This window comes from Oreochromis aureus, linkage group 15 (assembly GCF_013358895.1).
Source record: "Oreochromis aureus strain Israel breed Guangdong linkage group 15, ZZ_aureus, whole genome shotgun sequence".
NCBI lineage: Eukaryota > Metazoa > Chordata > Actinopteri > Cichliformes > Cichlidae > Oreochromis > Oreochromis aureus.
In genome coordinates, this window is record NC_052956.1 from 24,568,163 (window position 1) to 24,712,341 (window position 144,179).

At 41.3% G+C, this 144,179-nt stretch overlaps 2 protein-coding genes across 3 annotated transcripts; one reads left to right on the forward strand and one right to left on the reverse strand.

The window, feature by feature from the left end:
• Positions 1–48,520: 48,520 nt before the first annotated feature.
• Positions 48,521–49,817, reverse strand: LOC116332897 (5-hydroxytryptamine receptor 1B-like). The gene has a single exon (XM_031755982.2). It carries the CDS (start codon positions 49,667–49,669, stop codon positions 48,521–48,523), a length of 1,149 nt encoding a protein of 382 aa, XP_031611842.1. The 5' UTR covers positions 49,670–49,817.
• A 6,735-nt stretch (positions 49,818–56,552) lies between these two features.
• On the forward strand, positions 56,553–108,053 carry mei4 (meiosis-specific, MEI4 homolog (S. cerevisiae)). 2 transcript variants are annotated; one of them, XM_031755976.2, is made up of 5 exons: positions 56,553–56,693; positions 57,853–58,098; positions 59,994–60,511; positions 76,141–76,272; positions 107,523–108,053. In XM_031755976.2, the coding sequence occupies exons 1-5, from the start codon at positions 56,666–56,668 to the stop codon at positions 107,766–107,768; spliced, it is 1,170 nt and encodes a 389-aa protein (XP_031611836.1). In that variant the 5' UTR covers positions 56,553–56,665; the 3' UTR covers positions 107,769–108,053. The 2 variants fall into 2 exon arrangements, with proteins under 2 accessions (XP_031611836.1, XP_039454638.1); XM_039598704.1 differs by lacking the exon at positions 76,141–76,272.
• Positions 108,054–144,179: the final 36,126 nt, after the last annotated feature.

Here is a 144,179-nt window from a genome sequence, read left to right on the forward strand (position 1 = left end):
GTACAACTGATTTTGGAACAACATCAAAGTCAAAACATCTTGATTGAACATTTTAAAGTGTTTTCTGGTGCTGCTCCACAAAAATCATAATTTTTACATTTCTCAGTGATCATTAAAAGGAAGCTGTGATTGCTCTAATGTTTTTTAATCATTTTCGCACAACAACGGAGCTCTGCGATACAAAGGAATAACGAATAATGAGAAATATCAGACGTTGGTTGTTCACAATAAAGGCTGACTTGTTGGTAGGAGTTCATTGTTGATTTTCTTTTCCTGATGGGATTTCTTGACAAAAAGAAAGAAAATAGAATATCACCCGACTGAATCCAGACATGAAATCCCTTGTAACCTCCTTTGTGTATATTTTCATAGAGTTTTGTCTCCCACTGTGGGAAACATTCAGGCAGTTACGTGATTTGAGGCTCAGCTTTTGTTGAAAATCTGTCACCTCTGGCTACAAACTTCTTTTGTCTCAGAGAACCTTGAAGCAGCGGGAAACATCCAAAACACATCCAATACCTGAATAAATAGTGCTCGACAGGCACATCTGCAAGAGACTCTCAGGCTCATGTTCTCATAAAGCTGACAGAGGAGATTCACTCATACAAACCGCTCTGTTCTCAGTGGAGTGGAGCTGGCAGAAATTCAAGTCTAGCATGTTAAAACAGAACAGAACTGCAGTTTGTGTAGAAGATATGAACCGAACACGTCACAGTCGCTCTTGTCGCCCAGATGTCGACCTGCCTTATATCTTTTGTGGATGTCATGTCTTGACATTTGTGATTTGGTGCCATATAAATTAAACTGAACCCCTCTTTTTCAGCAGTGGGTGTAGTCCATGGAAGACTCATGGAGGCACACCTTTTTCTGATATTACCAGCAGCATTTAAACACAGCTCTCACATGATAATATAACTCAGGCTAAACCTACCTGCTGTCCAGTTGTTCGTGTCCCTTGTGAAACCCTAGTTTGGAAGGGGAAAAAAAGCCTGGTTCTGTGGAAAACAGAACTTAAGTGTCACCCGTTGATTTCTGAAACCTTCATTAAAGCCTTTAAAACATTTAATCTGTGTCCAGTGTTTCCTCAGAGTCAACCATAACAAACTAACATTATCCATTAGCTTGATAAGTCCCATCTTTAAGCCTCGAGTTGGACAGATGTTGACATCATTGGGATTACCAGAGCTTGATGTGATCCAACAGGCACAAGTCAACTTCATGAACACAGACTGATATTACTGGATTCCAGTTTAAAAAAACAAAACACGCTTATGTTATATACATGCACCAGTGTGTAAATTCTGTATCATGTGTTGCATGATGAGCCTTCTTGTCTGGACTTACGCAAGACTATATCTAGTCAGTAGCTCTCAACCTCAGGCATAGCTCAGGGTCCTTATCCACCAGAAAGGTGACGTTCCATGCCCCTATTGCTATTATCAATAGGGGCAAGGATAGCTCAGTAGGTAAAGTGGTAGGTAAAGCGGTTGCCCCATGATTGGAAGGTCAGGGGTTCGAATCCCCTGAACGGCTACCCTGAGGTACCCCTGAGCAAGGTACCGTCCCCACACACTGCTCCCCGGGTGCCGCACTGGTGGCTGCCCACTGCTTCGAGTGAATGGGTTAAATGCAGAGAAGAATTTCCCCACGGGGATCAATAAAGTATACATTATTATCAGTAGCCGGGGAACAGCCAGGGTTTACATCCCCATGCGCTTACTCATAGGGATTTTTAAATGGCTCTTTGTCTGGTCTCTCACCCAGGACCAATTTGCCATGGGAGACCCTACCGGGGGCAAAAAGCAACCTGACAACATAGCTCCTGGGATCGCTGGGACACACAAACCCCTCCACCCCAATAACGTAGCGATTCTGATCAATTTATAATTATTTTTCCACCATATTTCACAATGGCAGTTTAGCTTATTATTTCTACTTTTTTTGTTGTGTGGGCTATGTTCCTCCACTGGGAAATGAAAGTCATTACTGTTTGAGCACAGGGTGGATCTGACCAAGATAGAGTGGACACTCATATGATAATGTCCTGTCACTGGGAACGTACGCCTGCCTTAAGAGATACCCTAACTTAAATTTTTCTTCTTTCCTTCTTTTACTTCAGTTGGGACCATAACCTACAAAATACACATAGTTTTTTATTTGCCAAGATTGGAAAAATAACTCAACAGGTAAGCCAGATGATGTTCATCACAGAGATTGTGGTTTTTTCTTGTGTGAAACAGGACAGTCGCTGTTAAGGCACCAAATACACTTGGTTAGCTTCGGGAATATTGTGAGGCGAAACCTGATACCAACAGTCTTTTAGGTCTGTTACACTCAGTTTCGCAGGTTCGCCTACATCATCTGGTCCGTACAGGTGCAACAAATGGAGGTGCTAAATGTAGGTGCACTTTTGCCCAGTATGAAGCATAATATATGAGCCAGGTGTCATAATCAGCCTTAAAGAGCATAAATTAAAGGCTGTATATCTCAACTGTCTGTTCATCTAGTAGTTTTAGTAAACACCACGTAATGCTGTTCTGCTGGCTTTAGAAGTGGATGACATGTAAATTAAAAAGCTTCTTTTGTCTGAAATTTCTTTTCTACTGCAAACAAATGTTTGAACAAAAGAGTGTGCCACCAGCTAGAGAGAGCTTTTAACTGCTTTCGGTCTTCTTCTGAAATCTAAAGCCTTTTAAAATGCCTGTCAGCCAACTGCCAGGTGAGAATTTGTTTTTACGGCCTACTTTGTTGTTTACACTTTCTGTCACAGCCAGGATGGCCGGTGTGTTTGAGGAGCGGACGTAAACGCAGGAAACATGGGGGACAGAACTGAAGTTAAACAAAAAGCGAGCCTTTTATTCTGGCTGTTAGAAAAATGTAGAAACAAAATAGTAATGGCAAAAACGAAATTAAAACCTAAACTGGGAAAGCTATAGCTGGACATAGAAAACTCTACATACAAAAGTAAAACGAACATGAGCATGAACCTGAGAAAAACGGACTTGAGATGACATTACATTCCAGGAACATGAGGTGAGCTAAATAGACGACCTGACAATGAACAGAGGGAGACAGAGGACTTAAATACAAAGAGGGTAATGAGGGAAGTAGAAACACATGGGATAACACGACTGACACAAATGAACATGAGGCCACAGGGGAAGCAAAACTAAACACACTGAACATGGAACACGAGACTCTTCAAAATAACATAGGAAACATAATGGGACGTAGACATGACAACATGATCTTGAGAACGTGGAACACATGACAGACTGGGGAGACACGGAACACAAGGAAAGACACATGAGAACAGATAAGGGAGACAAGGGCACGAGCATAACTAAGAGGACAACACAGACTATACAGAGATCAGACGAAGACTCAAAACTAAAGGGACCTTGATGATAACATAGACTAGACCAGTCTTTCTCAAAGAGTAGTGGTATGCAGGCTCTTTCTGGTGGTATGCAGAAAATCTCCAATGTTTTTTTTAAGATTAAATAATATACCATTGTGGAGGTATGCAAAGATGACACGAGAGTTCCCAACGCTCAACCAGAAAACGTGTCCCCGAGCGTGAGTCCTCTATAAAAAGTAGCCTTTCCTTACCGCCAGAGAGAGGAGTTTCTCGGCTGCTCTGCATCGGAGAGGGTCATCACACGGCAGGTGGACAGCGGATCCAGCAGGGCCACCAAATGATGGTATTTCGTGTCGTCGGCCGAAACGCTGCAAAGAGCAAACTGAGTTTCGACGTGCACGAACCATGAAGGACGGTCGTGAAGCCAAAAATCTCCATCACCTGTTCAGCTCTGATGTTTCAGTAAGGACATCTCCTGGTTTCAGCTTCATGTTTCCCTCTCATCAGATATCCAAACCGATATCATGACCAGCAGCTTTTACAGCTGTGGCTCCAGCAAACATCAGCTGATACTAGAAATTAATATTAAATAAATTCTAACAACAGCTGATCAAGCTTAAACGTGCTGCTGTTGTTTAATGCGACCTCAGCTGGGTTCTTCTTTCTGGCGCAAAGTGGGCGATAAAGAAACAAGAGAGACGGGACTTGCGACAGAAAAGCCGATCAGCTGATCATTGATCAGTTTCATGATTGAAGTAACAACAGGAGGGGGAGAGAATGAGAGAAGAAGAGGCAGCTGACCCAGCTGTATAGAAACTCCATCATGCTAGCTAGTACGCAGTATGAGTTATAGTAACTGACTGTAAAAAGTCAGCATAATGAAAATAAACTACGCCTAAACTTGGTTTATATCTGACCCAGATAGACTGCAGGTCATAACTTCTTACCTGAAGTTCAGTTCACCTGACACTCGGACCAGCGGCCGCCTCGGGTCTCTCCTCCTCCTGCCTCCCCTTTCCCTCATCCACCTGCTGGCCTTTATGGTAGCTCCGCCATAGCCACCACCAAACAACTGAGTTATTTTTACGCCAGCATTTGGCCAATCCACCACCTTTCACTGTTTATACCATTACAAAAAACCCCCCCAAAAAACCCCAAACAAACAAACAAACAAAAAAAACCATCGGCCCATAAAAACGAAAAATCACTATCCCGGTGCACCGATGGCCAGTCCAGCTATGGTCTTGTGTAAACTGTATGTGGTGTTAAATAGACCTATACTACTGTACTTTAATGTCGGTCATAAGGGTGGTACTTCATGAGCCATATATTTTATGAGGTGGTACTCAGTGTGAAAAGTTTGAGAACCACTGGCCTAGACTAAACCTTAACTAAAAAATAACACAAGAACTTAACGTATTCAAATAAAACCTAAGAAATCAAAAATACAAAATAAACTCACAATCAAAACCTGACTCTCTCAGAGATGTTGTGTATTTGAAAATAAAAAAAAAATATTTGGTGTAATCACTGACTTTATTCATGGATTGATTTTACAGATAAGGGAAGAAAGAAAAAGCAATCTGTCACATTTCACCAGTGTTTGATACTTAGTGAGTGGATGAAAACTTTCTTGTGTCACTGCCAGATTGTCTATAAATGTCAGGCAAAAACATTTCTGTAATTTACTCACTAAATAACTTTTAATGAAGTTTCCTTTATTATTTAGTTCTTTTTATTCAGAACATGCTGAGAAATAAATCACATTTTAATATTTACTTTGAAAATTGGGAGTTTTTATTACAAATGACTTTGGTTTGATATTCTGCACAGTTAAATGACTGCATCTGTAATTTCGGTTTCCATAATTGCTTATTACAGCAAACGAAGACTGCAGTTTGAAAATATGTGTTGTCTCTGAATCTGCGGGAAACAAATAAATTGAGGCTGTTTTCAGTTTGTCAAGTGACTCCAGCAATCTGCAAAACTTTATGTAATGGAAAAAAGTCTAGAAATCAGCTAGTGCAACTTATGAGGTTATTAATTGTAATTAAAATTAACAATCAAAATAACTTGTAGATGAAACAGAAACATAATTTTGGCCGCAACAACAAAAGAGCTTTAAGTGAGGCTCTCAATTTCTCTGTCAGACTGAATCATCTGAGACAGCTGTGGTACCAGTTTCAGTCAAACAGTTTTTGAAATTCAGTCTTTTTTTATATGGATGGAGATCACACAGAATCAGAAGTGAGCTCCACCTTATGCAATTCTGCTTCATCTCAGACTGAGGATTCATTTAATGCTTGATAAAGGAGTTCCTATTTAGGCGTGCACTGCTGAACGTCTTGTTAGATTAGAATTTACTGAAGCACCTTTAAAAAACAGTCTCGGAGGTGAGGTTAAGAGAAATGAAAATAAACCTGAGAAAGTAACCACACAGACAGCTTTGATTGTCATAATGAAAAACATTATTTTTTGTGCCTTTTCAAAATGACAAAAGTGGTTTTGTTCAGACGTCCATGGCTGGATCCTGATCATGCTGAGGTTTGCTACCTATCTCACATTTAGCAAGCTAGTTTAGCCACCTGTATATTCTCTCACTGGGTTAAATTTTACAACTAGGTGAATACATTGTCAAATTCCCCAATTCTTTGATCTTTGGGCTGAAGGAAGAACAACACTCGGTGTTTAATGCGTAATCAACAATCTCTTTAATCAATACAATTCTCTTTATTCCATACAACACTTTGAGCATTACAAACGTCCTGACGGGAGATGCGGAGGGGAGGGTGTCCGCCAGATCTCGAAGTGTCTGACCGTTTCTCACATTCTTACAGCTTCGGCCCCCCTCCAAACTAAGCATTCACATTCTTTCTATCTCTCAGTGAGCCTAAGTTACAACCTTGGCTTCCTGTGCAGTATGTTTTGTTCTTTCTAATCAGACAAATAAGGCCATGATTCTCTGGAAACAGTATTTCTTATAAATCAGCAGTATAATGCATCATAAAACAGTGTATCATCTCATCCCTGTTTTTTCTCAGAGTAAACAATCAATCTGCTGGTCCCTCTCTAGTCTAAACAACAGTGTTTCAGTAACTTTCCACTGTCTCCTGTTACCTAATTTCTCCCAGGCAAGTGTGAGCGAGAGTCTACAATATTCTACCCCCAAGGACACGTAGTCTAATGCCTTTATTTTCAGGGCCGTGTGCACTTAATACTACACTATATGGTTATATGACATTTTAGTTAATATAAAGCATAGAACTGAGGCACTTAAAATAATTTTATCTCAACAACATGTATGCATAATATAATAAAAATAACGTGTGGTAGGTGGACAGTGGACCTAAACAAAGGGCTACGGAGAGAAATTATGAATTCAAAAGGCAGCTTTGCTGCTGAACTATTGCCAACATACAACAATAACACAATAACCCAGGAAAATGCAGGGAAGACACACAGCATGTGAGGAGATCAGACAACAATATGACAAAGAACAGAGGGAGGCTCAGACAAACTAACATACTAACAGGAGGGAATTGGGACACACCGGAGGATCACAGTTGAACAAAATCTAACTAACGAGACAAAGAAAGCAAAACTGAACATACGCACACAAGACAAGGGACTATCACAATAAAACAGGAAACTAATACTGAGACAGGGACTGAAACACACAAAATTGACAAACTTGATAAAAGGAAAAATCACCATGGAGACGAGACTGATTTCCACAGGAAACAATGAGGACAAGACACAGAGATGAAACTAAGACATACTGGACATGAACCTGAACAGACAAAACCCAAGAACTATAGATAAACTCAGATGCACTAAGAAATAACATACTCAGTAACTTGAACATAAATGATCTCTTAAGTCCAGAACAAACTCAAAATACCAGGTCGAGGGCTCATAACTGGATAAAAATGGCTCAAAGATATGCCAGTCTATGGCTCAATCCAACCTGAAACCTAAAACCTGTTACCAGACAGAAGAGCCAGGAATAAAATTCAGACTACCACTCAGCATTGTTGACGTGACCCACTTAATTTGTTCCACATTTACTTTGCTGGTATGTGGTCACCCTGTCGACAGCTGTTAATCAAAATCATTTAGGACTCCAATAGAAAGACATTATTCATTACCATTTCATATACTGAAACTGAGATTCTGTTTGTAAACAGTTACAGTAACAAATTAATCTAAATCCGATTCATACAAACCACTCGATGGCAGCAGATGTTTGTTCTCAGCTTTTTATTTAATAGCAAAGGCTTGTATCGATCACTGAAGTAGCTCCTGAAGGGTTAATTCAAGTGTAATATCTATCAGATTAGACCTGCTTCTCCTGAGAGATAAATCACACTGATAACGTGAGAGAGCAGGCTGGTGTTGCTCTCAGATTAATAAGATCAGGTGATAAGTGGCTCCGTTAACATCACAGAGATGAAGCGTCGATAAGGACACAGGGGTTTGCTGAGGACACCTGATAGAGATGCATTTCACCCGACATCAGTGGGCTCTGCGGCAAATGACAGAGCCACAGCCTAAAAACACATTATCATATGATGTGTGTGCAGACTCAGAGACAGACAGCTGGACCTCAGACAGGCACTTTAATAATGGCAGAGCTCTGCTGTGATTTGGAAGAAATTTCGCAATACAGTGAGTCCCAGAGGAGTGCTGATGTGATGGTGAGATGGAGAATGCACGATAAGGAACAAAATGGCTAAAGACGAGGAACGGGCCAGTTAAACATGATTTAAAAAACAATTTAAGTGTGCATCAGGGGCTTGTAAACACCATTAGTCTGGAGACAAATGGCTGGAGCTGCAGTGGCGACACCAAGCCTGTTATTAGAGGTTTAAAACAGCCCCACAGTGATCCAATGAGCTGCTGCTAACTGAAAATGTAACTTCTCATCTCAAACTTCAGCGATGGAATAACTAAAGAGCCCAAAGTGCTTTGTGATCATTTACTGATTAATAAACAAGATATTTATTGTGTGGTCAGGATGAAATTATAGACCCATCATTTAATGGAAGCACAGTGGCTTTTCTTGCATATGAAGCAACATATATCCCAACAAACATAACAAAAACATGACAATCATATGACCCTTACGAGCAAGCACTTTGGCAGCAGTGCGAAGGAAAACTCCCTTTTAACATGAAGAAACCTCCAGCAGAACCAGGCTCAGGGAGGGCCGGCCATCTGGTGTGACGGGTTGGGGAGAGAGAAGGTAGACAGGATAAAAGACAGGCTGTGGAAGAGAGTCAGAGATTAATAACAAGTAATGATTCAGTGCAGAGAGGTCTATTAACTCAGGGAGTGAGAAAGGTGACTGAAGAAGAAATACTCGCTGCATCGTGGGAATCCCCCAGCAGCCTATGCCTATTGCAGCATAACTAAGTGAGGATTCTGTCTTTACATGTTGGCATCCTTCATTTAGGGATGAGTTAACAGTTTAGCATGCCTCTTCATTTACTTTCACTCCACTTTCCAATAACAACCCTTCAACTCAACACATATACCACTCTTTTCGTTGACTTTGGTGGTTTTATGGCAGAATTTGGCCTACATCTACGTCAGTGTTTCTAAACTCTCGGTTCTCAAATCTATTCTGTAGTAACTGTGCTGCTCATCTCTTGAGGCATTAATCATCAAGAGATCCAGTTTCATTCACGCAGACAATCTAGCCTCTGTCAACAAAACCATCTGAGACAGAGGCGACTGCCATCTTTGTCTTCATCCAACATGGCTAAATTTAGAAGCTTCAACTTGCTTTTCTGAATTTTCAGTGTTGCTACCTCATCTCCCATACCCATCTGTTCCTGCAAATTAAGAGCATGTACCATAAAGGTTATCACAGTGGCATCATTTTCATCTAAATTAGACACTGGTTCCTCCCATCCACGCTCAGCTGTCGCTATTCATTACAAGCCTTCAGCATCTTAATGTTTACTGTTAGCTTCTGATCTTCTCTTCTGCTGCATCATGAAACTTAATTGAAAATACACTAACAAATCATATCATCTGGAAGCAAAGCTTCATGATTCAAACACACTTAATCACTCCTTACTGCTCCATATTTGTATTATTGGAGGCTGGTTCAGTAGCTTTGGATGATTCATGGCTCAGAATAATCCTTATTTATCCTACACTATGCTTCGGCTGAGCCCCTCACTTCATGCTCTGTCTGGAACAAGCTGTTTTGGGTCCCAGCCTTTTTCTGATTGGTTGCTCCTCATAAGCAGAAGGTTTCCACAGCTGGTGGGCGGGACTTCTGTGTCTAATCTTCATGACTTCAAACAGAGCCAAGAGTAGAACTCCCCCCCCCCCCCAAAAAAAACAGAAAAGCAAGAGTTTTAGGGGTTTTTTTTTTTTTTGTTTTTTTTTTTGAGCCTTTTGACTTTTAGAAATCACATCAAATCTGGGCACATTTCATATTAACACTGACAGCTGTAGGACTAGATAATCTGACCTTTCCCCTGGGATGCATTTACCTTGGGAGAACCTGGTAGGGAGTGTTGGTCCAGCTAATACGGCTGTAAGCTGTAAGACCCCTCCAGTGTATTATGGTGGCGATTCTTTGGTGGGTTGACCTTCCTCAGGCCAAAGCAGATGGCTGAGGACTCAGTCAACTCTGGAACAACCAAGGAGCTGGTGCTGGACTTTCACAGGCACAAACATCCTGCACGTACATAAAGACCTTTTATGAGTCTCTGGTGGCATCGGCCATCTTTCATGGTGTGGTCTGCTGGGGACAGAAAGGAACTGAATGGGGTGATCAAGGAGGCCAGCTCTGCTCTCGGATGTCCTCTCTATCCAGTGGAGGAAGTGACAGAAGGATGGTGGCTGTTAGAGAACACCTCCTACCCCATGCAGCTCCGTCAGAGACAGGCTTTTGGACTCACGGGGTGTGGTGGAGGTCCATGTGCACACACTGGGGGCTGATAAATCCCATTGTGCAATGCTCAACACTCCATCTCTGCAGCCATTAACATCCAACTGTGCAATATTAAACATCCTGTTTTGCTGTTACTTGGCATATAAAGACTCCAGATTGTGTCACTCACGCGCACACACTCACACATATCTATTCTTATTTTTAAATCCTATTTCTTCCATTTTGTATGGTGTCTCCTTGTTTTTTTATTGTTATAAGTTATCCTGCTTTTATTTATTCTGAACTGTTCAGTTTCCTTCTGTAATATTGTGAATTTCATAATTATTCTAATAAAGGCTGTCTAATCTAATCTAATAGTTACCACTGAGCTCTAAAGTCTGATGCATCTATGCTGCCTTTATCAGACAAAAGTAAAAGAAAAGATTTTTTTCTGCAGGTTTACCTAATTTCCTGTCTCACAGATCTGACGAACATCTTTTTTATAACGAAGGAAAGATTTGAGAGACACAACAATGCAATTAACCAGGAACTGTGATGTTACCGCATAGGACGTCACGGTCATCAGGACTAAAATCTTAATGATTGTAAATCACAATGCGGTAATATTCAAATCAGCTAATCAGATGGAGGAAATACTGATGGTGTGGTATGAAAATTAAATCTCTCCTAAAATTCAGCCTGCTCCCAGCCTCATTCTGTCCCGCAGATGGAAGGGGTCACGGTCGCTAATGCATTTCATAGGCTTGTCATCTCAAGATCAAGGCCCAATTATCTTATGGTTACCTCCAGATAATAAACTGCTTCCTTGTCATGACTTAATACAAAAGCACTGACTCATGACTTATTACATTAACACAAAGCTGAAGCCACCTTTGATTTACCTGGTGAGTGAGTTGTGATAAAGGTAAAAACACAAACACACACAAAAAGTCTAAATAATGCTGTCATCATCTGCAAATCAAGGCCCCAAATGCGCACTGTCAGACAAGCTGAAGTAACCAAAAACAAACCTTTGTTTGGACAGTGGCCTAAATAAAGTCCATGAAATAAAGATGAGAACTAAATCCAAAAACTGGCAAAGAAACATGAAAGAATGTTAAACAGAGATGATGACAGACACTGAGACAAAGACTCAGGGCAAGACGCCTCTACATACACATGAGGGCAGTCAGGGAAAGTGGACACAGCTGGGAAACAACACACAGGTGATAACAAAAACAATATGAAGAAGGGAAAGTAAAACTCAACACAAGACACTATAGACAACTATCAAAACAAAACAGGAAGTGAGAACCATTACAAAACGGGGAAACACAGACACACGTCTGAACCTGATATAAAGAAGCTGACCGAAAAGGACAGGTCAGGAAACACTGGGGCGAAAAAACAAATACACTTTAATACAAACTGGAAGAAGATGAAAACATAAACAAAAAGAAAACATAAGGAAAGAAGATCGTCCTTGTGTCGCTAACTGTGCCATGGGAAGAGGGGTGGGAGGAGACATTTGAGAGGAAAATCGAGCGTTACAAATCACTTGTACAGGACTGCAGGGATAAAGGATGGCAGCCATGGTTGCACCCGGTTGAGATTGGGTGGGGAACCCTCTGCATGCTGCATGTCTGGAAGCTATGGCAGCAGTGGGACCAACAGTGAGCGCGAGAGGAAGAAGCAATACGAGAACTGGGAGAGCCAGCAGAAAGCGCGTCCTATTGGATACAGAGGAAGAGGGAGGGTGTAGTGGGAGAGTGTCATGGGTAAGGGTCTTAAGTCTCCACTCCCCATTATGCAGTGACTAAAGGAGAAATATCCTAGAATGTATGAATTAATGCCATATAGCTTGATCTGCTCTGAGGTAATGACCACAAAGAAAAGAAGCCAAACACAAGTCACCAAAAGAGGATTAAAGTCTAAAAACAGGTTCAAAATCAGGTAGGAACAGGCAAAAAGGTTGATGCTAAAAACTGAAAAGAGGAATATCTGAACAGAAACAGGGAAACAGGAGAAATACAAACTTGGATCGATGCTGTAACTAAAATGAGCTTACTGAAGACAGTGGTGTAGAAAACTGGCAGGAAGAGAGCAAAGGCTGGAAATAAAGTGCACCAAGAACCAAGCACTACAAAATAAAACAGTTAAATCAAAGTGGACGGAGCAGCTATTGCTATTGGTTGATGGCACCAGTCATCCAAACTGAACTGAACATGAAAAATCTGGTTTCGCTTCACTTCAAAATCTGTCCAAAGTACGTCATTGTACTTTTAGGGTGAGAGCAGCACGTAACTGTTTCACCTTACAGAGACTAGTGTTGAAACTTTAAGTACAGGGAATCCATTCATTTATAGACCTGTTCTAGTCTGGCTGACCGCCCAAAGCTTCTAAATCTGTGCCGAGTATATATGCTGGTGTCACTGGGCCTATAAGCGGTCAGCGAAATGTGCATGAGGCATTATCATTTCCGTCTTACCAATTCACCCAGAGGTTGGAATCTGAGCCGTGGTCTAATGAATCAATCATGTGCTCTTAAATACTGATTCAGAGTGTTTAAAGCTAAAATGTATGTGCTTGCTCAAATGTTTCATCTCTAATGTAGTGCCATACATGAAACGTCATATTTTTAGGTGGAAAGTAGTGATAGAACATCCGATCAGGCATTAAATTAAAGGACTGCAGAGCTGAGGGGACCTTTTTTATATACTTTAAATATTTTTAGCTTCACATTAAAAGTTTTCATTTCCCACTTTAAGGCTTCATGGAGTTTGAGTAAAGAGAAAAGTCTGATCTAATAGATGCTGTGATTAACCTGGGCTTCTCTCTGGTTGGGTGATTTTCGGTGTAGTTTTCTAGTGCGCTCATTTTTTCTGCTCCCCTCATCTGCTGCGGTGATTTCCTGTTTCCCAGAATGCATTCTTCTTCAAACTGTCTTGTTGCTGAATTGCATTTTGCCTGATTTCCTGCCCCTCAGGGTGCAGAAATTGGTTTCTGTGTTTCCTCCCTTGTGATGGATTTCTCCCTGTATGACTGTTAAACGGCGGGAAAATAACATGGAGGCTCTGTAAAATCCTTTGATCCTGAAGAGATGGTATCAAAACATGTTTACAGCTGCTAATTCCACATCATAGAAACATTTTACTTCTATTAAAAAGCCTCCAAGACAATTCAGTTTCCACTGGTGGAACACATGTTTGCTGACGTAGACACACCACTCCTTTGACGAAGTGTCAGGGATGGAGTTCATATAGGAAGCACTGGGTGCAGGTGTCTCCAGTTAACCTGATGGTCTGCTCCACCCACCTGCTCCACCACAGAAATACAATGGTTAGACACTCTCAAAAAAACAAACAAAACAAAACAAAAAAACCTCACCTTGGGTCACTCGAGACCCTTTTAATGTTTGCATCTATGGTAATTTTGCCCAGCAATCATTAAAAACCAAAACAATACAGAAGTACAGATCCATGGTGTCGTCCTCTAAAGAAACACTTTGCAAACATCATCTCAATAATAAAAAAATCAAGCTGGACATCTACAATGATATGTACTGGGTAATGTGTTAGAAATGAAAGGATGCCACATTGTTGGATGGATTTTAAAATGATCAACCTACAGAGTGTTAAATTTTAAAGACACCCTGAAAATCGAAGCAGATAGTAAATAGAAAATGGTTTGTTTAGCCCCCACGACACTTGCATGTGTGCCTGACAACCCTAGGGCTCCTAATGAGATGACGGATGGTGTCCTGAGGGAAATCCTCCCTGGGATGCTTGGACCAGAGTATCACTGAGCTTCTGGACAGTCTGGGGTACAACTAGGAAGCGTTGGGCAGACTCAAACATCATGTCCCAGAGCTGTTCTGTTGGATTTAGGTCAGGTGAGCATGGGAGTCAGTCAATGGTATCTATTCCTTCATCCTCCAGGAACTGCCAGCATATGTCTCACCACATGCAATCAGGCAATGTTGTGCACCAGGAGGAACCCAGGACCCACTGCACCAGTGTAGAGTCTGACAGTGGTCCAACAATGTCATCCTTATCCCTAATGGCATTCAAGGAGTTTGTCTGGCCTGTAGATGTCTGTGCATCCCTTCATGGATTTGCTTCCCCAGACCATCACTGACCCACCACCAAACCATTCATATTGAGCCATGTTACAGGTAGCACAACATTCTTCATGGCTTCTCTGGACCATCTCACATTTGTCACATGTGCTCAGGGTGAACCTGCTCTCATCTGTGAAGAGCACAGGGCGCCAGTGGTGGACCTGGTAATTCTGGCATTCTATGGCAAATCCAAATCAGGCTCCATGGTGCAGGGCAGTAAGCACATGGCCCACTAGAGGACGTTTGGCCTTCAGGCCACCTTCATGTCAGAGGCACTTACACCAGCATCCTGCTGGAGGTCATTTTGTAATACTAGCAGCCCTTATTCTGTTCCTCCTTGCACAGATAAGCAAATACTGGTCCTGCTGATGGGTTAATGGCCTTCTACGGCCACGTTTAGCTCTCCTACAGTAACGACCAGTCTACTGGAATCTCCTCCTTGTTCTTGAGACTTTGCTAGGAGACACAGCCAGCAGTGACACTGACCTTAGCCAAATGTAAAACTAGTGGCAAATGAAACACCTAGTCACTCTGCCTGACTTTTACCCAACTTTTGACTTGGTTTACAGGTTTAATTTACAGCTTTTTCATCCGAAGAACTTAACACAAAAAAAACTGTAGTCTAAGATGCTAGGAAAGAAAGTGACTGGACTTCTTTGAGTTTCTTGAAGTTGTTTCACCTCTAATTTGAGAAGCTTCTTCAGTTCTAAAAAGCAACAACAGTAAATGCTTTTTGAGCCACTGCTTGACTCAATCAGAAGTGTCATCCCTTTTGAACAGAATTAATCTTTATATAACCAGCCAAGATCTGTAGTGTGTTCATACTGAAGAACCTGTCATGGAGATGTTAAAACATTAGCACATTTCGTATAACCTTCAATTAACAGATCTTGTCTTTGTTATTACCCAGTTTGTAATTGTGCAGACAGTAAGTTCAAAGAAAACTGTGAACCTTAGTCCTCATAACTTGAGTCATGCACACAGTGAAGAAAGTTTTATTCTTTTAGTCTGGAAGGCTTGTGGATCACCCCGGACCTGTGACCGGGGTCAGGTCAGGCCTCTTAAAAACATATTTTTAAGGTTTGGTATCCAGACTCCAGGTTGAGTTTCTTGTCTAAATGCATTTTAACTTATAAAAGAAGATATCTTTACTGAAAGTTAAGGTGTTGGACAGAAATATGTCAGCACACTCCAGTCTTCCCTGCTGAACTACTGCCTGCATCTACAACCTTTGCTTCCAAGCATCCACCCTTTCAGCCGCTCTACAGTCAGTACCTCCAATGTCACCTATGGCTAAACTCAGCCACCAACCCTGTGTCCGACTTTTGCCCCTTTCATGTCCTGTATGAAAATAAACCTTTCGAAACTTTGACTCAGTATGTTTTTTTTAGTCCCGCCATCTGTGGCTAAAAACCTCACCTCTTTAGGTGAGGTTCACCCAACAGTTTGAACCTAATGTAGTGCCTTCACAGAAATCTCATACCTGCACAGCATCCAGCATGGTTTAAATAACACAGGCAGCAGCATCGCTGTGACAACAGCATGAGTCAGGGATGACTAAAAGGAAAAACTCAACTACAGATGGACAGAAGCAAACAAACACGATGATTGAGTCTTTGTGGAGTCGCTGAGGGGTTCTGTTTCTGTTCTGCGGCAGAGTAAACTGCATCTATCATCACCCTGAAGCGCAGAACTACCAAGACAACCCATTCCACTTCAAATTTTTCCTCAAGAATCCTTCTCTCTGAAGACAGCAGGAAGCTTCCTGACCTCTGACCCCCTGTTTGTTTCTAATATCCCACATGGAGGGTCTGGAGCTCTGCATAAGTGAGTCAGCTAACTGCCTAAAAGGTCACTTTTAATGCGTTGTTGTGCATTTTGACAGCAGTCTGTGGCGATCTTTGACTTCCTGCACATCAGCTCCTTTAAAAGTAAAAGCACCTCCAGTGGGAGTCTCGACCTCCACCTCGGCGCACATTAAGAGACAGAAACCTAAATGAATGTAAATTACAGACATCTCACACAGTAGAAAGCTGCGGAGGGTGCCAGCTTGACATTTTCTCTTAATCTATTTCCATTTCACATGCAGCGAATCATCAGTTTATTCTTTGAGCAGAACAGCTTATTGTTCCCACGGCGCTACTTGTTTAAAATGTATTCACCGAAGTCCAAATGTGGCATCTGTAATTCTAAAAAAGAGAGGAGAGGTTACAGGATAATCACGCTTACATTATTCCTGCAAATTGCATGTCATGATGCTCGAGTCAGAGTTGAATCCTCACGCTCGGGATGGAAATTAGACCGTCAAGATGAAATAACTGAACTGTCTCGGCTTTCCGTCTGCTGCCGATGTGGATAAAATCAGAACAAGAAACATTTCATTTTCACTGGAAAGGTTTTTCACAGTCAGAATCGGAGCCTGCGTGTGGATGATTTTACAGAAACTGAACTTTTATCAAGCTCCAGGGAAAAAAATGTGAAGTACGGTTGCAGGAAAGATATAGTCCAGAGTCCTGGCAGCCTAAACTGCATTGGTTGCTCATGTTTTAGGGAACAGCACAGTCCCTGCTCTGACAGGGATGTTATCTTTTTTGTAGCTGCACTTTACTGATGTCCCCTAAATGCACCACAAGGAGGTGACTATAAGTCCCTGTAGTCCAAAGATATTGGCTTTAAGGATACACTCACTGAATGCATTTGTCTGCAACTTAGACTGCATATAAAGGAGTGGAGTGCTAAAGTATCAGTTAATAGTAGCAAGTTTGTTTAGCAAGCCGCTGTATGGGTATATCACAAATATATACTTGCTAATTAGTGCAGACCAATAGAAACTCTCACCAGGCGTCTTCTGTTAGTACATTTAGCCTCACAGCAATCACGTTATTGGTCAGATAACTGCATTAAAAATAGGGAAATGGGAACAACCCAGAAAAACAGCTGCTATGCTGAACTCTGACAGACTATAAAGCAATGGCAGAACCGAGGAACCACAGAGCAGGAATCATAAGGTGCGATGACATACTATGAAAGATAGAACGGTGAAAATCGGAACCACAAGCAAACTGAAGATATTTGACAATAACAGAACTTCAAATTGATGTTCTCCTGTGTCTTCATGACAGAGCTGTGATCGTTCAAATGTGGTAAACTGTATTAACATAGTAAATGCTGATCAAAGCAATTTAAAGCAAGGAAATGCTTTCAGTCTGCAACTAGACTGATAAACTACCTGTCCCGATTGCAGATGTTAGGATAATTGAATCCAAGTAATGAGAAGATATCCCAGATACATTGAGCTTGTTCTCACTGATTGTGTCGTGCACTCACCGAGTTCTCCTCAAACTTGTGCAAACATCAACTTCAGATTCAAACTGACTGTGATATCGTGTAAAGAACCAACGGTGGTAAGGAGGGTTGGGATCTCTGCAGTCTTCAGTCAAACAGTTCACACTTTCCAATCCCGAAGGCAGCGATGCGGAGCAAGATGAGTGTTATCAACATTTACAGGGTTGTGAACTGCAAATTCACATCCCTGTAAATGTCACTGCAGAGATGCACCGAGCCATCCAGAGGCAGAACGCTTAGCCGAAGCGATCTGCCACCTCACGTCATGTTGATTTTGCCCTCAACATCCTCGTTCTCCACCTGCACAGCTGACACTTCGTCCACTGCCTCAAAATAAAAGATCAACTGAGGCTCACACTGAAGCAGAGGAGTTGGCACACACGCGAGTGATGCAGCACTTATTCCTTCAATCTGTCCATAAAATGTCACAGGATTTAGAGAAAGTGTTCAAATCTGCCAGAATCATCATCATCATCTGCAAAATCCTCTCAGTTACTGAATCCATTTAAGGTCGTTCTGAATGACCTACACGCCATGTTTGTCCTGAAATGATGATTTATTCCAAGGCTTTGAAGTTTACACTTTAGTTTGCTTGTGTGTTTCTGTTTGCCTGAAGTGCATCGCTGTGTTGCTGTTTTTATTACAGTTTAAATAAATTGTTGAATTAAAAAAAAACAGAGGTGGACAAGGAGCAAATTTTCCCGGGAAGGTTCTTGTGCTGAGATCTTTCTGATCTCACCTCGTATACATGATATTAAATAAATTCAATGTGACACAGAGACCCCTGAAAGTAGAAGACTGCTATGATTTCATTACATAATCCATATTCCTTCACACACGGACAGATTGTGTTTAAACCTGCGCTTCACGAAAACAAGCCGACGCCACATCTAATAATACCGAAGCGAAAATTACATTTTCTGTCTCCTTCCTACGGCGGCTGTCAGAATCGTTTCTGCTTCCTGTCAGTGAGCGCCGCGGCCCCGTCTCGTCCCCTGGCTCTGATTTTGTTCTCATTTATGAAAAACAAATGCACCTCAGAGGTCTGCTGATATTCAGCTCTCCTGACACAGACATTAAAAGAACCATGCTTTTCACGATATGATGCAACTGAGTGGCAGGTTTGAACGGTTCCACGCTGATTTCTAAAGACACCTTTTTTATTTTTGCTTTTAGGTGTTGTTTCCTTTCAGTTACAGGAAATTGGATGTTTTTTTTTCCTGCGGGAATATCCGACATGTGGAGAATTTCTGATGGATCCGAGCGTTTAAGCATCCGTCACGTCTCCTCCTTCTTTAAACGGATGAAGCTTTAAAGCTCCACATCCCTCCTACCATTCACGACACGTCTTCTTCTTTGACTTTAGCATCTCATCTTTAGCTCTTTAAGTCTGTCTTTTGGTCTTTCTTGGATAAAAAGCTCCTCTTGATGTTACACCACCCACCGTCCTAAAGGAGACCCTTTAAACTGTCAATCAAAAGATCGTCTACACTCTCGTACTCCGGGATAGTGAATTTATTTTACACAGTGGTCACAAAAGGGGTGCTCTTCAAACTAGCCGAGTTACAATTTGCATCCATGATTGCCCCAAATAAGAATATTTAGTGATGTATTGAGAACTTTGTCTCGAAAAACTGATTCAGATGTATTTTATTTTATTTATTTGACTTAATCGTCTTTTCAGGGTTAAAGGTACAATGCCGCTAAGAAGTATTTTCGTCCTTATTTGTCACATTTACATGTTTCAGATCATCAAATAAATTTTAATATTACACAAACAGAAAATTTGTTTTTTAAATGATGATTAAAACCAAGCCTAACTGCCCTAACTGGGAAAAGTAACTGTCCCTCCCTTTTTTAACCATAAATTAACAGTAATTTACTGCCTTTATTGGAACACTCCAGTTCAGTTTCAGCGTCACACCCAGGCCTGGTTAATGCCAGACTTGTTTAAACCAAGAAATCAGTTAAACAGAAGCTGTCTGACAAACTGAAGAAAGCTAAAAGATCTCAAAGCAGCACAAATCATGCCACCATCTAAAGAAATAGCTGAGAAACAGTCATAACATCTATCAGCCTTTCCAAGCTGATAGATGTTAGAGACATTTCTAAGGCTTTGGGATTCACGTGAACCACAGTGACCACATTATCCACACAGGGAGAAAAACTGGAACTGAACCTTCCCAGGAGTGATCGGCCTACCAAGATTGCTACAACATCTGGGTGATCCCAGAGACTTCTGGGAAAATATCCTGTGGACTGACGAGACAAAAGCTGAACTTTCTGCAATGTTTGAGTCCCGTTACATCTGCCATCTGCCATCAAACTCACAGAGTTTCATAAAGAGAACATCACAGCAGCAGGCAGACACGGTGGTGGTGGTGTGATGGTCTGGGCTGCTCTGCTGTTTCGGGACGACTCGTTGTGACTGAGGGAACAATGAATTCTGCTCTCTACCAGTAAACCATGAAGGAGGATGTCCAAGTGTCAATTCATGTCCTACTAGTCCACTTTTGATTGGCTCAAAAAAAACAAAATCAAGGCTTTGGAGTGACCTAGTCAAAGTCTGGACTGGTGTGACCCTAAACTGCTTATGATGGAAAACCCTCATACGTGACTGAATTCAAACAATTGTGCAAAAAAGAGTGGACCAAAAAATGACAGCGTCATTTAAAAATTGCATTTCACATTTACTCGGGTTATCTCTGTGTAATGTTAAAATTTGTTTGATGATCTGAAACATTTACGTGTGACAAATATGGTTAGATACTCCTCCATCCTGTGTTCATTGTTCCATAACCCGAGGAGGTCACAGCTGTAACCCCAACAAAAACACACCTTTCCTGAGACCAGCCTCGTTCTGCTGCTGACTCATCCAGTTTCAGCCTCGGTTTGACTGTCAGCCTCACGCGGTCCATGAAATTCCTCAGCGGTGCAATTACTGCTCATCTTTTATCACCTTGACAACGCAATTTCAGAGGAGAATAATACCTAATTTATTTCCACTGTGATTAACTAAAAATTCAAACTGAGGTTATTACAGCACAGAGTGGTGTGTAATCAGACATTAATATTTACAAGCAAATAAAGGATGTGAATGTTTTCACTGTGGCTTAGTGTTTTTTTTTTTAATATCTTTGGGGGTGTGTCGTTTGTCTTAATCATGTGACTTAGGTAACCTTCTGACTTGTCGTGGTCGTTACTATCGATCCTCGTTCCTCATCCGGGACAGACGCATACGTGAAGCGCGCATATGATCGTCAAAAAATGTTTAAAGACCCAAACCCGTGAGAATCTGGATTGCTCTGCCCCCTCCCCTGCATTTTTTTTTATCTGTTTCTCCTCAGCCCCAACTCAACACGGGCACCCGTTTAGCACATCAAATAACAGATAAAAGTCGCTCGATCAAGCCGCGTTCTCAGAAGGAGCCTCCCTGCAATATCTTGACATTTACTGTCCAGAATCTGCAATCACACGGCAGCGCTGCTCCTGAGTGGAGGCGGGCTGATAAGGCGGCAGAGACGCGGCGCCTGAGCGGCTCTTTATCCCCGGCCAAGAAGCTGTGAAGGACTGGGCCGCTGCCATTGTGGGGCCATGCTGAATCTCCCCTGAGATATCTGTAGCTCAAACAGCCGAGGAAATTACTCTGAAGGTGGAAAAAAGAAAAAATGAAGCACAATTTCAGGAGAGATGGGTGAAAGACGCCAATGTGCAGCAGATTTCTGAGGACAAAGTGGAGGTTCAGTGTGTGTGTGTGTGTGCGTGTGTGTCAGCCTCACACACAATCAGGGCTATGTGGCAGCGTTAAGGACTCATCTGACATGTAATATTCTGCTGCCAAGCCTCAGAAATGGTTCCTATCTGAGGAGCAGCACTGAGCAAACACCGGGGCTGAACGTGCACGTGGCACACTGGCCAGCATCCAATCAGATGAGGCGGCACTCTGTGTGTGTTTTCCTCCAGTCGGTTTAAACTGCGATGGGGCATTTTATCACGCACAGCCGTGGACGGATTACTGAACCAAAGAGTCTGTAAGAGCCAGAGACTTAGGTGAACTGAGGATAAGTATCTCGCCCAAAGGGCAGCATCTCCAGCAGTGTTTAACCCGGACTCTGCTTCACACCCATCACCATCACAGTTCCTTTAATAGCCCAGGCTGGTAGAGGATCCAAAGAACAGGTTGTACATGGAGCTGCATTTACAACCTTAGTTAATCCAGACAGGGAAATAACCTTGAAGACAGAGAATGCTTCATCAACACCAACAGGCAAAGCAGCTGAGTAGTCTGACAAACTCCCCAAGGAGGGAACAATTTCATTTCTAAGTGTTTCAGCCTTGTTTCTCAAAAACATAAGAAAGTCATGAGCTGTCAAATTTGAACAGCTAGGATAGTTGACTTACTTTCTGTAAGTTGCGACACCACGTTGAAGAAACATTTTGAGTTATGCCTATGACTCATAATGAGATTTGAGAAATAATCTGTTTTTGCTGCAAACATTGATGATTGAAAAAAAGACAAAGTGTCTTTCCAAGCCTGCAGAAATACTTCTAGTCTGGAACATCGTCAGCGACGCTCTGCTTTTCTATTTCTATTTCTATTCATTTCTTCTCAAATTCATGAGTTCCTCATTTAGCCAGGGCATAGGGCTCCTTTTATGACGTTTTAACTTCTTTACAGGAGCAACAATACTCCAATAGTTCAAGAAGTGCTTTATTAAAGTTCACAGTCAAAGTGTCCACACATAATTCATGGATAAAAATGGGATCCAATACATCAGGTAAATGCAAATTAACTCTAAGCGACACTTCAGGGCTAATGTGACGAGATGATGAGGGGCAGTTTTCCCCTCTCAGAAGCTGGAGATTTAGGAAATAAAATATCAAAAATATCAAATTGGTCTACTTAAGACCAATATCAAAATGGTGTAAAGTAGGTAAACCACAAGTTTCAGTCACCGATACATTCAGTCCATAACCCAAAACAAGGTCGATGGTGTGGCCCTTACGTGTTGGCTCAGACACAAATTGTCTTAATTTAGGGAATCAATTATATTCAAGAAATCTTTAACCGGGGATTTATCCTCACAACATAAGTGAATATTAAAGTCCCCCACTATAAGAATCCTTTCATAGTGAGTAATAAAACATGTCAAGAAGTCTGAGAATTCCGAAATGAACAAGTCATTATATTTAGGCGGACGATAGATGACTATAATTAAAACCACAGGACAGCTGAGACTCAAATGAGGTAAAAACACCAGGACTTTGTATCTGTTTGGATTTAAACAGTCTTTGATGATAGAGGCTACTCCGCATCCCCTCCCAGACAACCTGGGGGAGCTGAAGAAACTGGCATCCGGGGGGCAAAGTTCCAGCAAAGGTGCCACTTCACCAGCGTGCAGCCATGTCTCAGTTAGGAACATGACGTCCAGCTTACAAGTACTGAAAAAGTCCTGAAGCACATATGTTTTATTTGATAAAGATCTTGCATTTAAGAGAGCTAACTTAACTCTCTGCCCATCCATGGTAGCAGCAGTAATTGCAAGTTGTTTATGACGCAACTACCCATCAGCTCATCTGGTCATAACTGCAGAAACATAGACCTGAAAAGCTCTTCAAGAGACTGGACTTGAAAATGTCACATATGTTTGTGATTGATGCCTTTCACGAGGAAGCGTAAGCCTACTTCATGTCTGAAGCATGTTTCATAGAAACTGTAAGCGATGGATGAAGCCAGCGTGGCAGGGCCTCAACTCTTTACCCCTCCAAAACTACTAGGAGTAACTGTTGAAGAGCTTTGCTGAACTGACTGGGTTCAGGCCTGCTTACTGGGTTTACATCAGAAGGTAGTGAGAGTGGTTTTTGTGTATGCAGCTACTCTGGAAAAAAAGAAAACTCTTGTAATGGTCGTCAAACCGAATCTTCATTGATGTGCAGGAGGTAAAATAAGTGCTGAATTTTCCAAATAAATATATTTCTAAAGGTGCGATTGACCTGAAATATTAATCAGAGGTTGGCAACAACACATCTACATATAAAAACATCACACCATAGATGCAAAAAAATTAAGTACAATAATGAGAACGCTTGAATAAAGGGACACCAGCTGAAATCTATCGGTGATTATAAAACAATCCTGCCACTCAGTGCAAATTCATATCAGCTGGTTCAGTCCCAACTGATGCCTATAAAAAGGTGTCATTACCACGATATCACACAAGAAACATTTCATGATGGGTAAAGGCAATCAGCTCAAGATCTTCACATCCTTATTGTGTGTTGAGGCGTTAAACTCATCATTAAGGGTTCAGGAGTGCTCGTCTTTATAGGTCAAAGAGTTAAACCAGCATTCTTTTTAATGGCCACACCTGTGGCTGCACAGAGAGATCAGATATGGAAAATATCTGATCTCTGAACACGATGAGTTTACAAGTTCATTTAGCACCATCAAGCACCACACTGTCTTAATGGCTCTCCCTCTCAGGGGCAAATAAATCCTGTGCTTCCTCTCACTTTACCAAGTTTAGTACTGGAATGGACTCGACTCAGGAGTGATGTCACTCCCAGCTTGGACATCTGATGTCTGAATTCAAAGAACACAGCATTAAAAACAGACACAAGCAGCTTGGTGAACATGAGATTTCCAAGGAAGCTGGGCTTTAAGAGAAGTAGAAACCATCGAACTGTGATCTTTATCTAAATCTGAGTAGTTTTACTATAAATCTAGCACAGAGATCAGTGCCGTGTCATTTCCACCTCTTCCGTGAGGAGCAAAACGATTCACTGCCCTCCAGTCTTCCTGCTTGGACTCTTTCACCCTTTAGAAGTAGAAAATATTAATTTAGTGTGCATGGACATGAATGTGTAAATATGAGAGCAGGCAGATGATGAAAAAATGTATTCAAGGAATAGATGGGAGGTAATGATTACACAAGCAGCGCGGGGACACGGGTGATGGACGCAGATGATCTGGTGGAGGGAAAGAAAAGCACATGGCTGCAGGCTGCAGTCCAGAAAATTAACTCCCCAATCATTTTACCTGGTGTGAAGAAAATTCATAAAGAAAAAGAGCTATCGATTTCCCCTTATGTGATTATCTGTGCCACCAATCGGTCACACTGATCGTTTCCATTAGCACCCTGATGGTCCACTCCTGAGAATTGTGGGTTGGCATTATTTCCTTTTGTTTCATAAAGGATGGTCCAGCATATCCTCTGTTAATGCAGGTAACGGAGGAAGCACTGAAGCTCCTTTCCTGAGTGTTTGGAGAATTTGGCCAGATGTGCAGAGACCACCAGGAACCTTCCAACACAACACTCAGTATTCATTCACACCCTAAAGCTGCACAAGGGCAGAATGGGCAACAAGGCAGGGTGCACAAACACAAACAAGGAAAAAGAACAAAGGCAGGAAGCAACAAGACACACGGAAAAAGCGCCCCTTCACAGCAAAACCAGCTGTACCAGCTGAGCATATGCTAAGTTAGCCCTGCGTTAACCACCTGAGGGTAAAACCAGAGCGGTTTGGTTAGAGCAACATAAGATCCACCCTGAAACTTCTTCATAGCAAAGCCCAGCTTAACAGGCAGGACCAGATTTAGTAAAGACTAGAACAGATCCGTTAGTGCGGTGGCTCCTGAATGGTGTACCACAGGAAAAATGGACAGTTAAACTTTTTTTTTGTAACATACGACTGCACAAAGTAAACATTTACTATATTTATGCACTCATTTATAACACAAAATAAATACATGAAAATTGGAACCCTAATCCATTCATAAAGCTACCAGATCACAAAAAGTAAAGTGAACAAATCACTGACTGACAATGAGGAGAATAACAACAAGTGAAATGATTTACTGACTTGTCTGGAGCAAACCACAAGTCACCACCGAACAGAGCAAACTGGGACTTTAGCCTTCTGTTGGCACTAATGTGGCAAGGATGCTGAAGAGGGGCTGAACATTCCCTCTGAGGGAACATGGGCCACCTGAACTAATCGTGGAAACACTATCACCTGGACCAATATTAATTATCACGATACAGGAACAACACCAGCATGGGAATAACAGATACACCTATGTGGGTGGAGTTCAGGTGTATCTGTTATCCACGTGCTGGTATCAGCTGACGCGGTGGCTGCTTGGCACAGAGGTGATGCAGCGGTGCTTTAAGGTTTGCTTCCCCTTTGGTTGCAGTGCATCACCACATGCTGTGCGCAGGGACTAGAGGATGAATCGTGACAAACATAACAGCACTGAGTGATTGTCTCACTTTATCCTACATCAGCAGACAAATAAAGGTTAAGAGAACAGTCCAGACAGCACAGGGCTGTGGGATCGTGAATTTTGTAGGAGGTGAAATAAAACAAGCTGTGGGACCTGACCTTTGATTTTCAGACAGCCGCTGAAGTGAACTGTCAAAACCAATTTCTGTTTTTATTCTTAAACACGATCGTAGTTCCCTGCTGCAGAGGCAACTTCTCCCCTTAGCCCAGAGCTCACTTAGTCTCACCAAATGCAAAACATTTGCCACAAAACTGCTGATACTCAGACAGCGAATCATTTTGTGAAAAAAAGGTTACGGCGTGAATTTCATGGTTTTCCTCTTCAGAGTTTCTCAGTCCTTCCCTGAGGTCACTCGGCCTGAAGCAGGGAAACACTGAGTGCACAATGGCTCTCCATCGAAGGGCCAGAAAAGCACATAATCCGATCAATAACAAGCACAGTCAGTATAAAATGATAGGAGCAGACAGAAAGTCAATAACTCAGCAGAGTGTGAAGTTACTCATCAGCTCAAAATCCCTTGTAGTAGCATGTTCCTTCATTTCTGGGGGAAATTAAATGATGCTCAGCTGCAGCTTTAGTTTAATTTGCTGGAATGTTCGAAGGTCATCTCGGACACATTAAAATATGATCTGCATGTTTGCGGTGCATTCGTCATGCCTCGTGCTTGGCTCTGGACTTTGATTCAGTCAGTGTTGTAACATCTTGTACAGTTTTCCTTCAGAATCGCCAGGTTAGAGTGAGAACGATTTCTGCGTTCATATCCTGAAATTATCTGAAATAAATGGATTTAAACTTCTTTTACAGCTGCTATTTTCTCCTGATGTGAACATTTTTTGAAGTTCCATTTTGCTTCCATTACCATCAGATAGCTCGTTTTAGCTCCTGATGGCTCCTATTAGCTTTCTTTATGTCCTGTTTGCTTCTAAAAAATCATCTCAGGTAGCAGCGTGTGCACTGGCAGATTTCAGATTTTCCATAAATGTTCTAGCCTTTTTTTTCTGGTCTATTGCGCCCTCTGACAGCGTATCAGTCACCACCAAAGGACACTATCGCGGGGAAGCTGAGGAAGAAATATTTAGGACCAATTTTAATTAAAATCACAGCAATCAGAGGAATTTTTTTTAGCCTTTTAAGAGTGAACCTCCTCACTCACCACATGTAACTATTCACCAGCTACAGCTCAAACTCAAACCTTACCGTAAGGTTTGAATTTGAGCCCTATTGTATTTTCTATCCGGTCTTTAAGTCTGACGTCATTATCCGGTCCAAACTCTGCTTTAGGTCCCAAAGTCAAACGAACACTGCGGCATCACTGAGAGTTAAAAACTGTCTAAATTCTTTCATCTTTAATAAAATCATCAGCGTTGCTGCTTTACCAGGTGTAACAATAAGTTTAAAATCCAGGCATCCATGAAAATAGGATTTATGAAATTTAACAGAGCTAGAAGTTAGCAGGGAGTTAGCTCACTAGTTTCCATCTAAAGGTGATATACCATGTGCTTACTGCTGGTATATATTGATGTGCTACGTAGTGGCTAGCTACACAGCTGTAGTTAGCATAATATAAACACAGTATAGCTGTGTTTATAAACACATAGCTTTTTTCCACTCAATAAAAGTTAATGTGAGGGTTCCCGATGGTTAGGGACAAATGCAATCACATGGCAGGATGCTGTAAACGGATCAAAGCTTCAGTCACCAGAACCCTGAATACCGTGAAAGCCTAGCTGCCATGATCTGAGTTTATTTTCTCATGTCTATGTCCAGTTTCACTTGTCTTAATTGTTTTCATCTGTGTCTTGCTCCCCGGGCATTGACCTATTATGTCTTTGTCACGGCATACTTCCAGTGTGTTTCCTTGTGTGTCTCCGGGTGCTAGATTTATGATGCCTTGTATATGGACTTATTACTGGACTTTCATCCCCCAAGAAAGGTGTATTTGAGTTTTCCTTGCATCTGCATCTGGGTCCTCAAATCTGTAGTTTTAGGCATTGGCTTTGGAATTGATGTCAACAGCTGGAAGGCACAATATTTTCTTCAGTTAAACATCTCAAAATGAGAAATATTATTTCTCACTCATCCAGTCCACATCACATGTTCTGAAAGTGTCCACAAGCCCTTATATGCCAATTTGAAGCCCACCTCCTGAAACTTAGGGCTATATTTGGACTCAGTCCTGACTTTTAAACCACACATCAGAAAAGTTGGGCACTGCAAAAATTAAACCAATACTTCCAAAATCTGTTCTTAAAATTGCATGCGTTTGTTTTCTGTAGGCCGCAGCTCTCTGGTCACTCTGCCGTCTCCAGCTGGTCCAGAATGCAGCAGCTTGGTTTCTTACTGGTCATCCCAGATGGCATTACATCATGGTCCAGCCCTCCATGTTTTCACTGATTTTAAGATTTTGCTGACCAGTTTTAAAGCACTTTGTGGTCTGTCTCAAGCTCTACAGCACATATGTCGACTCCATATGAGATGTCTCACAGCCTTATAAATCTAAAGGTGACCCCACTTTTACTGTCAGGGCGGCTCTGCTTTGCCTGAGGAGGTGAAGCTCCTTACAAGCACATTTTTATAAACTTGCTTTGATGTGATTTTATCTCTCTCATTGTCCTCGTGTCCCTCTGCATTCTCTTGTTGTTTGTGTACTGCAGATGTGTAACTGCTGTCTGAAGCTGGGCATACACTGTGCGATTTTTGGCCCATTTTGAGACGATTTTTCAGTCGTGCAACCGTTTTGGGGAGCGGCCCGAGCCCCTCGTGAGGGTATTGCACTGTTGAAGCAGTGCCACGAACCAATTTAACGCAACCTCTCACACTGCACACACACAAACACAAATGGAAATGAAAAAGACAAAGTAGCATGGCAGTGCACCGTGTGATCTGGACACAAACGATGGAGGGCCAACTTGCAGAACTTTGGCAAGCTCATCCCAGCCTTTTTGATGTGGCCTCACAAAATTGTCACAACTGCAACAACCGTGAAAAGACATTGCTGCTCAATTGCAGCTGCCTGGTCGATGTTTTTCATTAGCAATTTAACAAAGTTGATGGTGGTGGTGTGTGTGTCTGTGTGAGTGAAAGACGGAGAGGGAGAGCGAGAGACAGATTTTGTGTTTTTTTCATGTTATCACTTCATGTTATGGACGCACAGTGTGAGCACTCAGGTCACATCAGAGCATCAGGCCGTATAGTGTGAGACCCTGCATCGTGACCGACGAACTTCTAACCCCTGCGATTCAACCGTACAGTTTGAGCAGGAGCTGAATAAGGCAATTGAAAAAATCGCACAGTGTATGCCCAGCTTTACCAAGGCATCCCCAGTGTGTGCAGTCCTGCCATGGCTCATGTCTGTTTCCTGGCACCTCCTGGCTCTTTAGATTATGGATTTCTCTGGATCTATTGTGTTTAAGTTTGAGACTGATCAGCCGCAATAAAGGCTCACCTTGTCATATTAAGGATGTGTGAGCAGTGGATTAATGCGCACAACCAAATGCAGGAGACAAGAATAACACCAAACTGAGCTTTAATGCTGGTGGTCCAGGTCTAAATGAGACATGTAAGTTCATTACTATATGTATATTAAAAATCTACATCTCTGTAAAGCCCTCGCAGTAACACATAGTTCCACCTGAAGCGTCTCTGAGTATTTATTTGAGGAGGAGGGGTGCCACTTCGGTGGAGGTGTGCCCTCTCTGGGAGATTTCTCATCTCTGCTTTGATTTCAGCCCCTTTGAAGCTGCTCACCTCTGAGCACATACCCAGTTCACTTCCTGCCTCACACCCGTGACCTCGCCGGCTTTCAGCGCCGTGACTCCACAGTCGATGCATCGATCGAGGCTTGAGGGGCAAAACAAGGCAGAGATCCAAAAGCCTCTGGCGAACTCAGAGAAGCAGCACACAAACGATGACAAAGGATCGAGGCTTCATTCTCCCAGACGGTTCTTGTCTCTTTCTTTTTTCTTTATTAGTTTCAAAGTTTTGATGTGTGTGAGGAAGTGCCCAGCTTCAGTAATGAGAACAAATGTAATTTAGCACTTCCAACCTCATTATGGATCGTAATGTCTGCAGTTAAGACTTCATAATTCAGCACATATTGAGTTCTTCACTAATTACAGGATGGGTGTAAAGCAGAATGCAGGAAAACACAAAAACACTGGTGTGAGAACGAGCATGTGTGTTGTGGGTAATGTGCACAATAATGGCTTTAACCACTGAAGCTCCTCCATGGTGATCCGTGTGATGAACGAGCATTTAAAGAACTCCAACTGTCTGATTGTAACGGCTCGAGTTTGACTTTTGTCAATGCTGCAGACAAACACACTTGATTAAGCTTTCACACTCGACAGAGTCTCTCCCAGCAGACCTCCACATCAATACGAGGCTTTAAAGCAGCTGTGTAATTGTGAGGAATGAGGTGTGTTTGGAGCTGAGGGGACCTGCCGGCCTCTGCAAACTGATCCATGAGATTGACCAGGTTCAGAGAGCTGCCTGACGGCAGCCGCTGATGATTTCCACCTTAAAAGACTGCGGAGGCATACTCGGCGCATTCATAGCCGTACCGGAATGACAGATTTACAAATTCATAAAAGGAGGAAGGAAACATGGAATGAAGCCCCGGACGGACTCTGTAAACCTGAATGTGGTCACAGAAATTGAATTCAGCAGGTGAAAGAATATTCATGCTAAACCTCGAACTGCAGCTAGAATTTATTTTAATTTATGGATCATCTGATGGCTTCATGTTTTCTCCTGGAGTCACAGTTTTAGATTTATTTTCTGCACAATGACTGCTTAATGCTTAATTGCTTCTCGTGTAAGCATCACAGGACCTTTGCTAATGGGTTTAACTGAACAAGATGCATTACCATGACAAAAAGGGACCTTTGATACACATTTTAATATAATTTAAAAGTATTTATTGCTCAGTGAAGTATTTTACTGGCATGAATTCATTATGCGGCTGCTTTGATGGTGACTATTTGTTGGTTGTAGAAAAACATGGTCAGAGTGGTTTGAAATGTTCGTAAATGACCCATCAGGTACACATAATGTACACACGTGATAACAAAATAGGGTGGATGGTGCTAATGAGTCTGAATCTTGTGCCTGGACCTTGTATATATATCAAGTGAGGTTACTACACATTTACTTTGATTTCATCATGTTTCTTTAATTCTTTAATTCTTAATGGCCCGTTTTTAATTCATGTCATGCTTTTGCTGTAGAGTCGGGGGACATGAATCCCTTTGACATTGCATCAGGTAGGGCAAAGATGCCAAAACAAACATGTGGAGCTGCTGTAGTCTGAATACATGAGCAGTTGAAAACAGCTTTTCCTCTTTCTTTATTGGCTAGCAATAACCACAAAAGGTGGGCTTTATGTGCCCATCATCCACCCCATCACGTCCTTCAGGCTGCCATTTACTTACGAGGCGCTTAATTAATCGTTTTTTGGCCCAAGCATAACAAAAGTGACACACTTTCCTCCTTTTCCTCCTGCATTAATCTCTGCAGCGCAGTACCAGAAACAGCTCAAGACCAAAAAGCAACTTTCATTCAGTGATACTTGCCAAAACACAAAGTATATCCTTGAGGTCTAACAAATAAGCTGGATGCATTTCATTTAAACCTGCAGTGCACTTGAGGTCAATAACTCCACAGGGAGCCTTTAATGTTGGGCAAGTAAAACAGCTTGTTTCATGTAAGTTTTGGACTAAATGAGCAGTGTCTAATACAGCTTTGTGTTCAGCACAGAACTGGAGTCGGGATGTTGTTCACCCGGCTTAGTGTGGAGCCTGGAAGCAGGGCAAGAAGAGGAATATGTTTGTATAAGAGAGATAATTTAATCTTTTAGGGGCAATTAGGGGAAGCATAAATATTAATAATTACATTTTTGTGTTTCACATCTTAATTGCTCCTTTCCAACTCTTTTTGTTTCCCCACTCAGATCTTTTCCAGCTGGTCCTGAACGCGATCTCCGCATGCTGCCTCTTACAGCATCTGCAGTTCTGTTTGCCAGCAGCACCGAATTGTTTTCCTGAGCTGAGGCGATCATTACACCCACTCTGCAGCCTCGCTCTGCGCAGGCCGTCGCTGGTGGCCGCCCTGTCAGGCCAGCGGTCTGTCTCGCACACTGCCTCCTCCTCTCCTCGCTCTTCAGCTCCTCTTCCTTCATCCACCACGAATACAGCAGAGACCGTTATGCAAACAAGTCTGTTTGTCTCTGAATCACCGTCAGCTGAAGGCCTGATGGTTGCCGATTTGGCCGATTACCAAAATAAACGTGCTGTGAGTGCGAAGCTCTGGAAAGGAGCAGCTGGGTTTCAGCAAGGTTTGTGTGGGCGGAGTCTACACTTTGTACCTGTCCAGGTAAATGTTCGGCTTTAACAGGTCACAAGAAAACATGTCTTTTATTGCCTTATAAAAATAAAAAAAAATAAGCAGTTAGAAAATCATCTGTTGTATAGTGGCGTTATCGCTGAATATGAATATGAATAAAGACTGTATACAAAGATGGACATAACAATGTGACATCACTCATTTTGTTTTTGTGGACCTGGAAGTGACCGTACTTGGATGGAAGGTGTAATTTGATTGGTTAGCAGACAGCAGTCAGAAATGCGCTTAGACATAGATACCTGCTAATTAGTCTTAATTCACAAACTAATGAGGTCTTTGACAGGCTGACCTGTGGGTCATGTGCTCGCGTTTGTCTCTCTTTTGTTCTATGCTTACAGACGTCACAGCTGTCTTTAATGTTTAGTTTGTCCTAAACGCTGACCGTGGTTGCTGTCCATGGTGCTGATATTATTGACGACTGCTGCTTGCTCTTATTTTGTACTTAGCGTTGTTGTGTGTGGAGAGAGAGAGAGAATGTGAGCTGCTGTGCTCACTCTGACGTGATGGGGCCTGAAACACAGTTGTTACACCTCTGATGTCAAACGTTATTCAGCCAAATCAAACACACATAATTTACATTTATTTTCTATAGATCAGCCAGTGAGCTGTGAGTTAGTTACGCAGCATGTATCTGACGGTGGTGTTAGTGTAACCGTGGGTATAATTTCTTTTAGTAATGTCTTTAATAAAGGTGTAACTTGCAGACGATTAATGTGGTATAAAATATCTTTCACCAGGCATCTTTCTCAGTGTATATGCAGTATTCTTTCAATCTGTCCTCTGAAGGTTTTTTTAATTTCAGAATATTTAACTTTAATCAAACTCATGAGGAAATTGCAGCAGCCAGTTTTAAGCTTCCTGGAGTTAAATGTTGAGAAACTGTGAGCTCACACTGTGAATGTAGTGATTTCCAGACAGCACAAAGTGAAACCATCACCTTTTCCCAGCAAAGTGTCATCCTCACCTCCATACCTTGGCCTCACCGGGACTACAGACTTCCTCTCTCGTCCATAATCTGAATTATTATTTTAATCATTGCTCTGCTGTCTGCTGTCACCTTAAGTAATGACCTACACTGGGAGGAACTATTAAAGCCATTTATTATGCCCTCACTGGTGCTAAAATCTTCTGCCTTTATAGCCAACAGCTTCCTCTCTTTGCACCTGAGACGTCTCTAGCTGAGGGATAAATATGCACCGCCTGGCTGCAGTTTGGGGAGCAGGAAGTTTCTGATAAGCTGTCAGCACATTTCAGGCAGCTTGAGATGGATGTTTTGCTGAACTGTTGGAGTCTGAATGAAATGCTTCATGACCAACAAGCATCCAGGCTGCTAAGGCAAAAACAAACAATTAAGTGGTCGTTTGGCTGAACGTTATGGCAGCAAAGTAGCCAATTTTAAATCTGAGCGGGGGCACGACGACCGACAAAGTTCCAGACTGGTTTGTAAAAGTCAGAAAATAGTTGCTTATTATCACAAACAGCTACATTATTCCTCATTTAGAAGTGAGTTTGTGTCTGTCTAATCGATGCGAGTCCAACATTTAGCCTCGTTCAGCTCTGCTTCTGGTTTCCGACAGTGTCTGCTGGAATAATCCCACTCTTCACCTGACACCAGAATAATGGACTGTTTGGATACTTATTAACTGTTGAGATCCTCATGAGACCTTGCTGTTTTACACTAACATCTTCAACCCACCGGGTCGCCAGTAAAACACTTGGGGTCAGAGTTAGGCTGCATTTTAGCCACATGCTAAAAAAAAAAAGTTTCAGATCCAAGACACGAGAGAGAGATGCCAGGGAAAAATCCAGGTTAAAGTGGGCTGGAATGATCAGTTAATGAATAGTTCAATTTGATTGGCTGATTAACGCATCATACAGTAGGGTGAGCTGATTTTTCATGTCATACAGCCTGATGTTCCAGCATGAAGATACTTGCTCAAAAATAAGGAAATAATGTATATCCCAAAGGCCTCCTTACCAGAGATGGGCAGTAACGCGTTACAAGTAACGCGTTACAAGTAACGCGTTACTGTAATCCGATTACTTTTTTCAAGTAATGAGTAATGTAAGGGATTACCATTGCAAAAATGGTAATTAGATTACCGTTACTTTCCCGTAGGAACGCTGCGTTACTGCGTTACTAAAACCATGAGTTTTTTGCGAGAATGTCTCATGATAGTGACGTAAGCGAGTGCAACGTTTGTGACAACAGCTGTCTGCAGATCAACAATGGATAATATATCAAGTACGGGAGAGAGTATGAGCGTGCAGCGTTTAAAGCGTGGAAGTACTGACCTTATTTTGAGTTTGATTCCATAAAAAGTGACAAAAACATTAGTGTCCGTTGTGCGTGGGAAGAAAACTTCTTTTTACAGCGAAAAAAACCCCCCTAAACTTCCAAGCAAGCGCAGAGTGTGCTACGACTGTAATGGGAAATTCACAGAGAAACTCGCGGAGTCTTCAACTGACCGCTGCGGCACACCTGCACCAGGGTAAACCTCCGCCTACCCCGGTCCTGCTTTACAGGTGAAAATAGAGCAACTAGCCTTTGACTTTATTTATTTTCTGCTGTGTTTTACTTGCATCTATTTGAAAGAGTGAGTGTAAACACAAAAAAATATTATATTTTATGTGCTGGAATGTGCAGAAAATAGGTTTAAATGTTAAACAAATTTCTTCCAGTCACAGAATGTTGCATATAATTTAATTTTTGCTTGATGCATAAAGTTAAAAGATTAAAACTAATAAAACAAGTTTTAAAATGAGACATTTCCATTTGATTACATTTTGTATGATGGATTACGCAGAAAAAGTAGAATTGGGCTGAAAGATCTATCGCTTTATCACCTATTCAGGTTGTAAATTGTGTAAGTAACTAAGTAACTAATTACTTTTGAAAATAAGTAATCAGTAAAGTAACAGGATTACTTTTTGGGGGAAGTAATCAGTAATTAGTTACTGATTACTTTTTTCAAGTAACTTGACCAACACTGCTCCTTACATCCTCAAACCTTCACCTGCAATCAGTTTTTCCTTCTCATAGCTGTGATGTGTTCATTAGGGATGGGTATTGATAAGATTTTCACAATTCCGATCCAATTAACCTATCCCCACAAGCTGCATGTCTTTGGATGGTGGGAGGAAGCCGGAGTACCCGGAGCGAACCCACGCAAACACGGGGAGAACATGCAAACTCCACACAGAAAGACCCCGGCCTGATGGTGGAATTGAACTCAGGACCTTCTTGCTGTGCAGCAACAGTGCTAACCACCGTGCCACTGTGCTGCCAAGATTCTCTTATCGATTCTTTTTAAAAAAGGAGAACACTAAGGTCGATTAGCTTAGAACTTTGTTTTATATCTTCTCTTTGAACAAGATAGAAATTTAGGAGTAACATGGCCTTACAAACCCAACAGTGAGCTCTTAAGAGATCCACAGCCTATGGCTCTTCAGTGGGGTGTCACAGGGTCCCCAGGAAAAAAAATTGTAAATGTAAAATAATAAAATAAATATTCTTCTTTAGCATTAACAAAGTATAACATAAATTATTTTGTAGCAATTAGACAAGAATATCCAGTAATGTCCCTGCCTACAATTAAACACATTTACTTACCGAAAATCGGGGGCATCTGCTGTGGCAAACGGGTGCAAGCCTTTGACCACAAACTTAGTCACTGCTCAGTGACATTCGTCTATCCTGGCCTGAAAGGAGATGCTAAAAGTAGACTGCAGCGAGAACTGCCAGCATCTGAGCCAGCCAGACTCTGTCTGTGTCTCTCATCATGGTCACCTAAATGCAACGCACAGTAATGGCAGGTTTTGTAATAAAGCAGATCGCGCTAACATAATATACACTGTTTGTTGATTATTTACCTGCCGCATTAACGGGAAAGGACGTGCAAACGTTACCGCTGCTGCTGGGTTCAGATTCATGAGTCTGGAGCGGAATTAAAAACACGACATTCATTTAAGGTTATCGCATGTTTTGTGAGCAAATGCTTTTGCATATTCATAGTGTTTCCTCCTTTAAATGAAATATCTACTTTGCAAGTATTGCAAGTTGCCCTGTTTTCATCCGTTCTCGTAAAGTATAACCAAACTTTTGAGCGTTTGAGCCGCTTAGGCGCCGTGTTTCCTGCCAGGTAAATGACACTCCACAACGTGGTGACGTCATTCGGGGCGACTGGAATCGATAAGGGAATCGTTTGCAAAAATGTCAAACAATTCCAAGGAATTGAAACAGTGGGAACTGGTTCTCAACAAGAACCGGGTTTCGATACCCATCCCTAGTGTTTATTTAAAGTTGCTGTTGCTATACTTCAGCATCTAACTGGTGCTGAAGAAAAGTAGTGAGAATAAATTGAGTCCTGTTTACTTTAAGTTGCAGGTAATACCAGGTAATATCTGGAGCTACTATTGTAATGCCTCTACCACGAAGACACACGTCACAGTTTCTGTGTTCACGAGACGCTTTGCAGTGAGTGATGTAAATTTCATCTTCAGGTGGTTAGCATGAGGCTCCATGCGGGTGTCCATGTACCTTTGTTCTGGTACTGGCTCTCTCCAATGGGTTGAGCAGGCATTCTCCATCCCTCTGGGTGTAGTCCGGACCACCTGCTTCTCCTTAACCTCATCACCACAAAATGAGAGGACCAGTTCCTGCACTCAGGGTCTGGCATGTTGTCTGCCTCCTAAATGTGGTAAACAGGCTCTCTTACAGGTGAACTCTATAGTTTCCCTGCTGGCTGAAAGTTTCCTTTTAGCTGGTCTGCTCCATTGGTAGGCTTCCCTGAAACACTTCTGAAACCCCACCCACACACACCCTTGTAAATAATTTGGATTTGACTCACCTGGACTGTCTCCTCTCTCAGAATCTTCCTCCATGGCCTGTGCTGCTCTCCTGAGTCCTCTTTGTCCCCTTTCAGTTACCTGACCACCAGTAACATTACTGGGCCTTGACAAGCTATTCTTGACCTTGCCCAACAATGCAGGCAGACTTTAGACAAGTATAAGATGAGCTCCTCATCCATGATGTCTGCAGCTGAGCATAATCCTCTCCTTGAGCCCTCTCAGACACAACAGATATAATCACCCTTCACCTCTTGGTTGCAAATTCTGTCATGAGATTTAGGACATTTTCTTCAACCCTTTAGCCATTTTTTCAAATATACACAAAACTCTGCGGAAGCTCTTGATGGTGTTGAGTTAGGAAAACCTCTGTGCAAAATTTTGACTATTTGTTGTAAAGAAAAAATATTGAGAGAAGCAGTAATGTGCTCCTCGGTTTGTTCTGACGCTGCTGTTTGGTGCTGGCACAAAGCGTGATATGGATTTTCAGAGCGTCCTGTTGGAGTCTGGTCTGCACAACAGCCAAAAATCAGTCTTCGAGAGCAGTAAGAGTAAATCAGTAAATTTATGGACCAGAGAGGCAAATGAGACAGAACTCACTACAAAGCTTCTTGGAGCTGCAGATTTAGATGATGATTCTCTTTTCTAATTGGTTCCCCCTTCATTTAATAGATTTTTAGAGCTGTTACATTAGACACTCGCTCACACGGAGCATCTGTCAGTAAAAAGAATTGAGTCTAATTCCTGCACGATGACTCGAGGTGTGCATGCTGCTTCTTGTAAGGTGCACTGACCCATTCAGAGATGAGAACATGTTTGATAACGAGAGATGGATTGAAGCTAAATGACCCAAACGCTGCAAGAAGAGGAGAAAAAAGAAGTGATGATGTGTGTAGGCGAGGTAAAGCTCAGTGAAGCATCCCACTGCCAAACAAACAGAAAGGAGCTGAACAGAATCTTCTCGACACGAAACAACGAAAACATGCCAACGACAACGAAAGACGTGAATTCACACACAGACGCTGAGGATGGATGAAAGACGTGTTAATGTGTGTATTTAGCTCCTCCAGTTGTCTGCTGACATATGCTCCAGTCTTGCATTGGTTTTGTTATGTGATGAACTGCTTGTGAAAACACTGTCCTGATGAATAATTTACTGTGAATGTACAGTATCTCCCTTCTTCTGGTTGTGTTTGCACAGAAATCCTGACGAGCTGCTGCAAGATGGTTTCTGCACGGCTGGAAGGCTTCAGATTCAGATGCGTCAGCAACGAGGACAGACGGAGGTGGAAGAAGTGTTTCAGATCATTTTCTGATGGAAAGGTGTCAGAAATAGTTTACTCAGTGCTGGTTCCAACAGTGGAAATCCACTCAAAATGCTGTGTTTGAGGAAAAATTTAAGGTACTTCAGTCTAATTCTGTTTTACTTCTGGAAAATTCTGCACTTTTTACTCAACATCTGAGGGCTTTTTGGGCCTACAGGTTCCACAAAAGAAACAGCAGGAACCCCACAATGGACAGAAACGAGGAGCTGGGATAGAGGAAAGTTGCAAAGCGGCTTGCAGCAGCAACAGTGATTAAATGCAGTCTAAAACAGCTTTAATAGTGAGCCACGTACCAATTTACCATTGGACAAACACAAGAGTATGAGCAGTAACTGCAGCACAAAAATACTGGCGGTCGTGCCTTAATAGATGCGCTAAAGCATAAATTAAAAATTCTTACGTTGCTTTTTTTTTAAAAGTTATTGAGTTCACAAGATTTTCAGAAAACCTGACCTCTGACCTTGATCTTCAAACTCCTCTAAGATTTGTAGTAGATGCATCTATGCTATCAATTTGAAAATCTCACGTTGCTTCGTTCTCAAGTTATCATGTTCAAAACCTTGGGGGCCCATGCCCTCTGACGCCCGACCATCCAGCAAGGTGACGACAATCCCTTATCAGCCTTTCATGGCTGAGGGGTAAAAACATGAGTGAGTGAACAAGGAGAATTTCACAGAACCACTCAAATAAATTCAGATTGCAATCAAGCTTTTAAGTAAACAGGAAAACTCCATTAAGTGGAAGTGTGTGTCTATTACAGGATGTCAAACCTTTAACCTGCGTAATTCCACTTTATCCTTCAGAAACATAGTTTTTAATTCCATGTTTAGAAAACACTGACCTTTCTCAACAAGAGCCTCGCTCAATTTTTCAGTTAGTTCAGTATCCATACAGCAAACTATAAAGTGACGCAAAGATCATTTTAATCTTTATGAAATGAATTTAGAAATTGTTATTCCAAACTGAGAACTTCTTGTGGAATAATGAGGGATTTTAACGATTGTTTTCTTGTATAGCTGAAATATAATGTACTGAGTGACTCGCGGTGAACTTTCTCAAAACTGCATTGTCTATATTTTATTTTTTATTATTTGAATAGAATTTTCGTAATACTAAGGTTCCACATTTCACTGTTGTAGTGGGGCATTAATCAGTGGGACACCGCTAGTAAACATGTTGCATGTGTGGGGGTTCCTAGCCAGAGTTGCATGGACTCCACAAACGTAAGGCAATTCTCTGCAGCTCATCTCCCTGTACTAAAAGTTTAAATTTAGTGTATTTTGCTTTACTAAGTATTAGTTCTTAGGGCTAAAGGTCACCAAAGTGCTTTTGATTACTTTGAATGAGGAAAATAGTAATTGAAACTGCCTTTTATCCATTATACCACCCATTTGTGTGCTTTTCACTTGTGCTAAACAGGGATGAAGAGAGACCTGCTGCTGTGTGTTGTTTTTGTAAAGCCAGTTTTGCAACCAGTCCCTGTTTGTCGTCACAACGCAGTCTACCATTTGATATCTGCTACGCTTGCCTTTGTTCATTCTCCCACTATGTTATCCTGTCAGACTTCACCTGTGCCTTATTATCTTCACTCAGCATTTATCACTGGTCTGGTCTTCCTCTTGTTCTTGTTCGATCCCACCCTCGTTTACCACATTTAGTGTTTTTTACCTGTGGTCTTCTGTCGGCATTTGGCTTCACTGTATGAATATTATTACCAGCGTCACGACATGCTCGGTTTGTTTGGGCACTGGGTTGTCTCAGTATCAGTAAAATATTTCCAGTAGGAAAGTCATTTTGTGACATGCAAAATTCAAACACCTTCAGGATGAGAATAATCTATTCACCCTCTTATGTTAATGGGTTGTTTTTGTAGGTAAAACCCATAAATTCTGAACATCCAGTGCCAACAATACAAAATGAAATCACAAAAAATAAAGTAAAACACAGAAGCTGAGTACTGTAAAAATCCAGCTCAATAAAATGGATCATGACAAAATATTGAAAGAAGTAATGTAGCTCAATAAAACGAAAGAATTCACAAGAAAGAAAGAGAGCGCAAAGAAAAACTAAAGTCACAAAACACAATAAAACAGAACAAATGGCTCAATAAAATTAAATAAAGTAAAATAAAATAAACACCAAATAAACTGAATGTTCATGTGAGCAGAGAGAGTGCACTGAAACAAGCTGACCTACAGACCTACTGCTTCTCTCTGCTGTTTTGTGTGTAATAAATGCCAAAATGTCCCTTAAAATACCAGAAAACACTCTGAATCCATTCTTCCATACAAACTGATCAAAGTAATAAAACTATGATTCATTCAAAAGCTGCAGAGCAGAGACTTTTAGACAGAGACAACTTAAAAATGTAGAAATTTGCAGGAAAATGCAACAACATCTGTTTAAATGATCCTTACATTCAGTGTCTGTGGATGACAGATTGTGTGGTCGGAGCAGCTTTCAGGCCCAGGTAAAGATCTGCTGCTGTGAGCAGTGAGAGCTGATAAAGACACAGAGGCTGTGTCTAAGCACAGCCGGGTAAAGCTCAGTCACACCCTGAAGCACAAACTGACCATCGTCTTTGTCCTGAAGATGGACGTTACAGCATCACACATGTGTGGCTCTGTCAGCACAAACAAATTAGTTCCAAATTAAACCCTCCGACAGTGTGAGAAGCAGGTACGGCGCTGTGACATCAGCTCTATGCCTTCATCTACATTCCAGTCGATGTGTTTATTTGGCTCCTGCAGCAGGACACACTTCCAGCAGGGCTCGTGTTGCCATGGTTTAGCCGAGCATCAGACCATGGAAACAGTGTTCAGCGGGCCGCGGCGGACTGATCGATTTCAAAGGGAGCCGGCGATATTAATTTCTGACAAGAGGAAAGGATGACATTGGCTCTGGGTTTGTTGGCAGATACTACAAGCTTCTAAATTTGTGTTTTAAAGAGGAAGTGTGGCAACGGTTTATATTTTGTCGCATGTGCGGAGCCAAAACAACAGAGAACGTGTCTGCTAACAAGTACTGTGTGTGTGTCTGTCAAAGCCTCCTATTCTTTGTGCCACAGAGCTCAATTGTTGTCCAAAAACTGATAATTATGAAGCATACTTGCTCTGGGTGACATGTTCTTCAGAGCTCAGATTCACACAAACAGGTGTAGATTTCAGGAGGACCAAGCAGTTGACATTAGGTGTCTGTTTTCTAGCAATGGGTGTATTTCTAAGAATAATACCTGATGAAAATGATGGCTTTCTATTCTGATGGGTTGGGGAAACTCTTTAGGAGTCGCCACGGCCGCCATCTGACTTTAGCATCCTCCTCTGTCATCACATCCATGAACCTCCTCTGTGGTCTTCCTCTTCTCCTCCTGCCTGGAAGCTCCATCTTCATCATCCTCATTCATCATCATTTTGCCCAATACATCCACTCTCTCTCCTCTGCACTTGTCCAAACTGCTTAACCTGAGCCGTCCCTCAGTTGGACCCATTTCTGGTCCTGTCCATGCTGCTCATGCCTCAGCTCAGTGACTTTTTGTCAGTGCCACCATCTCCAAACCAAAACATCACAGCAGCTTTCACTACCATCTTGTAAATCTTTCCTTTCACCCTTGCTATTATCCTTTTGTCACAAATCAGTCCTGAAACTCGCCTCCACCTACTCCGTCCTTCCTGCACTCTCTTCTTCGCCTCTCTTGTGGACTGTCGTAGCTTTGGTCAACAGTTGAATAAGGAATAGTTTGAAAAGGAAACCCAGCAATAGCGAAAGGGTGACTGAACCTCACGACATCGTTCTGGAACATGCTCAGAGCTAACCAACACCTAACCAGCTGTTTTTTTGGCTGATGGTCTCTGACCAAGGAGGTGACATCAGGGTCTCAGACATGTAAAGCCGATCAGGTGGTAGCCTGTGCAGCCTGTGCAGCCTGTCGCTGTACATCAAAGGAAGGAGGATTGGATCATTGTGGTGAGTCGTCAGCCTGTTCTATATCAACAAAGTTTGTGAATGAGTCTCAGTTCGCTTTCTCAGTGATTGATTGTTGTTGATATGATGATGGTACTAACAAATACACCCACCCACACTCCACACCCTCACAGCGAGGCACAAGTCAACAAGCACGGAAGCACCGTCCAAGGGCGCCCGCAGAGGAAGCACCTCACATGTTGGACATTGCTGTGTAGCTGACTGCTGGTCACTGGTTCCAGGCTTCAGTTGCTTAGGCAATGCTCTAATGTATTTACAGCATCCTCATATCTCGATCAGCAGTGTCCTTTGCGATCACTGACAGTCGGCTCAACTGCCCTCCTCGAAGTTGAGAAAACATTGACTTATGGAAGTCACTGAATGTCTCTGACTTCTATTGGTCTCTATTGGTTGTCATGGATACTCTGGAGTATCGCAGGATCTTTTTCAGGAGTGATGGGAAGACGAAGTAGGAGATAGACCAGCAGATTGGTGCAGAATTTGCAGTTATGTGGACCTCCAGTTTGGTGAAGACACAGATGGGTTGCAAAGCGATGCTTTCCATTTACCAGTCAATCTTCATTCCAACCTTCATCCATGGTCATGAGATCCAGGCAGTGAGTGAAAGAGTGAGATACAAGCAATCAAAAGGAGTTTCCTCCATTGGGTGTCTGCACTTCACCTTAGTGATCGAGGGGGGATCTTGGAGAGTTGGAGGAGGCTCTGAGTTGAGACAATGGGCCTTAGCATCTAAAGGAGCCAGCTGGGGGGGCTCGGGCCTCCTGGGTAGCTGTTGAAAACAGTCCTGGCAGAAGTGTACGGCTAGCTGAGATGTCACGATTTACGTTTACATCTAAACTTGCTTTTGAGCTGTGTTTTCCAGGTGTGGCTTGAAAATAGTTCCTCTGTGAAACTGTTCACATTGAGGTTTGAGGAAGATTTTTCTTCTGAGCAGTTGGATCACGTTTTCTGAAAACAAATTTTCAATATATGTTTTGAACAGGTCTGTCAGAATCAAAAACTTTAAATGATTTAAATTTGGTCATTGTCCTACTCAAGCCCATGTTCTCAGGTATGACTGGACGGCTTTACACACGGCTGCTATATTCAGACCTCTGTTTGGAAGTCGCTTTCTGACCAATTACAATCCTCACTCTGTGATTTCACCACCAACAAAACTCTGTCTTCTGTTTTAAACTGACCCACATTTTATTTGAAGAATCTGCATAAGTAAGTAGAGCCAGTTTTTGGCTCCAACTGAACATCGTCCAGCCGAAGAACACAGTTTCTAAGCCTGAAGGTGGAGCTGAAGGTGGGACGGACACCAGGAGTTTATGGTTGTTTAACACAGATCAGGTTGTGCACCACGAACTCATCCCCTGGACCGAGGCTGTCAGCATCTTAAGGCATAATTCCCCAAAATGCAAATTAAAGGAACACCTTTTTTTTACACTGGAGGAAATCCAGGGTCCATCACAGAGGCACAAAGTACAAAGTGACATAACAGGTCTTCCATTGCGGGATCTAAAGATGACAACAGCATGGAAACAATCCAAAGGTACACAAAAAGATGACACTGAAGAGGAGTTCAGTCAAATTTAAATCAGGAAAGGCTTCTGGTTTGTTCCTGGAAGTTTTTGACTGCACCTTGTATTCACGAACAGCCGATATCGTAACTAAAAATGGGCAACTCGCACCAGAATCATCTCCACACACTAACAGTGTGACTTTGACCTTGCAGTGAATTATTGGGTCATTTTTTACTGCAATACGAACTTAAATATGTTTCTAGTCACTCTGTGGTTTTAAAGTGCACATTTGGTGTTTGTGAGAATAACTGCTGACTTTTAAAACACTGCACATCACTTAAAATGCAAAAACAGCAATAAACCTACATACTCGCAACACAACGGCCACCTAACTGCTGTTGCGTGACAAAGCCCTTATTATGCTGTATGTATGCTGAGCTGGGTGCATTAACATATAATCCCCACTCACGTTGGAGGATACATAGATTCAGATAAGAAGCATGGAAAAGGCAAAAAAGAAGCAGGGCGTGCATTTCATTAGGCAGTCACAGCAGACATTTTCCTCACAGCTTCCACTTTTTTCCCCTGCTGATTAATTAAGTTACGAACTGTTAATGTCGTCATACAGCACCTCTATCAGCTCACATCTGTCAAATGTTTTATCCTCTCAGAGCAAACTGAAACGCCAGCAGATTCTGGCAGATAGAAGAAATGCCAGTGCTCTCTTTGACGCCTCTTTTTAAGCCTCATAATCATTCAACTCGGAATAAATGAACACAAGTGAGCAAACGGTCATAACCTCATGATGCCATAGACCTTTTTTATTCATTTTTTTAGTTTTCACAACAGCAGCAGTGCTTTTTGTGCTCCATCCGGGCTGGATTTCATCCTGCAGAGCAGAGAGCAGTTACAGTGCATCGCCAATGTGCGCAAAAGCGTTGTACAGCAAAAAGCTAACCTGGATGAAATGCAACTTCCATTGGACTGACGGAGCCACCAGATGAATTTCACACTGAGCTGATCGATACTGTACACAGAGAGGCGACTCGTCACAGAGCTGGATTTGAGCACAATGGCTATCGTACGTCCAGATCGAATCCCAGAGTGGCCGCCGTTCAGTTACAAGAAGAGGCGGGATCCCTTCGAGAGAAACTGCACCAGGATTTTCTATTTTTTAAAGTGGATAGACACTTTCACTGTTTCTATTGGGGAATCCAACTCGTTAATTTCAATATTCATCAGGAACAGCTCAGTGAATTTTCCCTCGTTAAAGGAGACTGATCCTGCTCTTCCTTATCTTCAGAATGTAGTTGTTAGATGTGCCCAAGTTCCAAATAATGCAGTAAAAAGTGAGTAAAAATAATCTCTGTCGGCCAAAAGCAACAATTTTAATCCCTCAGCTGGCTTCTGAAAGCTAATCTGCCTTTTTTTGGTAGGTGGGAACAGGATATTTAAAGGCCAGTATGAGCTTAATAAGGATTATTTTGAACCAAGATTTATCCAAAACTTCTCTCGTGGAGTCTCAAAATAAAAATATGGGGTTAGGCAGAAGCAGAATAGGTCTCCTTTATGCTGAGTAGCAAATTCAGCCTTTTAATTTTGATGGAAATGTTTAATATATATAATATATAGCTTTCTATCTGAGACATATCAATACCATTCTTACTTTTGTATGTCAGCTGGGCTAAGATAGGCTAAGCACCTGCTTAGTCTATCTTAGCTTAGCTTAGCGCAAAACCATAAACCAAGGAGAGACAGCTAGCTCACGACCTTTCACCTCTAAAGCTTGCATACTCTTTGCTTTACTTTGTACACAAACAGAAATATAATAATTATTTTTATATAACAACACATAACTTTGAATCTGGGCTTCCCCTTAGATTTGAGTAACAGAGATGTGATGCTAGCTGTTTCTCCTTTGATTTCAATATTCATGCCAAGCTAAGCTAATGTTATCACCTCCTGACTTCACATCAAAGTCTAAAGATCTGCTAGATCTCTGTAGCTACAGGGGTGCATAGGGACCATTCAGGGTAAGACAAAAATTTACAAAAGAGAAAATCTTATTTTCAAAGACAGAAGTGGCAGAATTGTAGATTATAAAGCCGTACATTTGTGAGGAAATTTTTCATTTTAAGTGAAAATTTAGAAATTTGTGAATTTTTACAAGGCTAGTACGATATTAGAAACTCACCTTGCTCTCCAAACTGTTTATTTATTTCTACGTGTTATTTCAGGCTCTTTAGTGATGCTGTAGCTGCTCCTGACCTGATAGGAGGGGAAAACTATCTGACAGCATTGTATGAGTGTAAATATTTGGATGACTCGTCTTTTTCTTTAACGCTATGGCAGAAATCCAATAACCATTTAGCATTTTCCATAAATTACCTGGACGTGGTTCCAACCTGCTTTCTGGGATTATATATATCAAAGTATGACATGTTCAGGGCATTGCTGGAAATTTTACAAACACTGAAGTCAAATTAAGAGTCAAATGCAACTTAGTAAATAATAATCCATTCTTTTTTTTAAGTTTTACATTTTATATATTTCATTTTTAAATTCTATTTGCTAATTTATAATAAATAATTTGTCTACAATATGGTAAAATACTGTGAATCACTTGAATGTCATATGTTGTTGGCCCAAACTGAGCAAAATAAGCTTTAAAAAATAACTAGTATGTAAACTGGGTATAACTGTACAACCAGAACTCCAAGAAATGACACCTAAGACTGTGCAGTTAAGTTGGATCTTAAGTTCTTGGACAAGTTCAGCTTCCTGTTACGAAACGTATATAATGAAGATAAAATAATTCAGATTCACAATAAATTTTTACTCTTACCCTGCAAAAAAGCCAAAGTTGCCGTCACCCTGGACTGTAGTTATTTCATTTATTCAGCTGAATTTGAAGTTAAAGGGTGAAAAACCCACTGTAATTCCAGAGGATTTGAACCATCCTTTCAGCTGTTCCCTTGTTTGCTAATGAGTCACTACATGCTTGATTTGGATGCCCTTCCTGCTTGATCCAGGCCTGAGACCATCAGGCACGGTTTGTATCTCTTCCCGGCCTTAAAATAGGGGTTCTCTCACACATTGGGTGAATAATTAGTACACCACACAGTCAAAGTCGAGCAGCCCTAACAAAACCAAGCCCATGACCTCACTGCCTCTGCTATGGTCCTGCGCATGTGTGGCTTTTTTTTTCCATCCATAAAATGATTTTTTACATCTTTTTAGAAGCTGCAAGCAAACAGATTTATTTTTTTAAAGATTTTTTTCCCTTGAAATGTTCTTTTAAGGGATCAGCAGCAGCAGCTACAGCCTGACATTTAACATGTGATTTTGATCAGAATATCGTGACATTTTCCAGCTTTTTAAAAATAAATAAATTTGCACAACTTTTGAGGTGTGGAAGACACAAATGCCAAGAGATGGGAGTCTGCATCAGCAGCCTTTAGAGTCAGATCTGAATTGTTTGAGTCTGATATGAGACGGCACATCAAAGCGAACATCAACACTTAGGAATGCATCTTTAGAGAGATCTGGTAGACAGGTTGGGTCTTACAGTACCGGCTCCTCCCTCTCTCTGAGATTAGCACTATTTTACAGTATGACCAAGCAAAATCCAGCCTCTTTTTTTTGACAAATTAATGTAAAAATCACACTGATGCATACAGATTCATACAATTACACTCAGTTCTGAGCCATGGTTAAAGGTAAACATCAGCCACAGCAAGAAAAAGAAACAGAAATACACACACTGGCCACAAAAATAAACCACATTTGGATCTTTTCCCACAAACTAAAATCATGCCTTTGTCCCCGTTAGGGCCAGGCACAGCTGAAGAACTGAACTAAACATGTTGTAGGCACCGGTATTTCCCCTTATTGACAGGAAAATGAAACACAAATCTTATTTTTTGCCCTTCGGGCTCATGGTAGCTTAGTCTTAAGCTGTTTGTGCTTACGAGCCAACTGACGCTGGCTGTCAAACTCTTATGGCAAAGTGAGTCTGTATGCTGCAGCCAAGTGCAGCACATACAGGCGGGGGATGGCCCCCTGCATGGGGAAGGGGGAGCTTTCTCCGAGTCTTAATAGCAACTCAATCACCTGCAAACGAGTCACACACCTTACACTCGCTGACACCTCTCATCTGCACCAACATCCTCAATAGCAGCACAGGCCTGGAGGCGGGTCCATGTCCACCACCTGCACCACCTATCAGGCAGACGCTCCTGCTGGAGCCACTGTACCATAAAGAAATCTGGCTTTGGGTGATGGCACCTTCAGGAGAAGGGGGGGTAGGGGGGTGGGGTGGAGGGGTTGGGGTCGATGCTGGGTTTGACTCAATCCTGGTATTTTACAGATGAGTTGTGAGCTTGAAGGAGGTGGTGGTGGTGGTGGTGGTGTGTGTGGGGGGGGGGTAAAATCATGGCTGGCATCGTTCTTCACGCCCTGAAGCATCTGAACCGTATCAGTTTGTGGAAAGCCTGCTTGAAGTCCTCGTTGGACATGGTGTAAATGATGGGGTTGATTAAGGAGTTGAGGTAACCGAGCCAGGTGAAAATGTCAAATAGCTCCGGGTGGAAGCAGGAATCGCACAGAGGCACTAAAAGAGTGTAAATGAAAAACGGCAGCCAGCAGATGATGTAGGCTCCGAGGATTATTCCCAAAGTTTTGGTCGCCTTCTTCTCCCTGGCGGCCGAGATGCGCTTCTTCTCCAGCAGCGCGTCGGACACAGTGACTTTGACTTGGCTCACGTTCGCGGACGAGGTAGTGTCACAGGAGGAGGAGTCGTTGGTCCCGTAGTTAAGGGACGTGGTGGACGCCACCGAGCCGGGGGAGTTGGTGATCAGGTGCGCAGAGGTGAGTCTCTTCCCCGGCTTGTGCGCCTGCTTCAGGATGCGCTTCCGGGCTTCCACGTATATCCTCCCGTACAGGGCGATGAGCAGCAGCGTGGGGATGTAGAATGCGCCGAAAGTGGAGTAGATGGTGTAAAAAATGTGGTCGGTGTTCACGTTGCAGCTCGTCACCTCCTCCGCCTTCACCTGGCGCCAGAAGAACGGCGGCAGGGAGATGGAGATGGCGATCACCCAGGCGGTGGCGATCATCCCGGCTGCGCGCGCCGGCGTGCGCTTCTTGGAGTATTCCACCGCGTCGGTGATGGCCCAGTAGCGGTCCAGCGCGATTACGCACAGGTGCAGGATGGACGCGGTGCAGCATGTGATGTCCGAGGACAGCCAGATGTCGCAGACCACCTGCCCCAGCGTCCACGTCTGGCTCACCGTGTACAGCGCGCTGATGGGCATCACCAGGATGGACACCAGTAGGTCCGTGACCGCCAGCGACGCGATCAGAAAGTTTGCTGGCGTGTGCAGTTTGCGGGACTGGTAAATGGTGGCGATGACGAACGCGTTTGAAAGCGTCGTGGCCAAAGTTATGAGCGCTAAGGTGACGGCCAGACCCGCCTGGAGAGCCACGCTACTGTCCTTGGGCTCCGCTTTCGCCGTGAAATTGGCATGGGTGTCGTTGGTCGAGATGTTCAGCAGCTCTCCGTAGATGGTAGGCGTCGGTTTAAGCTGATTGGCATTCTCCATCCCTCCACCTTCCCCGGTCAGACCCCGCTGGCATTGAGCGCAAAGGAGACCGCTCCTCAGATATTCATCCACCGCGCGCGTTTCTCGTCTCCATCTCCAGCACTTATCCGACACATTTCTGCCTCCTCCTCTTCATCCTGTTCGCGTCACCCGCGGCATGTTTAACATAAAAACTCTCTGATCAACTTAAATATCCAGCAGCTGAGAATTAGAAGGCTCAGAGGGCGGCCTCTCCATCATTCTCCGGTCATTTTCTCTCATATTGGACTCTTTTTTTTCAGTATAAAACACGAAAGCGGGAGTTTCATCCGCGTTCAGCTCTCCTCACAAGTTCAGAGCTGCTCAAGTCTGACTCCAGGTTTTATACTGCCAACGCACCGCACGCCTAACTCTCTCTCTCTCTCTCTCTCTCTCTCTCTCTCTCCCCTTCTTTTTTTTAATCTCAGATGGTTAAAGGACTCTTGCAAATATTTCCCCCCTAAAATGTTCTGTTCTTTTACATCTCAACCAAAGAGTCTGCGTGCAATGAAGACACGAGAATCCATTTAAAACATCACATATTTATAGTTTTGGGAGGTTCTATTCAGTTCAACAACAGTCGCCTCAAGGTGCTATAAACTTAACACCCTGCAATAATACAAAGTCTGTACTGAGGATTCAGTTACTACCCAATCAAATACTTTCCTGATGTTTTTAAATGGGGGAATCCTTATCTGAGTTTATCTGTATGTTACTTGTAAATGAGCGAAAAAGCAGCCATTGTCCAAAGAAAACTTTGAAAGATCACAAAGTTGTAGAACTGTTGGGTCACTTTAAAAAAAAAATTACAAGAAAATCTGGTTCATTGGAAGCAAACTAAAGAAATGCAGATCAGAAAAATTAGATTCTGTTCATCTGTTCATATGTCCAAATGAACAGAATCAACTTTTTGGGATTTACTTACTTGGATGATTGAGCATGCATCAAGACATAAAGAAATGCAGAGTAGCTGAATTTTCTACAACTCAGACTTAGTTGTAGTCTGAGTTGTAGAAAATATATCTCAGTATGGATACATATATCCACACTGAAGAGGCTGTCTGATTAGAGACTTCTTTTCGTGTTGTATTCATAGATGGGTTTTCTTTAGTTTAGGATTTGGTGTATTTGAGATCCCCTGCTGCTGTTGTTCCTGCATCATCATCATCATAATAATTCTTCAGTTCAGAGCTTCACTTCCAGCAATCCAAGAGGATCCAGAGATCCAGAGATCACATTTTGGATCCACAGCCAGGAAACTCAGGTGATCTTAATCTAAATGAGTGTAGGCTGCAATAATATAAAGCTTTAAAGTTACAGTGTTTGTCAAATCTCATCTCTAAATGTCAGTAGATTGCAGTTAGTCTCTGTTAGCTGCTCTTAGCTTTTGTTAGGTGCTGTTAGGCTCTGCTAGCTGCTCTTAGCTTTGTTAGCTTCTGTTAGTTGCTGTTAGCTGGTGTTAGTTAAACTGTGCTTTGAGTGGCTGTTACATTGTTGGACTTGTTGCTTAGTGAATAAATTGTCCTGTGATGTGAAAATGTAATCAAACTGTTAAAAGGAAAGTGTGACTTAGGACATATAAGCCTAACATTTGCTGGCGAATGTTAAATTATAATATGATGTTGTTGTTTAGCCGTATCATGTGTCTGCTTACAATAGGTAATTGCAACAGTATCGGGACTAAATGAGCATGTTTATACATGTTTGTGTGTTAGAGCCCTGACTTCAGTTCAGGAGAGGCTTGAGTTGAGGAAGAAAAGGATGACATTTTATAAAGATCTCCTTCGAGTACAGTATTTTTTTTCTGTGAAATAACTTTAAAAAATGACTGACTGCACCTTTAATGACATTTTGATGCATTTCTTGCTGCTACAGTTTTATCTGAAGTCTTCTTGGATGTCTCCACACAAATGTTTGTTTGTTTCGTATCCCGGTGTGACCTTGTTAAGAAACATACTGTAAATGCTGCCAGCGCAGACGTCTGCTGTTACTCTCCTCGTCTGTTCTCCTTTCATGTCAGTTTGAACACAGGACGGCTGGAGGCGGCAGCAGCAGTTGCTCGGCATCATTGCCGTGATGGATTGTGGTCATGGAGGTCACACGGTTTCGATGCTCTGCAGCCTTCAGGTCCGATCACGCTGAAAATAGAGAGACTCTCTGGCTTCATTCATCACAGAAGCCTAAACCAGCGTGGCAAATGTTTGCTTGGCAGGTCTTCAGTTTACTTCAGATAACAACCGTGTCTGAGTAACACACTGTTTCCAGGCCACACTGATACTCACCACAGAGAATCAACGATATAAACCCCATGCATGAGTGCAGCTAATTCAACATAACTCAGTGGTTTAAAAAAAAAAAAAAAAAAACATTTTCACAAGTCATTTTCATCTTCATGGTCATTTTATGTCAATTTGTGGTCATTCTGAGTGTTTTTTATAACCAGTTTACACCTGTTCTGGGAATTTGGAGTATCTCTATGAATATTTAACATCTGTTTTTGGTAAATTTGAGTATTTTTATGATCTTTAAGGTGTGTTTCTAATTATTTTATGTCAAAATGTGGTCATTTTATCTAATGTATGAATAGTTTGAGTGTCTCTGTGGATTTTTTACAACAGTTTTTGTTCATTTTAATTATATTTATGGTGGCTTTAAATCTGTGTGCAGTTATTCTGAGTGCCTTTCTGACTATTTTATGTAAATATGTGGTCATTTTCTCTTAATTTGTGAACATTTTGAGTAAATTTATTGTTATTTTACATCTGTTTGTGATTATTCTGGGTGTCTTTCTGGCTATTTCAGGCCAATTTTGTGGTGTTTGTGTTTGGTGTTTTACACTCACTTAGTTTGCTCTGCGGTAGAGTATCATTTCCTGTTCTTCATTTAGCCAGCAGATCATCATTTAGCATGGAAAGTCAGTTTATTGGTCTATTTAAAAAAAGGCCTCCGTAAAGCTAGAACATCTTACTATTCATCACTGGTTGAAGGAAATAAGAACAAGCCTAGGATTCTCTTCAGAACTGTAGCCAGACTGACTAAAAGGCAGAGCTCTGTTGAGTCAAGCATTCTATTAACATTAACTAGTAATGACTTTATGAAATTCTTTACAAATAAAATTTTAACCATTACAGAAGAAAATTACTTGTAACCATCACAGAGACATAGCATTATGTACAACTACTTTCAGTAGCATTGTTATTTATTTAGCCTCTTTTCCTTCAATTGATCTTTCTGAGTTAACTTCAGGAATTACTTCCTTCAAACCATCAACATTTCTTTTAGACCCCATTCCTACAAGACTGCTCAAAGAAGTCCTACCATTAATTAATGCTTCAGTCTTAAATATAATTAACTTATTTTTAACTCCTGAGCTGCAGTGGTTAGAATCATATCTATCTAATCAAATCTATCCAATTTGTTCATGTAAATTGAGGGTCCTCTTCGGGTTAATTATGGAGTTCCACAGGGTTCAGTGCTAGGACAATTTCTGTTTGCATTATACATGCTTCCCTTAGGCAGTATCATCAGAAGGTATAGGATACATTTTTACTGCTATGCAAATGACACTCAACTTTATCTATCTATGAAGCCAGATAACACACACCAATTAGTTAAACTGCAGGAATGTCTTAAAGACATAAAGACCTGGATTACCTGTAATATTCTGTTTCTAAATTCAGATAAAACTGAGGTTATTGTACTCAGCCCGGAAAATGTTAGAAAGATGGTATCTAACCAGATTCTAACTCTGGATGGCATTACCTTGGCCTCCAGTAACACTGTGAGGAACCTTGGAGTCATTTTTGACCAGGACATGTCCTTCAATGCACATATTAAACAAATATGTAGGACTTCTTTCTTCCATTTGTGCAATATCTCTAAAATTAGAAATATCATGTCTCAGAGTGGCGCAAAGTGGTTCAGAGTATCTATGGCGACTTTATGTAGTTTTGTCATAATCTTGAGTGTAATGGTGATTTTATATGGTCTTGCTTATTTAATTTTTTTGTGTTTTATTTTGTTGTTGTTATTTTTACATCTGTGTGTATTTATTCTAATTGTATTTGTGGATAATTTATGTCAATATGTGGTCATTTTGAGTGTCTCTATCATTATTTTACATATCTTCCTGGTAGGTGGTTAGCACTGTTGCTTGGGTTCGAATCCACCATCTGGCCCTGGTCTTCTGTGTGGAGGTTGCATGTTCTCCCTGTGTCTGCTTGGGAGCCAAGTAACTGTCTTCTAGCTTAAATTACAGGCTATTTTACAGTTTAATAAATGTTCGTATTCATACAATGTTTTCAGGTTTAAATGTGGATTTAGGCTGTAGTGTTCGTGGTAAGTTTTTAAAAACTGATATTCAAGATGTGTTGCATGTGAATACTGCTAATAAAAAGCTGTAAAGGTCGAGAACGATGAGTTCAAAGTTTTTTGGTGGTAAACAAGGGACAAAGGATCTTCAGCAAAAGCTCGGACAGGAAACAGGGTCGACATGTCAAGCAGCCAGTGTTATTAAATAACGTCAAACCACTTTAGAAAAACATCAGTAAAACTTTGCCTTAGTTTAGTTGAAGAATCCTGTGGACACTTCTTTCCCTTCAGCAAACGATGTTCAATTTTTAAGCTCTGAGCTTCCAGCAAGAACAATCAGAGCGAGAATTTCAGCATAAATCATTCAGCACACTTCATCTCTCTTTCTGTCCACGCTGCGTCCATACTGTGCAGCTCAGCCAGCTGAGTCTCAATGCAATGCTCCCCTTCCTCCACCCAAACTCCTGCCGACCTTCACCCGTACACCTGCACATTGCAGACACTCAGAAATGAATTCTTCTGGAAAGGCCTCGGTCTCAGCGGGGGACTGAGGCGTTCAGTGAACCAAAAGGACCTCTGTAACGAGCTGCTGCTTCTCCACAATGAAGAAGAGCTGGCTGGCTCATTTCAGCAGCAACAAACATCCATCTCCATCCAGAGTGGAGGCGATTGTGGGACGTAGAGCAGGAGAAACAAACACGACTAAAACTGCTAAGACAATAAAATGTTTCTAAGGACAAGAAACTAATTTCACTTTCTTCAGTTGGGTCCAGGAGAGAAGGCAGATACAGGGCTTGTTGTTGTTGTGTGTCTCTTTGTGGGAGTTGTACTTCATTTTGTAGCTGTTTTGCGTCAATATTTTTCTTCTTTGTGGTCATTTGTCAGTTATCATGACTGTGAATCTGCCGGCTTCACTTTGTGATTATTTTACATCTCTTTGTGGTCATTCTGCCTCCAGTCGAGGTGGTTTGGGCATCTGATTAGGATGTCTGCAGGATGTGGCATTTGGGCGTGTCCCATCGGGAGCACGCGATAAACATGTTGCTCAGCTGGCTCCTCGGGCTCCTTCTCGAAGAGCTGGAGGTGGTGGCTTGGGAGGACATGTCTGTTTAGACTGCTTGAACCAGGATAAGCGACAGAAAATGGAGAATGTAGGTGAATAAAATGTTTTTTTTTTCATTTAGCATTAAGGTCAAAATAATTCTGGCTGGAGTCTGAAATGATTTCCACACCAATAAAAACACTGTGACTGCATCTGAGACCGATGCAGCTGTGTTTCTGCAGATGTTAGGACAGTGTTTTTGCCATGCTTGTTCAAACTGACTGATATGCTGTTGAAGACACTTCACCATGCCATTCAGCAAACTTTCAAAACGTTAGCCATCACTGCATGGAAATGTTGGTAATTTTCCAGTGAAATAGACAATTCTTAGCTGAACCAAAACTACAAGCTGCTTTTTTCCTGCTGAAAACACTGTTTGCAGATTTTGATGGTGAACGCAGGAAGGCAGGTTGTAACTGATCCTTAATATCATGCAGATCCAACATGTGTATTTGAGTTTTTACCACTGTGGCAGCTTTGCAAGTTAAATAAATATTAATATATGTGTGTATACATGACACTGTGGATTCAAAGGTCCAATAAAAATATTTAAAAAAAAATGGGAACATTTTAAACTAGGACTGTGTCTATGTCTCCAGTTACCCTTTAGTCTTTTATATTTTTTCTCTTTATTTAAAAAAAAAGAAGTATATTTCCAACATTCCTACATTTACAGTGTAATCTTTACTGTGTGTAACTGCCACTGCATGTGAAGGTATAAAAACAAGGTGAATAGAAGTCCTTAAAACTGGTCAAGACAGGTGAAGCCAGAGGAAGAGATGAGGAAAAAAGTAAAACAGAACTCTTCAGTTCAACCCGTTTTATCTGTGTGCTACCTAAATAATAAATAATCAAAGCAAATTATTGTATGTGTCTAATGTATTTGAATTTTCTTTTATAATATTTTTATTTTTTACATCTTATATATGGGCGTGATCTTCAGCAGACCAAACAATAAATATTAACATATATTTTAAAAAATCACATTAAATTAGTATGGTTATTTATTTGTTTTATTCTTTTAACTACTTTTAAAAAAACTACCATGGCACATTTTAGCGCATAGAAAAAAGTTTTATGGAGCAGTGTTGCATTAAAATATCCTGTTGATTAAGTTTTGCTTTAATGACCAGTACTTTATGAAATTAAGTAAGGAAAAGATGCATCACACCTTAAACATCTGGTCTTGAAAAGAAAGAATAAAACCTGATATGCAACATTTAGCCAAACAAACTAATTAGGTAGGTATAACAGTAGGTTATGCTTTTATTTTAAAATGTTTGCTTCTACTTTCCACTTTAAAACAGCTATAGATATTTTAAATTACCAGATTAAAAAAACCCATACAATTTAAATTAAAAATAACATTTTTAATGCAGTAATTTAAATCTTATAACTTATATTCTTATATCCTTTTTTATAATAGCTGCCTCTGAGAAGCTGAATCTTCCCAGTAACAGATTTTTAGTGTAACATCTGTCTAGCTGCTAAAGCTAAGTTGGCTCTGAAACTGAAGGACTTTCAGTTAAGTTTATTCGGAAAGTGAGGAGGACAAGCAGCGGCTAATGGAGAAAGAGGATGGCGGCTTAACAGGTAAATAGTTATTTGTGTAGTTTGTATATCAGTTTGTTGAAGAGTGCAGAGAAAAATGGGGAACATTAGCTGGGCTGTGGAGCTAGCTAGGTCCCTTTAGCTTTTTGTAGTTTGTAGTTTTAACTTCACCTGAAGCAAAGTTTCTCAGCTAAGGATATATGAAAATATAGAAAATAAAAACGGATGGATTCAGACTGTGTGAGCTGTAAAATAAAGTCATGGGTTTATTTCTCTCTAGCACTCTGTTAGCTTCGCTGAATGTTTTACTGCCTGTCCGAAAATGGATGCATGAGATATTTGGATAAAATTGGATTAAACGATCAGCACCATCAGGTGCAGCATGAAGGACATAATTTAATTGCGTCAGTGAATAAATGTGTTATATATTATGTATTGTACTGTGTACTGTCTGTTATACTGTGGCTCATTGGAGAAGCACTCAGTTAAAATGTGACAGGAGACACTCAGCCGATTAGGTAACTTAGTTTAGTTAACTTAAACTACAACAACTACATAAATTAAGACCTACAAATGTAAAAACTAGACTTTCAAGAACAGTAAAACTAGCGATCAACACTTAGCAAAAATAAAACAGGAAAAATGTGTAATATTTGTTAATTTGGCTTTAATATTAAGTTCAGTCAGTAAATAATTTTAATAAAATATAAGAAGTAAAGATAAACCCCCCAAAATGCATTAAAGGTAAAAGGAAAAAATATCCAACAAGCAAAAAATGAAAATAATGTAAGTAAAATTAATTAAAGGGAAGGAGAACAAAAGTAAAACTTACACTGAAAGAAGAAACTGAAAGAAAATAGAATTAAACCTAAAGATATAGTTATTATTAAAAAAACCACATTAAATATACCTAACCTAATAAAACACATAATAAATAAAAATAGTAAATATGATATATGGTATTGACTTCTCCTTAATGTGTGACCGTATGTTTCTGCTGATGTTTCTGTCACTGCTACAAACATACTATAGTTTGATGTATAAATATAAATCTGGCTGAAATGGCAGCATAAATAAACACACACAATGTGGTTTTTAATTTAATTTGATTTAATTTCTGATTATTCTACATTCATGCAGTTATTCAGCCCATCATTTTTTGTGATGTGGACTTCCTGAAATATCCTTCCCTGTCTTTTAGGACTGAGTCGAGCCGAGTGGTTTTCCATGCAGGCTAAAGTGGCGGTGGCGGTGGCTTTAATAAGAAACCGCCCCCCGGGTATGAGCGGCAGGCAGTACGCCGAGGCTCTGGGCTGCAGGCTGAGGAGTCAGGATGAAGGCTGGAAGAAGAAAGCAGAGGAGCTGCAGCGGGAGGTGCTGAGGCTGCGGCAGGAAGCGCTGATCGCCACAGCGACGTGCGCCTCAAAGAGCAGCACGCAGGGGGCAGGTAGGCCTTCCTCCAGAGTCAGCATCAGCTCATGAAGTCAGAGTGGTTTATTAGTATAATTAATCATGGGTTTTAAATTTGAATTAAATCCTGTAGAAACACTGCTTATTTGCAGAGTCCACTTCTAAAACTCTATATGGCACATTTATATGTCCTCTCCTTCTTTCCACACTTACTGCCCATTATTTCTCTTTTATTTGGGAGACCTGTAGCTGCCTGCTGGTTCTCGCCAGGCGCCATGACAGGTTTAAATGATGATATCATTCATTTCCCATACCTGAATGAATCCTGGTTCCCAGTAGAGGCTCCATCTCTTTTCATTTAACAGACTGTTGCATATAGAAACACACACAGAGCTGTAAATAGAGCCACCTTTATGACACCTTTTGTTTCAAGGAAAACGTTCGTCCTCCTAAATCTAAACCTCAAGGGCTGTAGGGAGACATTTAGGGCTACCGAGGTCCATCTGCTGTCAGGGTTACGAGGTAAGACGGCTGTAAATCTGAGATCAGAAGCCCACTGATCTGTTTTTAGAGACCTTTAAAACAACAAAGCATCAGGGTTCAACTCAAGGTCAAAAATGAAGTTTTACCTCTGAGAAACTCTTAAACGTACACTTTAAGTACATACATATTTATACAAAATTAGACTATCAGTCTGGCCCCTAATGTTTCTTCAGTAGGTACTATAAATGCCACACCAGCAACGATAATGTTCTAAAAGTATTTAAAACAGTTTCCCTCATTAAAAAAATGAGGTGTTTAGAGGTGTGAGCTCTCCGTCTCTATGTTTTTGAGTGTTAAGAAGAGCATAGAGCTGTTTCAGAGCTGGATCACAGGCTGAAACATAAACTCCAGTTTATGAGACGTCGGCACGGTTGTAACTTCCAAGGTCGACAGTAAAATTCGGCTGAAGGTGGCTCAGTCACAGGTTGTCCTGACAACGGGGATCATATTGGAAATAAGTGACTGTGATTATCTTCTTTATGGCATCATTACATGATTATTACTATTTATATGAAACCAAGCATACATATGCTGCCAGTATTGCCCCGCCCACAGATCGCGATGGCCTCTTGCCCCAAAACTCCTTTATTGACGAGGGTCTCCTGACCTTCATTCGCCTTTTAACTTAAAGCCTCTGAACAGCTTTCTCATCATGTTTTCAGTAGAAGTCATCGAGACAGTTTTTGCAAGGGTTTGACTGCAGTGATATGTCTTTTTACTTAATTATTAGTGACATCACAGATACTATATGGTATCCATGCATCAGCTGTGTTCTTTTACATAGATGTGAGATTGTGCTTTAATTCGTCTACGCTCCTAATCTCTGTTATAGTTCATGTTTTTAAACGATGTGTTCATCCATCCATGTTTTTAGCTGCTTTATCCGTGATGTCAGCAGGGATAGGGTTACCGGAGGGATCGAAGGGGCTGATGTTTGACTTTAGTGTTCAGTGTGTGACTGATTCAGTAAAAGGCCTAGATGATACAATCCCTGATAATGCATTGGTTCAAATGGAGAAAGTCTTGAGGGATGGCTGTTATGAGGACAGGCAGCCCAGAAACTTTACCAGCAAGACAGATTGTTGTGTGCCTCAACTTCACAGGGTGTTTTGGTCTTTTACCCAAGCTAGTCTGCCATTTTTTTTACCTTCCTTGGTTAGGTTTAGGGATTAGAGATCTGATCTAGATTATCATATTAAACTTTGGGACACATCATCAGTAGTGGACCTTGGATTCGTCGGGCATTTCGGCCATTATCACTAGACAACCTCAGAATTCAGATGTTAAAATACCAAATTAACGCAAACACACACACACAAAACCCTCGAGGCAGCAAGGAACTAAAATGCTGTGCGCTCGATTCATTCTTCTGTTTAATTCTTTTTGCAGACAGCAGCAGGATGGATGACCCTTCCCAGGATCTGTTTGGTCCGGGAAGAGTGGAGTTCAGCGAAGAACCTCGGCCAGACTGTGACTCAGAGACTCCCGAGCTCTTCCTGCATGAAGCAGAGCCTGCCGCCGCTTCCCTTCCACCGCTGGTTCCCTGCAGTCACCGTGATGAAGCTGCGCTGCATCCTCATGTGCAGTTCATGCAGTCGCTGTGTGCCCTGCACCGAGTGGATGGGAACAGCAGAGGAGTGGAGGCTCTGTGGTTTGGGTGTGATGGAGACGTGGGGTCAGTACTCGCCGACACTGTGTGGCAGCTCCTTGACTCTGTGGCGGCAGCCTGCAGGGATTCTTCCACGCTGGGATCACACAACCTGCTCCTGAAGGCCTGCCAGATCGCTGCCCAAGCGATGGACCTCTACTGCTCCCAGCAGCTGCCGTCAGCTGAGCTCGTGAGACGTGTGGAAGAGCCACTGAGGGAGCTGAGCGGGATGCTGCTCCACAGTGATTGGCCCGACGGGGTGAGTACTGGAAAACTTTCCCCGAGGTTAGAGCTGTACAGTTACAGGTTTAAGCTTCTCAGTGTGGGCTGGAGAGGGTTTGCTCTGTTTGAGTCTCCATAATTCACACAGTCGCTTTGTTTACAGAAGCTTTGAGCTATTTTACAGTTTTAGTTTAATTATAAACAAAAACACAGGATTTCAGTGTGACCGTCCTCCTTCTGAAGCAGTCAAAGTATTTCTTTTTGTTTAGTCTGCAGTGATCTGCAGATTCAAAGAGATTTTTTCTTTACATTTTTTTGCTGTCTCACCAAACTTTTCCCAACTTCCTGGATTTAGTTTTTGGGTGTGTTTGTTTTCATTAACTTGTTGCCTGAAAATGGACGTGTCCTCATCTTTTTCTGTTTAGTTTCCACCTCAGGACAGCCTGTGTGGTACAACAAATGCTCCCAGTTTGGAGACCAGTTGAACTGTTGTGTGTTGAGCCATTGCTGGCTTTCAGTATGCCAGTCAGTTATGACTGGAGCCAGTCGTTTCCTCTTTTCAGCAGCGGTAATCATGGGTAGTTTGGCTTCAGCCCAGTGCTGTGAGTGTGTATCGTGGGGAGTTTCTTTGTTTCATGCAGCAGAGGTCTGCAGAATAATTGGCAGGCAGAGAAGCACAGATGAATGAATGATGGTGAAGTCTGTGAAGTCACAGAAAAAAACACAGTTTCTCTGTTTGGAGACGTTCAGGGGCACCACTGATGTCCTAAACAAAAGTCAGCCTCACAGGTAGGAAACTTCACACTGCTTTGATGACAACATGAAGAAAGTACGTGAAGATTTTGAGAAAGTTTGGACACCAACGCGGAGAAAAGACTACAGCCCCCAAAATGTACTTACTGTAATCACGTCTCATTGATGTGTTTTTGCACTGCAGTTTTTCTCTTGTGAGCTTTTCTGTTTGGGTATTTTGTGTGGGCTCAAAAAGGCTCATGCTTAGGGTTTCATTCATACAGGGATCGTCTTCTTCTTTTTTGTGTCATTTTCTGTCTTTAAAATAAAAGCAGTGCAGACTTTTTTTCTTCTGCACATTTACTTTTCTGGGTTGCACCTCTCTTCAGGTCATTTAGTTTTACACTAACATCACCCAAAAGCCAACTTTCCAAGAGGCTGGCTATTATTATATTTAATATTTTTGGTGTTTGTGTGAAAATATGTGTTGATTCAGCTGAATGTAGTCTCCAGCAGCAGCGGAGAGCTCGGAGGCAAATGTAAAAACTGATCATTAGTCCAGTGAACCACCAAAAACCACAGAGTGTGATTAGAGCTGAAAGAGACGCGTCGCTGGGGTGGATTTAAAAGCCGGCTCTGCAAACAGCACAACTGTTTTCAGTCTCTCCAGTTTTTCTTTTGATCGATTCCTCTGTAAGAAAAAAAAAAAAAAAACAGAAAAAAGAAAGAAAAGACTCAGTTACAAAGATATAAAACAGAGGAGCAACTCTGAGGCTCTCAGAGAGGCTGCGAGTGGCTGTAGCAACGCAGATGTAGTTGTGCGCATGTTGCTGTCTTTGTTTTCATCCTCATGAAAACAAACTGGAGCTTTTTCTTTTTTCCACATGAACTCTATACAGGGTTTGTTCGATGTTGCTCTGCCGTAAGGGTACGCAGTTCGCCTAACCGGTGGCCCAATGTCCAGTTTACGACACACTGAACCTGGATGCACTACAGTCGACATCAAAACCTTCACTTGTAAAAAGATAATATTTCCTCCAACCAAGGTGAAGAGAAACATCCATCCACTACTGGTTTGTGTTATACAGCAAAATAAGTGAAAAGCTAAAGCTCTCTGTATGCAGATGAAGTTTTATTTCTCCAGTTTCTTAATTCCTCATATTTCTTGTAAACTTTGCTGCAGGCCAACAGCAGCTGTCCTTCTTCTTTCTAATATTCAATTCAATTTTATTTATATAGCGCCAATTCACTACAACAGTCGCCTCAAGGCGCTTTATATTGCACAGTAGATCGTACAATAATAGATACAGAGAAAAACCCAACAATCATATGACCCCCTATGAGCAAGCACTTTGGCAACAGTGGGAAGGAAAAACTCCCTTTTAACAGGAAGAAACCTCCGGCAGAACCAGGCTCAACCGGTTGGGGTGAGAGAAGGAAGACAGGATAAAAGACATGCTGTGGAAGAGAGACAGAAATTAATAACAGGTATGATTCAATGCAGAGAGGTCTATTAACACATAGTGAGTGAGAAAGGTGACTGGAAAGGAAAAACTCAATGCATCATGGGAATCCCCCAGCAGTCTACACCTATTGCAGCATAACTAAGGGAGGATTCAGGGTCACCTGGTCCATCCCTAACAATATGCTTTACCAAAAAGGAAAGTTTTAAGCCTAATCTTAAAAGTAGAGATAGTGTCTGTCTCCCGAATCCAAACTGGAAGCTGGTTCCACAGAAGAGGGGCCTGAAAACTGAAGGCTCTGCCTCCCATTCTACTTATTAGAGCGAAGTGCTCTAATAAGGTGATATGGTACTACAAGGTCATTAAGATAAAATTGGGCCTGATTATTTAAGACCTTGTAATCGAGGTAATAGAGGTGCCTGCAGCCTGCAGGGGTGACTGAAACCTGCAGTTGGTCAGTTATTTGCAGATGTTTATAGATTAATAATAGAAGACTGAAAGCATGTGTGTGGGATTAGTGGGGGTCACAGGTCAGGTGTATTTTCATTACTGGAAATCCTCAACTTGGTTTGGATGAGAAACTATGAATTAAAGTGTAAGTAACACCGAAGTGCTGCCAGTCAAATGCACTTGATTGATTTATAATCAGTAACTGTGAGCACATACTGTAAAACGGCTGCTGTATGTGCTTACAGCAGTTTGCTGATCTGCAGCATTCAGGTGCCACATTGGATTGGACATCCCAGCAGATTCACCCTGAGGTCAAACTGTGCAAAACAGCAAAGACCCAAGAGCTCCATCTGAGACTCTACCGGCCTCAGTCAGCCTCTGAGAGGTTAAAGTTCACAAAACAGACCGAATGAGTACGGCCTGGTTGGAATGGCGGCCATATCTTTGCTCTAAGCTTCCTGGAGCCATTTAAAAGAAATGCAAATGAAGGGACAATAATATGAAAATAATAAAAACTGTTAATACATCAAACAGATGTAGCGAGAGAGAGAGCATTACAGCACATCTAACCAGCATGTCTGAAGATCCAGAGAAGTCACGAGATTGTAAATGATTTACATTTACAATTTTATTCTGCGCTCTTTATTTGCATGCCTACAACTTCACATCTCAGAAGCTTGTGTTTTGTTTGCTAACAAGATTCTCTGAGCATTAATACTGTTAATACAGTGTCCAGGATTTTCCTTCACTGAGGTTCATGCCAGGGCGCTGAGTACAGTCCAGGCTTTAGCACACAGTCATATATAAATATATGTAGAGTTAACTCAGATGATTTCTTCGTGCTGGAAGCACATTTTATTTTGAAAGCATCATGTGTGAGCTTGAGCTGGCACTGAATGTGTTTCCATTACAGTAACCTTGTGCAGCTGCATCGACATCATTACTTTGAACCTTCTTTCAAAGCCGACCGAGTCCATAATGGGGAACGCTGCTTTTAACACATGACACCGTCATGGCAGGTCCTGGCTGCTGGGAAATGGAGATGAAAGTGAGCTTGAGCGGAGAAAAACGAAGTTATCCCTTATGAACGCTCAGGGAAAAAATTGCTTATCCAACCAAGATGGCTGCAGGCAATTTCTTCTCGCTGCTTGTCGGGAATTACGCCAAAGAAACTGGAGTTTCCCTGTGAGTTTTTTAGTGGTTGTCGGTTTAAAGGATGATCATGGTGAAAAGGATGTGAAATCATTTCAGTTTAACGAGAACTTAAATGTCCCCGCAGAGACGCGCTGCTGTGCAGCCTTACAGGACTGATAATCACAATAATGCAGAGTGAATTGAAACTGAGCGACATCAGCCGGAAGAGCGGGGTTTAACTACGACACCAGCAGCAGCGCTCGATCATTTTAAAAGTATGTAATGTATGTAATGGGCACATTTGATCTGTTTAAGCGACACTTGAATTAAAACAAATTTAACCTAAAGAGGCTCAATATTTTAATTTTAATTTATCATTGCTGTTAGTGATTCTTTACAATCTATGAATGTAAACCTGTGTAGCCACTACACAAAAAAACGTAACATCAAAAATCAGTGGTTGCACTGAAAGTAGTTGCAGCGACCAACAGGCCATCCGAAGGTTGAACATTTAACACCTTTGCCTGGCAAACGGTCTCCAAACAATCACTGTTTGACTTGGACTGAGTGCAATCACTCTGAGACATTGGCAAAGGTTTGCAAATAACTGCTGTCTGATGTAGAAACGTAGAGAGTTTGCCAAGAAACTGCAACTACTCTGCAGTCTATTTACACCTACAGGCCAGTGGACACTCTTTCAAGGATGAGGATGTACACATCTTGGACAGGGAGGAACGCTGGTTTGAGTGCGGAGTCAAGGAGGCCATTTACATGAAAAGGGAAAGACCATCTCTGAATCGAGGAGGGGGCCTAAGGGTACATCTTTCGCCATCTTACAATGCTGTGATTGCAGCCATTCCCCAAGTCTCTGTGAATGGTACTCATGGCCATTGATCAGTGGGTTTTGGTCAGTGGTTGTTGATCAATGGTCATGAGAATTTGCATAATTAAGATTAAGGAACTGACCTCCCAGCCCATTGTTCCTTCAGTGGGCTGGTTTCAGTCATTATGCAAATGTACTGTTTACAAGATTGGGGAAACCTGCAGTCAGCTGAGACTGAAGAAGTCACTTGAATGAGTGACGAAACGTTTCTGCCACAAAACGCTACGTCCAGATGAACAGAATCAACTTTTGGAGATTTACTTACCTGGATGATTGAGAATGCATCAAGAAGTTATGCTAAGATTATATGTTTTCGGTGTTTTTAGTCTTTATTAAAATAGAACAGTCTGGAGAAAACAGGAAAGCTGGAGAAAGATTGGTGGATGACACAGTAAATAGCTACCTGTTAAACCCAGTGAGGTAGATCGCGACCCCATTTATGGAGAATCTTCTCTTTCAGATCTGTGAGGTTCTGGCTGTGAATTTTTGCTAATGCAGACAACAGATTTGTGATTTTTCGCTGATTTATCACATTTAATGACCGTACTAGCAGAACCAGATTGCATGCAGTTGCCAGCTTGACCCCATTCAGTCAAAAAAACTGATAGCTGACTGATTCTGTTATTTTTATGTTTTATCACCATCTTCATGGAGCAAAAGTTGCTTTGAAAACGATGTGGTCCCCGTCTTCGAAGTGCCCATTCCACAGGCGGTGAGATTCAAAGTTTATTTCACACGGTTCCAGTAACTTCGCCTCCAACCATTTTCCCCAGTGTGACTCCAACTCAGAGTAAAAATCCTCTTTGATGGTTCCATTTGATCAATCAGTGATGCATGTGCAATCATTGTTTCTGATGTGCTCGCTCCTCTTTCAGTCTGGGTTTTTGATATTTTCTTTTGCACAATGAAGCAACGCTCAGCACAAAGGTGTAAAGTTTCTCCTCTGAGTCAGACGTGGTTGCACACAGGCAGAGAAATAGCTTTTAAAATATGATCGTTCTTCTGTAGGTGATGCAGTTCACTGAGCTCAGCTGGGCCCGTTCTTAAAATGCAGCAGCTCCAGGCTGTGGTGCACTCTGGTGCACTGATGCTGCCGAGCCTGGAGAAACTGTTTTTTCTGCCTCTTCTGTTATCGATGCGCTCTCGTGTGGTGGATGAACTACAGAACAAAACGGCAGCTTTGGGACGAAGCCTTTGCATGCTAATTCAGAGCTGTTGGCACTGAAACATCCCAGATACTGCACACTGCTAACAGTAATACTGTAAAAACATTTTAGACAGTGTTTAACTCATTAAAGCATTAAAAAGCAGCAGCAGCAGATGATTCCTGGAATAATTAGTGCTGTGCAAAAGTCTTGAGCCATCCCTTTAAATTTATTGGGGAAAATGAGAAATGGGTTTAGAGATTCAGTAAAACTCTGAGCAGCTCCCTGTCAGCTCTATGAGGATCTACAGGAATCATCCTCCAGGTTTCTTGAAGGACAATCAAAGCTCTTCTTTGGATGTTTCTAGGTTTTGTTCTGTTCTCTGTCAGGATGATCTCGCAGTGCTTCATTAATGCTGAGGTCCGGGCTCTGGGAGGCCCATCCATGACTGATATACTAGTTATATGTTATAACTGTTTAAATATTTAAAAGTCATGCACATCCTTTGTTTTGACTGAGAGTGGCACAGGTTGAGGTTTTTGCTTTAATTTAACCCATGGTCATGTTACTTTTTTGTAGTTTTCTGCTCTCCTCTTGTTTCCAGTGTTTGCTTTGGTCTGATGAGTAAAATGTTGCGCTTTCCAAGTTAAGAGTTCGCAGTCTGTCAGTGTTAACAGAAAATAGGGTAATGAAACCTTTCAGCACGACGTTTTCATGAAGTCTGAGCTCTTCGACCTTCGACTTCGACTCCTGATTAACCTGTAGCACGATCGGACTGGAATACGGCTCATCATTAGCTCATCACTGATAAACACAGCTGCTCCGTCATATCAAATGCAAGCATACAAAAACCCCTTTAGCTTGATTTTCCTGGCAGGAGGAGTGTGGACCTGGCTGCAGAAACCAGATGTAATGGCTTTCGTTGTTGAGCATGTGAAGCATTTTGACTTGTTAAAATGGAAAACACACTGAACCCTGCTGTGTCAAATGTTTTATGCCATCCAAACGTCGACTTATTTTAAGGTTTTTAAAGACTCAGAAGTCCCACTTATTCTACGTATTTGTTATTAAGTAGTTTGCAGAGGAGCACCTTATGAACCGTTTTATTAAATAATTAAGAGCGCTTATATCTGAAGCAAAGTGTGGTCGTTCACTGCTCTATCTTTGACCGCGGGGCTCTGGGTTCTCCAGCACACTAAGCATTTTCATTGTGTAGCTGATAGCCTTCTCTCAGCTTCCATTAAAAATTTGCATTCTCTGTAACTTCTTGGGTCAGGACGTTGGAAAGGACTTTGAGGATAGCCATTTACTGAACTCTTTCTGTTTCTGACGTTGGGCGAACATGCCATCGCTCTGCCAGTCAAACTGATTGTCAAAGACAGTTCGTATATGGCAGAGGAGGTCAGAGATGAAGGGCAGGGGTAATTATAATACTGGAAACGGCTCCTGACATGATCGAGGAGGAAAAATCTGCAGCCGGGACACGACTGTAAAGCTTTCTGACACCAGACTAATCTATTAAACACGCCGTTCAAGAACAATTTCATATCTGTGAGCAGACGAGATTGTCTGGCAAAGTTCGTGGAGCGTTGAGTAGATTTCAGTGTCTCCCTTTAACTGACAGAGATGAGGGAGAACATTATCGTGCATTATTGCAACCTCCCTGCCTATTAAAACTGTTGAAATCATTTAATAAACAACATCAGTCTTGATCCAGTTTATCGCGAGATGTTTTATACACAAGCAGTCACTCTGTTTCTGTCAGGAACTTCTGTTTAATTGCAAACACAATTGAACACAAAGTAATAAAACTTACATTTAAATAAATGATTCATCTGCTTGTTATTACCTCATGCAGTTGCTTTAAAAAAGAGAAAAGGACTTAAATGTTATATCTTTCAGGATTTTAAACTCAAATTATTCCTTGTCTTGCCCGGAATTCTTCTTCGTTTTGCAAATACATAAACCAAATGTGTGGAAATTATAGGTTATATAAAGTGAACAACTAAAAGCCTGTTTAAGCTTAACAGTTTGAATAATATTAAACAACACAATCAAGTATAGATATTTATGAAGTGCTCATTCAGTAAAGCATGGGAAATATTTCAACAGTGAATAATTTTGGATCCACTTTCCCACCATAATTTATCTGAAATTAAAGAACCTAGGTGTGATTCGCATTCTCAGCTTTAATTTTAGATTTAAAAACTCGAGTGCTTACAGACATTTTTATACCCAATTTCCTCTTATCGAGGACTAACATGTAGCTGGACAAATTGTCATAATCATTGTTAAAATGCTAATTTGTAATATGCTGTGGAGAGTCTTTTGCATGCAGGTCAGTCTGACTCTTCAGTCATTTGTGATGGGTTGTCAGGATTTATCATAGCCGTTTTTAGTCTTTGTTTGTCTGTGGGTAGAAATGATGATAAAATCAGATTAATGAGAGAATATTCGTATCTCAACCTTCAAAGATTTCTGGATCGACTTTGCTGATTATTTTGGGTCATTATTGGTCTAATCCATTGTTCCTGAAAGGTTTGGTGTGAGTTAAGGCGGGCCTTGGTATTTTATCATTCTAATGTACATCAGCATAAAAAAGTAATGAATGAATTATTGGACCATTACTTTATAGGGACTTATCTAAAATTATAAAGTGAAATTTTATACATGAAATTTAGTTTTTAAAGGGATCCAATGAAACAGTCCAGCACTTTAAGAACATTCAGAGAGTTAGTACGGCCCTTCCCCTAAAGGGCAAGGGCCGTACTAACTCTTATACAAACTTGTACTAGCACTTTGTTTTTATGATGATGTTAGCCTGTTATGGTGTCACTGTGATGTTGAGTTGAAAAAATGAAAAGTATGTTGGACAGCTCTTTTCGTGCCTGTTCATATGATGTATTACCCTATGTGGTTTCTCGACATTTTTTTTTCCAAGGTGAACTTTGGGCACTAATAATGAAGGTGAAGGTCAGCTTAGCGAACCTAGGTACTTATGTCCCCAAAGACCTGGTGTGTTGTTGGGAAGCTTGAAGATGATGTATAAAAAATTGTGGCTAATATAAAGTTTTTACTGATTTTGACATTTGTTGTGACTTTGACCTGATTTTCACTAAAATTAAATCAGCTCCAATGGTTATTGGTATCTGCCATCACACAAAATTTTAAAATTATATCTCTCAAGCTATGTTTGTCTGTCCGTCTCCCTGTTAGCAGTCTAGCGTCATAACAGAGCTGATTGACACGAAGCTAACATGATGACCTTCTGAGAGAAACCCGTCCAACTTCACTGAAACCTCCATATTTTCAGTCTTCTCTCTGTGGTAGACTTTGATATCTTGATAGGTTGAGAGGATCCTGTGATCAGCCACCACTGCTGTTCTCTCCTGTAGAGACATCAAGATTTTTTTATATTTCAGATTAAGTTATTTGGCTCTCATCCCTGTTTCACTTGGACAGAAAGCCACACTCTTGACTGTTTGCATGTTTATTTGACGAAGAAATGGAAAAGAATTGCCCAAACTGTTACGTTACATTCGAGGCCTCGAGAAAGACGAGGTTCCATATCCTAACCCTTTCTCCAACTTTTGTGTGAATGGTATCAAATAAAAACAAATAAAAAAGGTTTCTGCACTTGAATATGCTTCGGTCCAGAGTTCACTCCTTCCACATATCAGTGAGCATCAGGCTGATTGTATTGCTGGCTCCCTGATTATCCTTGGACCACTTTTGGTGGGTACTTCATCACTGGTCCTTGCTGTTGTCGAGATGCTCTGTCTCGGTCATTCAACCATCACAATCTGACTTTCTAAAGTCCCAGATCTATTTTCTTTCTGTCAGTAAATCAACACCAAGAACTGACTGTTCCCCTGTTCCCTCATGTATCCCACCCTTTGGCAGTGCCACTGTAACAAGATAATCAGTGTTATTCTCCTCACCTGTCAGTGTGTTTGGTGCTGTGACAGGTGCATGTTGTAATATTTAACTTGTTTTTCTCATCTTGCTGTGTGGACATATTCACCCATGCCATCCAGCACGAGTCTTATCTAAATCGAAAAGCTTCTTGTGTTTGTTTTGTCAGTCAGAAGCAGTAAGTCTCTGACATCCAGAGAAAGTCATTATTTTAAAGCAGAGGGAAGTGTGTCCATTCACTGACGCTCTAACTCTTCTTTATGTGACGACTTTTTCCCACACCACAAAACAAGAGGTGGTCTGTATACATGAATCAGAGGTCCTGGAAATTAGGTTTTGGAGATGGAAGGCGAGGTTCAGGTGCAGTTTAACACGAGTCCTCCAGCAGTTGTTCTTTGTTGGGGGACAGCTATAAAACAACTGGTCATCCATCATGGAGTGATTTATTCTTTAATCTTTTGTTTTTCTTATTATGACTTGAAATGTTGAATTGAGTGACTCATAAGAAATATGTTTTAAAAAGTTAAAAACACCATAAACTGACTTTAATCACTGCTTTTTTAAAACTTTGTATTCCTAGAAATATGGAGTAGTGAATTGTGCTAGAGGTAGCAGCTAAATGTCTTTTATGTAGTGACAGTCAGCGTCAGAACCACAGCAAACACAGTCACTACAGCTCAATGCTGAATCTCAGTAATGTCAGTTTAGATAAAAACTATTAACTAAAGTTTAGTTACAGATAATAAGTGCTAAACAGGCAGTTATGAAGTGTTACCTACAGATCTGCTCATATTCAGGTCATTTGCTTCATTTTTTTACACAGATTATTTTTGTTGTTGTTGCTCTTTATAGAACTAGTTTTTAAATAGATCAAATTCCCCAGTTCACCCTTCAATAACACTCAAGAGGTCCAGTTTTATTTATATGTCTGTCTCCTGAATCCCAACTGGTAGCTGGTTCCACAGAAGAGAGGCCTGAAAGGCTCTGCCTCCCATTCTGCTTTTAAATACTCTAGGAACAACAAGTAAGCCTGCAGTCTGAGAGCAAAGAGCTCTGCTGGGATACTATGAGGTCTTCAAGGTATGATGGGGCCTGATTATTCAAGACTTTGACTTTGGAAAGGGTTTTCAGCATCACTGTGAGACAGGGCGTTTATAATTTTAACATTTTTCTAAAAGTTGTGATCTTCTGGCAAACCTACTGAAATCTCTAATTCATTCACATGCTCCAGACCTCTTGGACAAGTTGCTACAGGTTGTGCATGCCTGTGTTTTAGCTCTTACCCCCCTTTATGCTCATTACCTTGATCACATCTGTCAATTACAGTCTTAATTAGATGCATTTCAGCATTTTGTTGAGCTGCTCAGTCATTTTGTAGTCGTGCAGAAAGGAATAACAAGAGATTTCACTGTTTTGGGGATTACTAAATTTGAAAACGGAGACCCATGTGACAGCTTTAGACAGTTTTATGCCATCATTGTTTGGCCTTTTTCTGAAACTCTGGCTGTGTATTCAAACAGTGAAAACAACTGAGTAAGAGTCCTCTGCAAGTTTCAGCAAACTGCTTACAGCCTCAGTTTACAGCTGCAGTTTATTCGGTGGTAGGTCCTGCCTTCAGAGCTGCTCAGGTCCTCACGGAGAGCTCTTATTTCTGCCTGCATTTCTCAGACACACCTGGACGAGCTGTTGTGCGCCGAGACGAACGATATTGGACAAGATGAAGAGCTCACAGGGTGAAATTGCCAGCTCCGGATCCCCGAGCAGCTTCGTTCAAATGTCACTCTCCCTCTGTGCTGAACTGCAGACATATTTCACGCAGTAACCTTTCAGAGGGTGAACAGTTTGGTGTCTGTCTGGCTTCGTATAACTCCACTGCTGCCTCATCTTACCCATGTCATCCTTTTGTCTGCTGGGTGAACTTTTATTACCTTCTCGTATCCTGGATCCAGCCGTGTTTAAACTTGCCTTCATATCACACCATTAATTTTTCTGACGCTGCTGCCTTTCACTCTTACAGTGCCTTCACATATGCAGACAAATCTAAGCTTAAAAAAATTAGGCCTCTTGCACAGGTTTGTACTCTGTAACATCCTCTTTCCAAAAGCATACAAAATAAATGCATTTTTAAAGGATGTGCAGGTAACGCATGAAAGACATGAAATAAGAAGATGTTGCAGTAAATTTAAAGGAAAAAAAACTTCCAACGACCAAACCAAAGACTGTGAGTAATGCTCAGTCTGTCTCACAGTTGAACAGGTGGAGAATAACAAACCTTTACAAAGAGTGTTTTATACTGGTTGAAAGGCAAAAATAGTTTCCAGCAGCAGAAAGGAGATGCAGGCTGGATTTTTGTCTCTCTCAAATAAATAAATAAAAAATTACACCTCTCTGCTGAGCTTCAAACTGCCAGGTCAGTCGTAGGTTAACTGGCCGAGGTCCCTGCTCTAAATTGAAGTTTTAATGAAGTCTGAGAGTTGGGTATTTCACCCCCGGTTGCTGTTTTTGGAGCTGCCAGGCGGCACTACATAGGAGGACAGTTTAGACGTGTTGGCTGTAAAACAGCTGACATTGTGTTTGGGATCAGTTTGCTTTTAATATTCTAGTCAAAAAGCCTCTTATGAGCTCCAGTAAAACTATTAAAAACACGTCAGTGAGCTGCACTGTTACCCTGAAGAGTCCTGCTGCCACAAATACTCATGAAAGCCCCAAACACGCCACTGAAAATAGTCCTAAACAAATGCACTGCTTTTTGTATGTTTGATGGGTGCAACATCACCCAGCTGCCTGGTTAAAGTACAGACCCCTTTTTTAAAGATAAAGCTTTGTCTTTAAAGAGGTGTTGGAGGTGTGTCACCGAGTGAGGACTTGGTGATCTGCTGGTTTTACCCAACCTGAGAATATTAATCAAAGTTTGTTTGATTGGTTTCTGTTGTGAACCTTTAATCGGGCAGCTTCTGTTTGGTTGAGAGGTCATTTTAATTTGTAATGCCAGCCTCAATCAGTGTTGAGTGATATGTTGCCATCAGGATTCTCGTGTGTTTGAGAGTTGCGAATTCTCAGAAGGATTTAAGACTGTGACTGAAGTCTGTTTTAATATTCATGCTGCACAAAGCGAAGGAGACGACGATCATCGATGGTTCTGAAGAACTTTCAGACAGGAGCTAACCTCACAAAACGGATTTCTCTCGATGGATTCAGTCGCACATTCAGCCTGCTTTGGCGACCTTTCCAACTACCACAGTATTTAACCACAAAAAATCACATAATCTTCACCAAATCAATATTTAATTATCACATATAAGGCGCCTGTTTTCCACAGAATTGATCCACCAGCATAATTTTTTTTTCTTTTTTCCAATCGACAGGTGAAAGATCATTAAGTAAAAGCTGAAATAATGAAACAAAAATAATCCTACTGGAAATGTATTTGTGTCAAAGTATATTTAAATTCCCAGACTGGAAGTGCACATTATGCAGAACTGTATACATGGAATTATTGGAGTCGGTGTTAATTACTTTATACACTCCCGGGTAACTTAATCTGTAAAAACCTATTAACTTATGTTAATGAGATGAATCTGCAAAATTAAATTAGTGCTACAGTAGTACAGTACAAAAGACATTTTCCTCTAATATGCATGTTAGTTGAAAATCACATTCTCTGAAATAGTTAATTGATTGAAATAACCGCACACATGCGAATGAAGGTAGGTGTACCCCAGCTTCTTTAACAGAATAATGCATAATAATACACGTTTTGTGACTGTATTAGATACACAAGCACAAACGTATCTTTTTGGTTTCACAGACAAGACTCAAGTTAAAGACAAAAGTTATTTCCTGCTGGTATTTATTTATGAGAGGTCGTCACAGCGAGTAGATCCACGTGTTTGATTTGGCAGAAAGGGAACTAAAATGAAAAAGTAAAAGTGGAAATGTAACACATACAGAACATACACCACAGGGTTTTCATATATAGATGTTTTTATGATTTCCACCAATGGAAAACTGACAAGACTGATTTAAAAAACGAAAAGAAAAATCTTGGAGTTCAGTTTATCCATCTTTGCAAAACTGGAGCCTTGGCAGAGGATGCCCTCTGAGCGTAATCTGGACTTTAAAAATAGCCTTTCTGAGTCGACTGCTTCTACACCTGGGGCATCCAGTTATAGGAAAACAAGGAAAGATGCTCTGCTGCGGTTGGATCGAGATCTGAGTGTTTTATCATTGAAGTCGTGTCCTAAACTACTCTTGAGGTCAGTGTGTGTCGGACTCTGCCAAAACTTTTTCTTTTGTATTCATTTTTGGACTTTCCATTGACAAAACTGCATTATTTTACAAAATGGAGCAATTTTTGCTCCACTTGAGTATTTCCGTGTCAGATATTGAGCACGCTGCTATAAATCATGCTCTAAAATATTCTCAAGACTAAAAATATTTGGCTGCTCCTCTGTCATCGGGTGTCGGAGCACTTTTTCAGCTCAGCAGAGCTTTTCAGTGAAATTAGATTTTTTTTCCCGACTGGAGTTAAATCAGCAGCTGAAATAATTTAAAAAGTTTGTTAATGAGCTTCGGGCAGTGTTTGTTTGTTCTAAATGTGAGGCGTCTGGAGGCTGTGGAGCAGCACAGAGGATGTGTTGGTGTGTGGAGGAGTTTCTTTGTGGCGCACATACAAATAAGAGGAAAATCTGAAATAGGTAGGATCCTGATCTCTTATACAGTAAATCCATTCATCAATACTAAGACAAAGTCAAATAATGTGAAAAATAAAAGGGAAGAGGTGCGTTAGTTATGCCCTATAATCTGTGTCCAACCAACTAACTAACATTAAATAAGTAAATAAATGTGACATAAAATAAACCTAAAGTACAATTACAGCCATTAATATTCAATACTTTGGTATGTTTGTCTGAAAGATGTTTCTCTTCTAAATGAGACTCAATATCACTACCTGTATAAATAAAGGTTAAATAAAAATTATATTAAATTTAAAACAAATTACAGATCGTGAAAGTGTCTGGTTTCTTCTGGCTCAGGTTGAACCATTAACTGGAGCCATTACACGTGACCTATGCTGACCAGTTGTCTTTGCATTTTAGTGTTATTTGTTTAACACTAATTCAATTCAATGCCAAAAATATTTTAATAGGTAGCTTAATCTGTAATAATATAGCAGCAGCATTATTTGTATTTATAACTGAATTCTGTAAAATAATCAGTAATTTAAGCTCTAAAATAAATAAACAACCTACCATATTTTTTACATTAAACATAACAATGTTATTCTTCTGTTTTTTATGTCATTATTTAAAAAACCAAACTCACCTGTAGAGGCAGTGCTGGGTTTATTCACACAGGGTCACACTTTTTACATTTTTTGTGACCTGCTGATCAGGATTTATCCTGATTCTGGTTTTCTTTGTTTTGTTACATCAGTGTTTTTTCATAAAAGTTTGCTGAAATTAATATGTTATAGAGGCTTCGTTGGTCGTGCCGCTGCTGTGTGACAAACCATCTGTTAAAAAAAAAGCAAATTTCATTCACAGGCTGATATGAGGTGCTGCTCAAAGGCCCAGTATCAGATAAAGAAAATTTATTTTGAACTGGGAAACATGCAAAACTGTTCTACCTTATCCTCATGTGTCAATAGAAAAAGCTTTATTAATTTCATAAACTAACTATTTATTTTGTCTGTTGTAAAATGTGAGTGGAGAGAGATCAATGTTCAATGCATCACTAAATGATGTCCAGTCATTTTAGTTTATTTTACAAAGTTAATGATATCAGGAACTGTTGATGTTGGAGGTGAATCCTGCAGAAACTCTGTTCATTATTAGTTTAGAATCTTGAGAAATGGAATCAGTGTATTTACAGATTCTATGTTCTGTGTTATTAAGTTCTAAAGTTCTAAGGAAGCATTATCGTGGTGTTTTTCCAAACTCAGCTCGAGCCTGCGGAGAAGCTGATGCAGTACGTGATCGCGCTGGGAAGCAGCCGCATGTCAGCATCTTTGCTCGTTCGTCACATCCTCTCGGAGATCGGCGCCCTGGCCGATCAGCTCTGGCAAGCCTTCCAGGTAAACGCCCCCGCTGCCTTCCCCACACCTGCTCCTCCTCCTCTTCTCCTGCGTCTTTGTTTTTGGCTCGGTGACAATGCTGATCCCTTTTGTTTCTTTCTCCCTCCGCTGTCCGCTGATAAACTGCAGGTTTATTTTCCCAGTCTCTGCAGCTTTGCAGCTTTTTTTTTTTTAAAAACATGTTCAGATCATGAATCTGTGACTCCTGCTCACTGTTTTTTTTTATTGTTTTTATTGTTCTTCCCCACAGATTCTCTTCCTCTGTCTCTCTCTCTCATACATCTATTTTTTATTTGACCTTTTTGCTCCTCAAAGTCGCCTTTTGTGCGAGGCTTCAGGCCCAAACAGTTTGCCCTTATCGACTCATTGCCACGGTTGCTTCTGAAAGACCGTAATCAATACCGTTTCCCACCGGTTTCCTGTCCGCCGTATTCAAGCGTTTCTCAGTGGGTTTCACTGACCAGGTGAGAGCTGCATGTGACTGGTGTTGCTTCCTGTGAAAGGCAGAGGCAGGTGTCATGCCTCCGGGGTCCTGCGAAATGGAAATGTGTAAAAATCAAAATTTAAAAAAAGGATACAGACAATTTTCCCCCTTCACCCCTCCTGCTGAGCTTCTCTCCCACTCAGCAGGGTCGGTCACGCTCACTTGTGCCTGTTTTTCTTCTCGAGAGAGCCGCGAGAGTCAGGCGATGCCAGAAAGAGAAATTTATCCATGCTGCATTTTTTTAGAGCCAAGTTAAAGAGGAAAAACAGCTGAACACACTGTTCACTGGAGATATTGACAATGCAAAACAGCCTTGAGCTGCAGTGAAGCCTTTGTCTTCAGCAAACTAGCAGTAATGGGTATCTGTAAGCAAGACTCTGAAGAGGTAGTCCTTCATAAAAGTGCAGCCCTGTTATCATCCTGTGTGCATGTATCGGTCCTGTAATTGCGAACTTGAATTAAGCAGCATGTTAAACCTGTTGCTATGACGGTGTGACATTTCCAAGCACATGGGCAGCCATCAGTGTGTCCATGGAAATGTCTCAGAGACCACCCCTCACCACCCCCACGAGCCTTTTTTTTTTTTCATTTCTTTCGAGGCTAGAGAGATGGGATTGAGATTGGTATTTGCAGACGGGGGTCTCATATTTGCCTGCAGCTCTCTGTGGTTCAGCCTCTCGGGGGAAGAGCTGTGTGGCTCCCATTATGTAAAAAACTGGAGAGCAGCATTCGAAACACACAATCATGCTCTTCTTCACAGTAAATGATGATGGCTGCCTCTGTTGAACCTTCAATTCTTCAATCACGGCCTTCAGAAGAAAACTATTTCAGCCTGCAGTCCTCAATATGTTTTAAATGCCTTCTCCTAACAAAGTATGCTATTAAAAACACATCGAATGTATTCGTTGTTGGGGTAGCGCTGGCTGGACTCAGATTAGAGGATGTCTTTGAATGTGGAGTAGTTTTTCTGCCCAAAAATGGACCTTCAGTGAGATTGGTCCACATGAAGAAAAGAAAGTCTGCATTACCTTGCTTACATACACCATCTGTGCATTTTCCCTTTGTTTTAATAAACAAACATTGATTTTAAGCTGTAGCAGAATAAACATTACTTCAGAATAAATAATTTTGACCACATTCCTGTTGATTTTTCCTTCAGTGGAAGACCACAACCCCTATTATGGAGCCCAAAAATGTTTATATGGAAGCCTCAGCTTTCTTGGTGTCTCACTGATGCTCCTCCATCTTATCAACATGACAGCCGTATAGCTTTATGGCCAAAAGTGTAATACCCAAATATATTGTGTTTAGTTACGGCAAATGTTCAAGCAGTAACACTCAGCTTTGTGACTCCGAGGGACTAAGTCATAGATGGACATGGTCCTGGTTACTCTCCTGACCAGACATGAAGAGCAGACATGTCTGAAGAGCAGGGTCATCCCAGGCCTGTTAATGTACATCGTACACAATCATAGGCAAAGTCCTACTTTTGCTCCATTGCACAAAAAGCAAATGCATACATTTGCCTAAGGAAAAAGGGAAAAAAGAAAACATTGGGCCAGTTTTTTATATCAGGAAAATGTGTTTTAAACCCATTATTTGCACTCTGTACAGTTTTATATACAAGGGGAAACTGCTGAGTTGTCCACTTATTTAATGTAAAACCAAATGGAAAGCCTCAGGACAAAGTGAGGAGTGCTTTATGTAAGACTGCTATGTCCAATACGGGGATTAGTGTCTATATGAGTTCAGACTGATTTTTAAAAATTCCTGCCCTTCACCCCATGGGTGAAGTACACGAAAAAACTCAAAGTAAAAGTAAATGACACTCATTGTCAGCATTCGTGAGGAATTAACTTCACGTCATAGATAAGAAGATTGAAAAGCAGTCACAGGCTCTAGTCTGATTTGTGCATGTAGGTCATTTCCCAGCTGTGAGGTTCTTAAAATGCTCCAGCACCTTTAGTTTCCAGAAAATACATATAGTGTATAAATAATCCGATACACAGAGGTAGAGATCTATGTAAACTCTTATATAACAAAGCCTAAAGGTCAACATTCTTGGGTTTGCACTGGTTTTATGCTTTGGCTTTTTGGCTTGGGTTTGGAGTGGTTTTAGATCTAGTTCTGGTTTTAGGTAAGTTTTTCTCTTTACTTTGGGATTGGTTTTGAACTTGTGTTTAGACAAGTTTGAGACTTGGTTTTGGACTAGGCTTTTTTTTAGATAGGTTTGTTTTGGGTTTGGGTTGGTTTAAGACTTTGTTTTGGGTTTGGACTGGTTTTATATCTAGTTTTGGGGTTGGACTGGTTTTATATCTAGTTTTGAATTTGGGCTGGTTTTAGACTTTATTTTCTGTTTTGGGCTGGTTTTAGATTTAGTTTTGGGTTTGGGCTGGTTTAGATCTATTATGGGTTTGGACTGGTTTTAGATCTAGTTTTGTGGTTAGTTTTGGGTAGTTTGGGGGATTTGATTGGTTTAAGACTTGGTTTTGACCTTGGGTTTGGGCTAGATTTAGACTGAATTTATATTTAGTGTATGCAGCGGTTTCAGAACTGCAGAAGTTTTGGATTTGCTCTTGGCTTAGATCTTGTTTTTGGTTTGGAGTCGTTTTAGACTTAAGAGTGGGAAATGATTTGGACTAGTTTTAGATTAGATTAGATAGATTAGATAAACCTTTAGTAGTCCCACACGTGGGAAATTTGTTGCATTAAAGCAGAACGTGGACAGTGCAAAGCTATAACAGCAAAAATTAAGAAAAACAGTGGAATAGGATAAGATAAAAAGAATAAAACACTATATGCAATAGAATAAAATACTATGTTGTCAGAAAAAATCTAAAATTTTAGATTTTGGGTCTAGAATGAATGCTTTAACATTTACTTAATTTTTATTACATTTTTTAGGAAAAAATAGTTTGACTACATTTTAAAGTGATAAGACAAGCTTCTAAAGCCCAAAGAAAAAGCCCAAAGTGCTTCAAATCCTCAGATTGTGAGATTCCTCTTTTAATGACTAACTTTCGTCTTTCAACTAATGAACCAATTGAACACTATACAGCATTAAAATCACTAAAACTTTCTGGCACATTCCTTAACGGCACCACACATAGCAGCTAATTTCAGCCTGAATGTTTATGTCACTAATACTGACTGTGTGACTTGGATTGACATTAAACTACATATTACTTTGCCGGCAACCCGCTGGGACTCTACAAAGACCCTCTGAGAGCTTCTTGTTCCTCATTTGAAAACCACTGAGCTCTGCAGTTACAAGCTCACCCCGTACAGAACCGAGAGCTTTCACACTCTCGGCAGGCTGAGTCAACGCCACGAACAGACCCCTGCCTCAGCTCTTTGTCAGCAGCAGACCCCATGAGTAGTGTTGAATGAAAAGTAGTTCTCAGCATGGAGGATTTCTTTTGACAGGAGAACCATCATGACAGTGGCAGAAGTGAGTGGGTGGATTTTATTTATTTATTTTTTGTCTCCTTTCATTTTCAAATGTTTTGATTTTTCTTGCCAACATTAACAGGACCATCAGAGAAAGTGAACACTCCTTTATAATAGCACATCATTGGGTGACAGAAATTTATCACCGACACATTCATTTCAAAACAAAACACCCGGTGGTGTGTCTTTATTTCACCTCACGGTGAAGTAAAGACACACATTACATATATGTAAGTATAAAAGTACAGTTTTTTGGCTAACCTTCATCTTTAAACTAGTGATTCAGATCAGATTCAGCCCTACGTGAGCTCAAAGTGACTAAAACTTTGCAACATATTCTCACTCCCAAAGCGTAATATTTTACGCTAGGTGACAAATCGTCAACATATTACGCTTCCGGGCACCCAACACGTCCCTAAATGACAAAATCGGAAAAGTGAGGAAACATGAGAAAACATGACAACCGTTTGGAATCAATCTACACATGTTTGTTCATTTTACTAAAATCACTTTGGAAAACACTATTTAACGTCATTAAAGTGCTGGTTAAGGTTAGGGATCAGGTTAGGGCTAGGGCTGGAATACATGGCTGGAACGTGTATTTCCCGCGAGACCGTAATACTACTGGATTTTACCCATAACCCGACGCGGAGCATAAGAATGCGGAAGGTCACCTTTCGGGTTCCTCAGGAACGCCGCAGGACGTGACAAATCGTCAGGATGTTACGCCTGGGGAGTGAGAACGGGCTGAACTTTGTGGCAGATGAGTTTGGACTAAATTTAGTTTTTGACTGGCTTTAAACGTGGTTTGGTGGTTTGGATATATTTTGGTGTACATTTTAGTCTCTGTCTTGGAACCGTTCTGAGAACTTGGCACAGTTCTCCTGTAGATTTATTGTGTCTTCATGTAATCCCTGACCGATGTAAATAACTTGTTTGCCAAAATAACATGTTTTTCATCCGATCAGCAGGTCAGTTTGTTTATTGTGTCTGTGATTTGTCATGTCATTCAGGTGATTTTCTGTCTAACGGCATCTAATAATGTTCATAATCATTTATTCCTGTGGGAGATCTGTGACACCGGACAAGCTAAATATACATATAAACAACGTTAAACTCTGGATTACATTGACAAACATGCTGCTGCCCTGTAGCACACGATCATAGAGCTGTGTGCGTCATGAGTTATCCATCAAATAGTGAGTTGCTATGCATTTCTGTCTACTCTTGATAAAAAACACTGATTACATTAATCAGCGCTAAGCATTAGTCATACGAGCAGCACATTGAAATTTACAGGAAACCTTTGGGAGCTGGAGTGATGAGAAACCTTGGTTTGAAACCTTGTTTGGTTTGAGCGCGCCTCTCTCTGGGTTTGTAATTTTGCCTTGTAAAATGAAGAAAGTAAAAGCAGCTTTCTGTTGGCATTCATTCTGCTGTATTTCCCTAGAAATGAAATACGTCATTGAGGGCTAAACTGAGGTTCTCAGGCGGTGAGTAAGAGGATGTTGGATTTACGCAGTTTTATTCAGTTGCTGCAGACTTACCAGATCGTTTTAGAACGACGCTGATAGGCTGGTTAATTGAACAGTTGATTGTTTAATTAGTAATTTCTCTCCATGGAACGGACAAACTTAACATTTGGAATGCCGCTGTCCTGTGCTTCAGTAAACTGAAACTTTTTAGATTATTTCAAGACCTTTCACCTTTCATCTTGTGTTTTAATGATTTTCTTTTCCTCTTTGGTTGTTTCTTTAAGTTTAACAAATCATTTGTCGCAGTTTTCTTTCTCTTTAATAATGGTGGTTTTATTGTTGGCCTTTTTGTGCAGTGCTTCAGTCACGTCCAGAACATTTATTGCAAAGGTTTGCTGATTGATTTTTGTGTAATAGACCAATGTACCGCCTTCAGCTAAAGGCAGGGATGTAAATGTTGCTGTTGAAGACGTAAGTCACGATAAACAAGTCAAACTATAAACTTCCACATGCCAACTCTGCCTCGAATAAGCGTAACCACAGTGATATCACATGGTCCAAAGGCTGAAAGAACACCGTATGAGCCATTCTGGAGATAAAGATGCTTTTTCTCCATGCTGTCTGTGCTGGCATGCAAATGTTGCTAACATGATGTCCTAAAGTGCAGATCTGCGATTGCTGGTGTCTCCAGTTTATCGTCATTTTTTCCACTGCTGAGTTTTCCTTGCTGGCGTTTAACGACGTTAAACCCAGAAACTTGCCTGATCCAAACTGCACTCTAACACTGAATTTTTATTTATTCGAGTTAACAGCTGTGACGATAAAATAAAAATGTCAGTTACATTTATCTACATACATACATACATCTTCATTAAAAGACTTTTCTATTTTTTCACTTATTTCCTGTTTTTTGCTAGGGGAACATGGTCCATACCGGGAGTGTCAAACTCAGCTTCAGGGCGACACAGGAAAATAAGAATAGCAGGGGCACACATACACTTAATAAAAGCTAATTTAATGTAGAGAGAGTGTCCTACATAGTGGCAGTTCAAGTGCCAGAGTTGATGAGCGGTAATTATTCATTGTTGAACAGGCTCAGCCTGTGTCAGTATAAACAATGTTTTCTGATTCTGTTCCTCTTTTAGAGTTATATTAATGCATTTGGAAGTCTGTGGATTGCTGAGGCCCAGCCCTTGTTGGCGGTTATTGAAGGCTCGAACTGGACGCTCAGGTGGTGCATTAAGAGCGTTTCCTCTGGGAGACGAGAGCTGAAACTTATGCTTTGTAACTTTACAGAAAAAGACTTAAAGGCAGAATTTGAGTCCCACGCTGTGTTCCCACAGGTTACTCAGACATCCAGGTGCTGTGCACTCTATTTTTAGTGTCTGTCAGTGAGTGATTTATGTGGGCATTGAGATTCATTTAACCCTTCACTCCCGCTGATAACAGAAGCAGATGGGTTTCCAGTCCTCTCTGTGGGAGACCGCCTCCCCCCCCAGGACAGGAAACAGTTCATCTACCCGAACGAAAACTTGACTTTAAGCATTTGCTTTGCAAACCTCAACACAGATTCCTGACATTTAGTTTTACTGAGGAAACATCAAGATTTTTTAAATCTCACTTAAAACTCATTAGATTTTTTATTGTTACTTTTGAAGAGGCAGGTTTTCCCTTTTCGAAGTCTTTTAAAGTTCAGACCCCAATTTTTGTCATTAAGTAGATTCATCTTTAAAACAGCATCTTTATTCTTGTTTTAATAAATATTAATAGAAATGCGCAAAATTGGACAAAACCCAGAAATTAAACAAAAACCATCAAAAATAAAAAAGATAATTCATGTTTGTTGTCCATCCATCCATTTGGAGCCTATCCCAGTTGTCTTAGCGAGAGACTGGCTACACCCTGGACAGGTTGTCAGTCCGCCGCAGGGCTAACACATAGACACAGACAACCATTCGCACTCATATCTATGGGCAATTTAGAGTTTCCAATTAACCTATCCCCACTAACTGCATGTCTTTGGACTGTGGGAGGAAGCCGGAAGTACACAGGGAGAAAAATGCAAACTCCACACAGAAAGACTCCAGCCCGATGGTGGAATTGAACTCAGGACCTTCATGCTTAGGTAACAGTGCTAACCACTGTGCCACTGTGTTGCCAAACACTGTGTTCATGTTTGTTGTTTTTAATCATAATTTTGTCCTTCTGGACAGAAATCAGAGAGCACTGCTGTTCAGGTTTACGAACACGTAGCAAGTGTTCGGAATAACATGTTGGTTCCATATCTTAAATTGAAACTGTTTTATGCTCAGTTGCCCTTTAAAGTGCGCTGTACCAGTAACTGTTGATACGTGGAAACATTTTTTAAATAATAAATGAAGAGGAAGCTTTATTTGGTTGGGTGTGTGTACGGATACAGTTAAAGTAGTAATTAATTGAAGCGGTCAGGTCATCGGCACACGGCCGGCCCTCTTTTTCTCCAGCTGGTGGTTCAGAGAGCAGATTGTTCCCATCTGTCCGGGGACTCTCCGCTGACTCAGGCCTTCTTTTTCCAGAGGTGGAGAGGACAGGCGATGATGGCTGAAGGGCGTGGTGTCAGGTTCACACATCATCAACCTTATTTCCTTGTTGTCATTCGCGCTGTCTAGTCAGAGACCTGAACCTCATACTATGAGCCAGTCTGGAAGCACATTCAAGCAAGAAATAAAATGGATACCAGCACAGGGATGTTATTTGTTGGTTTTTCAGTGGCTGCAAGTGCTGATGACACTATTGTGAACTGTATTATTACAGTTTATGTCAGTATGTCAGCAGTTACACTGGTTTTAATAAGTCAGTATTCAATACTGGGTGCAAAAACACATACAAATTTATAACTTAATATATATGTGTTATTTGTGATATATTAATTTAAAAATGTTCTTTAAAAACATTCTGAAAGGTAGAAATGTCTTCCACACTATGAATGCCTGGATCCAGATTAGTTTGAGATATTTTCCTATTATAAATATATAAACTGAACGAGCCGCCTAACTGACAGACCCAACAAACTGTTTAGTCCCACAGTTAGATAAATCATAAGGAACACATTTGTCTTCTTCAGGCCGAAGCTTATAATAATGTTTGTGTTAGAAAATGGAGCACCGAAACGTGCAGTTCCACAATTGTCCACTAGGTTCTCCAACAGAGAGTCGGTTCTCATTGCCTGCATTATTAAAACGTCCAGAAATACACTGTTTTGCTGTCTATGGATAGTTTCTGTATTCCTCCAGGCAGCTGGTGAGCATTAAACTCTATTAAGGCTTTAAAGTTTGAATCCTCAGGGGTGTGGTCTCTTGGACTGACAGGTGGATGGTGAGAGAGGTAGCTGTCTGCTAGGCTTATCTGCCATCGTATACCGTGCAGCTAATCATCACGCTGTCCGTGACACCTGAGCTCCAGTTTTAGTGAGTGAAATTCTAGGATTTAAAGTTGGAAGTTACTCAGAAATTATTAATTGGGATCTGTGTCGCTGCCTTGCAGCTTACTTGCTAACCTAGCCAGAGTTAGCTCTGATAACTTAGCAGCCCTTCCTCTTGTCCAAAGATTTCATGTTTCTCATTGCTGTATACGTCGCTTTTACCCGTCCGATCCTGGTTGGAGGAGAGATCCTATAACGCCTGTTTGAAGACTGTTGGCAGTGTCATCCTTTTTTTTCTTCTGTTTTTGTTTAGTGGAGGTTTGCAACCTGCTTATAGCTGCATTAGCACCACCCTCTGATGGTTGTAGCACATTACGTCCTACCAGGAGCTTTAAAATGCACACTGACCCGCTGGAGGTCAAGAATTCATCATAAACCTGAATTACAATGTTGATAATCAGCAGTGTGAGTCTGTGATTAGGCTCTGTGTTAATGTGCAGGTAGACTTGATGATTGTAGTAAAGCAAAGCAGACACCAGCATGTAAATTTCCATATGATAACACTGAGGTGCAAGATGATAAACCGGGCATCACTGAAATTCAGCGCTGTCATGGCTGAAGTTTTGTTTTTTTTTTCACATGCACGGCTTCAAGGACACGAGTTCTCAGTGAGTAGTGAGGAGGGCGTGAGGATGAGGAGCAGCAGCACGGTGTAGGCCGGCGTTCCTGTCTGACATACGCCCTCAGAGATGCTCCAGCCCAGTGCCGCTGTCCTTGGAGCGACGCAGCATACAGATAAGCTGCACCATCTGGACGCTGCGCTGTTCTGTCAGAGGTCCGTGACGCTCGGTGGCAGCCCCTTAGGACAAAGCACGCAGAGATCCGCCAAACCTCTGGGCAGTGTAAATGCCACTCTGACGCCATTACTATGCACCCTAAGCGGTTGCTGTCCCGGCGTCTGCCTTTTATGCAAAGTGTCGGTGGATGCTTCATCCTTTTCTTTTTCTTTTTTTTAAACTGATAGTGCAGAGGATTTTTAGGAGGGTGAAAACAGACAAAAGCACCAAATCTCAGCTGCTGAACAAGCTGAAAACCAGACAACAAATAAATGTCTTTAGGGTGCAAATGGGCCCAAATCAAGCAAAACACTATAAACTAGCACTGAAACTGCACCCACGACACAAGAAGATGTAAAACTCGGTCAACAGACCGACGTGAGCAAGTTAATTAATAAGATAAAAATGAGAAACAACAGAAAAAGAAAAAGAAACAACAGTCAGCGGTAAACACAAACAGAAAGGAAACAAGAGGATGCTAAACAATTATTAAAATTACAGAAGACTCTTGATTAAAATCAAGAGTAGAACTTTAAAAATGTAAGAATCAAAACTTAAAACCAATGAACAATCAACATTAATCCAGTAAAAATTATTACAGGGTAAAAACAAAATAACTGAGGTAAGGTTACAAACCAGACTACTGAAGGCAGGCAGTGGCGTTACGCAGAAGCTAAAGGTGATAAATGTGCTTTTTTGGGATTCAGCAGTTTAACAGAGTAAATGCAGGATGAGGTTTTTGGTTTCCTGAACCTTTTAGGAAAAGTCTTAGATGATTAAAAATCAGTTTTAAGTAAGCTGCTTTCTGAATAGATTATTTATGTATGAGATGTAAGGACAGAGTTGTGAGAACAGACCCATAAAAATGGCCTCCCTTTGTTTGAAGGTACTTAATATTCCTTCAGGTCAATTTTAATCCCCAGGACGTGGAGGAAACGGCAGGAAATAAATCTTTGGTGTGGTAAAAGCGTTTTCAGCGTGATGTGACGTCACTGCCGCAGTTCTGTCGGTGCCTCTGAATCTTCTCCCTCAAGCCTCAGGACATCATGGTAGGTCTCACGTTCTCGGTCTCACCCTGGGGACAGATTCACGGTGCATGATCCGGTGAATCCTCCCGGTTACCTAAGGCGCTGCCTCCAGGCTTGGAAAGTGCGGACTCTTCAGCTGCAGTGCCAGCTCTTAAAGGACGATCCTTAAATATAAATTCATGTCAGTTTGAAACAAGTTTGGGGTCTGCAGTGAAGTCAGAAATAAAAAAACGCTGTAGACATACCTGAGAAGATGATTGTTTGGACTCGGTAAATGGTGGAAAATAAACAGCACGACAGTTTGCCAGTGAGCACAAAGTGACGAGGAAGAGAGAAAAAACACAAATGGACACATCTGAGGAACCGAAGGCTTTTTTTCTAAAGGCTCCCGAGACAAATATTTGGCTCTGGATTCTAAACGTCTGCCTTTCTTCACTTCCTGCCTGTGTCCGTCTGCTGCTTTGTGCCGGGCAGGTGGTGTTTGGTGACTTTACTGCACCTAGTTTGATGAAAACAGCTGCCCGCTGCTGCCACCAAACACAAACCGTGAGCTGGAAGAGGTCAGCACGCAACGTTACATGAGGTTCTCTGTGGGTTTGTGACTAAGCAAATGACTGTTTTCGCTTTACATTAAGTTGTGGTAGTCTGCTCTGACACAGCGGTGCTTTCAAGTAAATGTCATCATTTTAAAGCAGAGAGAAAATGCACTGATTTCCAGACGTTTGCCTGTTCGGCAGAAGCTGGAAAACCTGCTTTCTGTATGATTTTGAACACACAAACCATAACATCAAGTCGTCCAATCTTTCTCCAATGTGAATATTTCTTACCAAGTTCTTTGTGACATAAATAACATCAAAGACAGGAAGCTGGAGTCAACTGGTTAACGCCAGCATCTTTAAATGATTCTAAGTTTGGATTTGGGGGTCAGATAAGTTTTCAGACATCTGATGGTTGTGTGGCTGGCAGGTTAGGGACACACAGCTCAAGATTCAGGAAACCAAGAGTCCACTCAAAACACAGATTTAATGCTGGTAATTCAAAATACAGAGAAAACCAAATTCTCAGGGAATGCAGGGCAAGGAAACACAACCATGAGGGATGATGCGACAAAGGACAAAAGGAGACTCTGACAATATGTATGCACACACCAGGTAATGAAACAGGTGGGAGGATAGCTGACACTAACTGGGATTATGAGACAAAGGCAGAGAAACCTAAGAAGGAGAACAAATGACTGCGGAAATGAGACACAGGAGACCCTGAAGGACAAAAATACACAGACCAGAACAGAAAGGAGCACAAAAGGAATAAACTCAATAGTATTTACCCAAGCATCACAGAGACCTCCACAAGATAAAGGTAAAACATAAACGGTATATCCTGTGATGTAAAAGGAGCAAAACTCAGAAACAAATGATCCTCAAAACTAAAACAGAATCACAACTGTTCACAGAAACCCAAAACTGTGGGTCCAAAGCCTAGGCGGTGTCACCGGCACTGTTAGGCCTCAGCTGTGTGTCGCATCTAATCTTCAAATATCAGGACTTTCAAATACTCAGTCCTGCATTTTTCTCCAGAGGAGCCTGATGCTTGTTGGTGATCTCTGACTCAGAAAAATGTGGCATTAATGGGATTGTGCTTTCAGTTTGAGTGGCAGAGGTGTTCTGAAGGAGAAAGTCTCAAGGAGAGATGAGAGGTGAACTGATGAAATCTCCAAAAAGCGTTCAGCCTCTGTAGGTGTGACGGTGAGAACTGAAATCCTTGACTCGGTTAAGTCCTGATAAAAGTGATCGTTAGTAAATCGGCTGTTAAAACCCATCATTTGAAGACGATGTGATGGGCTGCTGTATTGAGGGATTGGGTAAGTTTTCCCACAAATGTGTCTTCATACAGAAGTTTAAGAACATCACACTGAGATGGTGATGAGAGAGTCAGTTTGTTAAGAAACAATCAAGCAAAAAGGACCTTTCTGTGCATGATGCTGAATCTCATCTCCACACAAAGGGAAAAATATGAATCTTATGCTCACAAGCGAAGCACTTTTGAGTGGGCAGTTCTGTCAGTTATACTCTGAAAACGTGGATGAACATTAAAAAGTGAATTATAAAAAGCCTGACTCTCAGCTGGAGGTCCTGCAGCAAGCTTCGTCAGGACTTCTCTGCTTCCTTTTTTTACCCTCACTCACCAGCTCCGCTCTGTTCCTCGCGGGGACAGAAAACCAATAAAACACCTTAACGGGAAAACAAATGATGACATGAATGCTAGAGGTGGCGCTAAAGTTGGTGAATGTGGCCATGTTGAGTCAAGTCAGCAGTACATTGAAAAGCGGTCGAGGACACGGGAGGCATTGTCAGGTAACAATCAGTGAACTGTCAGGTGCTGACAAGGCTGAAAAGGGCAGATCAGCAGAGTCCACATTAAACGTTTTATTTCTGGTATCAAAAATAAGAAATGAACTTTTAGTTTAAATTAAGTTTCCTGTCTGACACAGACAATAAACTTCACCCAAGTCTTTGGTTTTGTCAGTGAAAGAACGCATGAATTTACCCACTTCATGACTTGAGGCATGTACTCTGTTGGAGCCCGCCTCCAGTGGACATTAGAGGAACTGCAGTTTTTTAAGCATCTCCTTTCAATAAACATTGAATTTTTTTAAGCAGGTAGATGTAAAATAGGCAATTTTTTGTGTTCCCTCAGTGTGAACTTCCATTGAGTTGCTGAAGGAGGAGGTTTAACCCACAGTCATCCATAGCTGTTACGATAATTTCCTTGAAGATGCAACATCATTAATCTAGCAGCATGCATGAGTTGGCTGAATCGGTCTGATCAGGTTCTCGTCATGTCATGTGCTGCAGTGCTTTGCCTCTTGTTGTCTTCTCTGCCTCTCCAGCTTTTTATTTTCATGGTTTACATGCAGCACACCTTTAAGATTTGGCCTAATGGCCACACGATGTCCCAGACACCAAGAAAAGAATCACTCAGATTTTAGCGGTGACGTTTAGTTCATGATCAGAACACTTTTATATCGAGTTGCCCAAACCACGCAGCTACATACTAATGACTAACCCGGTGCTCAGATGTTCTTCGACTGACGTTTGGTCCGTTTATGGTGCCTTCTTCCTGCTGTGTGATGGAGTTTGCCCAGCGATGCCATCAAGGACCCCCAGCATGAACTTTTAGTCTCCTCAGCAACATTTGTTGATGAATACCATCTTAAAGTTGCACTCTTGTGACTAAAACTCAGGTTTTACACTGGTCACTGCTCAGTTGGCCTTATACTGAATGACCACATGGCCAGCCCATCCCTGCTGGTGCTCCATTGGTGGATGTGTATGTTGGATATTTACAGTTGGTTGTTTTGTCCACTAGAAATAGTTTCTACTCAAACATCTGTGCTATTTAAAGTATGTCTGGAAGATGTCTCGATGATCCTGATGAAGGCTACAGGCTGAAATGTGCTGGTCCAGAGGTAAAGTTGTTCTTCATACCTCAGATGTTACTCGAACTTCAGCCTACTCAGAGGTTTGATCTTCTCCATGCACCTCAGAAGCACTGCCAGTTGTGCCAGAAAAAGCTCTGAATCTGGGGCCCTGACCAAGTAGGTGAGCAAGACACTGAATGGACACTACTCTTGCATTCTTCATACCACCCTGTTTCCTGGAGGAGCTACATCACTAGCATGCAGCTCTGCAAAAGCCCACTGAAGATCTCGATCATCATCTGAAATTGATGTCTCATTCCTGCTGGCATGTCATTTTGTTAAGAGGAAATAGGGAGCCAGGCACCAAGAGGAGGTGTGAAACTGACTGAAGAAGATGTTGAATTGCAGAATGAAGACCAGTGGGATCTGGAAAATGATGATGATGATTATGATGTGTGTAACACTAGTGTGGTAAGCAGCAGGTCTGTTATTTTCTTTAATGTCAAAGATGGAAGCCACACAGAAGAATTAATGTCATTTTTATACTTTTCTTCCTTTTCTGGGGAGTTTTCTTTTTCCTTTGCATCCTTTGTCTTGAAGCTCTGGTGGCATCTGTGGCGACGGCTTAATTAATTAGCATTCTTGGGCTCTCAGGCTGTCTGTTGTCTTTATCTCTATTTGTCGTCTTCCTCCCACAGTGCCTGCCTGTCTCAGCTGTCACTTAAATAATCAATTGGATCCACTTTTCTGCTTAGTCTTTAGTATCACATGCGTCAGGCGACTCGAGATGGATAACCACATCGAGGAGCTGCACTGACTAATGAATTGGCAAAGACAGGATGGGAAATATATGGTTTCATCGCCCTTGTGGCCTTCATGTGACATGATGAGTTAATATAAGCAGAAAAGACAGAGGAGATACTCCTCTTTCCCTTCTTTGACTCTTTTTTTTAGTGCTCAAAAGCATTATTTAGTGTCTTACTGTCAGTTAATTGTTCCCCACGTAAATGCAAGCTGCAGCATTTTCATGTAAAGCTACCAGCTCCTCACAGTCGTAACATCTTTGGCATTTTAAGTTGAGCTACTGTCTGACTGGCCTACAAATCTGCTGAGAAGCAACTTACATCATCCTGACACTGTGGTTTGTCTGCATAGCAGCTCAACTTTGGCTGTCACTGCTGGAGAAAATGTAAAATTAATTGAGCCAATATTTAGACCGATCTCCGGTGCTGCCAAGTACATTTAAAGAGCAGAAATTTGGCAGACAAAAGCCAGTTTTCGCCAAAACTTTCTGGACTATAATCCAAGTTATGACTGAGCTCACATAGAGAGAGACTGTCTGCCAGTTTATTTCCAAAATCCACGGATGTGTCTAACTTTAGCGACCTTAGAAGCACATAATTCAGGCAAAGGAGAGACAAAACTAACCAAGGTTGTGTTAAGGGTGTTAGCAGTGGTGTAGCGGTAGTAAAATAGTTTTTTTTATTCTTGGAAAGTGGTGCTAAACTTTCATAAAGGAGCCTTAGCAGATCCGTTCGAACGAAAAGAGCAATCAGGACAATTTTTTTATTGGAGAGGCAATAAATTACACACAAGTTCATATTCAGTGAGAGAAAAAACTCTTACTGCAGAGCCCCCCTTTTCTATGTAAAAACACAACCCAATGAAGGACTTATGCTCTCACATACAACCCAGTCCCCCCCAAAATTGGGATGTTGTGTAAAATGTGAATTAAAAACAGAACGCAGCAATTTACAAATCTCAAAACCTTATATTTAACTCACGATAGAACAGGAAAAACATGTTGGGTTTTTAAACTGAGAGCTTCTTCTATGTCATGAAAAAATTAGCTCATTTTGAATTTGATGGCAGTAACATCAAATTCAAAATTTGGGCAAGAACGACTGGAAAAGTATGTTTGTGAATTCCGTTGGCTGATAGACGCCATTTCTTCTGGAGGGATTAAGTCTTCTGGCTGTTGATTTCTTGTCGTGTTTAGGTTTTCTTGGCAGTCCATAGCGTGCTACCAGTGCTACCAGTGCAGAACTATGCATATTTGCAGTTAAGCCCAGCTATTTTCACTGTACGCCTTTATAACTCTGGCCTAAATCAGAACCAGATTGAATCATTCATCTGATAACGGAGATAAATGAGGTTGACAGGCCTCCTAAAACTGCAGATATTTCATCAGCTTTCAGCATAGGTTTAGAGATCTGTTTAGAGTTAGAGACCACTGGTGGCTGGTTTTCCGCCTAAACAGCCTGATGATGGACATCCTCTCTGTGCGGTGAGGTGGGCTCTGTCCGTCCACCGGTGCATGTGTGACATCTGAAGAACGGTCAGATTAAACGGGATGAGGCGAATAAACTGACGGACAGTTAGCTGCAGATCAAAGCTGTCCTCTGTCCTCACAGCACACCGGCCTCATTAGAGGAACGTTCAGAGCAGCTGATCAAAGTCACTTTAGAAAAGTAAACCTGGGAGCCTCTGAGGGGTTACTTTAAAACTCACAAGCTCCAAGTCACAAACATGAGGAGGTCATACAAAACAGGCTTTTCTGCCCATCCATTTACAAAAAGGGAAAGATTACTGCCTGAATCTTAATTTAAGGATTTCTAAGATTATTATTTCTCATAAAAAGCATTCACAATTTCAGTTTTTTGTCCTGAGCACACCAAAAACTGCATTTCCTCTAATGCTTCTATAAACTCATGCTAAAACTTCACAGCAGAGGTAAACATATTTACAGCCTGATACTAAAACTGTTTGGCATTTATTGCTACATAACAGCGTTGTGGGGGATTCATTTATTAATAACTCATCCATTTGGTTACAGTGAAGGTTTAAAGGTAGGGGTGTGGTGGCCAATAACAAGTCATTAAACTGGAACTTTTGACTGTGTGTTTGCTGCTGCTGACATTTGGAGCATTTTAATTAATTTTTTTCCAAAAAGGCCTCCTGTGTGGTGCAGACCGCCCAAGAAGGTGGTGATAAAACTGTTTTATCAGTGTATCAGTATCCATGTAGTGTGTTGTACCTGTACAGTTTAAAGGTGTAGTTTGCCAATTGAGCTTGCTAGCTAAATATTTAGCGCTCCATGCCCGGTTCGTAGTAAGTTAGTAGTGACTGAAACTTCCCTGGTGTGGTGTTGTTATGGTGGTTCTCTGTGTCATTCAGCTGTTTCTCTAATGGCGCTCCTGTTCTGCGAACACCAGCATTTTAACCTGCAGCCAGCGATTGTGTTGTTCCTGTTCTTCAGTTTTGGTGTTGGTGGTGTCGTGGCACACGATGCAGCTCGGTACCTGCTGCAGGTTCTGCGTGATGTCACCAGCTCTCCCCTGATCTCGTCAAAAACAAATCTAACCTGACCAGCCGCAGTCCGAGGCTGTGAAGTAAAGTTTACCTGCAGATGGAAAGACTGAAGTGCTGAAGCTTTGGCAGTGGTGCCGTTACAGAACTTTCTTGACCTTGTTGGCCTATGTTTGTTAAGTTTGGGCCGTTAACATTAAAACCAGTGGTTTATGAACCACTTCATTTGCATGTTAAACTGAAAGTGAGCTCCGATAAAATGTGTCACTGCACAGGAGAGCTGTGAACAAGTAACTGCAGCAAAGGCAGTTTAGTTAAATGTGTAATAAACGAACTTTACAACAGTCCTTTAACCTGAGCTGATGCATCATGTGTCTGAACATTAATATTCTGGATTATTTCTGACCTTCAGAGGCTTCAGAGACAGGGAGGCAAACAGGAGGAGGAAAAAAGAGTAAAGCTTGTTTGTCAGTTCTGGCATTTCTGCTCTATCAAGTCTTTCCAAGTGGGTAAACACTGTAAATACTGTGGTTTGGTCTTTGGGGGAACGCCGCTGTCAGATCTGCCACCTCCACTCGACAGATATGACAGAACTGTAACTCTGACCGCCCCATGAGACCATTTAACAAAAAGAAAATAATCACCCAACCCAGTGGAACTTTTTAGGTTTCTGATCATGAGAAACTCACAGAAATTGAGGATACAGTCCCTGTGTGTGTGTGTGTGTGTTAGAGAGAAACCTGTGTTCTTCCACCTCCCCGGGCAGCCGAGATGTCAAGATATGAGCCGAGAGAACGCCGACTAGGATGAGAATGGATCGACTTTCTGTCAGTTGAATCAGTGGATTGTCAGTGGACCGCCCTGAACCAGACGGTTAGAGGGGGAAGGAAAATAAAACACGGGTAGGAGAGGCTGCTGAACGGACAAATAGAGGAAAAAGGAAGCCGGCAGTTTCTGGGAGTTGTTTCCTCCTCTGTTTGTGCGTAAAGCAGAGTGTGTTCATGTCAGTGCAGAACCAACAGGAATAATCTATGTGCTTCACCTTAGGTCCAGGTAAACAGAGTCAATAAAGCATAAAATGTAAGTTTATTATGGTTTTATTGATGTGGAAATAATATTTCTGAAAGCATAACAGATGCTTTTTGACACATGTAGACATTAAGAGATCAAAAAGTCTGCCACTGTTGAACTCTGTCGAATAGTTCTCAGTGAATACTCACTGCTCGAAATGCCCATTACCAACTTTACAGTACTTCATTTTTAAATACTTTGATCATTTGGATTTACAGTATAAAAAAGAGCTAATAAGTGCAGTGAGTCCGCCTGAAAGAGCAGCGCTACAATGTAAAACTGATCACACTTTAACAAAGGAAGCAATTCTTCACACCCAAACACGTCTGGAGTATTTTCTAATGATTGCAGTTTTAGTTTTTGACTTTTTGTTATTAATTCAGTTTAGTCTCATTTAGCTTCCAGAGTGAGTTTTGATTGTTTTGCTTAAGTTTTTATTAGTGTTAGTTTAATGCCAGAGGGAAATCAGCATAAAAACACAGAATCTTCTGAAAGATTCAATAAACAGGCCCATCAAAGCCTCATCTGCAAACTGTGATAACCAGTTTTCTCCAAGTTAATGAATACTGAACCAAAGGCTATTTTTCCTCAGTTGTAGTTTTAATTTAGTTTTCAGAGTCAACAAAATCATTTCACATAGTTGTGTTTTCCAGCGTCAAGCTTTTATCTTTTATTTTAGTGATCTAGAATAACCTTGCAACCCCAAATTTCAAATCAGAGTTCCCTTAAAAGGAAAAAGAAACCAGATTTTAAAATCTACTATTGTATCTTAAAATTTGACATAGATATAAACACTCCACCAACACTTTATGCAGTAACAAGAAGAGACTGACAGCGATGCGGTTATCAACTCAACTCAACAGGAAGTTAAGCTGATCTCAATTCTGAGCAATTAAAATCGACTGTCGTTGGAGCTAACGCGTGACATGCCAAGTTACCTGTAACTCCCAGTGGAGCAGGAGCCCAGAGAGAGAACTCATCCCACTGGAGGGTGTGAAGTGATTATCATCAATTACTCTAGTTTATCAGTGAAAGCTCGTGTTCTTCCAGGCTTTACTGTTCTGGAATGAAAAAGTGATTAAAAGCCGACAGCACGTTCAGATCAAGACAAACTGAGTCACAAGGATGTAAAATACCCAGTTTAGTTCCAGATCTAAAGCTCTTATGTCTTCTGTGGTTTCTAACATATGAAATAAATGTAATGAGTGATGAAAATGACAGACGTGAGACACGAGGGTTAACCTTAATTAAAGTAATAATAAAGGATTGCATTTATATAGCGCTTTTCAAAGCACTTCACAATTCCACTATTCAGCTGCCCTGGGGCAGACTGATAGAAGCGAGGCTGCCATACCATGCCATCGGCCCCTCTGGCCCACGCCAGTAGGCGGCAGGGTAGAGTGTCTTGCCCAAGGACACAATGACCAGGACAGAGAGCCAAGGGATTGAACCGGCAACCTTCCGGTTACAGATGCGCTTCCCAGCCCCCTGAGCCATGGTCGCCCCAAAGTTGCTCATGTAAGGTAAATGGTGCCTTTCGTTTGTGCGTTTTAGAAGCAGAATATACTTGTTTACACCAAAAGAAATCATGAAAATTAGTTCTTATGTGATGGTTTTACTGGGTTCGGCCGGCCGTCGTTGTGGGTCTTGCTGATGGCGGGTGGGTTGAAGCTCTGTGTACGGTGCTGCTGTGCAGGCTGACAGACTGACAGAGTTGTTGTGAGTGTGGGCTGAGAGGCTGAAGCTTCTCACTCTCACTGTGGGCTTTCCCCTGCACTCGGGTGACAGATGAGTCCATCCTTGATCTGTAAATTACTGCCCTTCATGCTCGCAGCCGAGCACAGCTTCATTATGTGCCTCCCCCTCTGCCGCTCTGCCTCTGATTCCCACTCCTCCTTTTTTTTTTTTTAAAGACTTTTTCTCTCTGTTTGGCTTTCTGGACCAATTTCTGTGAACCACCTTCCCTCTGCTTTTCCATGTGGTTTCCTGTGTGTCTGCACCTGCATAGTTATAGAAAAGAGCATATAAAAAACTGAGTAAACTCTGGAGTCTACATCAGAATTGCAAACAGACGTATAGCGATGAGTCACTGAAGGCTGAAAGCTAATTAGCACCATTTATCTGCTTTAAAGGAGTTTCGTCAATTAGCACTTTGATGTGAGATTTTTTGAAAGCAATGGTAAGAAGCTCCTCTGAAGGACTGAAGTCCAGAAATCAGCCGGTTCAAGTTTAAAAGGGCCTGAACTTTGGTGTGTGTGATCCTCGATGCTTTATTGTCGGTCTCGGTTGGGTTCGGGTCTGATCATACAGAGAGGGTTCAGTTTTGTTGTCCTGATGTTTGGTGTAAACGCCAGGACCAAAATGAGTCTTCGTTAACTCTGTGGAATCCATTCAGTTTGCTGCCGGTGGGCTTCAGTCAAGTTCTCCACATGTCTTAAGGAAAATTCAAGGAAACAGGATGAATCTGACCTGAGTTTAGAGCCACAGCAGAGCAGCAAAGAAGCTGAATACATCACATGGTTTCACATATGCCTGCTTGAATTTGGCTTAAATGCTTAAAAATGCTTCGAAAGAAGGCTTAAAAGCATTTTTCTTTCGAAGATGCAGCTGTGAACATATTTGTGTTTGTATTGTCAAATTTTTGCTTTAAGATTTGTGGTAGAGTCTTTTCTATGTGTTCAGAGATGTTCAGCTCAAAGTTTTTAGTTGATATTCAGACCAGGAAACACATTTGACATCATTGTCACGACTCCTGGACTCCTTTTGTGATTATGTACTGTTAGTCTCGCTCTCTCTGCCTCCATTCTTGTTTTCTTCTACTGCAGAAACTCTGATTAACACCTCGGCATGACCGTCCCTCCATCACCATCAACGGTGTGCGTTGCTGCGGTCCAGTTGTGGTGTTACGAGCTCCGAGTCTAATCAAATGGACGATTAAATACCTTTCAGGATGCCGTGCTTTAATCTCGGGGCAGCTGATGCTATCTGGGTCGTGGTGCTTCAGACTGCCTCGCTGCATACAGATCTAAAAGGGTTGCCAAGTGCAGGTCCTCCACTTCCACCCATCCACCTCAGTGCAAATTGCCCCACATATTTCCAAATCCCCGAAGTGGTAATTAACAGGTCCACCCAGCCTGTTAGCCAATGTCCCCGCCGTGACCCCGCATGGATGAATGATGAAGGAAATGGGTGAATGGATGGAGATTTCGACCCGCTGATGACGGGGTTAGAAATCACCAAAGCTGTTACAACTTTTCCTGAGGGACACAGTAATGTATGTCCCAGTCTAATGGACTCATAACGTAGATATTTTAGTCTGGATCGATGTGATGGACTGCTAGCGCGGTTAAAGAATATATTTTTTATGGAACTGTAAAAACATAGACTTGCTTGTGTTTTGATAATTTAATCAGGTACTCTAAGTGTTTTCTTTAAAGGCCCACAAGTTTTTAATGCCTTTATAACTCAACTGCACTTCACCGTCATGAACACCTGAAATATATCAAGAGGAAACTGCAGAATCAGAAGTGCAAACTCCTTTCTCCTCCTTTCTCCAGGTAAGTCTCCTTACCTGCGGCTTTTAAACATGTCAGGAGCTGTAATACAGTTAAGTCCATATTCAAATCTAAAATCACAACAATGACACAACACCACACAACACCTCTGATCACATGCTATAAATGTATTATTTCCTGTGGAGTTACTGAATAACATTAAAATGGAACTAAAATCTGTGTGCTGAGCTCCTGCTGCACAGAGTAAACATGAACTGATTCTAATTGTGGTCTTTTATTAGGACACATCTCTGTAACATCTCATCTTCCTGCACTCCTCCAGAAAATTGCCTCAAACTCCATTTTGCCGGCCTTCAAAGCTGGCACTCGCCTGGACCTCAGCCTCAGACTCAGGTCGCTGTGAAAATGTTTAGGTTCATTGTGAGCTCCAGGCCTGGATTAAAAATCTGTACCTGGCGTGGAGGGATAGGGCAGTTTATCAGGATTATTCAAAGGCATCAGCTCGTCTCACTGTCAGCCTGCAGAGGAGGAGGAGTGCTAACGACCGACACTCAGCCCATCATGTTGTCTCCAGCTTCGCCTTTACAGCAGGAAACATTCAGATACCCTCTGCTGTCTCCTGGTTTCTCCTGTATGCCAGCTCTGTGGTTCTGTGGATAACCACATTTACAATTAGTTTATAATGACTGCTGCTGCTGCCTTCCTGCCTATACTAAACCAGGATCTGGCAACTTCTGAAGCTACTTTTGAGCCTATAATAGACTTGACACAGCCTGTTAAGTATAAATGATCCTATCATCTCCCTCCTGGGTGTAAATAATGCAAATCTGCTGCCATATGTGCTGTTTAGTTTAGCTGAATGCAGCATTCAGCCCTCAGACCTGTAAGCACCATTAAATGAAAATTAAAAAGTTAACCAATCAACACAATCAGTTCATCACTGTAAAGAGAACTGCAGGAAGAGGAGGTCCGCTCTTCAGGAAGGGACCGTCTCGCTTAAGCTTGTGTGGCCAGAAACACAAACTATTATTTTTCATGCAGCAGAAGCTTTTTTTATTATTATTATTATTGTTATTGTAGTTCTGTCAAAGTTGCTGAATGAACACAAAAAGAGAAACTCTGCAAATAAGAGTTTGTTTCTGCTTGGTCCACTGAATTTCTCGTTCCCTTCAGCTGCTGTCTGTTCTTTTGCTGGTTGCACAATTTTAACTGGAGGTTTATTTGGTTTTGTTTACTCATTAAAATCATCTGGTGGATTGTAAAAGATGAGAAGTATTACCCGAGGGAGATTTTAATCTCTCAGACCCACAGAGAGGATCAGAAGCACCCACTGATGGAGGGGTCTCAGCTCATTAGAAAGTCTCTTTAACATCTCCTTCCCTTTGTTTGGAGACGACCTGAGAAAGAGTGCAGTAGATGAGATGCTGCTCGTCTCTGTGTGCGGACGCTCTTAACCACTTTTTCTTCAGAAAGCTTGTTTTCCCTCTGGTCGGACTGTAGTTCTGTAGTCACAGCAGAGTTCACGCTGACTTTTTTTTGCAGCACATTAAAGGAGGAGTTAGATGTGCTGTTGAGCGGGGGAAATGGAAGAGTGATTATTTAAAGTCTGTGGTGATTTGTACCTCATCTTTTTGGTGCAGATACTCTGAGATGAGGGAGAGAAAATGGTTTGATTGGTTTGGTGTCCATTGTACTAGTTTTGGATTGGAGGAGGAGGACTGGATCGCGCTCTTTCAGAGTTCAGGTATTTGCCGTCTGCTGAAAAGTCACAGATGTGTTTGAATGTTACAGAAGCTTACAGTACAGTGGGTGTCCATCGCATGTTTTTAGGTCACAAATAAGGCCCTGCTCTTTATAAATCCTGTTCCCACTTCTGTGAAGGCGAGTACCAGCCTGTTATCATTCCCAGGCAGCAGTCAGTGTGGTTTTCAAAGCAGGCGGCGTCTTATAGATGCACTCGGTGTCCACTGGTGCTGTAAAAACACTGTGTTATAGCAATAACATGATAATGCAGGTCTTTAACCCCCAGCTGGTCACACAGTGATCCTATAAGGAACTTTCTGGCATCCCGTTAATTTAATATGGCACAAAGACTTGTATATGATCTGTAACAAGATATCATTTGGCTCTTTTCCTGCCAGGTACCCTAGCACACATCTAATATATGATCACTAAGAAGTGAAGCCAGCGTGGAAGCACCAAAAGCTGCAGTTCTTCTAATGTCCACTAGAGGCTGGCTTTGGCTTTGAGTCAGTCCTCATAAACGCCGAGGTTAAAATGTCTTTGATAGCAAAAATAAACACATTTACAGCCTGAAAATAAACTCCCATCAGCTTGGGTGGGAGGACTTAACACGAAGTTTCATGATTTTACTCGCTTTCCTCCAAGCTTCCTCACTCTGTTTTTCTGTTATTGCAAAAGAAAACTTGACAGCAATGACGAAACCTGCCCTCCATTTCTTACTGTTGTTGGCATCGTGAAAATCCAGTCTGTGGAAGTATCTCAGCAAACACGGCGTTAAGCTGATTTTATTCCCAAAGTTTTGTATTTGTAGTCCCACAGAAGCAGATTCACATCTGTTCACCTTTCCTGCCACCAGTTTGTGTCTTTGTAAACGTGGTGGACAGTTGCTCAAAAACTCTCTGACCTCTAATTGAAACTAACATGGCGAGCGTAAAATGTTACGCTTTGGGAGTGAGAACGTGTTGAACATGGCAGCAGCTGCAAAGCTAATGCTGAGGCTCCTTTAACCGGTGGGTGGATGCAGAAAGCTGGACACAGCTTCAGAGTCTGAAAAATGAAGCCTTTCAGTGCTTTAAACCGGTATTATTTTTAATGGCCAGCAGGAGGCGACTCTTGTAGTTGCAGAAACGGCCCTAGGTGCTTTTGCTCTGTGACCTCAGCAAACACTTTCCTGATGAGTTTCTTGGCTCACTGAATGAAGCCTGAAGTTGATTTTGTTGTTTTGTAAAATACAGGCTGTGACTAAAGAAATATTAAACTCCCTGAAAAATGCTTTTTATTGGAGTAAATGTAGAAACTTTGGGAGGTTGTTGATTTTCTTAATCAGATTTGATAAGAGGAGGCCCAGCAGGTCCTCTGAGAGTATTTCTGTCTCCTGCAGCGGGGCTCGAGCCCCCGTTATGTTTCTATATGCTCCTCGCAGATGCTCCATCACCGCTCCCTCTGGATCCTCGTTCCAGTTATCGATTTCTGCCGTTCATTGAATCCCGCTTCACAGCTTCATAAATTTCGTGGGCATGTGAGTGTTTGACAGGTTGGAGATTAAAATGGAATATCTCGCCAACCTCACGGGCATAAAGCTGCTCGACCTCCTTGACGCTGCTCTGTTGTTGTCAAATGAAAGTCGCGGTATAGTCTCCTTTAGAGAGGTTTAAATCTGGTGGACGCACAGGTCTGCAGACAATAAACCATTCAGGTTGCGCATATTTCAAAGGTAAAAGTTGGGTTTCCTATTATTGTTTTCCTCTTATCAACAGTCCAAAACCCACAAATGAGATTGTGACTTTCCTGAAGCAGGACCCAGAGACCACGAATTCCCTGTCGGTTGGTTCGAATTGATTGGTTTTGTGTCAACTGCAGTATTTGTCTTAGGCTGATGGGTTTCACTGATATTGATGAGTCATAATATAAGAGCCATTAAGTTATTGACTTTGTTTTTTTTGTGACCTTATTAGAACTGAAATGTTTCCCCAGTTCCTCAATAAGTTGACTGATTCAACTGGCGAACAGTTTAACAGCCCGTCTGTGTGTCCTCTGGCCTGTTTGTCATGTTAGATTTCTATCAGTTAAACCGCAAGTCAGTTAGTTGAACCAGTGATGGGTAGTAATGAAAATAACTGTACATCATCAACATTGATCAGGACTGGTTGTTTTTCAGGCCTGTGCTAATTACAAGAGAGTGAACAAAGATAGGTCATATATCTATATAACCGATAGGGCTGCCACAAACGATTATTTTGATAGTCGACTAGTCACCGATTATTTTTGCGATTAGTCGACTAATCAGATCATGCATCCATTGGACGTAAAACGTACAGCTTATTGCACCAGCATGCATCTGCTCTTATATAACTATCATTAGCTTACAGCTTTAAGTGTTTAAGGTATGTGCTAACTAAAAATAAAGATAAGATGAGAGTTTATTAAATTTTAATGAAATTTGCAGATTGTTTCGGTGAAGTTTAATAAATTCAGCCGTCTGCTCCTTGCTATCTAAAATATAACAGGACACCGAAGTATGTTCTCGAGCATCTCACACTTCTGATAATCAGTTGTCTGCTTGACGTTTATTCAGCTGTGTAAAACCTATAACTTTAATCTCAGTCAAACCGATTTACTCAGGAACAAATAAAATACTGAAAAAAGCCAAACAATAACATTTTTAAGTTATCTAAGTGACTTATATATCGTGTTTAACCTGAGTAGCGAAAGACGGCGGTGGGTTTGAAAACGCCGGGAGTCCGGTGCTCTCACTGGCTTTAATGAGCCTTGAACCCCCGCTAGCTATCGAGCTGGTGGGCAACAGACGTCTCCGAAAACGTCGGAGCGCTTTTGAAAATATGTGGTGTCTTGATAAACTGAGCAGATATTTGAGGTTTACACAGCTACATTCTCGCCTGAAAATATGTTAAACGTTTATCTTGTGACCCAGAAAGAATAATAAAAGTAATATTAAAACTAACCAGGGGCCGCCATTGTTGGAAACTGAGCAGGGCCGCGCTATGAATTCTGGGACACTGCTGCTTCTTCTTCTTCGGGGTTTAACGGCAGCTGGCATCCTTGTACATGCAGTGCTGCCATCTTCTGTTTCAGTCCATTATTGCACTCTTAAATCCTACTACTTATTCCTGCGTCTTTTGGGATCTTACAAAGCTTCAAACGACGTGTCGACTATTAAATTAGTCGTCGACGATTTTGATAGTCGACATAATCGTGACTAGTCGACTAATCGTGGCAGCCCTAATAACCAATATAACAGAAACGCATCAACATAAACTCAGTGAAGGTAATAACAGAACTACAGAAAGCAGCTTTATGTGAAGCCTGAAGTGTGATTTATATTTTGCATATTAAAACATGATAAACATTCAAAGTCCTTTATTTGAGCGTTAAAAAGAAAGCAAAAAAATTCACAGTGCAAAAACTATGTAGTGATCATTTCTGAATCGTACGTACTTATATTTCACAATAATACTAAAATAAAGCAGAATACTTTTTGTACTATTAAATTCTTTGTCACAAAAATGAAGAAAATGCTTTTTTCACTTTTATGCTTGACTGAGCAAATATCACAAGCTGTGCCACAAAAACAAAAGTATCAGTAGACGGTCTAACCCGAATAGAATAGAACAGATTTCTACTACTCTAATTTTAACTGATTAATTCACAGTTATATATGTGTCCAAACTTTTTATCATAACATTTTTATGCAAACTGGAGAAAATGACCCGAGTGTATGTCTGAGGGTAAATGCACCGATGTGTGTAGCCCAAAACTGAACTGAAAATCTGAAATCAGACACTGAATGTGTTCGATATCAAACAGCAGTTAACCAAGCAGCATGTAAGCCTGAGCTCTGCTCTCATCCACAGCTGCTGTATTTCACTCAGGCGATGAATCAGCCAGCCGAGCTGATGCACTGATAGTCTTTAATGCTCTGACTCTCCTGGTGTTGTTAGTGTGCCGCAAACACAGACGTTTGCATTCAGTGATTAGCTACCAGTGCTGGTCCACTCTCACTAATCAAACACTGCATTTAGATTAAACAATAACAAAACGTTCTCACTCAAGGGATGTAACACAACGAAGGGCCAGCTCATCTGCAGGTAATGAGCAGAACTTTTTATGTTTGAATACAAATAACAGAGAGCTGCATGTATTTCTGTCAGGTTTTCCATTTTGCTGCTCAGGAGACAGACAGCAGTTGTGCGAGCTGCTTTTTTCCCCCACGATCGAATATTAATTTCACAGCTGAATGTCTATAATCAGTTAAATTTTTTTTTAACTGATTATATAATCAAATTATGAAACACTGGTTGACAGCCCTCCTGAGATCAGTGCAGAGCTTTGGTTGTTTTTCTGGTATAAAGCAAGAGGTTCTTTTAAAAATTAATCATGATATTCTCTCTGCACTTATCCCTCTGCGTGAACCGCTTTCATTCCCTTGTCTCAGCTTCAACACTTGGTCGGTTTGTTGGTTTTAACCAAAAGCCGGTCGACAGCACAAAGACGTGAAAGAGGAAAGAGTTGGAGCGGATTGAGTCACCTCTCTAGCAAAGACCTGCGAAGCCTCGTCTCGCTGCTGCCTTCACGCCTGTGTTCACCACATCAGATGAAACCGTCTCCATCTTGCTGACAGCCGCTGACGGCCGATTGTGTGAATATCTGCGGCCTCTTCATGTTCCACCAAATATAACCACATGCTGTGAGTATGTGCACACCATAAATTCACGGTTCAGATGCAGAGCTAACGGGACTGTAACCTGCTGTCACGCTCACACTGACTGACATGCCTCTAAATAAACAGCACAGTTACATAAGCATGAGCTCTGCATGTGTGTGGTGCAGTCTGGAAACAGCACAGCAAATATTGAATAATCATTATGTGTGAGCACTCCAACGAGCTATAAAAATTAAACATTTCCAGCTTTGTATTGTTACTTTTGGATCCTGTTAGAGTAGCTTTGCATGATTTACGAATCATAATAAGCCTCCTTTATCTCACCCTGGGCCTCGGTGGAGCTCACAGCCCTCCTAGTGTCTCCTGGTGTCTCCTTCACACCCCCGTGATTGTGCCGGGACACTTGGCAAACCTTCTTCAGGCGACACGTATGGATGAGCTGGACTTGCTTTGCTAACAGAAAGCTGAACAGGCTGAAGGTGACATAGAGAAAAATCAGTGAAGAAAAAGCAGCAGCCTGTGACCACCACCTGCAGAAGTGAGGGTTGGTTTGTTGTTCCCTCTACTGTTCATCTGTTTTCACGTCGATTTGGATGAAAGCAGCAGAGATGGATTAACAGTGGTTTGATATCCCTGACCGTGTGTTGTACGGAGACGATCGAGTGTCCCCTGAATCTGTTTTTTAACAGTTTCTTATGGGTTGTAATTCAGCTTCAGCTGGCTTTTGGGGAGCTCTTTTCAATACCATGAAACATGTCATACATCTATAGTAACATTAAACCACCAGTGGGTGGCAGGGTGTGGAGTGACACATCAGTGTCCAATGTAGTGGTATACCATCAACACTGACACAAATACAAGAGAACAGTCTTTGAATAGCTGTCCACTGTAGTGACCACTATGCGTGAAAGGGCTAATACATTTATATATTCTTTTTGGATTTTAACAGATTTTTTGTAGCTGTGCCTTTGTACAACACCACAGTAGATTTTAAATTAGTCAAGATTTTTTTGGCTTTAATTCGAGGAGTTCAACAAAATTTTTCATGAACTCTTCAGGAATTACTGACATTTTTATAAATATACAAGTTAAAGGTTTTTCAGATTTTAAAGTGCTGTAGCTGCTTGGCTTTAAATGTGGCGCTGGAACGATTAAATGTACCTGCAGGTGTTTCTGGAGCTCTGACCTCAGAAATATGACGCAGTGATTGAGCAACTCATCACGACTAAATGCCGTCTTATTTGGTGATAGTGATATTGGCTTTTTCCTTTCTCCAGTCAGACTAAAAATGTTTTGGCAGGGATCTATCAGAGGCATTTTTAATTTAGTGAGTTCAGGTAATGAACAACAACAAAAACACAGTTCTGGTATTCTGTGTGAGCGGAAGCAAAAATACACCCAGGATCCCAAAAATGTTGGGACACTTTGGAAAATATAAATATTTATTCACAGTTCAACGCACAAAGCATCAGATGCTTACACTGAGAAACAGTTGAAGTCACTTTAAATTTGATGGCAGCTGTGTTCAGTGATTTCTGGAAGTGTTCCTGATCCCTAGTCTCCACAGAATCAGTGCTGCTGGAGGACCAGAGATCCCAATAATCTGATTTAGATTTTTGAGGTTGTTACAGTGGAACATGACATACTCGAAGTGTTCACAATTTCACATTTCTCTGAAATAATTCAATAATTTATTGACAGTTTGTTTGCTTTTGGTGAATCTGTGTGTCTCTCAGTGTTTCGTCTCTTTGTGTCAGCAGAGGAGAAGCTGGAGAGCTTTCAGGCAGAAAAACATGAATCGTGATTTTAAAAAATGGCTGCTGACCTGATGCTGATGGGGTCCGGGCGTGTGTGTGTGTGTGTGTGTGTGTGTGTCTGTGTGTGGGGTTAAGAGGGTGTTGTTGTCACATCCTGTCGGTTCTCTGAAGGTTTTTGCCAGGAGGAATACCTGACAGCCATCTGGCGCTTGTTTTTCTTTGTGACATCCCTCACACACCAACTTTTACATGCAAACAACACACACACTCTCTCTCGCTGGGATGTAGTCGGGATGAGATGCGGCAGCTTCTGCTGGTTTGAATAATTACGTTTTGATTTGAGCTGTTGTGTGTTGTATTTCCTTTCACTCAGTTTGTGCTCTGAAAACAGTCGGATCTCGTGTTTCTCGTCTTTCATCTGCAGGTAAATAACTCGTGGTACGAGTATTTGTTGTTTCATCATCTAAAAGCCCATCGTCTCAGGGATTACCCCAGTGCTCCAGTTCTTTCAATAATCATTTGGGCTCCTGCAGATCCTTCAAGTCTTCAAAGCCAATGATCTCAGTTTGAAAATAAGCCCTTAATTGGCACTAAAATATTTCAAATTACTTTTTTGTTGTTGTTTTTTTTTTAAAGTCTCCTTAAAAATGAGGATGAGTTGTGACAGCTCGTCTCACTGTTGTCATGTCTGAGACCTGCCAGCGCCTTACGCAGACCTTCATCACATGAGACCTGTTTGGAAACCCCCCCGCTTAAAAAGATCAACAATACAAGATTATCTCCTCCTGCTTGCTCTTCATGTCCCTCCTTCTCCTTCCTCTTCATCATTATCATCTGTCTTCTCATCCTTGTCTTTCATCTTGGTGTTCTTTGTCTCGTCTTTCCTCTTGCCCCTCTTCTTGTCCTTGTTCATCTTTTTGCCGCATTTCTCCCCTCATGTTGATGAGATTTGTATTGCTGTAACAGTGAGTGAAGTGATTGGAACAAGTTCTCCTTGTTTTGTGCTGAATTCTGGCCTTAAACCTCACACAGGAATCTTTCATCGATTCGAGTCTTGGTTAAACTCATTTTCCTTTACAGGGGCGTGACGGCTCGGTGCTTGACACGTTTCCCGTCGACCGGTACCAGAAGTCATGCTACCTGTTCGCCGTCCTGGAGGAGCTCCTGCAGAACCCCGAGGTGGCGCACAGGGTCGAGGTGGGCCCAGAACAGTTGGAATTCCTGAGCCATGTGGAACAGCAAGTCTTCCTCCTGTCGGATGAGTTTCCGTTATTTTCCATCCGAATGTGGGGGATACGAGGTCTCCTCACCTCTCTGAGCAGATAGGATGCGTCTGGAAACTATTCATTTCTCTTAATGCAAAAAATCTGACAAAAAAAACCCCAAACATAAAATAAATGTATCCCTTTAAGTGCTTTATTTTCAGATATCTCATTTCTTTGTGCCACAGAGGGCACACACTGTCTTAACCAAAACACATCATTTATTTGCCACAAATACCAAAGGCGTCAAATGGTGCAGCAGACAGAGGTACAGCACATCCTATTATTGTAAAAAAAGAAAGGCTTTAGTTGGCATTGGTAGAAGACCCCAACCCTCCCATACACAGAAGTCTCACAGACGTATTAAAAAATTAAAAACAAATAGCAAGTATTTTTCTCTATTTACAGCCTTAAATGGATGTATTTGTAATCAATTTATCTGCGTTAGCTCCTGTGTCAGCAGATAATATATTTTCCTTCTATCACTTTAGATAAAATCACCAAAAATGTGTGAAATGTTTCTACTTCAGTCCGTTTTTTTAAGCATCTTTCTTCTGCTAAGTGGTACAAAAAACATTAACTGTCTCAGTATTTCATTATGAGCTCTGTGGGGATTCGCTGGACTTTAAAGTGTTTGTCTTTGGATGAATGACACTGAAACATAATTGAAATGATTCACGGTGAGCGCTAATAGGATTGATTTCCCCGTGAAGCCGACACAGACCCGCTTTATTTCTGTGAATAATGACTGGAGCTCTTGACCTTTGATATCAGAGCTTTTGGTGTTTAACAGAGTCAGAGCAGGTCTGTGAAACTTATTAGCTGTTGGAAGTTAAGTGTTTAAACTTTGATCTGATAATTTGATCCATCCATTTTATTCATGCATTTCTTAACGCAGGTATAAAATGAATCCATTAAAAAGCTGACATGGAATAGATGAAATGTTCTGGAGGTCTTTAAACTCCTCTACAGGTTTAGGCCACGCTGTTAACGTTTGGTTAAAGACTATGAATGACTCATGATGAATGGTACCATTTATTATTAAATGCCATGTATGGCAGGTCCCTGTGGGTTTGCTGTCTTCCAGGTCATGGCAGCCTTAGATTAGGCCCATGTGACCCTGATAGGATAGTCAATACCTCAAGATGACAACCCCAATCGAGGTTCATTTTCTCGAACTCCTCATCAGCTTTGATAACTAAAGAAGCCTTTCAGATGAAAGGTGAAGCATTCATGCATCGCCTTTCAGATGAAAGGTGAAGCATTCATGCATCCATCCATCCATTTGTTTTGATTCTTTCTGTCCGGGTCCTCATTAACTTCCCCTCCCATCCTTTAGGAGAAAAGAACTTCACTTGTTTGGGAGCCTATATGAGCTGATATCGTTCCAAGATGGCAGCCCCTCGCTCTCTCTCCTCCCAGAAAGCTGGTGCCTTTCTGGTGCCCCACTTAGTTCATCTTTCTGCTTTGGTTTGTAGTTATTTCTAATTTCAGTCACGTGTTGGTTATAGGTTAGCACAGCAGTCCCCAACCTTTTTTGCGCCACGGACCGGTTTATGCTCGACAATATTTTCACGGACCGGCCTTTAAGGTGTCGCGGATAAATACAACAAAATAAAACTAGTACCGGTACCGAAAAAAAAGAAGATTTATTCATAACACACGTGAAAAGACCCAGGAAAAAAGAGTTAACGATAAAAACCCTGAAAACCATACATTTCACACCTGAGCCTCAACTCTCGCGGCCCGGTACCAAACGACTCACGGACCGGTACCGGTCCGAGGTCCGGGGGTTGGGGACCGCTGGGTTAGCACGTAGTTTTCTTTTGTCCTTCTTTTCCTCAGTTAATACTTAACAAAGGAATCTGCTTTATGTCCTTAGCGAGCCGGGTATAACCATATCTCTGTGCTGGCTGAAAATATCTTCATGAACCTAAAAAGAAGTTTGCACCAACTTGAGTTTTTAAGACTTAAAGAATATCTAATAAATACATTTTAACTAATGAGAAAAGTTTTTCTTTCTGAAACAAAGACATTAAGTGGCCGATCACTTAAAACAAACCATTTGTAGGCAGAGAATAGGAGCTGTTTTGTTTTCTGGTTTTATTTTGGCCAGTTAACCTCAAACTGCAATCAAGCTTCAGTTTTTGTTTCCTGCAGGTTAATAGTCCATCTGGATAATAAAACAGAGGGATCTTATTTCCCAGAATGCATTGGATAATGATCAAATAATGGTTAGTCTTTTATGAGCTTCAAGTTTTCCTTTCCTCCGTCATCCCCAAAGGGAATCGATGTGTTTGATGGCTTACAAACGTCAGCTTCGGCGTTAAATCCAACATGTTAGTTGTTTTGGTGCCAGAAGTGATCAAAATTACCAAACTGTGTCCATATGCTGTAGCTGATAATTAGTGCTAACTAAGTTTTCTTATTCACTAAAATTGGAGCACAATCTTTGATGATTGTAACAGTCACGGCCCTAATAATGCAAAGTTTAAGGCTGCGTTATTAAAAAAATCACTGCCTCTGATTAACAGGCAAACTATACATAGAAACTAGTAACATGTTGGTTTTTTTATCAGGCTGTAAACAAGTTTATTTCTATGGTAAGACTGGACATCTTAACATCTTAACATGTGTGCCTATGGGGACTCAGGCACTGTTAGAGACCCTAGTAGACATAAGAGGAACTGCATTTTTTGGGACTTGAGTAATGGCTTAGTTTTTCCTATTTTAATTTGCAGTCAAAAATAAATGAAAATAGAACTCACTGCTGGTTATTACAGTGAAATTATTGTAAATGTTACAGCTGATGGAAATTTTTCAACATTTTACATCCACTCATCTCTCTCTTTGAATTTTAGGAAGGGACAAATGTAGAGGGACTAAAACAAGGTTTTAAAAAGTCAGAGGAGACGTGCTCTATTATGTGGAGTGGAAATGACTCCCTGACTGTCTCTGGTATTGGATTCTTCTAATGGAGGCTGTATCTGCGTCAGCATCCTAATGATGTGGGCTGCCATCGTTCGGTTTCCAACTCCCTCCTCGGGAAGCCGAGAGGCTCCATCAGCAGCGCTGCTCTCTCCCCTGCTGTTCATTCGGCGTGTGAAATAATAATTTGGGCACGAGCGCGGCTAAATAAGCTTCCTGGTACGTCATCGATACCATCGCTCCTATTGTGTTTGCTGCAGGCTTCTGGCCCTCTCCGTCTGTGATCTCCTCATCTTTCATATCCTGTTGAGAACAGCAAAGCAGGCATAGGGCTCGCATTGGAAAAAATAAAATTGGGTCGCTCATACGTGCGCTGCTGGTTAATGTGCCTCTGTGGAGAGGTGGATACGTCTCTTCCTGTTGGGGGTGTTTGATGGGCGCAGGCATGGCAGGTTGGGTCATCAGCTGAGTACCCCAGTGAGAGGCACTGCCAATGATGGATGATGGGAAAATGACTTCATAACATGAGAAGTTCAGAGGCTGGTCCTGGTTTATTTGTGTGTAGCATATAGAGCCTGAATCATTTGTTCGTCTTTTTACATGTCTGCACTTTCTAAATCTTCAAACTGTAGCTTTTTAGCTTTACATGAAAATTTGCCCCTGTTGTGATGTGGTTCCTCTTGTATGCTTCCAGCAAAGGTTCAAAGTTAGTAACTGAACAAACATTAGTTTCATCTTCTTTCCTTTGACGTTATCTAAGCTCTATATTTGCAGGCCAGTCGAATCATAGAGGAGTTGTTTGGTCCAGGCTCTCTTTGGTCTTTCTACTGGATAATGTCTGTAAACATTAGTGTCACTGCCTCCGCTGAAGTTCCTGAAATCTGCATTCTATTTAATGGTGACCAGGGGGCGATACCTGTGTTTGAAAAATGACATCTGCGTGTATTGAGATTTCTCACACGACATGAATTACGGGTTGTGTGCCATACTGGATGCGATACAAACGCTGGCTGAGGAGACATTTATTCTGGTTGGCAGTAGTTGTTGGAGGTTTCTGGCTCTTGCTGGGTGAAATCAGTTTCCAAGAAGGCATGCTGCCAAAACAGTTGGAGGTTTTTGCCCCCACAGGTTGGGAAATACACACTGGTCCCCCTATGACCACTGGTTGCCAGATGGTTGCAGATCAGTCTCTAGGCCTGTGTGACTGGAGCCTACACTAGCCTACCTTGCTTCTCACACACTGAAAATGGCAAACAGGTCAAAGTTACGTAGTTGGTGGTCACATATCTGCAAAACCTCAGGAGAAGACTGTGGAGGCAGAATAAAATGCCAAATAAACAGGTGCCTGGATAACAAAAGACTGATGGGGATTCCCAATTTTTTTTAACCACCTCAAATGTCATCCTGAGAGACGATGCTCCCGCCTCCCATCGTGTGAGTCATGAAGATCACATGAGTCAGTGTGTGAGTGGGAAATATAGTCTGGTTACAGCAGTAAATATGTTTAGTTTTCATGCGTGGCAGAAGAAATGGTGTCTTATACGTCCTCTGAAATAGCAGTGGTACTTTAGACAGCAGACCAAACCTCTCTGAGGAATATAAGTGATGTATTGTTTTTCACTTATCATTAATTCAACAACTTTGACTGTCTGTAATATTATTATTATTATTGTTATTGTTATTATCATCATTATTATTATTTACAGTGATGTACTGAGGGAAAATAAGGGACGTTAGACCCTGTGATTTCCACCCAGTGGTGGGGGAGGCAGTGCAACCCTATAACCATAATGAAGACTCTAAACTCCCTGGAGCGTCTGCAGATTGTCCAAAATGCTGCAGCAAGGCTTCAGACAAAAAAATCTAAATACTCTCATGTAACACCATTGCATATACAGCTGCACTGGCTCCCCGTTGAATTCAGAGTCCATTTTAAGATACTGGTTCTGACATTTAAAGCTCTTCAAGGACAAGCACCAGCCTACATCATTGAACTTTTACAGCCCTATGTCCCTAGTAGGTCCCTGAGGTCTTGTGATCAGGGCCTACTTGTTATTCAGCATACTAGGCTGAAAACCAAGGGTGATAGAGCTTTTGCCACTGTGGCCGCCAGACTGTGGAACTCTCTTCCTCAGAACTTAAGATCTGCAGACTCAGTGATTACTTTTAAAAAACAGCTAAAAACACATCTTTTTAGAATTGCATTTTGTTAACTTTTGACTGTTTTTGTTTTATACCTTGTGAAGCACTTTGTGATCTTTTATCTAGAAATGTGCTATATAAATAAAATGTTACTTTTTTACGTACTTACTAAATTGAAGACTCCAAGAGATGCATTGCAGCCTCACGAGCCTGTTTGTGTGATTTGACCTGCTAGGTTTTTACATTTAATGGATTTTGGGTCTAGCACTTGATTTAAGTTTGCACTGCTGAAGTTGTACGGGGTATCCTCTTCGGGGTGGAGAAGTGAAAACCATTAGAGGCAAGTTTTTGGTAATTTCATGGCGTTTGTTGGGTCGAAAAGCTGCACCCTCAAGTGTGTTTATACTTATGTATTTGCGAGTTGTTGTGACGGAGATGAATCTAGTTTTTGGCAGTTGCTGGACGGGCTGACCGTGAAATACTGAAGGGATGATGAAAAGCACGGAGAGCTTGAAGTTCAGCTGCGAGAGCATAAATCAGCGAGGCTGTGAGGCGGCTTAGTGTGGAAAGCCCCGCAGAAACTGTGAGCAGGTTGTGTAAATAATGCATCACTAAGCTTTATCCACGCTCTCCCATCGGGACTGGATGATTTATGAGCTCTGACTTCTTCAATCTACACAACTCTGATTGATCTGAAGCTAATTTTCCATATGTTCTGTCACTGCTGTTATAGATAAGGAAAATACTTAAAACCATCTGGTGGTGTAAAGGTCAGAAATGTGGAGTTGGAGGTTTCTGAGCTTTCTACAGGTTTATTCAATTCAGCACATGCTTCATCAAATCTGTATTTGAAAGGATGACAAAAATGGAGTTAAGCAGCAGAACAAGTGAAGAGAGAAAAGGCAGCATGGAGGCTAACATGAGAATCACCATAAATACAGAGAGAATTGAATTTGTGAGAGAACTGATTCAAAGAAACATGCATCCGAATCCTCTGAGCAAGAGAAGAGGATTAAGCCTTTACGTGTCGGCACATTTTGGATTCAAAGGAGGTTTAAAGGGAGTCAAATGGGAGGTATAAAGACTTTTTCTTTATATCCATGAGGGCTGGGGCTGGGGGGGGGTTGATCCATTTAGACTGATAAAGATGACTTCTTGAGTTATTGTGACCTTGACTGATCCGGGAGCTGATTGAACTTCCAGATGCTCAGTCTGTGGCTTTATATGACAGATGATTCAGAAATCAACTGTAACTGCAGCGAATCATTTTATTACCAGAGAGTAATTGATGCACCAAATTGGGCCCTCGAAAGGATATTAATAACTGGGCTGGGAGGTGCTTATTGAACTGAGGGGATGCCAAATAAGCTTGTTAGGCTCTCTCTGCGTGAGAAGACAGATAAATGTGATTTATCTGGTAAAAAACAAAGTGCTTGCTTTCTTACATTGATTTATGATTTATAAACATTAAAAATTGGGCACACAGTGGCCTGGACACCAGATATTTGAAGACTTGGAAAAGTAGCTTCTGGCTGAAGTTTGGTCCGTTCTTCTTCTTCCCATCGTGTGATGCCGTTTGTCTTTGCCCATCGATGACTCTCATCATGAACTTTAACTGAGAACATTTCACACTCATCGCCTATCTGCCATGTTCTAATGTGTGTTATTTTTCTACCTGATAAAGAAATGCTGATTTGGGTGTAAATTGTGTAAAATTATAAGAAATAAAACTGAAAATAAAACTTATAGAACTGAAAATTTGTGTTACCTGACACAATTTCAGAGACTTTAATTTAAATTTCCTACAGTGAATCCACTGCAAGAGTCATACATTTCTGTTGTGGAAAAACAGGAACTTTCTGTCATTTGTTTATCTATTACTCATCTACTTTCTTTGTAGCATGAATGCCCATGGGGAGGGTCTTTATCAGTAAGGAAAACCTATGTCTAGATCTAGTCTCAGATCTATGCCCTCCTTCACATTTTCCAAAACTCTCCAGAGGGCCAGATTGTCGGAACAGTAATGGCCCCCGGCCGTTATGTTTGACACCCCTGATTTGGAAGCTCCAAAGACTAGAACTCATCACCTGCTTCTTACCTGCACTAACTTTCACTGTTGTTCTGTCAGGTTTGTCACTTGTTTTTTAACCTTTTACTTTCCTTCTTGCAACATAGCATTTTGTTTTCATTAAATCACCTGAATCTTATCTGCTCTGTTTGAGAATGCACACTGACATTGACAAATGAAACTAACGTGTATGGAAGTAAGAGCAGTAAAGACTTTTACACTGAGCTGAAATCTAAATACATTGAGTAAATACTTTTTGGGTTATTTATCTTGGTCCCTGTGTATTGTTTCACTAACAGAGTACAGTTCAATACATTTTATATATAAGTATTATTTATTTGTTACCCTTGTTTTATATTCATTTACATTGAGTCAAAGATAATGTTGCTTTTCCCTGTTTCTTCCTCAGCTTATTCTTCCTCAGCTTATAACACTGGTATTGGATTGGTACTCTTTCATTTTCACACAAAATACAGATCAGTATCCCAAAGTACTACGAAGTTTAGAGATGAATATACAGTCATTAAATGTACTTGATCCAATGTAATTTTTATGTATTAAAAAACATCAAAAACCTCCCCAAGATTAAAAAAACAGTATTCAACAAAATGTAAATAGACAAAGCTGCTGGGACTTTTTGTCTAAAATCTAACACTGTGTTGATGAGATTTCAGCTTTGAAGATGGGACCAGGTGTGCAACCACTCAGAGCAATTTTGATGTGTTAAGACTTTGATAAAACAGTAATAAATTTGCAATTGGAGTCAGGTTAGAATCACATGCAATCGATTTGTGATAAAAAAGGCAATTAAATGTGAGAAGTTGGTGACAATCACAAATGTGTTGCTGTCTAGATGCACAGAAATTCCTATTAACCACTTTGATTCATAATCCAGCCCGAGCTTCCTAGATGTGAAACAGATGTTCAGAAATTCGTCCACAAATTTTTGTGTTACAGCAAACTTGGCAACCTCGCTTTTATATAAGGAGACTCCAGCCCAGTGGTGTCCAGGTGAGTCGAATCCCTTATTGCAGAAAAACAGCAGTAATCCAAAAACATCGAGAGAGTGAGTGCAGTCGGTCCAAAGCAGGCCACAATACGAAAAAAAGGTTAGAGATTGGTTGGCTCCTACTTTGTGTCTTGGAGTCGAAAATAGTCGCTCAGAGCGTTCAACCACTGGGGAACCAGCTACTCACTGCAACTACTTACTATGTGTAAACCGCTACACCCTGATGGTGAACGTTTTAAATTCTGCAGGTTGTAATAACAGAAAGTGTCTTTAAGTCCAGCGGACGTGTTCAGTTGTATCCGTGTAGAGCCAGTGTCCCTGTAGCCTTCTGCTTCCCCCTAATAACCTGCTGTCAAGTCAGTGCAAACATAGTGACTGCCTCCTCTTATTCCCATGGTTGCTCTGTGGGAACACAGTCAGGCTGATGAATGTAATGTGCTTTAGCAAGCTGTAAATTCAGGATGACTCTGCTCATTCATCTTAATTTTACAGGTTTTTGCATCATTGGAATATTGCAGCACAATTTCCACCCCGGTCACGTTCGGTTTGTGTCTCATCTTATCAGTGGAAATACTCAGGGGGAAGACATGATGTCAATCAATCTCAGTATATAAAGCTTTTCTGAGTAACGCACACACTGTCGAGCAAATACCAGCCAGGGAAAGTGCTCGCATTTCTCATTTCTTTTGTTTATCATGATGTGACCGAGTCATGTTGGGAAAGGAAATCTCATTTTCTCTGTCATAGTTTTGTCATCTCAGCGGCTCATTTTAGAAATGGCTCACCTTTTGCTACCTTTTTTCATGTATTAAACATTTTATCACCAATGTGTGAGTTTATTGTAACTTAATTTAAAAAATGAGATCTTCTCTAGCTCTCTTGCTTGCTTCCAACCTTTCGGTGGAGCGAAAGCCTCACTGCCTCTCTTCTGCTCCTGGATTAAAAGGCAGCCATATTAACTACGTTAGCTTAGACTTGTGATCAAATGACCAACAGCATAAACACCGAGTCAGACTCCAGACACCGATTCATCATAAGCTCCATTGTAGAGCCTAACATAAGCACCAACACGAACTCCACAGCAGGACATCAATCTTCCTTCTGCCAATTGTTAGTTAACAGCGTGTCTACTGACATAGCAAAACATGGTATTCATCTAATGATCTGAAATCTTATGTCAATTTTCCAATAAGCTAAAGTTCGCGCATTCTTTCAGAGTAGCCTAAATTAGGGCCAACTAGCTAACCTTAGCAGTGTTATCATAAGTAAAAGTAAGTAAATAACCAGTACAAAGGATGTGTGTAGCTTCTTTTATCTAAAAATAAAGCTAATACCAAAGTGCTTTAAATAACAACAAAGCACAGCAGGACAGGTTTATCACAGTTTTGGCCAATGCTAGCTTTCACATGAACAGAATGATAACCTGCTGGAGGTGTCTATAGCATCAGCAGTTTACTAAGGTTACACAGAGGTCCTTTGATTAAATGTTAACAATTGCAGATCATATTTGTTCATGAACATACAAAAACAGAAGAGTTTTTCCGTGTTAAATCTGTGTTAGAATAAAAAAAAAAAGGAACATGGCTGAAGCTTTGTGCCTCTGAATCTGATTTACACGTCTGAATCCATCCTCTCTGGTAAATGGATGATTTTATCTTTAATTTAGGCTAATTTGACAGCCAGCATCTGTCCTCCAGGGCTTCCTGCTGGCTAGCTCTCAGTCTTTCCAGAGGCTGATTGTGACCATCAGTACCAGGTGCTGTCTGCTCCTCATTAATGACTTTCATTTATCAGGAGCACAAGCAGTAATGGATGCACACTGTCAATAACACAGTCAGCAGGAAGTGTTGCTTGTGATGCCAGTCCCACCACCACTACGGCTGAGTGCATGTTGGTTAAAAAGCTTCCCCCACCCGGAGACCTCAACTCCAGTCCGGACGTTTTCAAGTAAGACCTGCAAGCAGATGATTGATTTGAAAAGCCAGCTCACTGTTTTCATTCATCTTAATTCCACTCTGCACCTGAACCTAATTTAGACCCAATAAATGGATCTCAGCTTCATATTTCTGGGGACTTTCGTGGTGTATTTAGGACTGCTGGAACCCCATCTTTACTATTACCTGAATAAAGGGCCACCCTGATGAAAAAATACCTTAGATTTCCCAGAAAAGAGGGAAAAAAACAATAATGAACATTGGGGAAACATTTGGGGAAATTTCTGAGGACCATTAATCCAAGACATTTCTCTTCATCAGGTGTCATCAGTCAGGAGATGATGGACTTCATCCACCTAAAAGTGTGTCAAAATTTTCTTATTTGGCCAAAGAGGAAGTACCAACTTTAAGAGTTCACTAAAATCTGATTTTAGAAAAACCCGGTGGTCTGGAGAAAAACACGCCACCTTTGCAGTGGAAAACAAGAAGTTGTGAGTGACAGCCTCATATCAGTAATACCATAACCCTGTGTCCTGTGTGTCATGCACCACCTCCAAAGTACATCTTGTGCGTAACTGAGACTCTCCAGCAGCTTTGACAAAACAACAGTATTTCAAACCCACGGAATGATAACGACCCGCTAATGCATAGATAAAAACCTCTTGCGCGGCACAGACTCTCCTCTTTCAGGCTGTTGAAGCTCTGAATCATTCTCTCTGAGTTTGTCATCTGCGGCATTCGTAATTCTTGGATGTTTGACAGATTTTCTTTCTGCTTCTTTTCTGCAGGACATTTATGTGGAGAGTTTAAAAAGCTGTTTACAGTTTTCACTAATTAATTTCCTCCGTGGAAAAAAAGCATATTACGAGAGCCTACAGAAACTCCTGCAGGTGAAAATGAACCACCTGAATACCCCAGGACTATACTGATTTTGTAAAGTCAATCTCACTCAGGAGAATAGGGGACATTGTTCTCACCACTACAAAAATACTTCTTTTTTTCAGTGTGATTTACCTGCTAAAACTTCTCAAGATTAACACCTGTGCTGTTGTCTTCTTGCTTCAACAATGTTGCTAGTCCAATTGTACATGTTTTTGCAGATTAAAGTTCTGTTTGATTGTGAGTCCATTGGAGCCAGAAGACCAGGCATAACGTGCAGGTGGGAACTTTATACTTCCTAAATGGGGTTTTCTTTTGTTTTCTCTTCCTTTATACCTTCACTCACAGGTTGGATATCGGCACTAAAATCTAAGTCAGGAGTGACAAGCTCCGCCTCCAGAGGAGGTGTTGATTGAACACGAGGTGAAACTTTGTGTTTTTAGTGCAACTGCGCAAACATTTGGTGTTCCTCAGGGCTCGACCCCAGGTCCTTCTACAAAATGCTGATACACTTAGATTCTTGAATATTAGCTGCTGGTTTTTTTTTCACTTGAAATTAACACTTTATAAAAGAAATTAAATGCAACAACAATGAATATATTGTTTATACTTTTATTTATAAATCTACACTACACTGAATCCTTTGTCGTTATCTCTTGCACTTCTGTACAGTAAGGAATTAAATACCGTTTCTCCTAAACAGTCTTTTTAATATTAACTGTATCATCAGCTCATTGTTTTTAAATTATGACACAATAAATGTGTCATTCGATATAGAGTCATTCAAAGCTCCCATCTGATCCCCTCAGAATCAGCAATTTTTTTATATATTTAATGACCCTTGACCTATAGTTTGATACTATAAAAATCTTTGACCTTTAGCAGTGGGCTAGATTTTGCACACTGGTGTCATGGGCTATACCCCAGTGTCAGAAAACTGTACCAGTTTCTTGTCTGTAACATATGGTACCCTCTGGCTGTATCACCACGAAGGATAGATGGCTACTCAGAACAAGTGAGAACGTATGACAGGTGTCCTTTTTACCTAAATTTGATACCAGGATCATCTAGTTCTGTCGCAAAATAATATACTGGTGTAGGCAACTGTAGCTGTATGGCTGTGAAGTGCAGAAACAACACTGGTGTTCACATTTTCTATACTTTTTTTTTCTGTACTTGTTTTGACATGTCCTACAAAATGATCCAGGCTATTAAAATTAGAAATAAAGCACCAAACACAGTGTGTATTTGCAGTGCAGGGCGGCTGGATTGGTAGGATGATGAAATGAATTTGAAAATCCTGCCAGACTGAATCTGTTTTGCAGAATGAAATTACTTGTAGCTTTCCTGCAGCACAAGAAGAGTGTTTGCTTTTCCTTGTAAACAGTGTTGGCTCATATGTGAGTAAGCAGAAGCAGCAGCAGAGGATTATTATGCAGTGGAGTAAAATATCTATAAATGCCAGAATCTGATTTTTATTCATTCCTTCTTACACGGCAGCAAGATCGTTTTAAAGCTAATATATTTCCTTAATCAAACTGTATAAAATAAACAGTATATCTGTCTTATTTTTATTTTGAACACAAAAAATCCACCTTAAGTAATTTTCTTCTTTTTTATGATGTCATTTACAGGTTAAAAGTGACCCTAAATGAACTGTCAAACCTCTTAGAGAGCCTTCCCTTTGAAGCAGAATGACTTTTTAGCAGCTACAGATTAGTCACTAAGTTACTTCACCACAGAATGACCATGATTAGATTTTTTTTCTTCAAGCATGTCAGGTACTGCTAAAGTTCAGTTTCAATTTATCTAGGCTAATTTTGGCCTTTGCTGTGTGTTTCGACCCCTGTGGGAACAACTTAATAAGTCGTGAGAGCTAAGTCAACGGGAAGGACCCTCATTTTCTTGTGTTACTGGCCGGTTTGATCTGACTTCTGTCAGAGTCTTCTTAATTCACTCGAGAGTGAAATTTTCATTACTTCCCTCTTGCCATGCAGCCCTCTAAAATATTCAACAAATAGCGAGCTGAACTCCAGCAGCAGCGGGAGCTTGGGTGTCTTTGCATTGCCTCCGGTTGTCAGAGTGCAGCTGAGCGTGCATCCTTCCAAACAATCCCTTTTTTTTCTGTCTTGTGCCATCCTTTATTGATCACCTTCTTTATACCTTTTGTCACTCTTCATTGATCGCTTTTCATCTGACAGGCATCCAAACAGAGAGGCAGAAGGCAGTGATTGGTGAAAACTGGTGAGAGCCGGGGTCCACTGGTGTTAGAAGATTAGAAAAACTGGGGCTATGACAGGAAGCAGTCAACTTTGTCAAAGTGTGCTTTAAGAAGATACTGAACTTTTGCTCCTTTATAGTTCATGCCTCTGTAAGATAACTGGCTCAGTTTTATATATAAAACACAAATTTCAGTCATTTGTCAACATAGTCAGTTACTCTAACCTTTAAAACTTTGCTCAGACAGGTGTAACAGTATTTGTTGGGGATTATTATTTTTTAGCATTTAGATGATGATGATGATGATGCCAGACGGGCTTCAAGGCGTTCAGGGACTTTGTCTAGTTTAAATTTAGCAAATGAACCCTCCCCCCCAAGATCATCATCTGGAATACTTCATAATAAGCAGGTAATATGATGTCAAGTTACGTATGTAGAATAAAGTTTTAATTTCAGTAAGTTCCTTGCTTTATTTCCATCCATGCATATAATATTGATATTCCTGCAGGGTTGCCTAGACTGATAGAGTCTTTCTAAGATGTGCTCACTGGTGGTCATTCTGGAACTTCCAAAGACAGAAAATAGTTGTCAGAAATATGATTGACACGATGAAAAGGTCTTGGTTTTTATGTATTTGAGAGATATTAAGTTTATCTGAAGATCCTTCTGTGTGTGTTTGTGTAAAGGCTGATAATCTTCGAAACTTCATCTATCGAGCCTCGGACCAGCTCCGTTTAGTTCTACCCTTTCGTACCTGTCCCTCTGCATTCCTCAGTGAATCTCTGCTACCTTGTCACAATGGTAAACTTTGAATTATAATGTCGGGGAAAGGCGGTGAACGTGCAGGTAGGCGTATCTGTCAAGTCGATGCGTGGTGAGCTAAAACTGTGGTGTTCTCGTTGACAGTCTCAATCTTGTAAAGGTCGCAGCCGAAACCCAGGAGTTCATCACCAGTAAAGCTCCTTTCTATAGAAGTCGAGTTAGTTGGACACAGAAGAGATCTTCTCTCTTTGAAAGAAGTTTAAGTTGTCATAATGAGATTTCTGTGGAGCTTCATAAAAATTAGCTGGCACACCGAAAGGAGGTACAAAAGAAGGTGACGTTGGTATCACTGAAAAACTTTAGCTCTCTCGTTGCATCTGATATCTCTTATGCGTTTGTCTTGAATATGTTTGGGCAGCCATAGAACGATGGGATGGTCTCAGTCTAGAGACATTTTGTTCATTATTTTGGATAGTTCAGACTGATAATGGGGAGAATGTCAGACTAACTAACCAAACAAAGAAAAACAGTGATGCAGCATGAAAGTCAAGCAGAAAAGAATTGAATACAGAGGTGGTGAGAAAGATGAGGCAAGGTATTGGAGGTAATAAAGAAGATAATAAAGCTGCGGCGGCAGTGTGCAAACACAATACAGTGTGATTACAAAATTAATCTGTTAATTGATTTCTTCAAATAATACTCTAAGCACTACATTGATGCTAGACAAACGCTGCTTTACAAACCAGTCATTTTGAAGTAGATATAGGTAAGTCGTGTAGAATAATTTAGTCCTTGGGTGTACGTGATATGTGAACAGAAACTAACTGCACCAAATATTATGCATTTGTAATAAAATATAAGCCTTGGTTTGGGCTGTCAGGTGTGAAATGGCTGTAAATCATGCAAAGTGTTGTCATCTGGCCTCAGCCATCAGCAGGAGAGCTGAATTGAAATGTAACTCAAGTAGTTCATGTGACATTTTGAAAGATCATATGTCAAACTGTCAGAGAGCTTTAAATGGAGTACAACAGGGACTTTTATTTCTGTCAAATGTCATTTAAGCACTTTCATTTCAGTTATTGACTGACTCATTAGGCCCTTCTCTTGTGGTATTGAGCTGCTGTTCAGTCTCTATAAAGTTTTTGTCAAACTTTAAGCTCTCCTGGTTTGGTCGAGTCGTTTGCAGAAGCATGAAACTATTTGAATGGGGAAATTCCATCCTATCCAAGCACAGTTTCACAACATTACAACTTCTAACCAGTGGAGAACCTCTCCTGTCCTCACATGCACCAGATAAAAAACATCCATCCCTTTTCTTATGGAGAAAATCTCAGCTGTCACCGAGTACATTAGTTCTGCAATCGTAGCTCATAGTCTCCTGATGTCAATGACCTTTTTTTTTCTCTGATCACCTGTGGACCCAGTGGACCAACAGATTCAAACGCAGGACTTTTTGCTGTTGGACGATGGCGCTAACCACCGCACCATCCAAGAACTCGACTTGCTGACATGTTTCTCATTTCAGCTGTCAATTGGTGATGGCAGCTAAGAATTGAAGGAGACTGTTCGATATTCCCTTTGGTGTCTTGTGGAGAAAACCCAGAAAGGTCTGCAGAAACCATCTCGTGTACCATAGGAACACCTCAAGAGAGCGAGGGGCCTAGTCTGTCTTACTGTCATGAACTGGCTGTGTGGAGGCAGATGAGGACCCAAATGCAAAACTCACGGAGACAAAAGCTGAACTCAAAATCACTGCTTTATTGCAGGCTTCACAAAGAAACAGAACTAAACTGTGTATGTGTCTTCATATATACAAAGGTGTCTTTATTGGTGGCAAAAATAATCTCTTTTCACAAAATCTATTTTTTAGAGAAATATGAGTTTTCTCTGATAGCTGCTTCATGATGTTAATACCAAATATTCTTTTTTTATTAAACTCACGCTGAAGTCTGCTGATTAAATAAACGAGTCTCTACACGTAGAGCTGACTTTATTCATACTTCACATAGGTGTCTGTTTGCAGTAACTGCTAAATATGATCCTGTAGAAGTTAATTTTCTAGTCTTCTGCACATTGTCATCCTTCGATTCTGTTCTGCAAACTGAAAGAGAATAAATATGAGGCTGAGGCCTTCTGTAAAGCTCAGTTAATCACTCTGTGCGGATAACTAATGAATTAGGAATTCCCTGCCAGGCTGAATCCACTTTTCAGATTGAAATTACAAAAAATGACTCAGATGAAACGCATGAAGCTCGTTTCTGTCATGCTATAAACAATGTTGGTTTGTATGTGAGTAAGCAGCAGCAGCAGCAGAGCTTAATATGATCAGACTTCTTGTTCATACCTGCCTCATGTCGCTATGATTCATCTGTCAGTAGCAACACGATCAGCATCCAGATTATTAGATTTAAATGTTTGTTTCAGGGTTTTGTTTTTTTAACCTTCTTCAGTCACATTTTAAAAGATGAAGCTTTGCGAGTCATGCATGGTAAAAATCCCAGGATCCTCCAAGTATTCCTCATATCATCATAAGGAAAAGGAGGACACTAACAGCATGAGGTCAACTTCTTTTTTTTATTTCACAGATTTTAGTGTCACATCTTGTCGCTGCAGCTCGATAAGTAATAAACTCTGAAAAGGTAAAGAACAATATCTGTCAGAAGTACCTCACACCGTCGATACAAGCTGCCGGTAGCTATTGATTTAGAGTACCAACAACTTAATCTTTTATTTTCAGGTGAGGCATACAGCAGTGACCAAGGACAGCAGCAGCGCAGTCTGACTCAGCAGAGGATGAAACCTTGTCTCTGGCTGCTCGTTTGACCTTTATTTTTACAGAGGAGATGTTGCTGAGCTGGCACGATTTTCCTCGAAGCATCTCTCCAGCAGATACAGTCCCGGTCCTCCGTGGGACACTGAGATAGACCCAGTGATTCTGCTTTAGATTAAAGATGCTGTGATGTTTGTCTGGGCCATAGACTGTGTATACAAGACTGCACATTTCAAAGCCTCTGTGTCACCATTGGGAATTTCGAGCATGAAAAAGACCATGTTTGGATGAGATGGAGTCTGAAGTTTTCAATTAACTCTAGCTAGTTTGCTTCAAAAACTGCATCATTTCCAGTAGCCGCTGCTAGGAGCAACATTATTTACATCCGAACATTTCTTTTTAATGACTTGAATTATGAAGCCTAACTTAATATTGTTAGTGCTGACATTGCTGCTGCAGTGAACACGGTCAGAAACGGTTATGGGTCCCTAGTGACGTACCTGCTTTTTGGTAAGTCACTAGGGAACTTACTGATACGCAGTATATCACAAAGTAACCGCCCCCTAGTTTTCAAACATGTAATAATGCAAAAACAGGGAGTAAATGGCTCTTATAGCACCCATAGATTCTAATACATGGAAACCGATATCTGCTAATTTGTGCTTAATAACAGAAACGTACTCATCGAAACTGGAGTACAAACTTCTTGGACTTGTACAACCTTTTCAATTCAGGGACTTCCTGCGTTAATCAGCTGGGAAACTAGGCCACCACTGCTTTTGTGGCCGGCATTGGTTCATAGTTTAGCACTTAGCACTGGTTCTTCAGGGGTTATCAGCATCCTCCTCTGTCATACCAACCCTTCACTACATCCAGTAACCTCGTCTGTAGTCTTTGCCTTTCCCCCTGCCTGGTAGCTCCATCTTCAGCATCCTTTGTCAAGTATATCCATTATCCTTCCAAGAGATGTCCAAACCATCTCTTTTGCCTCTATAACCAGAGAGCCTCGTTTCGTAGTGTTTTCAGCACATCCTTTGTGCTAACGACTGTCCAAAATAACCCAATACATAAAACATGCAGTAATGCAATACCTAGAAAAGAATCACTACAGCTACATTCACTTCCTCCCATATTTACGAGGGGTCACCACAGCAGGTAGCTCTGCACGTTTGATTTGGCAGATTTTTAAACTGGATGCTGTCAGCGGTGACATCATGGTGACATGCTGAAGATTCAGGAAGTAGCTTTTACGCTTCAGAAATATGATGGACCTTTACATTTACTCTAATCACGATTTTAATGGAAAAAAAGCTTCTGCTAACATTTACAACCATCACCTGTCCACATGAAGCTCAAAACCATAGAAATTCAGCATGAGTGGTCCTCTCTGACTCCCAAGCTTTAGTGCTTAACTTCACTGCTTTCCTGTTGCTCCTCAGACTGAAGGAAGTCTGAAGGAAGACATGGACTTTGCAGTCAAGCTATACCTTGAGGGAAAGAGGAGTAAACAATGTATAATTAAAGGGATTTGCATTGCGTTAGTATTCCCCAACATTGTCTGCAGTGACCCTGGAGGCTGATGGAGCAACAACAGTGTTCACAGATACATAAATTAGACTTGCAGAGCTAAAACAGCTGCTTGGGAGAGTGCTGCGAGAATGTGTTTGAGAGCCCTGTGACACAGAGCGGGCTTGTTGCTGCTGGGGGGCGGGGGGGGGGGCGTCAGAGATCACGAAATCACTCAACGAGATTGGCAATTGCACCAAAGCTCATTTATTTGGTTTGTGAATGTTTATTTCATTTTTTTACATTTTGTTTTTCACATTTTAACAAAATATCTGCAGGGAATATCCTTTTATAATTACACTGAGTCCAGATTGGTTTGTTTAAATACTTTCATTTTAATCAAAGGAACCTTCCAATGCAGCCCTACTTTGCATTTATATGGAAGCCTGAGGTATGTATTAATTACACATAGGTGTTATTTTAATGTGAACTGTCAAAAATTAGGACATAAACAGGACACACAAGCAGGATGTCTGTTGACCCACAAGGAAATTCTGACCTTCAGATATTTTAATTTCCCTCAGTTTGATGAATTTTTTATACTTTGACAACCAGTTTTGGCAAACTGCTGTCCAATCTCTTTATACTCTTAAAGATATTTGAAGTTGTGTGAGAGTTTGGGGTCTGGGGTATGGAGTCTGTTGTTGTTGGCTATTTAATTCCTTGTACGTTTGCATTGCTGCAGATAAGTTTGACCTGTTCCTGGTGTGTCTTGGACTCTGCCATGGCTGTCCTTTGTCACTGATTCTGTTTGTAACTTTTATTGACAGAATTTGTAGACACAGCCATGAGGAGGGTGTCTGGTTCAACAGCCTTCCAATCTATGCAGATGATGTGGTTCTATTGGCTTCATCAAGCAAAGACATCCAGCTTGCACTAGGATAGTTTGCAGCAGAGTTTGAAGTGGCTGGAATGAGAGTTAGCACCTTCAGGTCTTAAGCTATGGCTCTTTTTTGGAAAAACCATGGACCAGGAATGCCTTAATTGGAGATACAGTGTCCTGGGGTCTGGTTAATAAGTGGGAAAAGAGTGGAGCAGGAGATTGGCCAATGGATTGATTCTGCAGTGATGTAGACACTGTACCAGCCTGTTGTGGTGAAGAGACAGCTGAGCGTCAAAGCAAAGCTGTGGATTAACATGTCAACCTTGAGCTGCAGGCAGTAACCAAAAAACATGAGATTTTGGAAACAAGTAGTGGAAATGAATCCTTTGTAGGGAAAATGATTCACAGTAGAGCAGATTCTCTTGCTCAGAAGGATTCAGAGGATGTGGTTAAACATCTGGCCTGTCTGGACACAATGGAAGCATCCTAGTGAAGCTGAAGCATTTCACGTTCAGCTGGAAGGAGACCCAGAACACACTGGACAGATTATGTCTCTCGGATTGCTTGGGAAGACCTTGTCCGCACAGAAGGGTTGAATAAAGGGAGGTCTTGGTGTTGCTTAATAAGCTGTAGAAAATCATTAGATTTAACTGACATTTGTACCTTTTGTGGACATTTGAACTTTTATTAGAATATATTACAGCGTTCTTCTGTAGAATATTTGTCTGCAGTTGTCACAGATATTTATTCTGAACTTTTCTCATTACTGTCCCTACCGAGTCAACACACATACAGGTACTTTAATAATTTATGCCCATTATTTTGGGGTCAAAAACACTTTTTGTTGACGAAAAAGAACCCATTTCATTTCGAAGGCATGGCATATCCTCTGTTTTTCTTCACATTTTTGTTGAGGACAAATCTATGGCTCTGAAATATTTACATCCTCAAACTTGCTGGCATTTCCAAAACCTTAGTAGCAGTGAGTGATAGGTGTCAACTGTAGCAAGCTAACACGCCACATAAACCAGGGAGAAACAGCAGGAAGTTCAATCTGAGTTTGTCCCAGATCGTTAGCCTCAAGCTGTTATGTCACTGGACTAACATCCTGCCGCTTCCCGTTCTGCAGGGCAATTAACTCGGGCGGTAAACAGTGAATAACTGATTGTGTTTGTACTGAGCTCCTTTGTTCTGGAGGTGCAAATGTGAACCTTTTTAAAGTAATGTTAACAAAGTGGTTTGTTGAGTGGTTTCTTGGGCGTGTACTGTAAAGGTCACTGTAGTCATAACACAGACTCACTCTCTCATGACTTCTCTGACATGTTTAGGTGATGAAAACATGCAGGGGAGGTACAATCATTGTCTGGACTTGTTGGAAGTATATTTTGCACATAAAAACTTATACTTACAGTCCTGTAGTGGGGTATTAACAGTCTTTACCTGCCTAACCACAGCACCAGTCTTCATCACTTTGGGAGAGAGAGACAGGAAAGGTCAAAGCTCCAGCAAGGATTGCTTGGTAGAGTGTACAACAACTTTATTGGTAGGCCCACTCATAATCGATGTGATGGGTTTCTGACCTTCTCAGGTTGTGTTCCTCTCCTCTGGGCAGATTAAGAGTCAGTGAAGTTGTGCCAAAAAGCTCTGTGCTTCTAAAGACAGAGAGACTGGACATGTTTCCCTGAGAGTTTAAATTCTGCTTTTTGTGAAGAGTGTCTTCTTTTAGCTGATTTGGTAGTGCTGTTTGAATAGTGTAACAGTCACTGTAACTCTAACCTACAGGCTCTTGGATCAGTCCATAAAAATAAAAACCTTTCCTTCCCCATCATGTTTAGTCCTTTTCTGACCACTTACACTGTTGGCTTTGTGATTTCACCACAGATATCAAAATAATTTTGTATTACCAGTCATTTTGGTGGTAACAGCTGGGTTTGCAATGATGACCAAGTCTACAGTTTCCAAGCCTGAAGGCAGCAAATCAGGCATCCTTCCTTCAGACCAGGAGGACGCTCATCTTTATTCCAACATTTACAGGGCTGTGCGGCGTGAATTTGTCCCCCAGGGTGACAGATGATAGTCAAATAAGACATCATTCAACTTTAGAGCTATTCTGCCCGTAAATAACTGTAGTAATTGATTGGGTTCATGTTGCTTGCAGTAAGTCAGGCTCATTGGTGTTGGTCTCCACCGGGTGTGCCAGTTGTTAGTGATTCTACAATTTTTAGGTGCAGGTGGTGAGTTTGGTGGTCGTGGGGTCTCGTCTTTCCTTTTTGCTGACAATGTGATTCTGTTTGCTTCTTCCAGCAATGACTTCCAGCTCAGGATGGAGCGTCTTACAGCCAAGTGTGAAGACACTGGGATGAGAATTAATACTTTTATGTCCGAGGCTTTTTGTGTGTTTTCCTAGATACTTGGTTTTGAAAAACAGAAAACGCCGTTGGATATTTTGGGTAAACTTTTCAAAACGTTTGTTTTTGGAGGAAAACTATTTAATAATTTTGTTTTAGTCCCACACAGCAGAAACCTTCAAAAACTCTAAAGTGAAACTGAACTGTTGAGTATACTTCAGCAAATGTTGATCCATCCACTGCTAAAAACAGTCCCTAAACATTCACTGCTTGCTCCTGTTTGAGCTTCATGTTGCACCCACCTGCTGAAGAAAATTTCTGAGCTTTCTTTATAGTTACAGCTTCGCATTTAGTTATGTTTTTATTTTTTTTATTTTATTTTTTTTACATTTGGGATCCTATAAGAGTTTTATTTTTCTAAAAAACTTTAGTATTTGCATTTTGTAGTTGAGGATCTGTTCAATGAAAAACGTGAGATATAACTGTGGTTTATTTGCCGTCTGCTGGAGCAAGTTCTGCTCCATCAGTTTGGACCCTTCGGCAGCTGGTAGTGATTTCCACCTTTAAGAGGCAGTATTAACACCTGTTCTGTGGCCAAAACCTCATGGCCACAGATACACTTCCTTTTTCCACAGTGATCGTGTTTCAGATCAGCTCCTCAGTTATGATGAATCTGTCCTCTCACTGCAGGTCTTTGGGCATTTTCAGGCTCACCACAGAAGCCATCATTCTTTGACATTTGTTGGCGAACAAGCTGCCAGCTAATTGAGACGTTTGTGTAACAGCACTTCTCTGAGAATTGGTCAACACCTCCTGGAATGAAGGCCCATTAGCACACAAACACTGCCTGCCAATGTTTGTCTGAACCATACAAATCATCTCAGGTTTGTTTTCATTCCCTGTGAATAAAAACATGATAAGTGAATCATCTGTCAGACTCTGTCAGGGTCAGTGGGGAAGGTTTCCTTCAAACCACTAATCATTATGGTAGTCCATCCATTTTCTGATCTGTTTAGGGGCTGGAGCCTACCCCAGCTGGCATTAGCTGACATATTATGGCAATTTTCATACGCAGATCAGGCATGACATTATGATGATTATTATATCAGCCCCACTTTTGCTGTCAAAACAGCCCTGAAACCATTGAGGTATTGACTCCACCAGAACCCTGAAGGTGTGCTGTGGTATCTGACGCCAAGACGTGAGCAACAAATCCTTCAAGTTATTCAAGTTGTAAGGTTTGTCCAAAACATCTCACAGATGATCCACTGGATTGAGATTTGGGGGATTTAGAGGTCAAGCCAACACTTAAAAGTGGTTGTTGTACTCCTCAAACCATTCCTCAACCATTGCTTTGTGGCAGGCGCATTAACCCTACTGAAAGAGGCCACACCCATCAGGGAGTACCATTTCCATTAAAGGGCGTGCATGGCTTGCAACAATGTTTAGGTAGGTGATAAGTGTCAAAGTTGCATCCCTAAAGATGGCAGGACCCGAGGTTTCCTGGCAGAACATCGCCCAGAGCATTGCGCCATTTCTGCCAACATCTCCACCTCTTCCATGCATCTTGGTGCCAGGTATTCCCCAGGGAATCACCCAGTGATTGATTAGACAAGCACACCTTCTTCCATTGCTGCGTGGTCCAGTTCTGATGCTCAGGTGTCCATTGTTGGCGCTTTCGGTGGTGGATGGTGTCAGCATGAGCTCACTGACTGGTCTCCAGGTCTGCAGCCCCGTATACAACAAACTGTGTTGCTCTGTGTGTTTGGACAACCGGCATGAACTTTTTCAGCAGTTTGAGCGACAGCAGCTCGTCTGTTGAATCAGACATGAAGATTTATAACTAAGTGATTTACTGTGTTTTTCTTTCTTTTAGCATGTGGATAGCCCTTTACGCCATATTTCTTGTGGTAATAACTGTATCATTTTCGTGTTTTGGAAGTGTACACAATTTCCACTGTCTTAGATGTAACATAAGGAAAAGTACATTTGGAGTCCAAAATGTCATTTTTTTTTAAATATCAGGCTCAGAGAATTCAAACAAAGATGGTAAACTTTTATTGTGAAATATCCCCACCAATGTGCCAGCCTTATCACAAATCATTTCATTGGGTCTCATTAGGAGAAAAAAAACATGCACTAATTGCAGTTTTGATATTTTGAAGTCTTGACAGGTCTCTATGTCTGGCTCCATTGATTTACACATCAGTCAAAGTCAGGATCTCGCCCACCGCCTCCAGACTTCCCCTTTAAAGCACAGAGTTGTTCCCCGACTCCGGTTTTCTTGTTTGTTAAGAAAGTGGCACTTGAGAACCTGCTGACAGCGGCCAGCAGCTGCCTGAGAACGAGCACCAACAAATGTTTGGATTATGGAGAGGTTTCGACCCCATCCTCCATCGAGCTATTATCGGTTTGCCCCCGTCACATCCACCGTACTGACTCCAGCTACCACTAATATATCCCAGACCTCCCCATGTTCCACTCCTGGAGTTAATCAGCATTATTATTGCTTGATCCCATCAGTGTACATTAATACTGAATACAGGGTTACCCAAAGCGCCAACCTCCATCCTCCTCCACCTGTCTGCCAGGCTTCACCTCAGCTAGTTGGAGACTCTGAGCTGGACCTCTGGACTGTGTTTGTGGAGTCTGTGCCTTTTGGAGCATTTTTAATGTAGGTTTCTAACTAATAATGTGACTGTTTTTTTGTCACAGACAATCTCAGGGGTTCCTGTAGTAGGAAAATGTTCATGTTTGGTCTATGGTCTACCTTACAATATAAAGCATCTTGAAGCGACTGCTGTTCTGATTTGGCGCTATATAAATAGAATTGAAATGAATTGAATTGAATTGAATTGAATTGAATTGAACTGAATTGAACTGAATTGAATTGAATTGAATTGAATTGAATGTTTTTGGCCTCAGCTTGAAATGCTTCACCAGGGTGGTGCATGCTTATTTAGTTATTGTTTTTACTTAAATATATTTAAAGTTTATGGGGAAAGAGATCAATAAATGTGAATTAAATAAGAGAGTACATTTACTGACCAATGTACTGGAGATTATGGTTTTTGCCATAAACAAGCAGACTTACACTGAATCACCAAACATTTCACACTTGTAAAAATAGTGTTTTTCTGTTAAGGAGTCACATCGCTTCACTTTTCAAGGTTAAGAACTGAATAACTCATTAGAAACATTAACAGAAGGCCAGCGAGCACTCTTCCAGTCACACCATTAAAGCCGACAACAAACCACAATCTCATTTTCAGTAAAACGAGCCATCTTTGACTTCTTTTGACATGACTGTACAACACCAACAATACCCAATGGACACTGTGCATGCATGCATATCACTGTATATATGCACAATTACCTGTGCTCCGTTACAGTGAACTGTAATGTAATGTTGCTGCTTTGGTATTTTTTTTTTTTAATTTACTAATTCTTTAATCATAAATTTACAATTTTTTTCTGATGAATTTCTGTTTTATCACAAATTTGCCAATTTTCTTATTTTAAATTTCATGTAAATTTCCAGATTTTCTGTCGTAAAGTTTTCAGGTTTTCTTGTAAAATTTTCCGGTTTTAAATAAACTTGTCATCTTTTTCTTAATTAATCAATTCATTTGGCCCCATTTTTTCTGGCCACCTTCAATTTAAAAAAATAAACCCCAAAGTGACCCTAGTGCAATATTATACTGTTTTTCTTCATGTTTTTCACACCCTTTTCCTATATGACTGTTAACTATAGGTCATAAATTGCTTCCATAAAGGTCTAAAAAAAGGGCCTTTAACAGTCTGCACTTTAACCCCACTTATACCCGTCACATTACTCCGATCAGCCTTTGATTTAGCCCTCTGATTGTCAGTGGGTGGGTTAAAGTTTTCCTTCTAACGGGGTAAAATAATTCATAGATGTTGCATTAAAATACTGGGGAGTGTTTCCAGGTTCTCCTGTCGAATCACGGTTTGTGATAGCAGCACAGTTTAGTCCTTTTAATTTTTTCCGTCCCTCTATAAATCCAGCATCTCTGACAAAAACCATGGCAACATGGGCGTTATTACGGAGCACTGAGGGATTTTCGGAACAGCAGATTGTCGGGGTGAAACCACACACACAACACAGTCATGAAATGCAAGTTAATGACTTTTGCCAAGCAGCAAGCAGGACAGACGAGATCTGCAAAGAGTGGTGCGCTCGGCCGAACGCATCATTCAATCAGAGCTCCCTGACCTGCTGTCCATCTACACCAAGCGGTGCAAGTCCAAAGCTAGGAAGATTATGATGGACCTCTCCCATCCCAACAATGGACTTTTCTCACTGTTGAGGTCTGGGAAGCGCTTCCGCTCCCTTAAGGCCAAAACAGAGAGAATGAGGAGGAGCTTCTTCCCCCAGGCTATTCGGGCCCTGAACCAGGTGTAGGACTGGACTCTCACACACATCACATTAACACATGCACCACCACACATTTCCTATAATTTATAATCTTTATAATCTCTTTCTGCTATTTGCACATTTTTTACTGTAAATTTCTAAGTTAATTTGTAAATTTTGTAGTAACCTGTAAATTGTAAATACTGTAAAACTTTTTTCTGTCATTTAATGGTCGGGCATTGTACAGCTACAAGCATTTCACCCCTATGTCATACTGTGTATGGTTGTGTGTGTGTGACAAATAAAATTTGAATTTGAATTTGCCGACAGTTTTGGTTATAACATCGATGCAGACCCAAGCTCATGTCTGCTCTAACCAAAGATAGCGAGTAGCCTTCTAAGGGGCTCTCATCATCACCTGTTACCTCTTTTAATTTTTGGGAGCACCCTCAGTTACTCAAAGAAATATCAAGTATTTTTTATTCTCTTCAGTAATTGAAAATCTGAGTTTGCAGGCAGATTCAGATTGTTTTTAAAATTAAGTGTCTGTGAGCTTTTCTCTCCCCCAAAATTGAAAGGCTTTTGATGCTGTCACTCAACAGAAAGCCTGATATTTGGAAACCTCTTCCACCATGTGAGTCAAAAATTAGACGGGAAATTCAACAGTTATTATTCTCCGGGCATAAATATGAAGAACTATTCTGCTTACATTATTCACATAATGAGGTCAGTGAATGTGTGAGTACATTTGAATAAAACTGCATTATGAAACAATTTAAATTAGTTTGCATTATTTCACTGCCATTAACATGTCAGTTTACTTCATTTGCATTGATTTTCTTGCTTTTCTATCCATTCATTTCATATTTATGTAATCAAGTAACACAATATATTGCCATATACTGTAGTAAACGGTTGTAGTGTAATGTGTTTTACTTGCAGTTTTAGTTCTCCAGTCTGGATGGGCAGAAGCTGAGACCTCTTTAAAGGCTCAGATAGCTTTGACATTTGGCACTCGTTTGTCTCTGGTTTGGTTTCCTCTGGTGATGCTTTGCCATAAAATGCTGCAGTACTTGTTTTTGCAAACATCTCTCATCCACATTTTCTCCCACTAAGACCAAATCTCTGGTTTTACGTGCTGCCGTTGCTATTTTTCCTCTGTAGAATTGCTAACATACATACGATCAGCAGTCTGTTTCCCGATCACATCTCCAGTGTCTATTAACCTTCATCATTAATGGTGTTTACATGATCATATAAGAGAAGGAAAAGCATCAAATTCTCACCTTTGAGAAACTGAAACCATTTTTTGGGGGGGGGTTAAAGAATATTGTACAAAATGCCGACTGACACATGGTTGAAGCTTTAATCGAATAAAATCAGTTTTTAAATCAATCTTTCCCACAGTTGTGATGATGAAGTGTCTCCTTTCTTGTCTTAGCCGAGAGGACTTGAACAATGAATTATTATTGGCAGCTTTTCTTCGAGGGCATGAACAGAGGAGCCATGCTACATCGAAGCTGCACAGCCTGGGACCTGCAGAGGGATTCTGTGCGGCATCAGAATCACACTGTTTGCTGTCTCGGCTGCTGGGTGGTGGTCTCCGTGCATGCAGTTCAGCTCATTACAGCAGGGCTGTTTAATGTGACTAACATGAATAATGAGGGATGGAAAAGTCATCTGTGTGTGCGCCTCCTGGGGGAAAAGAAGCTGCCAGGCCGGACCCTCCTCCGGACAGCGAGGGATGAAAGCCGGTGAGTGGAGAGCACGGAGCAGGAGTGCACATGTGCAGATGTTCCTTTATCAGGATGGGAAAGAAGCTTTTTCCCTTTTTTGACAGAAATGCTGAGATTTAATCCGAGCGGTCAAAACTTTTAATGCATTTCAGAGGAAAGTGAATAAAAACATGGAGAAATGAGATAACTGCTTGGGCCACGATGGGAACAGTTCAGTTTGATGTTTGGCCAAGTTTCTCAAACATGGCATCTGCAGGCGAGGAGTCAGATCAGTCATGGGATTCATAATGTTATTGATAACTAAAATTATAAATACACACAGCAGCAGGTTTAATAAAGAACTTCAGAAAGAAAAGCTGCTGAGCATGAAATGTAAGGAAAACTATGTCTAAAAGTGATAAAATGAAAGACAAACACAGGCCCGCAGGTCAAATCCAGCCTCCTGACATCAGCTGAATCTTCACTATTTTTAACATGAAAGCCAGAGATGGGCAGTAATGTGTTACTGTGTTCCGATTACTTTTTTCAAGTAACAAGTAAAGTAAGGGATTACTATTGCAAAAAAGTAATTAGATTACTGTTACTTTCCTGTAAGCACGCTGCGTTACTAAACAGTGATTTTGTTTGTGAGCGTGTCTCATGACAATGACGTACGACCATGCAGCGTCCGTGGCAGCAACAGACGTGTGTAGATCAACAATGGATAATATGGAGTGCGGGAGAGAGTACGACCATGCAGCATTTAAAGCGTGGAAGTACTGACATTACTTTGAGTTTGATTCCGTAAAAAGTGACAAAAACATTAGCGTCCGCCAACACTCTGTGTGGGAGGAAAACTTCTTTCTACAGCGAAAAATTTAACCTCAAATCTGAGCGAGCACCTAGCACGCTGCCACCGGAATGTGAAATTCACGGAGAATCCCCTGGATCCCCAAACTGAGATGACCGCTGCAGCACCAGGCAAACCTCCGCCTGCTCCACTCCTGCGAAACAGGTGATTATAGATTTAAGAGCGACAGGACTTAGTGCCGCTGAATCTTTGATTTTATTTATTTTTTCTGTGTTTTACTTGAATCTATTTGAAAGAGTGAGTGTAAACACAAAACATTATTTTATTGTATATGCTGGAATATGCAGAAAATAGGTTTAAATGTTAAACACATTTCTTAAAGTCAAAGACTGTTGCATATAATTACGTTTTTGCTTGAGGCAAATGTGCATAAAGTTAAAAGAATAAAACTAATAAAACAAGTTTTAAAAAGAGATTTTTTCATTTGATTCAATTTCATATGATGGATTATACAGAAAAAATAGAATTGGTCTGAAAGTTCTATTGCTTTGTTACATATTCAGGTTGTGTATCATGTTTTCAAAAAGTAACTAAGTCATAAAGTAACTAATTACTTTTGAAAATAAGTAATCAGTAAACTAACTGGATTTCTTTCTTGGAGAAATAATCCGTGATTAGTTACTAATTACTACTTTCAAGTAATTTGACAAACACTGGTGAAAGCATAAAATGTTTATTCACTGCTAGAATGGTGAATAAACTCTAACAAACATGAGCTGTTGATATTGAATATGCCTCGTCTATGTCAATGTAGTGTGACGGATGAGCCATCTGTGTTTTTGGCCGGAGAAATATCAACATCTGCTGTGGGAACTCGAGTAAACCCTGCCCTCACACACAGTCCGAGCGCTCTGTGAATCAGTTTGATTCGATATGGACCTGCATGCATCTCCGCCACAGGTGTGTGTGGGCGTTTGTGTGTTTGTGACAGAAAAGAGGGACACAAATGGAAAGCGACACGGTCACAAAGTGCGAATGCCGCTGAGGGCTCTTTGGAGGTGGAGGACTTTTCCCCCTCCAGGATCCTCTGAAGTAGATTTCAGTGTTGTGAAGGACCATCTGCAGCCATTAGCGAGCCATGTGAGGGTCTGAAAGGACGGAAGGAGATCAGCCCAGCGGTGCTTCCATGGCCATCGGAAACACAAATGTGGGCCTACATTTAAAAATACTCCTGGGTATGAGAAGTCTCCATCAGCATATATTAGAAAATGAATGCAGCTTCACAGACTCCCCCCACCTCTGAGTAACAGTCTTTATTTCATGCACGTTTCATAATACAGGATATTATCAGCAGAACTTATAGGATAGGATCCGTTTTCTGCTTCTGTGGGATAAAATCCTTGGATTGGATTGGATCCAAATTCAAGTTCAACAAGCAGATTCTCAAATGATCAAACTGAATCACTGAAAACAAACAACGAAAATAATTTGTTTTTGGTTCAGACTGTGCTGAAAAACAAAGGCAGTCGTACCAAATATTCACTTTCAAGTTTTTTAGAATAGTACAAACTTTGTTTTTGCACACATTTCGCATTTTACTAACAAAGATATAAAGGAGTGAAGGGTGGCTCCAGACTTTTGCACAGTACTGTGGTTGAACTCCATCTGTCTTCCACAGTCGGTTCCAGTAAATCGCGACATCCCGTCCGAGAACATGCTTGGTGCTGAACAACTACCTACACTTCTATCACAGAGGAGCTGTCAGGAACACAGTGAACACATCTTAATTAGGATGCAGTGGAGTCGGTGATGAGTTACACTCGGAGAAACTCGGTTTCATCATCCGGTTTCATCACTCGTGACTGAATGCTGTGTTTCCTTTTCAATTCAATAGCAGAGGCAGGAGACAGAAAAAGTGTCTTCATTCCCCAGGTAACTCTGTGTGTGTGTGTGTGTGTGTGTGTGTGTGTGTGTGTGTGTGTGTGTGTGTGTGTGTGTGTGTGTGTGTGTGTGTGTGTGTGTGTGTGTGTGTGTGTGTGTCAGAGCCAACAAGGCCACTGTAGTATTTCCCTTAGGAAAATCTCAGTTTTCAATTAGAGATTTGGATGAAAGGCTCCCCGAAGCTACATCATGTTTTTTTTAATCATGTTCATTGACTCGCTGGTAATTGGAACAAATTATCCAAAATGAGATTTACCCCGTCTGGAAACAGGGAGGGGGGAATTGTAACGCAGGAGAATTGGGTCTGAATTAGACAGATTTGTGTTTTTTCATTTTACCTGCTGCAGCTACAGGAGGACACAAGTGGGTTTTTAGTTTCTATGACTCCACAGGCCGACATGATGACTTTAAGTGGACCTATAAACACTCACTTTGAGGCTGTTTTTTTCTTACTCCTGGATCTATATGATGTCATAGAGAGAGGATACCCCTTAATATGGTCATCTCAGCTACAGAAGCCCCTCCCATCTTCCATTTAAACACTTTGTTTACAAGCGGTAGCAAATCAGAAGAAAGTTGGATTAAAAGGGAGAGGTGCTAAAATGTCTTAGCTCAGGGAATGAGATGATGGACTAAGGTGCTGTAGTGGATAAAGAAGGATTATTTTGAACTGTTAGTCATACAAAGCTACTGTACGCTACTATTGTCCAAAACAAAGAAATAACACTGAAGTGATTAGAACAGACGAAACATTAGCACCAGTTGAGGGGGCTGGAGAATCTTTAAAAGGATAAGGCCAACACATCTTCAGTTCCTTTTTTCTGCCAAGTGAGGCGGGTGGGATGATTGGTTAGGACTTCACTTGTGATGCCTGAGGGGTGAAAGGTTGTTTCTTGCTGTAAATATGGTGGTGTTTGGCTTGATGAATGTATTTCCTGTAACAGGAAGTGGGGTTGTGTGGTGTATTACTTACGATAGACGGCAGCCTGTGTGGCCTCACATTTAAGAGGAGAATAGAGTTTGAGTAAAGGCGGCTGTTACAGGTGTGTGCAGGTTCATTGTGCAACAGGTCAGCAGGTCAGATGAAGCTGGGATAGATATACATGTATACTCAAATTTCTGATGTCCATGATTGAAATGGCTTGTATGGTAGTTGGCAGCAAATTTCAACCCGCCTAAATTTATTTTGAAGGCCTGTAACTCAATTTTCATCATATGAAGGTAGAAAAGTGCATGTCCTCATTAGATATGCTAAAATTATTGCTGATTTTGAGGAGGCCAGGTGGGCACTTTCTCTACTTTGGATTTATTCTGTCTTTGCTGGTAAAGTTCAGGCTGCATGTCCCTAATGTCAGTAATTCTGCTTTTGTTTTATTGGTGTGTCTGACAGCTTCTTGTTTACCTGTGGCGCATCCATCTGGACTGCAATGTGCTGCAGACCCTTATTGAGTCCGTTACAGCCTAGCATTCTGGACAGCCTGTCAACGGCCGGGCAGGAATGATTTCAGCTGGGACTGATTGACACAAATACCCAGTGAGCTCCTGAGAGCGGAGAGTGTGATACAGCCAGCAGTCAGGAAATTGCAGTCAGTCAGAGCGTCGCTTCAGAGCTGATCCTAATGAGCGCAGGATTGTCACGACTGCACAGTGTTGCCACCTTCTCCTGGAGGACTCACCCTGCTGTCAGCAGCCAGTAAAGCAGACGGGAGGTAAGTCTCAAAGGGACGGGGGGAAGGGGGGTGGGAATAAGTACAAAACAGGCTGTTTTCTCAAAGGTTACTTGTAATTATTCCGCCTCATTTCTAATTAATTTCAAAGCTTGTTTGGTGGCTTTATTTGGGTTTGCAGCTCATTAAAAAGCCTGTTAACCAATCGAAAAATGGTTTTGGTGTAATTTAGGAGAACTTCTGAGCGTCTTACGCAGTCTTCTATAGTCTTCTACAGTGGGCAACTCTCTGGGGTCTCCTACATACCCCAGATGTTTCCCTTTGGTATAGCTATGATTAGTTTGGGGCTTGTCCACTTCCTGTCCCCTGTTGTCTTCTTGTCATTTCCATGAGTTAGCTCAGGAGGATTAAATGTGACTCCAGAGTGAGATGTCAGAAGTTTAAGTTACCTCGCCATTCTTTGGTTTCTGGACTGCTGCTTTGAAGCCACCATACTTGGATGAGAGGGAAGACGTTGCAGAGTTGTGAGCTAACGCTAGTTCTGGCTAGCAAGCAATGTGCACTTGGATGAATCATCCAGGCTGGAGTGGGTGGAGACGAGTATCAGGGATGATGTGTGACAGGTGAATAGCAGCGAGAGTGAAAGCGAAGGTTTATAAGATGGTAGTGAGACCTGCTCTTATGTTTTGTTTGGAAATTGTGGCACTGACACAAAGACAGGAGGCCGAGCTCAAGATGGTAAGATCTTTGTTGAGAGTGAGCAAGATTAGACATGAGTCCATCAGACAGACAGCTCAGGACCAAGAGTCCGGAGAAAAGGTTAGAGAGGCAAGGCTGAGATGGTGTGGACGTGTGCAGACGAGGGAGAGTGGACGTGCTGGATGAAGCATAATGAAGATGGACCTGCCAGGCAGGATGAAGAGAAGAAGACTTTAGAGAAGATTCATGGATGTAGTGAAGGAGGACATGCAGGGGGTTGGAGTGACAGAAGAAAATGCTAAAAACAGAGTGAGATTCAAGCAGATGATTGGACCCCTGAAGGGAGCAGCTAAAGAAATACAATGAATAGACAAGTGAAGCCAACCAGATAATGCAGACTTTAAGTATTAATCTCACAATAAGTGAGATATATGAAAATGCAACTCCTGCTCAGGTGTTATGAAGGAGAGTTTGGCTTTCTGTTGTAAATCTGGGCATTTTAACAAGGGGACTGAGTCACTGTGAGAGCACCTAATGGACATAAGTGGAACTGCAGTTGATGATTCTTGGCTTCATTTTTCAGCCCATGGTCGATCTTACAAGTTACTTACTGCTGGTTGCTGCTGGACTTACAGTCAAGCCTCTGTTACTGCCACAGAGTTCGAGGGTTAATCAGTAAATCCATCCATCCATCCATCCATCCATCCAGCGATTCAATTCAATTCAATTCAATTTTATTTATATAGCTCCAAATCACAACAAAAGTCACCTCAAGTGCGATCCATCCATCCATCCATCCATCCATCCATCATCCAACCATCCATCATTCATCCATCCATCATCCATCCATCCATCCATCCAGCCATCCATCATTCATCCATCATCCATCCATCATCCATCCATCCAACCATCCATCATTCATACATCCATCCACCCACCCATCCACCCGTCCCCTGATCATCTGCTGCTTGTTGTACTGACTTGGTTCCAGTTTGTTGCAGAATTTATTCCTGTCTTTGATCATAATTGAAAATATTATTATTTTAAAGCTTTAAAATTTACCTTCATTAAAAAAACATTTGTGTTGCTCTCCGATTTAATCTAATTAAATTGGGGTTGTTTCAGTGTTTAAAACTGACTGTTTCCAGTAAATTTTATTATGAAGTATAATTAGAATAATTCCTGGTGATTGGGTCTGAATCTATATTTTAATTTTAGTCATGCTGCCGGCAGACAGAAATCTAATTATTCTGCTTTGCATACTGATATTGGATCAGGCTAACGGCACCGCTGAAGACTCGGGAGTCTTTTCAGTTTAATTCACCGCTGTGCCGACGTGTTGTCGTCAGATTCCACTTCCAGCCTCTTCACTCACAGATGAGGCCTGTTAGTATTCTGGCTGAGGAGCCAGCGTCTGCAGCCGGTCAGCAGGGCAGCGCCGGCTCTTCAGATGAGCGTCTGAACTCTGAAATCTGGGCTAAATCTCCGGCCTCCTCTGCAGGTCATCCCCTGGCCCGCAGCAGAGTGGAACACAGCTGTGAAAGTAAAAAGCGACTCCTGGAGTTCATGTTAGGCTTTTGAAAAGTGGAGAGAATCATTAGGGTAAAGGTTCTCTGTGGCTGAGAGGTACAGTGTGACTGAAGGAGCCGAGGCTCTGTTTCCACCTTAAACTTCTTCTCAACCTTTGCCCTGTGATTTCCTGGGAGCCATTCTCCGGGGAAAGTTGGTTTTAACTTCAAAATCAGTTTGCACAGGGAAAAAGTGCAGCTCACTGTCTGCTGCACTTATCTGTGCTACACTGGGTTTGCTTTAAACCCCAAATCAACGTTGTTACCTCGAGAGGCATTGCAGTATTTATGTGAAAGAATTTCTTTTGTAAGTTTGTCCATATTCACCCATCGATCGAGGTAACAGTGAATAAAACATTTTGCGTTTTGGCAGCTAAAGTCCTTGGTTGGTTGAGAGGAGATGCAGGCATTGTTCCATCAATGAAAATCAGACTTATGTTTTAACTTAACCGAAATCATGCTCAATCATCCAAAATGAGCATAATCCCTCCAGACTGTCATGAATGTAAACCTTAAAATACTGAACAGCTTACTGAATGAGAACTTTTTCTCAGATTCATCTCTATACAACATCTTTACCTCTCTGACTTCTTGTCAGACAAAATCAGAGATACTGATTGAGCCATCTCAGATTTTTCCTCAAGCATCAACACTTCCTTCCTTGTTTTATAAACTTTTATCAGAAACCCCACCTACACATCAGATGCTACGTTACACACTCGCATACCTCTGAATTCCCACCAGATTCAAAAGCAAATGGAAGGAAGTGGCCGTTCTGTCCATCTCCCCAACGCCAGCTGGTTGCCCCTGACAGTGTGATTAAAGGTTTGTTGTTTGTATGGTTCCCATCTGTGCTTGTGTGCCTGGATCCAGGCATACCACCAAAACCAGGAGAAACCCAGACCTCTCTGAGTGAGGCCTGGAGGTAACGTTGACGTTTCTGCAGTGCAGAGTCACGAAGGAGTACATTAAATAAAGACATGTAGTCAAACCTAAGTCTTAGGCTTCCTGTTGCTGATGAGCTGACTGTGAGCGGCTGGCTCTGGGAGCTGCCCCTGATGTTGAACGTTGTGTTTCTTTCTGTTGTTTTGTGAACTGTGGGTGTCGTGTGCACAACTGGTGATGGGGATTGGTCCCAGAGCTGGCTCCTTAGCAGGGTTGACTGCTTATAGCTAAACATTTGTCATACTGTGGCTCTGAGCGACACCCCGGCATTAGCCAGCCCAAACTGCACTGCATGCTGCTCCGTGGATACTTCCTCTGGCAGTGGATCATGGTCAGTGAGCTGGATCACCTTGGTCACTTTATATGACTAAATCACTGACAGGTTATGTTAGAAAACAGCAAAAATGCCAGCGTTAATTATTGATCGCTGACTGCGGCGGTCTGTGTGCAGTAGACGAGCTGGGCTGTGTGCTTGTGGCACTGCATCGTAATGTTTGCATTAATATGTATGAAGCATGTTCATTATGCAACCATGAGTCTGTAAATGCAAAGTGGATGTGAACAGCAGTAATCAGAGCTGCAAACTTGGGCCGGCTGGCTAAGCCACATGGCTCGAGGAGGCCGGACCGTGTCCCACATCCATGCTCACACTTTCTCCTCAACATTTATTGTCTCTTTAAACTGCTGCTATCAAACAGGAAGGACAACTTCATGTAAATACGCAGCAGTTGAACAGTTCAGTTCAACACTTTTCATCTTCGTGATTCATGTGGGCTGACCTCTGACCTCTGCACCAGACCTTTAAGCTGATCATTGCTAGCAAAGACTTGTGACTCAGGGTTCATTATGCCCGCTGGATTGGTCGATTCATATACTGACAGTGATGTCATCACACACCCAAAACCATGTCTACCCGCCATTAAAGTGTGGTTACAAAAGTCAGGACGTGCACGGCCGGCTGAGGTCTGGCCTGGATCTGGTATCAAGCCGGCACTGCTGGCTGACTGGTGTCGTGGCAGAGTGTATGTCAACCAGATGTGGGCCAGGTCTGGCAATGATGGCACTATTTATGTTCCTATTTTCCTATTTTAGTTAGAAGACCCAAATGCCATGTTACAATACTATACTGCTATGGTAGCCAATGTTTCAAATGCAGGTTTAACAGGTTTGTGAGTGTACACTTTATCCAAAACCTAGTAACGGTTTAGTCATCTTTGCCAGTGGGTGGCTGTAGCTCGGGCGGTAGAGCAGGTCACCTACTGATCGAAAGGTTAGTGGTTCAATCCCTGGTTCCTCCAGTTT

Bases quoted from the DNA above. Each gene is read 5' to 3' on its own strand.
- LOC116332897 (XM_031755982.2), bottom strand. From the start codon at position 49,669: ATGGAGAATGCCAATCAGCTTAAACCGACGCCTACCATCTACGGAGAG.
- mei4 (XM_031755976.2), top strand. From the start codon at position 56,666: ATGGAGAAAGAGGATGGCGGCTTAACAG. The intron at 56,694-57,852 runs GTAAATAGTTAT...CCTGTCTTTTAG, and splicing joins AGAGGATGGCGGCTTAACAG to GACTGAGTCGAGCCGAGTGG. The intron at 60,512-76,140 runs GTGAGTACTGGA...TTCCAAACTCAG, and splicing joins ACAGTGATTGGCCCGACGGG to CTCGAGCCTGCGGAGAAGCT.